Source organism: Hyaena hyaena, unplaced genomic scaffold, assembly GCF_003009895.1.
Source record: "Hyaena hyaena isolate Hyena2069 unplaced genomic scaffold, ASM300989v1 scaffold_665, whole genome shotgun sequence".
Taxonomy (NCBI): Eukaryota; Metazoa; Chordata; class Mammalia; order Carnivora; family Hyaenidae; genus Hyaena; species Hyaena hyaena.
In genome coordinates, this window is record NW_024081300.1 from 939,825 (window position 1) to 1,084,003 (window position 144,179).

Below are 144,179 nucleotides of genomic sequence, written 5' to 3' on the forward strand. Positions count from 1 at the left end.
ACCAATGATTGATGGGGGTGGGGGCTTGGGGGGCCAGGAAAACTGGATGATGGGCATTGAGGAGGATACTTGTTCACATGAACACTGGGTGTTGTATGTAAGTGATGAATCATGGGAATCTACTCCTGAAGCCAAGACTATACTATATACGCTATGTTAACTAATGTAACAATAAATTATTTTTTTAAAAAAAGCAGAAGCATTCAATCCCATTTTCTTCATAGAACATATTAAAATGTAAAAGAAATTCCAGAGTAAATGCCATAAATAATAGGACTAATTGGGCAGATATTATACAAACTGAGATAACTTATATTTAGAGATGTTAATTCTTTCCCCTTCATTATAGCAGATTCTACTGCATAAAGATTGAGTAACACATCTCGACTACAAGGAGATATCACCTCATACCTGTCAGAATGGTTAAAATCCACAACACAAGAAACAGCAGGTGTTGGTGATGATGTGGACACAAAGGAAAACTTGTGCACTGTTGGTGGGAAAGCAAACTGGTACAGCCACTGTGAAAAAAGTATGGAGTTTCCTCAAAAAGCTAAAATTAGAAGTACCTTATGATCCACCAATCTTACTACTGGGTATTGACCCAAAGAATACATGGATACTAATTCAAAAAGATACATGCACCTCTATGTTTATAGCAGCATTGTTTACAATAGCCAAGCTACAGAAACAGCCCGTGTCCATCAAAAGATGAATGGATAAAGAAGATGTGGTATATACACAAAGCAGTATTATTCAGCCAAAAACAAGAATGAAATCTTGCCATTTGCCATGACATGGATAGAGCTAGAGTATACTACTGGATGAAATAAGTCAGAGAAAGACAAATACCACATGATTTTACCCATATGTGGAAATTAAGAAACAAAGCAAACACAAAAAGGGAAAAAATAAGACAGAGACAAATCAAGAAACAGATACTTAATTACAGAGAACAAACTGATGCTTACCAGAGGGGAGGTGGATGAGAGGATAGAGGAAAAAGGTGATGGAGACTGAGGAGGGCACTTAAGATGAGTGCCGGGTGCTGTATAGAAGTATTGAATCATTATATTGTACACTGAAACAAATATAACACTGTATGTTAACTAACTGGAATTAAAATAAAAACTTTACAAAAAAGAAATGGAGATAGTAAACCCTTTTTCATGAAAATAGCCCAGTCCCATCCCAAATGCATCTTTCCTACCTTCAACCCAACTTTCATCCCTCCCCACTGTCCCACCATGTTACTTGTCCTCAAAGCCTGGGCTTAATTTCCCAAGGTGCTACGTAACTGTTTCCATAGATGGAATAAGTAAGGCACAGCACACCTCTCTGACAGATAACTTTTAGGGAGTGTGTTTATTTTACCATCAAGAAAGGAAAAGACAGAAAACATGTTGAGCAAGAAAACTCTCTCCCCCCAGTTTCTGTTCATGATGGTCAGAGGCATCTCTATTGCCTCAAGAAGTAGCATTTTTAAAGCAGAGTTGAATTGAAATAATATACATGCAGACTTCCAAAACTGACTTTCAAGGTAATAAATAATAGAGAAAGCTACATGCTAGCCCCCTCACCCCCGAACAAGGAAGGTTATGAAGATTACACAGATGGCAGTGGACAAGGTTTGTAATGTGGATGGGTTATGCCATGGAGGGGTGGGGTATAGCTGCGACCCAGAGAAGCATCTGGAAGACCTCCATGGGAGGAGTATGGACAGCCTCAAGTCACCCAGGGATCTCATTACTACAGCATGGGAAAGCAAGTGCAGCTAGTTTTTAATCATCCCAGAATGAACCCGAGACATTGCTGACCCTCCCCTTTCTGGACATTCCCTAACTACCCCCTCTTTACTCTGATTGACATTAATATAGCGACTCCAGTTTTGCTTGAATTGGTGTTACCAGGGTATACCTTTCTCCATCCCTTTACTTTTAACCTATTTGAATTTTTATATTTAAAATACATTTCTTACAGACACCATTTAGCTGGGCCTTGTTTTTTGTTTTTTATCCACTCTGACAATCTCTGAATTGGTGCATTTAAACCACTTGTCTTCTTTGAATTAATACCTACTGTATTTCTAACTCTATTCTATCCATTGCATTTGTCCTTTGTTTTTCCCTCTTGTTTGTTTTAATTGATTCCTTTTGTCTCTTCTCTTAGCATATTAATTTTACTTCCTTAAAAATGTTTTTAGTTATTATCTCAGTGTTTCCAATATGCATCCTTAACTAATCTAAGTATAGCTTCAAATAACACTGTAGTACTGTATAGATAGTATATAATATTCCCAACTGGCCCTCTCCTCTCTCTTACAATATTGCCATCATTCATTTCACTTATCAATATGCTATGTATTATAATCTACTAATAATCTACTAATACATTGTTGCTATTAAATAAAGTTATCACTTAGATCTATCAAAAACAGAAAAATTGGGGCACCTGGGTGGCTCAGTCAGTTAAGCGTCTGACTCTTGATCTTGGTTCAGGTAATGTTCTCACGGTTTGTGAGCTCGAGCTGGGCGCCAGGGTCTGTGTTGGCAGCACAAAGATGGGATTCTCTCTCTCACGCTTTCTCTGCTCCTCCCCCACTCATTCTCTCTGTCTCTCTCTCAAAATAAATAACTAAAAAAACATAGAAAAATCATTTTTACCTTCATTCATTTCTTCTCCCATTCTCTTCTTTTCTTTATGTGGATCCATGTTTCTGACCTGTATTATTTTCCTTCTTCCTGATGAACTTCCTTTAATATTTCTTGCAGGTCAAGTATGCTAGAAATTAATTTCCTCAGCTTTTTTGTTTGTCTGAGGAACTCTTAATTTCTCCTTTGCTTTTGAGTGATAATTTCACTGGATATAGACTTCTTAGTTGATTTTTTTCCCCTTCAACATTAAAAAAAATTTTTTTTTAATTTATTTATTGGAACACTTGGGTGGCTCAGTCAGTTAAGCTTCTGACTTCAGCTCAGGTCATAATCTCATGGCTTGTGAGTTCAAGCCCCATGTCAGTCTCTGTGCTGACAGCTTAGAGCCTGGAGCTTGCTTCAGATTCTGTGTCTCCCTCTATTTCTGCCCCTCTCCTGCTTGCACTCTGTCTCCCTCTCAAAAAATAAATAAATATTAAAATACTTTTATTTACTTATTTGAGAGAGTGAGTGAGCAGGGGAGGTGCAGAGAGAGGGAGATTCACAAGCAGTCTCTGCACTGATGTGGGACTTGAACCCACCAACCATGAGATCATGACCTGAGCCAAAACCAAGAGTGGAACACTTAGCTGACTGAGCCACCCAGGTGCCCCTTTCCTCCAACATTTAAACATTTTATTCCACTCTCTTCTAGGTTGCATGGTTTCTAACAAGAAGTACATTTCTTATCCTTTTTCCTCTATAGGGAAGGTGTTTTCTTTCTTGTGGCTTCTCTTAAAATTATGTCTCTGTCTTTGGTTTTTTGAGCCTTTGATATGGTGTGCCTCTGGGTGTGTGCCTCCAGTGTGTGTATGTATTGTGTGTAGGTAGATAATTATATATGTATATGCCAGCTGAGATGAGTCTCCAGAAAAGTCTTTTCTCCTGGAGAGGAGGCCATTGTTGTGGAAAAGGCTTTGGGATTATTTCACAATTCTCTTCTCCTTTCCATTCCAGAGTCACAAGGGGATCTTTTTCAGGTCTTCACTGTGAGAACCTAATGGAGGTCCCAGAGGTAAAGCCCGTGAACATGGATCCCCCACAGTACTGTGGCACCCGGAAGCGGCTCGCTTTCATGTTACTCCACACTCAGCTTCCAGCAAATTATCAAATTACCACATCTTTATCCCAGTTATGGCCCTGACACCTTCTGCTCCCAGTAAACAGAATGTGGCTGTGGTTTTTCTGAACCCATCCAGATTCTGGAATGCTAGTTTGCCCTCATGAGGCTAGTTTGCCAAGAAAAGCCATTGATTTTCAGTTCGTTCAGGGTAAGAGGTCCCACTTTTTCTATATGTTGGAACATCTCCTGAACCCGAATGCCAGGGATCTTCCAATGTGTATAGTAGCAACGGTGGTACAGTGTAAAAAGTCTCAGTCCTGGAACTTAGGTGGCTCTACATATAAGGTAAATCCACTCTGGGATGCCTGGGTGGCTCAGATGGTTAAGCATCTGACTCTTGATTGCAGCTCAGATCATGATCTCACAGTTTGTGAGATCAAGCCCCACATCGGGCTCCACACTAACAGCATGGAAACTACTTGGTGGGATTTTTTTCTCTCTCTCTGCCCATTCCCCACTTGTGCATACACACACTCGCTCTCACTCTCTCTTGCAAAATAAACTAACATTTAAAAATAAATAAATAAAATAAAGTAAATCCACTCTTGTCACATTAACTACTATGCGCTAGGTCTTCACCTGCAATTTCATCTTTCCTCATGAGAACAGCTCCAGATCCGCTACATTATGTCAATCTTACAGTAGGATCTAGCACAATCTTTCCACTCTGTGGAATGCTAATTAGGCATTATATGAAATGTTAACAGGTGTTATATTTTATTTAAAAAGTGTTATGGACAAAAAATTATAAAAAGTCTGATTAAACAAACATCCCCCATTAGAGAACTGTGCAGGCCATTTAGTATGCTGTGTATTGTGAATTCAGAGGGGACAGATAGACATCATTTCTCAAAATTATTTGATCACAAACTCTTTTTTTTTTCATGGAGCCTCTGACGGAATTTGTATTTTGAGGACTATTGTCTAGTATGGCTTTGTTAGTATGATAGGAAACACAGGCTTTGAGTAAAATGGCCATGGGCTTGAACTTCAACTCCATAACATATTCTTAGGCAAATTGCTTTTCTTTGTTTTGTTTTGTTTTGTTTGTTTTTCTTTTTTGTTTTTTTTTTAAATATTTTTATTTATTTCTAGGAGAGAGAGAGAGACAGCGTGAGCAGGGGAGGGTCAGAGAGGCAGACACAGACTCTGAAACAGCCTCCAGGCTCTGAGCTGGCAGTCAGCACAGAGCCTGACGCGGGGCTCGAACCCACGAACCGCGAGATCATGACCTAAGCGAAAGTCGGGCGTTTAACCGACTAAGCCACCCAGGCGCCCCTTCAAATTGCTTAATCCTATTAGACTGCTGTTCCTCACCTATGAATTAAAGATGTAATAATCTAGTTTGTTCATCCATGAGTTGATATCATAGGAAACAATAGCATCCAGTTCAGGGATTAACTTGGGACTTTAGTGATATAAAGTATGTGCGTGTCACAGGATAAACAATAGCCATTAATGTCACTGATTGTCACACAGCAGGCTCTAAAACAGTGGTGAGCTCTTCCCCAGAGGAGAACCAGTTTTTCTCTGAAAAACAGGAAGAACCAATAAGAAGGCTCAAACAAATGAAAGTTGTTGCCCAGTCATGAATACTTGAATAATACAGCTGGTCTGATCCACCATGTCGGAAGGATGTGTGTAGGAGTGTATCTAAATGTAAGTTTCCACAGCCTATGTCAACACGGAAATGTCATTCCATGTTTGGTAAAATTCACAAAGGACATTTCATGAGCTTTCCAAATATGGCCCAGGAACCAATTCTCTTCCACAAAATGTATAGGGCCAGGGCCAGAAGCATTTCATCTGTAAGAGCAAGCATTTGGGAGTCCTTCATTTGAAATGAATTACTTGTGTTAATTGGCTAGTAAGTCATCGTGATTGCACATTAGAGTCACAGCTAAATCCTATTGGACTGTGACGTGTTTTCCACCCTAAAATGTCAACATGGTGGGTGAGCTACCATGGAGAATGCCAAGGAAACAATTGAGATATGATATCTGATTCCCATACGGATGAAGCTGCTCAGGGCTGGATTCAATACTATAATCTTGAACATGTTGATTGGAGCAATACACATGATTAGGTGGCTTAATTGCATATTGTAAAGGAAGCTGTGACCTTTCCAGTCCCATTCTGGATGTGGTATTGTGCTTTTGGGAGGAGATTGAGACAAATGTGGGGGTGGGAGAGCTTGACAACAGCATTGTTTCTCTGTGTAATTACTTGAGTGTATTCAATACTTTTAAAAACCCTGTGGACAATGCTTCAAACATCAGTGGCCATCAACTGTTTAAAGAAAATCTGTAGAAGTCAAGTTGCCTTGAACAAGGATTTAGTAGCATTACCAGTAAACTGTAAATGTTGAAAGTACATCATCGACATGTACAGTTATCTAATTTTTCACCAATTTGGCAAAGTAACATGGTATTAAACATGAAAGACATAATATTCTTGCCTATAAATCCATTAGCTAAAAGTGTTACAGTCTAACAATGCTATAACCATTCCATATGGCATCAAAAATTAAGACATTAACATAAATCCAGTCATTTGCAAGATATTTTACAGTTTAAAAACTTCTTTCACATTCATTATAATGAGAGAGAAAGCAATGTGAGAGAAGACAGAGCACATATTCTTTTCCTAATTTCACAGTTAAAACAGAAAGGCAGGAAAAGTTAAATGATGTGCAGGCATAATGTTAGGACTTAAATCCAAGCCTCCTGAAACCAAGTCCATAGTTTTCTGCCTGCCCATCACCATGGTATCTTTAATGGGAAGACACCTATTCTGAAAAGAAGCTCTTTCCTGGGGCATTATGAGGCCTGACAATGAGAACCAGAGTTTTGAAAGCCAAAATAATTCTGAGAGAAAGCTGTATTGTTTCTTGACAATATGTGTAGCCAAGACCCCAAGAATGAGATGAAATGGCTTAGCGTCTTTTGTCAAAAGTTGCCTAAGGATTAGGCTGGGCCTGACTTCACAGGGTGGAATGTGCTAGAAGAGAAGCAGTTACTCAGACAACTGGACCCTCAATCATTTTTATCTCAAATGTCCTGATAATTGAAGCAAAAGGTATGTTTGGAACCTGAATTGTGGGTATCATTGACCTGATTATCTCCATGGCTTTATATGGGAATGCAGTTACACACAAAACCGCCAGGAACTGATACCCTCTTCTCCAACCCATAAATTACCTCCAAAACAGCATCCTTCTGGTCCTTGGCTGCTGCTCTATAAATGGCTGTGCAGGGGGGCAGTGTCTTGTAGAATATAAATCTTAGTAAGTGCTGGAAAATGTATATAGATATGCTTGAATGAGTGTCACGATGATAAACCCAAAAGCCCTCAACCAACCCAGGATTTGAGATAAAACTTAAGGCATTGTGCTTGCTTAGCACAGATGTTTTTATAGGGTGATTCCCATTAAGCATAATAATCATAACCATGATAATAATAATCATTCAATAGATACCTTTCATCAAATGTCTATCATGTGTCAGGTATAAAGCAAAGAGGTTTATGAATTTAAACAGTAACAATGTTGAATGTTTACTGAGTGCTTCTTAACTGCTAGGCACTTACTATCATCGATTATTATTATTTCCATTTTACTGAGGGTTAGAAAGATGAAGTAACTTACTCAAGGTCACATGGCTAGTACATCAAAATTGTCTTATTATTTTATTAATGTCTGTCTTTTTCTTAAGTTTTCCCTCTTTCTATCCATTTTTCAAATGGGAAGGGGACCACAAACTTGAATTTCACTGGCCAAACCATCCTTCCTGAGGCAAGTGGGAGACTTCTTTGAGCCTGAGGGAAGGATCCACCCCCAGACAAGGTGCTGCACTATTTGGCCAAGGGGGCAGGACTTGTGGATAGTAAGGGAGTCCCTGGGTCTGCTCGAACATTGGCCTGGCTGCCCCATGAGCAAATACTCATGGAATATCTAGAAGCAACCAACACCAGGTGCACTGTTCTAGCAGCCAGAAGAGCATCATAAGACTTTGGATCTGTCCCTGAGGAGTCTGTCATCTGCTCGAGGAAGAGAATGGAAGGGACCATTTATTCAGCACCTACTGTATGCCTGGCACTATGGATGGTACATTAAAATGCTGCCTCAGGTGTATTTCTTCAAGAAGGGATTAATATCTCAGTTTGACTGATGAGGAAGCTGAAGCTCAGATAGGATTAGTGGCCACCCCAGCATCTAAACCTCAAATGTTTTTAATAGAGAACATGGGTCATTTTCATGTAGGTTTTAAATATTTGACTACATAGAGACAGAGATAAGGAAGAATGAGACAAGAGATGGAGAGAAAGAGAGCTATTCATGATGAAAGGGGGATGGGTAGGACATGGTCCCTGCCCTCACAAAGCTTCTAACTTAATGACATAGACACACTATTAATGAAGTAATCACACAGATAAAAGAATAATTTTAAGGGGCACCTAGGTGGTTCAGTCAGTTAAGCATCTGATTTCGGCTCAGGTCATGATCTCGCGGTTCGTGGGTTCGAGGCCCGCGTCGGGCTCTGTGCTGACTGCCAGCTCAAAGCCTGGAGCCTGTTTCAGAGTCTGTGTCTCCCTCTCTCTCTGACCCTCCCCTGCTCACGTTGTCTCTCTCTCTCCTAGAAATAAATAAAAATATTTTTAAAAAAATTTATTTTAAGAGCAGTGTCTGTATCTCCACCTAGTAACATGGACACATGACTTGCTTTTACCAATGAGATGTGAGCAGAGTTCTTGAAATGTGCATGTTAACTTGTGCATGGCCTCAGTGTTAAAGAAGGATGAGAGGTAGGAGAAACAGACCGGAACCCCGCCCAAAGCCTGGAGCCAAACCAGGCTAGATCAGCTAACCACTGGCCAACCCACAGATACTTTAAAAAAAATTTTTTTTTAAGTTTATTTATTCATTTATTTTGAGAGTGCGAGAATGAGAGAGCAGGGGAGGAACAAAGACAGAAGGAGAGGGAGAGAATCCCAAGAAGGCTCCACACTGCAGTGCAGAGTCTGATGTGGGTGCGGGGCTCGAACCCATGAACTGTGAGATAATGATCTAAGCCAAAATCAAGAGTTGGGTGCTTAAACTGACTGAGCCACCCAGGTGCCCCCATGCCACTGAGTTTTGAGGTCATTTGTTATACAGCATTGTTAAAGCTAGAGGTAAATAATGCCTTACCTTCCTTAGAATACATCCATAACTGTAGCTATTTCCCATAAGACTTTCTTTTTTTAAAATTTTTTTTAATATTTATTTATTTTTGAGAGAGAGAGACTGTGAGCAGGGAAGGGGCAGAGAGAGAGGGAGACACAGAATCTGAAGCAGGCTCTAAGCTCTGAGCTGTCAGCACAGAGCCCCATGGGGGCCTTGAACTCAGACCGTGAGATCATGAGCTGAGCTGAAGTTAGACACTTAACTGACTGAGACACCCAGGCGCCCTTCCCATTAGGCTTTCTTTTCTTTTCTTTTCTTTTTTTTTTAATGTTTTTTATTTATTTCTGAGAGAGAGACAGCATGAGCAGGGGAGGGTCAGAGAGAGAAGGAGATACAGAATCCAAAGCAGGCTCCAGGCTCTGAGCTAGCTGTCAGCACAGAGCCCAACACGGGGCTCAAACCCACAAACCGTGAGATCATGACCTGAGCTGAAGTTGGACTCTTAGCCGACTGAGCCACCCAGGCACCCCCCCCCCCATTAGGCTTTCTAAGGCCTCCATGTGTGGCCACTTTTCTTGCCATTGCTTCTTGCTCAATCCTCTCAGCCACAGTAACTCCTTGCTGCTCTTTCAAAGCATCTGAATGTGCTTTACAAAATACTTTATATCATTTGATGCTCCTAATAATCTGATGATATTATGAAGGAAAATAAAACATTTTGATCCCATTTTGCAGATGTAAAAACTGCAGACCCAAATCTTGCAGAAGGAGCTACGGCTATTTTCTGATAGCCCTGGGACCAGCAACCTGTCCACTAAGCTTGGTGAAACCACAGATCCTGTTTTTGTGTTTTACTTCGGGCAAATGACTTACCTTCTCTGTTCTAAGTTTTTATCATCTATTCAGTTAGCTTCATCTGTAAGTTTTATCTATAAGGCTTATCAATACGGTTTTATCTACTTTTTGATTAGGATATTTTAAAAGTATGTAAACAACTATATTCCAAATGATGGGTTTAAGAAATTTAGGAGGGGGTACATTATATCTCCACAGACAAATCGGTGCAAACATTTAACTGAATCTTAAATTATGGTAGACAAAGTAGATCAGACAGTAAGTTAAAGCCAAAGAGACAGTGTATCAGGGAAACTGCTCGTTGGAAGGTAGTTTGAGACTCACAGACCCCTTTCCTTCATTCACCTCTGGCCGCTTCCTCCCTGACACTCCCCTAGCCACATGGGTACTTAGGTTTTTATGACATGTCAATTTTCAAACTTCTAGGCTTTTCTTGACCGTGTTTCCTTTGATGCAATGTCCTTGCCCTTGAGTCTTGAAGGAAAGTTAGCTCCTTGGCAGAGTCTGGGTTAAGACTGCCCTTTGAGCCAGCCTCTGTCTAGCCCAGATCACTATTATAATAGCATAACTGACACTACTATAGTACTGACTGAATACCAGGCTCTCTTCCAAGTACTGTGTGTACTTAATATTGCCTAAGAAGCAGCTTTTGTTTTTATTCCCATTTTATAGGTGATAAGAATTAGAGCAGCGAGGTGAAATCATCTCCTCCAAACCATACGTACAAAAGTCAGGGTCTGAACTTGGGCAGTTGGGCTCCAGAGTTCATGCTCTCGACCACTATTTCCTACTGCCTGTCATGATTCATCACAACTGATCATTTAAGTATCTGTTCATCCTATCACTTTTGGACTCACCTACTTCCAGGAGCCAAATCAGATTCACCCATGAAAGGGCCCTTTGGTGGGAATGACAGATTGCTCTGAAGGGTGTTATTACTCAGAGCATAGCAGGCAGTGTGGGCTTCAGACTTACATTGGTTCCCCTTACTCTCAGGTCCCACGAAGGTAACAAAGAGGGGGACAGGTGAATGCTGTGCCTGTAGCAGTGTCGCATCATATTTGAGAAACCCTGACCTCAGGAACTCCAAAGCTTCTAAAATGAGCAGTAAATCTACCTGCCCAACTGTCCCAGAGGGAGGAATTCACTTTATTATTGAGGTGGTAAATAAACCTCCCTAACATGGCTCATAGGCGCTGTAGGCTCTGCCCTCCACCTCCGTCACAGTCTCATCTCACATTACACGTCCCCTTTAGTTCCCACCACTTTGGCCTTTTCTTAGTCTCTTTGCCTTACCCTACTCCTTCCTATCACAGGGCCTTTGCACATGCTATTCCCTCTACCTGGAGTTCTCTCTTTCTTTTTAGCTCTTCTCACTCATTTTGAAGTTTGCTTCTCATAGAGCTCTTTCTCAGGGAAGACATACTAAGTCAAATGTCTTCTTTAGGTCCTCTCACAGACACACGGGCCTCTCTTTTGTGGCCTTTATTACATTTACAACTTGATATTTGTGCGTATCAACTGATTAATAGAACTCCCTATGAATCAGTAAACTCCATGAGGGCAAGGACATGTTCCACCATAAGAGTCTCAGTTCCTTGCCCTGTGTCTGAGTAGGTCCCCAGTAGATATCCGTAAATAAGTGGATCTTGATGTTCCCAAGGAGTTTTAGAGTGTCTGGTACATAATGGCATCCCAACGAACAGGTGCTAAATTACAAACATATGGTAGATCAGAAGGCAGAGGATGATAATTTCAAATCTTAGAACCACTGTGGGAGTGGGTGATAAAACTTGCCCACATACTTACTTCCCACTGGTGTGGAGATCAATGAGGCAGCACAATGGGTGAGTTACAGGCTTTGCATTGATGATAATAGGATCTCCACTCAGAGAAGCATGAGGTGAGACAGACACAGTGATTTTGGCAACCCATGTATGTTTAGAGATATTTTCCCAAAGAGGGCTGGCATTTTCAACAGCAGAATTGAGGAAAGTGAAAACCTCTTGGAGGAGACACAAAATTTTACTTTCATTAAGGATTTTGCGATGTTTCCTGACCTCTTTCATGTTCTAGAAGCACAAAAGAAAAGCACAGAAAATACTAGCTCCTTTAAAAAAATGTTTTTTAATCTTTATTTATTTTTGAGAGTGAGACAGAGAGAGACAGTGTGAGCAGGAGAGAGGCAGACACAGAATCTGAAACAGGCTCCAGGCTCTGAGCTGTTCGCACAGAGCCTGACACGGGGCTCGAACCCACAAACTGTGAGATCATGACCTGAGCCGAAGTCAGATGTTTAACCAACTGAGCCACTCAGGTGCCCCTAACAGCTTTTATTTATTTATTTATTTATTTATTTTTAATTATTTTTTTAAATGTTTTATTTATTTCTAGGAGAGAGAGAGAGAGAGAGAGAGACAGTGTGAGCAGGGGAGGGTCAGAGAGAGGGGGAGTCACAGACTGAAACAGGCTCCAGGCTCTGAGCTGGCAGTCAGCACAGAGCCTGACATGGGGCTCGAACCCATGAACCGCGAGATCATGACCTAAGTGAAAGTCGGACGCTTAACCGACTAAGCCACCCAGGCGCCCCCCCCTTTTTTTTTTAATTACAGCTTTTTTTTTTTAATTAAAAGTCTTAAAATAAGTCAAGTTGGCTTGGTAGGCTCATCAGGAAGTGTCAAGGATCTGATAACTTACTCTACTTACAACCTAACAAGTTAACCTGCAACAGTTCCGTGGATGCTGGCAGAAGACATGAAACGCCTGGGTCAGAGACTATGGTGATTAATTTTAGGTGTTCACGACGAGGCCCAGATGTTTGCCCAAACATTATTTTGGATGTGTCCTTGAGGGTGCATTTGAACATGACTAACATTTATATTAGGGCCCTTGAATTGAGATAAAATGCTATGAACTGAATGGTGTCCTCCCAAGATTCATATATGGAAACTAACCTCCAATGGGACAATATCTGGAGCTGGGACTTAGGAGGTAATTAAGGTTAAATGACGTTACAAGGGTGGGGCCCTTACTTTTCTTTTCTTTTTCACATGCTTAGAAATGGAGAGCAGATGCTCAGTAGTCTGCCCCCATTCTGTCCATACTCCCCTCTACTACATGCAGAAGGACTCTGACAGCATTGACACAGCCCAGTCTAGGGGGCAGTTAGGCCTGCCCAGGGCAAGCTGGGCCAAACAGTTCATGCCCCTGGAGGCAGCCCTCCACCAATGACCAGCAGGGGCCTGGTGGTTGAACATGGCAGCCTCCTCTAATTATCCACTATCCACAGTGGATAACTCAGGAACTGAGGATGTGCTCCTGCATGGGATTACTGTGCTCCTCAGCAGGACTGAGCTCTGGTTGCCCTAGATGCTAACCTGCTTGGTAGCACACTCTACCACCTGCTTGTTCCTTCTCTCATTTTCTTATCCACCTTCTGGTGTTTCCTGGGATCACCAACCCAAATAACTTACTTGCACTTGAACCTGTCTCTTTGGGTTCTGGTTCCAGAGGAATCCAAACTCTGATGACATGATAGAATCAATCATTCTGGGTTTTTTGCAAAGTGCAACAAAACGTAAAGAATATTGCTATGGCCGTTCACAGTGAGAGAAGAGTATCCGGGAAATCAGGCAGCTATCTTTGGTTAATGTTAAACCTTGGAAAGGTCTTCTGGTTGGCCTTGGATCCCTGCTCACTTCTCTGGCTTCATCTTGCTTCTCCTCTTTTTACACTCTCTATTCCAATTGTCCTGACCTCCTTTCCGTTTTCTCTATGCCACCTCTGGACAATTTTACATATGGTTTCTAAAATTCTTTTTGCTTTCCAAAATTCTAATCATCCTTCAGTTGCCTTTAAAATATTACTCCCTTCAGGAGTGCCTGTCTGGTTCAGTCAGAAGTGTGTGCGACTCTTGATCTTGGGTTTGTGGGTTTCAGCCCCACGTTCAGTGCAGAGATTACTTAAAAATAAAATCTTTAAGGGGCCCCTGGGTGGCTCAATAGGTTAAGTGCTCGACTCTTGATTTCAGGTCATGTTCTCATGGTTCATGGGTTCAAGCCCTGCTTTGGGCTCCATGCTGATGGTGGGGAGCATGCTTGAGATTCTGTCTCCCTCTCTCTCTGCCCCTCCCCTGCTTTCTCTCTATCTCTCTCTCTCAAAATAAATAAATAAACATTAAAAAATAAATAAATAAATTGGGGCGCCTGGGTGGCTTAGTCGGTTAAGCGTCCGACTTTCGCTTAGGTCATGATCTCGCGGTTCATGGGTTCGAGCCCCGCGTCGGGCTCTGTGCTGACTGCCAGCTCAGAGCATGGAGCCTGTTTCGGAATCTGTGACTCTCTCTCTCTCTGACCCTCCCCTGCTCACGCTGTCTCTCTCTCTCTCCTGGAAATAAATTTAAAAAAAACATTTAAAAATAAATAAATAAAGTATTTTAAAAATAAAATAAAATATCATTCTCTTCAAAAGCCTGCTCTAACCTGACCATGTTGGATTAGACAGTCTTTCTCACCCCATCATGACATGTGACCCATGTTATCATTATCACCTTTCACTTGTATGACTCCCCAAGAAACCATAAACTCAAATAGCAAGAAATGTGTTTATCCTGAACACTAAATAAGCACTTAATACATATTTGTTGAATGAGTAGATAATATTAACAACATTTATAGACTATTCTTCCACATGAATTTTTAAATTGAATCCTCACAATTCTAGAGCAAGGAGTCCAATTATTATCATCTCCATGATGCACAAAACAAACTAAAGGCACAGAAAGTCCAAGTGGCCTTACATTACACAACTAATAAATGGTAGCAGGATTTGAACTCCAAATTTGCTGGAGTTTATTATTTTTTCTTTATTGAGTGTTTTTAAATAATGAAGATAAGCTCATGATTCAAAATAAAGTTGTTGGGGTAAAAATTGGGGGAAAAGCAAATGTCCTAAGAATTTCAAATCTTGAGAAAGCCCTCACTCAATTGATAGCAATAGCTCTGGGAAGAAATGAGAGAGACACATCAGGAATGGACTTTTTTTTTTTTAAGCAATCTCCACACCCAATGTGAGGCTTGAACTCACAACCCTGAGATCAAGAGTGCTATGCTCTACCAACTGAGGCAGCCAGCCATCCCCAGGAATGGACTTATGAATCAAGAGGACTTTGGCTTAGATACTAATACTGCATTTTACTGACCACATGACCACTTGGTCAAGCAACTTATCTGGGAAGCTAGAAGTCAACTACGGCTTGATAAGAAGCCTCCCTGGGGGTTCAGGTGGGGAGCAGATCACCGTGTTTAAGAGATAAGTGATTTGGATTATTGGCCATCATTTTAATAATGATTTGCCATTCACTATCATAAGAAATGTCAGGTTTCTTTTTACATCGATTCATTGTAAGTTTTACTAAACACAATGTGTAAAATTCTGGGTAAAAAATGGGTCCCTAAATGATGGTATTCTATACAATTGTCTAACTCTGCAGTACCAGGAAGTTACTCGATGCTCGAATTCACAATGCATTCAGAGACAAAAGTCATTATATGCCCCACTGAGCTGGCCTACTTTGACTCTGTTTTTCTATCTTTCCCTCCCTTTTATGTATTCCCTGCTCCCCTTAGGCTTCAGCTGGGCCTTTTCTTGATGGTAAGAGGGATGGTTCAGCTAAGGGGGAGTAAGGCTGACCTCCCAAAACACCTTTGGAAAATCAAAGATTAAGATGGTGCCCCCAGTTCAGGTCCTGTTGTTTCTCCATTCCCAAATTAAAATGCTGTTCTGGTTTGGGGCACCTGGGTGGCTTAGTCGGTTGAGCGTCTGACTTTCGCTTGGGTCATGATCTCGCGGTTCGTGAGTTCGAGCCCCGTGTCGGGCTCTGTGCTGACTGCCAGCTCAGAGCCTGGAGCCTGTTTCAGAGTCTGTGACTCCCTCTCTCTCTGACCCTCCCCTGCTCACGCTGTCTCTCTCTCTCTCTCTTCTAGAAATAAAAAAAAAAAACATTAAAAAAAAAAAACGCTGTTCTGGTTTAACTGGTCAAACAATTATTGAGTGCTTAGGAGGTAGGCCGGGTATTGTCATATAATCATTTTTTGCAATGTACGTCAAACCATAACAAATATCGTAACGCCCATTCACAGTAAGAGAAGATACATAAGCTCTCATACGGTGATGAATAGGGCTCTCTAAGTGCTTCCTCTCCCCCAGACCAGGCACTGCCTATCTAATAGGAAGTGCAATGTATCAAGGAAGAGCAACGAAGTGGTCGGCACCCTCCCATTTGCCTCCTGTTCTTACCATCCAGTGCACACAGGCCCAAATTCCGTGTGCCAGCATCTGCACTTTTTTACCCGATGGGATCCTCTAGCACCGAAGTGCTGGAGACTTAACGATTCTGCTGCTGCTGCTCCTCTTCAACTTTCAGTTATTTCCTGCACCTGTCTCCAAAGATGGCTGCAAGAGTCTCTCTGGTCATAGATATTTTCACCATCGTCTTTCCTATACCAACAAACCCCCGTCTGCTTCCAAATATGCACTTTCAGTCACAGGATAGCCCTTCTGTTGAAGAAATGATCTGACAATTTCTGAACCATGAAATTTGTAAATAGAAAACTTCTATTTCTGCTCATTGATTTCCCTCTGGAACAGCATTTCCAAGTCTTACTGAGAATTTGTTCTCTATAGCTGAAATTTGCATCCTGTTAGATGTGTGTTTGTGTGTGTGTGTGTGTGTGTGTGTGTGTGTGTGTGTGTGTATGTGTTGGAGGTCAGGGTTGTGGTTATTTACCAAAGGATACTGCTAGAAAGAATAACAGCCCCACCCAAGGATGTCCACTTCCTAAACTCCAGAGCCTCTAAATATATCACCTTACATGGTACATGGGACTTGTTTTGCAAATGCAAAGCATTTAAGAGTCTTGAGATGGAAGATTATCCTGGGTTATCTGGATGAGTCCAATGTAATCACAAGGGTCCTTAAACGTGGAAGAGGAAGGTAGAAGAAGAGAGAGTCAGAAGGAGATATAAAGAGTGGTCAGAGAGATACAACTTTGCTGACTTTTGGCTTTTAGATAGAGGAAGGGGGTCACAAGCCACGGAATATGGGTGACCTCTAGATGCTAGAAAAGGCAAGGAAGTGGATTTACCTTAGAGATAGGCAGCCATGGCAATGCTTCGATTTTAGCCCAGTGAGACCCATGTCAGACTCGTAGCTGCAGAACCATAAGGTATACATTTCTGTGGCCTTAAGGCACTCCCACATTCGAGGTAATTTGTTACAGGTAATTATGTAAGAGCATATTAATTAGCATGTTTCCCACAAATGAGCTGCCCATTCTGGAGGTGACAATGAGCTCAAACTGAAATCATGTGAGATCACTGCTTTCTTCAAAATCTGCTAATGGCTTTTCATATCACATTCATATGCTGGCCTTCAGGCCCCACATGATATGTAAGTCGCCTATTATTTACCTGGCTCATATTCTACCACTTGTGCTCGCTGCCTCTGTTCCAGCCATGAAAGCCATCTTGATCCTTAAACATAGCAAGCAGGTCCTGACTCAGGGTCTTCGTCCTTACTATACTCTGTCCAAACTGCACATTCCCTGGATATCCACATGTCTCATTTGCTCACTTTCTTGTGATTCTGATATGTTGTCCCTATATGTGAGAGGGTCTGTTATCATATCCCTACATGAAAGAGGTCTTCTCAGGCCACCCTTACAAAAAATAGCAACATATGTCATCCCTGTAGGCACTTCTGAGCCTTTGAAATGTCACCTATTATGTCCCTCCTACCTCAAATACAAGCCTCATGAAATTGGGGATTTTTATCTGTTTGCTCCCTGCTGTATCCCCAGTAACAAGGATGATGTCTGGCCAGAGTGGGCATGCAATAAATATTTGTTGAATGAATACGTGAGTAAATGAATGAATAAAACAATTCTTGATTGCTAGTTGGAGGAGATTGATTAGGTCCTATTGACCTAACCATCAAGACTTCATTTTTTGTGACACTGTATGCACTTGAAAACTTGCAAATAAGTACATGTCATTTCATTAGTTCAGGTTTTCTATTGAGCTCTACAGTTTGAGCCTCATCAACAAGGACCTCCTGGCATTTGATGGTGCCTCACTGCTCTCACATTAAAGAATGAGTTGACCTTAAACTTTCTTTAATATATTTTTATATGCTGAAAAACTTAGGACTATTTAGTTTTTCACTAAAGGTACATTTTGAAAACAGCTCAATACCTTGACAGTATAATAATCTCTAGAAAAGAAGACGATGTTCAGAACATATCAACCCACCCACCGTGTTGTTATTTAAGTAAGCAGAGTTGGCATTTTATTATGCATCTCCTATCAGAATAGTTCCATAATAAACTCTCCACTTCCTGCGATTAAATCTATAAATCAAAATAGAAAGGAGAAAAATGATGGAAGTCCCAGGGTGGGTCACAGGGAGAGACCGTGAAAAAATACTTAAAGCCCTGTTGAAATGCTGGCATATGATTTCATCAAATGAGGGGCTACATCTATTTACCTAAGGACAAGAGGATATTTGAAAACACTGGTCGAACTTCTTCCTTTATTTTTTTAAGCCACACTTGAGACTTGAACTCATGACCCTGAGATCACGAGCTGAACTGAAATCAAGAGTTGGATACTAAGCAAGTGAACCACTCCATATGCCTTGATAAAACTGGTTGAACTTCTTTAATGGAGATTGTAAAATAATGGCCAACTGCTGGGTAGAGGACATTCAGGATTAGTGGAGACTGGTAAAAATGCAAATTTGTCCCCACCTAAATGGGAAAAGCCACCACTCAGCCGATGTGGGAACGCGGACTGAGTTGTCAGACGTCCTTGTTTTTTGTGAGGATCCTAACATGGAGACTTTTACGTGAAATCTGATATTCAAAACATCTTATAGACCAAATGCAACTGACAATCTCTAGCTTGGGATCCTAGGTTTAAGATAAAAATCTTCACCCAAACACAAAGAAGTCAAAATAGAACCAATTAAACTGAAATGAAATCTTTCTTAGATTTCATTATATCCTGTTTTACTAAATGTCCCACCTACTGAGTGGATGTGACCAATTCACCCGTTATTTTAATCTCTAAAAGATAGATGTAGATACAAAATGACAGCAGTGGATTCAGGAATTCCACACCTTAGGAAAAATGCTGTTTACAGAACTTGTGGAAACAGAATAGCACTGTCCATATGTAATTCTACATTTTCTAGTAACTACATTTTTTAAAAGACATTTCAATTTTTAAGTTATCTCTTTAAACTCATTCTTAAAAGATTTTTTTAAAAAGGTGAAAGGGGGCACCTAACTGGCTCAGTCAGAGGAGCGTGTGACTCTTGATCTCAGGGTTGTGAGTCTGAGCCCCATGTTGGGTATAGAGATTACTTAAATACATTTTTTAAGTCCAAAAATAAAATAAAAAGCTGAAATTAATTTCAATATAATATTTTATTGAACTTAATGCATTCAAAGTATTATTTCAACATGTAATCAATATTTTATAATGTTAATAAGGTATTTTATATTATATTACACTTATGAAGTCTTCAAAATCCTGTGTGTGTTTTACACTAACAGCATATCTCCATTCAGACTAGCCATAGTCAAGTGCGTAATGACTGTAAGTACATGGTGGTTACCATGATGGGCGTCACAGCTGGCGAAGTTTGTTGTTGTTTTTGCAAGTATGATTATTTGTTTTTATTGGACATCTCAAATTTAATCATGCTTAAGAAATTGGAAATTATCTCAGAGAGGTTTTTTTCAGTTTTAAGATATTCATCATTTGTTCCTAGACTATCTAGCATATTTTGCATGACTTTTTGGGGGGCAATTATGACAGCTTGACTTTTACCCAATTTTCAAAGTGACTGATTTTACAAACAAATGGTTAAATTCATCAACTGAGTTCTTTCATGACATCCATTCATGCAATTGTGAGGGAAAAAAATCACTTAAACCAATGTCTTGGTATTCTGCATTCAAAGCTTGAGTAACTGATATTTAAATACTTAAGTTTGATTTTTTTTTAGGGGCCTTTGGGTGGCTTAGTCGGTTAAGTGTCTGACTTCGGCTCAGGTCATAAACTTGTGCACATCGGGCTCTGTGCTGAGAGCTCAGAGTCTGGAGCCTGCTTCAGATTCTGTCTGTCTGTCTGTCTGTCTCTTTCTCTCTCTCTCACTACCCCTCCTCTACTCGTGCTCTGTCTCTCTTTCTCTCTCAAAAATAAATAAACTTAAAAAAAAAAGAATTATATGCTTGACTTTGATTTTTTAGTATAAATGTAGTGCCTCCTCATTATTTTTTTTAAAGCAAACAATATAAAGTATATAAAGTAAAAAATTTCTAAAGCCCCTCATTTCTCCCTATCTCTGCTTCTCTACCACCACTTTCACTCTCAGCCTCCAAAAATAACCACTGTTAAATCTTTGGTACAGGGGCGCCTGGGTGGCTCAGTCAGTTGAGCACCCAACTTTGGCTCAGGTCATGATCTCACGGTTCGTGGGTTCGAGCCCCGTGTTAGGCTCTGTGCTGACAGCTCAGAGCCTGGAGCCTGCTTCGGATTCTGCATCTCCCTCTCTCTCTGGCCCTTCCCTGCTCACGCTGTCTCTCTCTCTCTCAGAAAAAAAAAATTAAATTTTTGGTACATATTCTTCCAGAATCTCCTATGCCCATTTGCATATGAATGTAGAGAACATTTTTTGAGGGTCTGTTTCATGGTCATAGTTTTCGGACCTCCTGTCTCCACTCCACAGCATACCATAGATTATCTTTCTGCTCACACATCAAAACACATAGATCTGCCCTCCTTTTAATGGCTCCGAAGTCAGTAGAACCATTTGTTTACTTTTCTATTGATGAACGTGCAGGTTGCCTCCAGTTTTTACTGCTACAAATAAACCTACATTATGATGTGGGTCTTTTAGTGGAATAGGTTCCTAGAGGCTGAACGTTGGTTCTTACATCTCAGATTTCACACGCTAGTGAATATTGCCAAATTGTCCTCCAAAGAGCTTGCACTGATTTACACTCAATAACTGCACCTAGGAGGAGAGGTTGATTGAAATGTACACTTTCCAATGTGGCACCGCCCAGAGCACTTGACAGCTTCTGGACCAACACTGAGAAGTTACGACGGAGGGTATAAGCAAGCCACATGATTATTTCAAAGCTCTATGGTATGAGTCCGAGTCATAGATACCAGCTGGGGGCAGCAAGCAACACAAAAAGCAAACTAGAAAAAGGCACCATAGACTTGAGTCTGTTGCCTCCTCAGAGATACTTGGCTCCAGCCCATGCCTTCTCTGACTTCTAGGGAGTGGAACTATCCGGATAAGCACTCTTCTCTGCGGAAACACTTGGTCTCTGGGCATGCTGTGTACCCTTCCTCAGGACACAATTCTCACTAACTGGTTGGAAAAGTGACACCTTCTTCTCTCAAAAAAGGCGAAAGTTCCAGTAAGGAGATTTGCTTGAGCGAGGAGGAAAAATCCCCACGTCATAGTCCCCTGAAATGCCAAGGCCTCCCAAACCCTGGTGAATCTGGGGTGGCCAGAATTAGTGGGGACTCTTCAGAAAATGGTCAGCTTGCTACGTTCATTCATTTTCAAAAGGATTCGGTTTGAAAATGAAGCCAGGTCACTAAGGTACCTGGTCTTGCCCTGTTCTAGGTGTTTATCTTCCCCAGACTTGGACTAAGACCCAGAACCTCTGTTAACCAAGTTTGCAGAGGGCTTACAAGTTGCTAGGGGAGGTGAGTATGCAGCCAGACAGAGATAAGATGAAAAACACTTTAATAGTTGGCCAAAAGCCAATAAAATGCAAGTCAACACATTTAGGTCACAATTTGCGGTGAAAATCAGCTTTAGGACCACTGATGAGAAAGACCCGGCTGACTGAATGGAAAGGTGACATAAGAAAAATTTCTGGGAGCAGTAAATACGTGACCCACAGGCTAAATGTGACCCACAGATCATATTTTTTTTATTTTTTATTTATTTATTTATTTTTTTAATGTTTTATTTAATTTTGAGAGAGAGAGAGAGTTCGAATGGAGGAGGGGCAGAGAGAGAGGGAGACAGAGAATCCGAAGCAGTCTCCGGGCTCTGAGCTGTCAGCACAGAGCCCAACGCGAGACTCGAACCCACGAACCGTAACCTGAGCCGAAGTCGGACGCTTAACCGGCTGAGCCACCCAGGCGCCTCCCACAGATCATATTTTTAAATGCATGAGGATTCTTAGAAATTTCAAGTTCAATAACATTTGACCAGCCTAGCATTCTACCATTTGCCACACATCCCACCCCTTCCTCCCGCATCCCAGTTTCTCACGCCTACCTGCCCGCCACCTGCAGGCATCCATGTTGGCAATCTGACTTAGAATTTTCCATCCATTGCTATCTCACTAGGAGTCAACTGTTGTTATGGTTACCTAAATAGGATTATGCAATCTCAGCCGTGTTCAACAGAAGGACAACGTTGAGAACAATAAAGATGGTGTTTTGACCAGTTTTGTCCTGCGCTGTCCTTTTGGTTTTTCAGAGGAACATTTACAAGCATCCAGGGAATGGCCATATGGCCATATGGGTGTGACTCCAAACCACACCCCGTGCAGGACGGTTGAAAAGGAAAGACGATTTATCAGGGTCTCTATCTCTCTCCAGGTATCTCTACGTCATTAAGCCACTGCAGTCTCACACTTGAACCGCTGCAGCAGCATGGCTGCCAGTGTCTCACTCTCTCCCAGACTCCGTTCATTTCAGCATTAGTTATTTCCTGAATCTACACCTTCCTGTCTCTGTCCGCTCCTAGACACCATCGTCTCCAGCCTGGCCCAGCTGTCTGCCTAATGACCTTTTGTCAACCATACTTTGTCTTCTCCAATGCATTTCCCAAGCTGCACACACCCATCTCTTTAAAACTCCAGGATAATGCTGCCCTTCCTTGTCACCTCTGTTCCCACCACAATGGTCTCCTTTCTGCCCTCAAACATGGCCTGGTCCCCACCCATCTGAGAACCTTTGCTCTGGAGTTTTCCATCTTTGGAATATTTTTCCTCTCAGCTGTTACCCTAGTTTGCCTCCTTCTCCATGTGAAATGTCTCACCTCCAAGTGACTTCATTCAGGCGTCTTCTTGATCACTGTGGCAGAAACACCCACTTCCGCTCGCTTTCTTACCATCTTTTCCTAGATTTTTCACAGCATTCATTTCCAGAGCCCTCAGTGTTTGATCTGGTGGCTAATGTGTTTGGTGTCTGTCTCCTCCACTAGGATGTAATTCCTGGGCAGACGTTTTACCTGTTTTCTTCAAGGCTGAATCCACATTGCATGGAATAAATGTGTATTGACTAGCTCCTTAAAAACCCTTATCGGGGTGCCTGCGTGGCTCAGTTGTTAAGCATTTGACTTTGGCTCGGGTCATGATCTGACAGTTCAAGTTCAAGTCCACATCAGGTGAGCTTGAGCCCCTCTTTGGGTAAAACACCAGCCTCAAGAGAGTCCTGCTTCTCCTTCTTTCTCTCTCTGCCCCCTGTGGGATTCTCCCACCCCTCCGCCCTCTCTCTGCCCCCTTGCTCACTTGCACCCTCTCTCTCCCAAACAACAACAACAACAACAAACTTTATCAAAGTCATAGAGACATGAAAACACAATGATGGTTTCCAGAGGCGAGGGGCAGGGCGCGGAGAGGTAGGGAGGGAGGAATGGGGAGTCATTGTTTCAAAGAAAAGGGTCAGAGCTTTAGTGTTGCAAGATGAAAAAAGTTCAGGAGGCAGGTGCTGATGGCTGCACAATACTGTGAATGTACATCATGCTGCTGAAACGTACACTTAAAGCCGGTTAGGACAGTGGGTTTTATATTATGCATATTTTCCCACAATTAAATGTTTGTTTAAGTGATTTTTTGAAAACACTTAACACCTCTCCATTGCTCTGAAGATCATGACCAGAATTTTTACTTTGTTCTGTGGGAACCAGCAGGTTTGGCCCCGCCTATCTTTGCGGCAGCCACTATACCTTGTACATTTTCAAAGACATCAGACTTCTATCCCGCAGGGCTTTGGTGTCTGCTGATTCATCTACCTGGGACGGTCAGATCTTCACATGACTCTATCTTTTCCAGTGTTCAGTTCTAAGGCTCGGTGATTCAGCAGGCCTGCCTCCCTTCCCTGCCTCCGCGTCTGAATTTGAGCTTCACCGTCCTATCGCCCTTTTCTTTTTCTTTTTCTTTTTAATGTTTTATTTATTTCTAGGAGAGAGAGAGAGAGACAGCGTGAGTAGGGGAGGGTCAGAGAGAGAGGGAGACACAGACTTTGAAATAGGCTCCAGGCTCTGAGCTGGCAGTCAGCACAGAGCCCAACGCAGGGCTCGAACCCACAAACCGCGAGATCATGACCTAAGCGAAAGTGGGACACTTAACCGACTAAGCCACCCAGGCGCCCCCTTATCGCCCTTTTCTATTTTCTTCATAGCATTGCTCCTAATTTCTTTGGTTCCTCATTTGTTGCCAGCTTCACCCACAGCATTTTAAGTTAATTGAATTCAGAGATTCTGTGTGTTGTTATCCCAGGATCCCAGACGTCTTGAATCCCACAGCATACACTAGGCATTCAAGTAATTGACAGTTAACGGATTGAATAAAGCATTCTTGGAAGGTAGCAGTTACTATTCCTGTATTACGGATGTGAAAATGGAGGTGCAGGGAGGTTTTATCACCTGCCCAAGGATCCGTATCCTGTTAAGGGCAGAGCTAGAATTTAAAAACAGAATCGGTTCAGATTGGTGTCTGTCTGTGCCCTACCTGTTCTCATCACTCTTCTCTGTACTACCTTTAGTTCCTTCAAGACTTGCGAGCACACACACACACAGAGGCTTGCACACTCACCAATACGTACAAACACAAGACACATACATACACAAATAAAAACCAGCCTCCTTTTCCTAATGTAGAGTTAATCTCGTTCATCCAGATATGTGACAAAACACAACAGAATTAAGACAACTATTCCAGTGATGGGTTGGAAATGATTGGCTCATGGTAAAAGAAAATGCTCATTCATTTATTCATTCATTCAAGCACCCGTCATTTATTGTGCTCTGGGAATTCCAACAGCGGAGGAAAAACAGACCAGGGAGAACCACAAACCCTTTGGCTAAAGCCCATCAGGTGTGGTGTATTTCATTGTTTCTCAAAGGACCACCTGCACCCACTCTCCAAGGGCTTGGCTGCTATTTGTAGCCTTAGTTTACAGATGAGAAAACAAGCAGATAGGGTAAGGGAATTGACTCTGGCCCTGGACCAAGAAGCCTCTTGCTCTCTCCATGTAATACACCTCATGCTCGGCCATTTTTAAGCTCTTTCTCACAGCACTCGAACATACAAGACGCTCACGACTCCAGGTGTGGTCTATGGACCAGCAGCATCAATATCACCTGGGAGTTTATTTGAAATGCAAATTTTTGGATTCCACCCAGACCTCCTGGATAAAATCTGCATTTTAAAAATCCCCAGGTAACTCATGTGCGCTGCAAGTTCGAAAGTATGCTTCAGATTACTGATAAGTACAAATGCAAAAAGCAGGGCAATCTTTGTATCTCTTGCTCTCATAGTTTTCTAGAATTTTCTTTCTTAGCATACAGTTATTTCCTACTAAAAAACTCAAAATGCTATGGCGTGTGATGGGACTAAATCCTAGTGTCTGCTGCCACCTTGTGGTGACAAGAATTTGCAGGCAGAGTTTGCTCTTCCTCAGGAAATAAACGGGGAAATATTAGAAGGGAAGGATGGACCAGGCCCTCAACTTTTTCAGCCATGTGCTTTGAGAGACAGCTACAAAATTCCATGATATAATAAAATAACGTTTAGGTGGACTATGAGATGGCCAGATAACAACTGGCCTTTTTAACCTGTGCCTGTCCTAGGGCTGAGCGAGTATTCATCAGCTCTCGTGGAGAAATCTGACAAAAGCCGGGGTCAGCGATATTCCTACAGGGTCTTTTCTTTTTGGAACTCAGACATGCACATCTGTACGCGATCATCAATTGGTGTGTGATTATTTTATTACCACCCCAAATGGCAGTGGTTAGGCAATCAGGCCACCTTTTCTGCATTTGCCTCGGCCGACCGGAATTTCCCACAGCTCTGTCAAGTGCATCATTCCCAGCCTCTGAGAGGTGGTAAACACGGCCAGTCCCACCAATGATGTCTCTCACACCTAGAAGGGAATAAGAACAAGATTCCAAAACTTTCCTACATACTTGTCCCCCAAACAGCCCAGCGGTTAAAAGTGCACAGGATAATCTTGTTTGGCGGTGGTGAGCTCAAGAGCTGAAGGAATCGAAAAGTGCTACAGCAGGTGGATTTGACAGCAATGGACCCCCCTCCGTCATATCTTCCAGTGTCTTTTAAGGGCACCTGTGGAAGAGTCGGCCAGTACCAGAGACTCCAGCATCCCAGAAAGAAAAACGGCCCCTTTAAAAGAAAGGGGATGGAAAGGTAGGTAAATGGGATTCATTTTCTTTTCTGTTGAGGGAGATGTTTGGATTTGGAATTAAATGATATTCATTGTGATGATTAGAAAAGGTGGCTTCTCTTTTTCAGCATTGCCTTTAGAAATGAAGTCTCTGAATGGATTGAGGGCGGGGGGAGGTGTTGCATAATACATTGGTCAGAAAGCCTAGTGCCAGAGTGCAAGTCTCAATTAGTGAAAAGGAAAGTGTAATCGTGATGAGGAAAACCTTTCCTTTCCACCTTAATTTGGGTTTTAATGCAGCAGAGGACACTAAAATGAGCATTGAGTTGTTACTTCAGTTTCAAAGTTTTAGACCTCCCACGTCCTGTGTAAATGCTATGATTTTGAAAACTCAGTAGTACATTCTTTGAGAAGAGTCCATGATCAAGCTTTCTGTTCCCTCGCCCAGTAATATGTCCTGAAATATGTATTAATTGTATTTCACGCTGTACATGTTCTTTTTTTTTCAATTTTGACATATATTTATTATTGAGAGACAGCGAGAGACAGAGTATGAGCTGGGGAGAGGCAGAGAGAGGCAGAGACACAGAATCCGAAGCAGGCTCCAGCATGGAGCCTGACGCAGGGCTCAAACTCACAAGCTGCGAGATTATGACCTGAGCCTAAGTCGGAAGCTTAACCGACTGAGCCACCCAGGAGCCCCTGTGAATGTTCTTTAATGTCACATTATAACTGCCTTACACCTGATATTTCCTGCCAGTGGAAAAGCCATAGAGACAGGCAGCAAATACCCCAAACATAATACATTTTAATTTGGAAAATCAATGAGATGATTTATTTTCCAATTTCTTCTGGTTTCTTTCTTACCAGGTTCATGAGCAATAGATCAGACATGTAGAAATGAGGTGTTTTTATGAGGCCTGAATCCTCAAACACCAACCTACTGAACTTCCTTGGACAAAATGAAAATTGCAGAGATTTCCACTTTTAATAAAAAAAAGAGGTTAAAAGGGGAAGCAATACAACAAAATAAATTCATTACCATCCAAGATATTTGAAAATTTAAGATTTCTGTCTTTTAGACAAAGAAATTTAAAATTTCTGTCTTTTCAAAACAAAAATTCCAACAGTTCTATTCCAAGGCCTGGAACAAAGTCACCTTTGTTAATTATGTTATAAATAGAATGGGGCACCTGTGTGGCTCAGTTAGGTAAGTATCAGACTCTCAATTTTGGCTCAGGTCATGATTTCATGGTTTGTGAGTTCGAACCCTGCCTTGGACTCAGTGTTGACAGCATGGAGCCTGCTTGGAATTCTTTGTGTCCCTCTTTCTCTGCCTCTCCTCTGCTCACACTCTGTCTTTCTCAAATAAATAAACTTTAAAATAAACAAATAGGGAATGAGGGTAAAGGGCATGGTGTGGGAGATGCATTCTAGAGATTCAGACTGCTTAGAGCTGGGCTTTTAATCTGAGAGATTACATGGAAGGCCTTTGGGGTTCTTGAGCCTCCTGAAATTGTATTTCCATTTTTTTGGAGTGTGTATGTGTGTATGTATATTTATGGTAATAGTAATTGATGGCTTTATTAAATGATTCTCACAGGGCTCTATGGAAGATTAATCCTAGCGCATAAATAGACTTTGGACAAATTAGAAAATGGCACTCTAGCCTCAAGACTACTGCCACTTGCTAGAGAGTTACAGTAACTATACACTACAATGACTAAATGTGAATAGCACCCCCTAGCGTTTGTGTGCATGTGTAACTGGAAGAACTGTTCCAGGCCCCAAAGCAAGGCTGGCTAGCCCGCAAGGTCTCCCTTCTTTTTACCTGAAGCTTGAGCTCCCTCCTTGCCTTTCACATTTTTTCCTCACTCATCAGAATCCCATATTAGTAAAAGCTATTGTTTATTAGGTGCCAAGTACATGATTTTTTTTTTTTTTTTTGTACTCTCACATTTCTGAAAACAGTATACCCATTTTCAAATGAGAACACCTAAGCTTAGAGGTTAGATGATGTGCCCAAGATCACTCAACTAGAGTGTGGTGTAGGGTTGGACAAGACCATTGAACTCTGGTGCCTGGACTCTTCTGAATGACATCCCATGCAGAATGACCGAGAAGCTGAGTGACTTAGGTCTAGTTTAGAGCAGTATTTTTTTGGAGGATGCTGTATGCCCTACTGGTGGTACTTGAGATATTTTAGGTAGGAATATGGAGAACATCTTTTTTTTAAATGTTTTATTTATTTATTTCTGAGAGAGAGAGAGAGACAACGTGAACAGGGGAGGGTCAGAGAAATAGGGAGATACAGAATTTGAAACAGCCTCCAGGATCTAAGCTAGCTGTCAGCACAGAGCCTGACACAGGGCTCAAACCCACGAACTGTGAGATCATGACCTGAGCTGAAGTCGGATGCTTAACCGACTGAGCCACCCAGGAGCCCTGAAGAACATCTTCTAATAGTTATGAACTTATTTTAATCTATACTAGAAATATGTCACATATATTGCAAACATAATAAAACATGACATAATATAAAACCTGGGATTTTATCCAGAAGAATGAAGATTTATATTCATACAAATGTTTATGTGTGTATTCATATTAGCCTCAGACTGGAAACAATCCAGATGTCTTTCAGTGAGTGAATGATTAGACAGTGTGGTCATACAGATGGTGGAATATTACTTGGCAACAAAAAGGAACAAACAATTGATACATTCAACAATCTGGATGAATTTCCAGGAGATTTATGCTGAGTGGAAAAAAGTAAATCCCAAAAGATAATACACTGTATGATTCCATTTATACAACATTTTTGAAAGGACAAAATTATACAAATGGAGGACAGCTTAAGGAGACGGGGGAGGGAGGTGCCTGGGTGGCTAATTTGGTTAAGTGTCCGACTTCAGCTCAGGTCATGATCTCACAGTTTGTGAGTCCCGTCCGGCTCTGTGCTGACAGCTCAGAGCCTGGAGTCTGCTTCAGATTCTGTGTCTCGCTCTCTCTCTGCCCCTCCCCTGCTCGCTCTCTGTCTTTCTCTGTCTCAAAATATAATAAAGACATAAAAATTTTTTTGAAAAACAAAGGAAAATAAAAGGAGATGGTGGAGGTGAGTGAGCACTAGGTGTGGCCATAACACATGAAGGATCCTGGCGGTGATGGAAATGTTCTATATCTTGACACTATCAATGTTGTGATAGTTATACTTTTATAAGAGGTTACCATTGGAGGAAACTGGGCAAATCTCCCTGTATTACTTCTTATGACTGCTTGTGAAAACTACAATTGTCTGAACATTAAAAGTTTAATTTTTTTTAACTAACGAGCCATCCAGGTGCCCAAAGTTTAATTTTTTTAAATCCCTGGGATTTTATGGATATTGTTTTGGATGACACTAAAGACAACAGGTACTTGAGGAAGAATATTAGCTAAAGAATGTTTATCATGATATAGATGATGTTTACTCTAGAGTAGTGAGTAAACGCACACATTGGGATCAGATTCTGGGTAAAGTTATTTAACCTTTTGAAGCTTTATCTGCCATTTGTAAAATGGAGATGACAGTAGGAAGAGTAAATTAGGTAAAACACAGGGAAGAACTTTGAAGAGAGTTTAGTGCATAGAAAGCTAAGAAACATTACTTATTTGCATTACTAAAATATGCCAAAATGATGAAGATGGCATATGACTATTTGGAGCTTTAGAAATGAGTGTTTAGAGTTATTTTATCCAAATGAGTGCTCTATGTACATGCAGCATTTATGGGGCCTTGGACACGGCATCCTTTACTGACTACCCCAGCCAACTCCCCTCTCATCACTGTAGACTGGGACCCACCAAATCCAGCAAAAGCTACCTCCATCCATCATTGAGACAAGGTTGCCAATTTGCCAATATGTTCTTTTTTTTTTAATGTTTATTTTTGAGAGAGAGAGAGAGAGAAAGAAAGAGACAGAGCAGAAGTGTGGGAGGGTAGAGAGAGAGGGAGACACAGAATCCAAAGCAGGCTCCAGTCTCCAAGCTGTTAGCACAGAGCCCGACACGGGGCTCGAACTCCTGAATCATGAGATCAGGACCCGAGCTAAAGATGGACACTTAACCAACTAAGCCACCCAGGTGCCCCAGCCAATATCTGTTCTAATAGTCACAGACCTGGATTAAAATCTGCTTTTTATGCTTGGCCAATAAATTTAACCTCTCTTTGTTTCAGTCTACTTATTAGTGAAACAGATAACAACATGACCTATCTCTTAGGGAGCTAAGATGATAAAATTGAGAGAGTGACCAGAAAGTACTAGACTACAGCTGGGTAACAAAACACCAAGGAGTTGCTTTGGCTTTGCTTTTCTGTGATTTGATTCTTGACCTTCAGTTTTATTTTTTGGAATGGTGTGATTAGTTTACAATTTAAGTTTGGATTTTGATTATTTAAATTATTGGTTTTTAACTTTTCAACTTCCTTAATACAAATTGGGGATTTTTTTTGTTTGTTTTCTGTTTGTTTGTTTTTTATTTTGTTTAGATGGCATAGGGCTGTGTCTACCAACTTAGTAAAACAAAATGTATTGGTGCCCAAGGAGGATACATCTGGGGATAGCTACATGGAATTTCACGAGAGCCAACAAAATACCAAAAAAAACTGGATGAAGAAAGTGAAGACTGTTTTGGGGAGCATGATGTCCTACAAATGTAGACACAAGTCAGCAAGTGGCGGCAGAGGGACCTCCACCAACCTTAAGGAAACGTTCCTTTCGAACACGCAGAGCCTTCTTCCTAGAATCGTCAAGGAACTTCCATCCCCCAGGTTATTTATGAAACCAAGAATGAGAAAGCTGTCACAGAATGGTAATCAAAGGCAACTTATGGTTAAGTGTCAAGGCCAAGAGGAATAGTGAAATGAGGATGGCTTTGCTTGCTGCCCAAAATGTGACATCTCCTGGGAGCTTGTCTGAAATGCAGAATCTCAGGCCCCACCTGGGTCTACTGAGTCAGAATCTGCATTCTGTAGAGCCCTGGGTGACGTGCTTGTGCATACATTTTGAAAAGTGCTGCGTTAGATTGTCTTTGAGGTCCTTCCCATTCCAACTGGTGGTGTATTGGCTTTAAAGCCACTTTGTCATTGAAACATGCGCACACAGGCATATATGTGTGTATATGCATGTACACATCTATACATGTACATACATATATATTAGAAAATCAAACCAAAGTAGGATTTTTCCTTTCTTTTGTTTCTGGAAAAAGTAGGAATGCAGCCTTTGAAATAGCTACTTCCTACAGTGGAGGGTATGGGAAAATTCTGTGAATATAATTTATGATGGATAAGTCCTCAGAAACATTTTATTTTATTGTATCTACTTCCTGTGTACCTTGTGGAAGGATCAGCATTTGAACTGTTAAGTTCAAGTCTTTTATGCAATGTAGTAACGCTCTTTGGTGGGACGAGGGGTCCTATGAGTTATGACGAACAATCCCACTAATCTTCGCATTCTTCTCTGTGGCTTTTCTAAGTTGATAGACTATTTTTTAGAGCAGTTTTAGGCTTACTAGAAAAATGGAATGGAAGATACAGAGATTTACTTCCCATATACCCTCACTCACTCCTTACCCCACTCACACCTTTTCCCGTATTATTAACGTCTTGCCTTAATATGACAACCCCATTATGTGATGTCATATATCCACCATTACAGTGCCATACAGTACAGCTTCGCTGCCCTAAATATCCTGTGTAGCTTCTTAATGTCCTTTATAGCAGAACATCAGGAAATGAATATAGCCCTTACAACACACGTAGGGAATCCACACAAATCCCACATTTCACACAGTGTTAAGGCTGCTTACCTGGTGAGTACTTTTTTCAGAAAAGAAACAAACAGATAAACACCCCCAAAGATGATGCCTTTCAACTGACTGCCCTTTTAAACCCTCTCTTCTGGAAAAAGCAGTCACTAATGCTAGCATCCAAGCATCCAGCAATAACCTGGTATGTATGTACCTATCTATTTTCATTGAAAATAACAAAGAGAACATGTTTCTATACTGACGGGGCTGAAGTTGAAGAGTCTAACAGGAAACAGAGAATCAAATTCTTTCCCATCTGCATTGGCTTATCTTAGTCTTTGTTGGAATAACCAACACCTATACCAAGATTTCTTCAGTAAACATGACTTTCAGGCCATAGCTCTAACATTATGAGACTATCTCACCTGTGGCCCAAGACAGTGTCTTTCCCCTGTTGACCTTCATGACAATTTTAACAAATATTTGCTAAATACTTATTTTATGTCCACCACACTATTAAGGATAGAGTAAGTAGCAGGTGGAACATATATGGCCCCTGATCTCATGAAATTATAGCATAGAGGGACATTCCAGCATGAGGCAGATAATCACATCTGATGCCAAGTAGCAGCACAGGGCACTCCAGAAACACATCACGGGTGCTCTAACTTTGGGGGAAGGGCCCCAGGAAGGCCTCCCAGGGGAAGCAACAGCTCAGTTGAGATTTGAAGGACAACTAGATCAGATGAGGAGAGCGGGACGGACAAGTTTTCCAGGAAGAGGGGAGAGCATATTCGTGTCACAGTACAAAGAAAGCCTGAAGCATAACAAAGAAAAGAAAGTAATTTAGTCAGGGAAGGGCTAGTGAATAAGGTGGTCAGGGTGGTGTAAGCCACACTAACAATTTTTAACTTTCTCCTAAGAATTTTTAACTTTTTGATAAAAAAGCATCAAATGCTTTCAAGCTGGGGGTTTATAGAATCTGATTTGCATTAAAAAATTTTTTATAGTTTATTTTTGAGACAGAGAGAGACAGAGCATGAGCGGGGGAGAGGCAGATAGAGAGGGAGACACAGCATCTGAAACAGGCTCCAGGCTCTGAGCTGCCAGCACAGAACCCAATGAGCGGCTCGAACCCACAAACTGGCGAGATCATGACCTGAGCCAAAGTTGGATGCTTAACTGACTGAGCCACCCAGGTGCCCCTGATTTGCATTTTTTAAAGACAGCTCAGGCTGTCAGGCTGGGAGGAGGGCAAGAACAGATGCACGAAGAAGGATAGAAAGGCTCTTCACACTCATTAGGGCAAGGAATGATAGTACCTTGGTTGGTTGCAGCAGTGGGATGGGGAGGTAAAGGGAGAAGCAGTCACAGGTAGAAGTTGTGAGATTTGGGGAAGAGCTGAAGAGTGGAGGGCGGGGAGAGGGAAGAGCCCCATTCACTTAGGAGCCACCACTGCTCCAGAAGTCCTTATCAATGGACTTTTAAGCAAGATATTAGGCATGAGCACAAGGTGAAGGCACTGAAATACTGAATTGCAAATACCTCCCCCTCACCCCCATGCCCTTGTCAATCCCTTTGACTACATGAAGTAACAGCCTCATTTCCTGCCTTTTTTTTTTTTTTTTTTAGGGAGAATAATCTTAACTTTTGTGCCTTCTGCAGGCAATAACATGGTTTGCTTTTACCATATTAATTTTAATGCCTATTTAGGATACATTTTTAAAATTTATGCTAGTGTTTTAGTTTCCTTTATAAAAACATTTATTGTGTTAAGAATTGAATTGATATAAAGAAAAATATGAAGGAGGCTGAGTTTCACATGCTCCTAGAAAATGAATGTGGGATTTGATGACGGAGCCTTGAGCCACATGGCTGAGGAGTGAATAGCTTTAAATATTGTTTCATTCAATGACAAATACTCAAGGGATGGCCTTATACATTAGAAGGTTAGTTTTTCTAATTCCACAATAATTAAAGGAAAAAGTAATTCAGGGCAAAAATGATGTCTCAAACATGGAGATTGTAACCACTTTGTCAGAATGGGTTGGTGACCACTGAGGTCATGGCCACAAGAAAAGGTAGATGTGTACAGGAGAAAGTGTAAGATTAGAAAAAGCAAACCCAGGGGCACTTGGGTGGCTCAGTCAGTTAAGCGTCCAACTTCCACTCAGGCTGTGATCTCAGGGTTTGTGGGTTCAAGCCCTGCATGGGGCTCTGTGCTAATAGCTCAGAACCTGGAGCCTGCTTTGGATTCTGTGTCTCCCTCGGTCTCTGCCCCTCCTCTGATCACACTCTGTCTCCCCCTTTCTCTCTCAAAAATGAATAAAAAAATTTTTTTTAAGTTAAAAGAAAGAAAAAGTAAACCCATTTTTTGTCTTTAACCCCAAGGAAAAAAAAGCTACTGAGGCAGTGTGGAATGTTCTCTTTTCAGAATTTCTTCCTTCCTTCCTTCCTTCCTTCCTTCCTTCCTTCCTTCCTTCCTTCCTTCCTTTTGTTCTTTTTCTTTCTTTTTTCTTTTTTTATTGTTTCTTTCTTTCCTTTTTAAGTTTATTTATTTTGAGAGAGAGCAAGCATGAATGTGAGTGGGGGAGGGGCAGAGAGAGGGAGAGAGAGAATCCCACGCAGGCTCTGCACTGTTAGCACAGAGCCCGACATGGGGCTGGAACTCACGAACCATGAGATCATGACCTGGGCCAAACTCAGGAGTCCGGTGCTTAATTGATGGAACCTCCCAGGTGCCCCCACAATAATTTCTAACAAGAAAGTTTATCGTTGTGATCCTTACAGGTTCTTTTTCCCCTTCTTTCTAAGCAACTATACAACTTGATGTTGTAGAAGCAGAGACAGAGGAGATAACCCGAGGAAATACACTGCTCCGGGCCAGGAGAACCACCAAACGGTTGTCTGTGACATCCCTTCCCTCAGGATTGCAGAAGGTACAGTGCTAAAGCACACTCACCCTCTACAGACTTCACAGAAGTCAGTGTCCATAATACTAATAAAGTCCTCATTATAAAATCTTTAGGTCTGCTGCTTGTGTCCTCCTCTCTGAGAATTTAAGGCACAGCAAGCAGGCTTTCCGGGTCTGATTCCTCTACTTCTGACTCAAATAGTTCAGCTTCTACTATCATCTGGGCAGCAGTAGAGTTATGGGCTTTCTACTGATTTTTTCAACTATTCAAATATCAAGTTGGTAAATTATTAGCCTCAGGTCAATCACACATGCTGCGTGGAGAGGAATTCACTAGACCATCACTGCCCAACAGAACTATGTGTGAAGAGAGAGGTGTACACTGTCCAATATGGTAGCCATTGGCCACTTGTGACTTTTGAGCCTGAAATGTAGCCAGGGCAATTAAAAAGTTGAATTTTTAATTGTATTTCATTGTAATTGAAATTAAAAGATAGTCACATGTATAGACAGTGTGGCAGTAGACAGTCCAAGTTTCCAAACCAAAGCCTATTCTTATCTGTGCATATATAAACTTGAACCTAAATTGCCCAGACTGTTTCTTTTTATCGCCTAAAGTATTATTTTTTTAAGTTTATTGATTTATTTTGAGACAGAGAGACTGTGGGAGGGAAAGAAAGAGAGGGAAAGAGAGAGAATCCCAAGCAGGCTCCACACTGTCAGCACAGAGCCCAACGTTGGGCTCAAACTCGCAAACTGTGAGATTATGACCTGAGATGAAACCAAGAGTCAGATGCTTAACCGACGGAGCCACCCAGGTGCTCTATTAGAACAAATACTGGGGCGTCTGCGTGGCTTAGTCGGATAAGCATTCGACTTCAGCTTAGGTCATGATCTCGTGGTTCACGAGTTCCAGCTCTATGTCGGGCTCAGTGCTGACAGCTCAGAGCCTGGAGCTTTAGATTCCGTGTCTCCCTCTCTTTGCCCCTCCTCTGTGCATGCTCTGTCTCTCTCTCTCAAAAATAATAAACATTAATAAATAAATACAAATATTTACTTAAAGTGAACTTTGTTCTGGTTTTAAGTGCTTTGAAAATATCAACTCAGATAATAATTACAGCAGTCCTTTAAGATACGCAGCAATACTATCCTTATTTTAAGGATGGCACTGGGAGGTTAAATACTTTGCTTAGATAAGTGGTAGAGACAGGTTTCAAACCCAGGAAGGGCTGGCTCTAGAGTCCTTAATCTTAATTACTATGCTGAATACTAATTGTACTGTCCCAAACGGTAGCCGTTAGTTATATGTGACTGTTCAATTAAAATTAAAGTTCACTTCCTCAGTTGCACTAGCTACATTTCAAGTTGATTGATAATGACATGTGGTTTATGGCTGCTGTATTAGGGAGCATATAAAGAAAATTGCCATTTGTGGGGTGCCTGGGTGGTTCAGTCAGTTAAGCATCCGACTTCAGCTCAGGTCATGATCTCACAGTCCGTGGGTTCAAGCCCTGTGTCGGGCTCTGTGCTGACAGCTAGCTAAGAGCCTGGAGACTGCTTCGGATTCTGTGTCTCCCTCTCTTTCTGTTCCTCCTCCACTCGAACTCTGTCTCTGTCTCTCTCTAATAATAAATAAAACTAAGAAAAAATTAAAGAAAATTTCCGTTTTTGCAGAAAATTCTGTTGAACAGTGCTGTTCTAGAGTATCATTGTCAGAATGCAGCAATATTAGTTTTGAGTTCTGCCTTTTGTGTGCTAGGTTCACATTCATTGTATTCCTATTATGTACAGGGCAATTTCTAGCTTTGGGGACTATAAAGGTGATCTTAAAGCCATAGTCCTGTTGTGTGAACCTTATGGTTTAGTAGAGGGGATAGACATTAAACCATGCAGAACATGGAGGTAAGGATGATTTCTTGAATGAGCGGCACCAGGACAAGTAGGTGTTCATAGAGGAAAAATGAAATTTGGTCCCTATCTCATACCATAGACAAAAATTGATTCCTGTTGGGTTCTAGATCTGTGTGGAAAAGGTCAAACCTTAAAACCTCTGGAGAACAATAAAAATGACTTCAGTATACAGAAAGACTTCTGAGGACACAAATATCACTGACTGTGAAAGAAAAAATGGATACATTTGGTTATAGCAAGAATTGCTGGTCAGCGAAAGACATTAAATCAAAGGTTGCCAACGGGCTGTGAAGAGTTTTGTTTAGGTTTCAGAAAGATCTCAACAATGTGTCTGAATGAATCGGTCACATTGAAAAATTAGAATATTTCCAGAAAAATCTGGATTTTAAGCCTTCTTTTGAAACCTAGGATTTGGAAACACCAGGCCCACAATTCCTCACAATGACCGCAGGAGATGTGCAGAGCCCGGCCCCTTGGCAGTAGGTGCATTCTCTCCTGCTTACCACCAGCTGCGACTGGTCCTGTTTTATACAACCTTCTGGACCATCTAGGCATTTGACATTAGAATCATGGCATTCGATAAGCACAGATACAACTTAGTAATTACCACGTGTGGTTAAGTGTTCGGTAGGAAAAAGTACTGGGTTTTATGGGAGAGAAAAAAGCGGGGTCCAACTATCTAGAGAGCCTGGGGACATCCTGCAGGGACATGTGAGCCTGGGCAAGCTGGCTGGGCAGAGTGGTGGGTCAGCGGACTCGTCTGCAAACCCAGACACAGGCTGGGTCCTAGATGTGATCCCTCTTCCCACTGTGTGTAGGTCTCACAATAATTCCGAATACTAGTTACTAGGCACAAGGGCAAGGAAGAGTGAACCCAGTAAGACTAAAAAGGGCCTATTAGCCAGGAGCCGTGACCTAGGAATGATTTCCCATAGCAACACTATCAGGGCAGGTACTTATAACCAGCAAGCCAGGGACGATCAGGCACGGGGCGAAAAGAACCCAGAGCTTTCTTTTTATGTTCAGAGACATGTCTGCCATGAAAATAAGGAAACCTGCAGAAAGGAGACCAAATTAACATCTGGATCCAGTGCTAATGAGCTTTCTGGGGCACTGGTCCTCAGCAGCTCCCCACTCTTACTGTGCTCAGCAGCTGCCGAGGCAATTTCTTCCTCTTCCCCTTACGAGTGACCTGCTTTTCCCCTGACACTGTATATTCTTTCCGAACCAGACAATCTCATTTCTCTGCACCCTATAGATCTCTTCAAAGAGAGCTCTGGGCACAAAGGAGATACATGGGGCATGGAGAATAATATGAATACGTTCTCCAGCCCAACATTGTTATGTGGCAAATGTCCAGTTTATAAGAGAAGGTCCCAAGGGTGAGAATTCTTATTTAAGCACTGTCACAGAAATAACGTCAGTACTTCTTAATCTGAAGTGTTTGTCGCATTTTTATGAAAGGTTCCGTACTCATCAAAAAAGAGATCCCGCTTTCCAGTACTGAAAAGAAAGAAACATAGCATGGAAAACCTGCTCCGAAAATCAGATCTGACAGTGGGAAAGCTTCAAATGCAGGTAGTGGACAAAGGCTTTTGCTTTGTGTTTTTCAGAAGCAGCACAGAGGGCCCAGCTGAACTGAACACACAGGCCTGCTAGACAGCACGGTTGTGGGATGGAGTTAATGATTAGCATGAAGAAATAATGTTAGTGGGGGGCGTTCTGAGGGTGGCTGAAGGATTGCTAAGGGCACCTCGGATGATGCTGTGTGCCTAATAAATATTGAGTGAATTCAATTAGAATGAAGGCACGTACAAAGCCTTCTTTTGAGAAGAAATGAGATCGTCTTTACCGCTGGGTGGTAAATGCATATTTTCAAGCTCTGTTTGCTATGACTTGAATTAGAATGATACTTTGGGGTTTGCAAGCCATCCACCAATTCCTGAACTTGTCTCTCAGGAAAAACAACCACCCCTTTGGTTTTGACAAGGTTTTCCCTCACACGGCTGCATGTCTTTGTATCTGTCACAGGTGGATGACCTCCTAGAAACAATGACAGATAAATCCATGAAGTTATTGGCCCAGAGATATGCGGAACTTCAACAGTGTGAGTTTCTAGGGGATGAAATTCTTCAGTCTTCGAAGCAATTCCAGAGGCTATCTAAGAGAACCATGAGGAAGTATAAACTGAAAAATGTGTGTTTCCCGTGTACCCGCTGCTGCCTCGGCTTTTGTTCCTGAGTGCACAGAAGTGATCTTTATAGGAATTCTTATCTTTTTGGCACATAATCCTGAATAAATCTCTCTAGTGAATAATCAGTTGGGGAGAGGGACATTACTTAGAATATTCTGTCCAAAAGTCCTTCAAAAAATCCTTTTTTGAAAAATGGATTTTTAATTCTGAGTCAATGTAAGCAACTTTTTGCTTCATAGTTCTTCTTAATATCAGAAAACAGAAATATTTATCAGGACACAGGAGGCCCGCAAAGAAATTTCTCCCATGATTTGCCAGATGAAATTAGAGGAAGCAGTTAAAGGTATTACGACACTTTCAGTATGAGTACTACTGAGTTAATTTTAAACTTTCATATTTAAAGATAAGAATTCTTATGAAGATTACAAAAATTTAACATTGTTTAAGGCATGATTCATGTGAACTGTCATGTTCTTGAACTAAAAGAAATGGATAAGGATGGAACCTCACAGGTACCGAACATTCAGTTCCATACTTAAGAAACTTACAAATGGTTCAGCCTTAGCTTAGTTTTTAGGATTATGAAATCCTTTATGCAAGACCATCTTAACAGACTATTTTTCTGAGACAACTTTTTCTTTATCAATATTCCTTCTACAGAAAATGACCCCTCCATAATGAAACGGTAGGAGAAAACATACTAACAAAACATTTAACAACCATTTTGAGAGAGATCTTGAAAGCAATGTATATTGATTTACTTTGCATCTTATAGTTACCTCTTCCACCGTTGATAGTATCATGTAACCTCTCCCCAAATGAGCATACACCACCCATATTTTGTACATAATTTCACAGATTTGCAGCCCTCCTGAAGCCTATTCATAAAGTCCGTTTTCAAAAGTGGTAACAATTTCCAGAGTGACTCATTTCCTCACACCCATCCTAGAAATGCCACTTTCTCACAATCTTCAACTTAGTATATAAGCCAATCAGTGTTACCAGTTACAAACTTCCTAGAATAATGCTGAGCACAAAACATATCTGGCTTGAAAACATTTTATTTGGGATGTTGCTTCCTACCTTTTAAGAAAAAAAAAAGGCATTTCAATACAAATGAATCTATACGTAAGTATTTTTCCTTTGTGTAAAGAAATAGAAATGAAGTGTACATTATTACTTAAAAGCAAAGTAGTTCACTGCCAAAACTTTAAATATCTCGAGAGCACAACAAATTCCAAACACACTGAGAGCACGTTGTTACTTCGGTATTCTTGGGAATGGTGAACCATTAACCTGTCTATGCCTTGGAGTCTGATTCCATGCTGGTTTCTTGAGCTTCTTCTACTTCGGAGAGCTTTTCGTCATCTGCAGTTGAGAAAGAACCATAAACCTTGAGTCAAATTTGCTTACGTTACATATTTAGTGAATACACGACAACATTTTTAGCCTTTAGTAGCCAATACATCTAAAACAGAGATTGTAGAAACACAGCCTAGGACTGTAATCGGCCCATACAGTGTTTGGTTTCAAAAATGCTGTTTTGGTTGTTGGTGTCTACTAGTTGAATCAAAGTATAAAATTTATGTGATGGAATACATTAAAATTTTTTTTTAATGTTTATTCATTTTTGAGAGACAGGGAGAGAGACAAAAACAGAGTGTGAGTAGGGAAGGAGCAAAGAAAGGGAGACAGAATCTGAAGCAGGCTCCAGGCTCTGAGCCGCCAGCACAGAGCCCGAAGTGGGGCTTGAACCCACAAACTGTGAAATCATGACCTGAGCTGAAGTTGAATGCTTAACTGACTGAGCCACCCAGGTGCCCCTAGAATACACTTTTTAAAATGTATGTGAGAGAATACATTTTTTAAAAAATCTAGGTTTTAGACATTCCTTTTCTTTATTTATTTTGAGAGAGAGAAAGTATGTGAGGGGGGGAGGGGGCAGGGGGAGAGTCCTAGGCAGGCTCCCTCCACTCTGTCAGTGCAGAACCTGATGTGAGGCTCCATCCAAAATCAAGAGTGGGATGCTCAATCACTGAGCCATCCAGGCACCCCTGGGCTTTTCTTGAAAAGGATCAGGAGATCAGATAACAAAGAAATTTCCAATTGGCCACAGTCAATACAAACAGCATGTCTCTAGTTCCTGGAGACTTCTGTTCCATTCGCTGACTGTGCAAATGTGCTTATGTACTAATTCACTCACTTACCATTGCCTGCCTGGGTCCTCAATTGTTACTTTATAGCAGTAAACTACAATAAACCAAGAAGAATTCCAAATCTATCATTCTTGAATTTCTCTTAATGGGAACCACTGGTTATGTATTTAAATCATATATTATTACACATTCAGGCTTTTCTGCATAGATATGGAAATTGGAACTACATGAATGTCTTCTAGCATCATGGAGCTATACTCCTATTCTCATACCGCAGGTGTACTCTCTCAATCAGATGTATATTTTAGAAGGCACACCCCTGGATCACTTAAAAGTATAAACATTCGTTCCATGACGACTTCTACTTACTTTCCAGCGTTTGCTGAAGTTCGTGGATAGTACTAAGTAGAACGTGAAACTGCTTCCGTCTCAATTCCAGCTGCGTTAACGAGAAAAGAGTTAATGCACACTGATCTATAAACATACACATAGCACAGAGGCCAATATATGTGTGCAAATACCTTATCTTCAACACTTTCTTTAATATGTGAAAGATGCTCAAGTTCTTTTCCCAGAGATTCTAGTTCCCTGAAAATAATAAAACAGTGTTATATTTTGCTAATTAGGGGAACAGAATTCACAATTAATGCCTCAATTTTAGTTACCAAACAGTATTAAAAAAAAAACTTTTTTAAAGAATAAGAAGTTGGAAGAGGAGTTGGAAGTCTTCTTCCTCTTTTTTTCTTGGTAAAAGAAATAAAACACTGCAGATTAACTTGAAATACTCCTAGAACTTTATTGCCTGTTCTCTATCCTTGGCCTTTTTTCTTCCTTATTTCCTACTCAGGCAATCACCGTATCATACCAATCCTGTTTTACACATATATTTATTTCTCTCTAAATTAAATACAGTAGTAGTATATAATGGGGGGGTTACCTTCTATAAATGGTTATTATTCTGCATGTATTGCAGAAGTTAGGAATAATTTAAATTTATTGTATGTCTTCTGTTTTTCTTTTCACTGATTGTGTTTTTAAGTCTGAGCTTAAAAAAATGCGTATCTAAAAAAAAGTGCGTATCTAATTTATTCTTTTACACTGCTCACTTAGTATTCTACTATATGAGTATACCATATTTTATTTACCCATTTTCATTTGATGTATATTATATGCATTTATTTTTTTAAAGTTTATTTATTTTTGAGAGAGAGAGAGAGAGAGAGAGAGAGACAGAGAGAGAGGCAGAGAGAGAATCCCAAGCAGGCTCCACACTATTAGCACAGAGCTGGATGTGGGGCTTGAACTCAAGAACCTGAGCTGAAACCAAGAGTCGGATGCTGAACTGACTGAGCCATCGAGGTGCCCCTATATGTATTTATTTTAGACCTATAGGCAGTAAGACTGGAGGAAGGAAAAAATTTAATCAAGCAGTATTGGAATATGTTATTTGGAAGATCTGACCTCCTTTCTGAAACATATTTTGTACCCCCATAAAAATGAAGAATATGGGCTGGTATGTGAACATTTATGTATAAAAATTACTTTCTTTCAAAGTAAACTTTATTTTTTGGAATAAAAAAATTTTTTTTAATGTTTTATTTATTTTTGAGAGAGAGATAGTGTGAGCAGAGGAGGGTCAGAGAGACAGGGTGACACAGAATCCAAAGCAGGCTCCAGGCTCTGAGCTAGCTGTCAGCACAGAGCCCGACGTGGGGCTCAAACCCACGAACCTTGAGATCATGACCTGAGCCGAAGTCAGACGCTCAACCGAATGAGCCACCCAGGCGCCCCTCAAAGTAAACTTTAAACTTACTTTAATGTCTCATGTCTGTCTGGATGATGCTGAATCACTTTGGCCAAAGCATCATATTCTGAAAGATAAAAATATATTTACCAAATTCAGGTTTTTTGGAAACTGGATATGAAAACAAAATGTATAATATCACAGATCTCCCCTAATCACTTTCTCAGTGCAGAAAGAAATAAAAACGCTGAAGGATGGAAAGAGTCACTTGGTTCGACTATAACTATAATGATCCATTATTTCAAGACAGTTTTAAACAAAGGCTTTTGCTCCCAACCTGTTTTTCCATTTACCTGTCCCTGGGAAGGATATAAGATGTCAACGTAGTATAAGTGAACTTAAGCGATTATTAATCATTAAGCAGACTGAGTCTGATGACCATCTTACTCCCTATTTGCCCAGCAAAGAAAAGATCAGCTAGGTAAATATATCCTATCATTAATTTCAGATCTTAACAAGGGCAAATTACACATCTAATTCTCATTCTAAAAGTAAAGATTTCAAAAACTTAGAAATGACTTAAAATTCAGAAATGATAAAATTCTTTGTCTCTGTTCCACTGAGACTTCCAGGTTTCCTTGTTACTTCCTGTTAGGCTTTCTTATGAAATGATGAATGGCAGCATTCATTTAAAAACCTCAGTTAATCCAGAAAAAAACACTGTAAAACATTTAAAAATGATTTTAGAATTGTTATTAATAAATAAATACATTGGTATATCCTGTTTTAAATTGGCCACTGAACTTGACTGTATATATTTTAGAACGAATTCAAAAACCATTTTTTAAAAAATAAGGAATTAAACTTTTTTTAAAAAAATTATTATTTCTGTGAGAGAGAGAGAGACAGCATAAGCAGGGTAGGGTCAGAGAGAGAGGAAATTACAGAATCCGAGCTAGCTGTCAGCACAGAACCCGATGCAGGGCTCAGACCCACAAATGGTGAGATCATGACCTGAGCCGAAGTCATATGCTTAACCGACTGAGCCACCCAGGTGCCCCTAGGAATTAAACACCTTAATTGGTTCATTAAAATGTAAAATTCATTGTTTTGAAAATCTGAATATTAATTCAATGAAAGTGCGACTTAACACATTTTTTTAATTTTTTTTTTTTTTGAAAGAGAAAGAAAGAGCGAGAGAATGGGGGAGGGACAGAGAAAGAGGGAGACTCAGAATTCTAAGCAGGCCACAGGCTCTGAGCTGCCAACAAAGAGCTTGACATGGGATTTGAACTCACACACTGTGAGATCATGACCTGAGCCAAAGTCACAGCTTAACTGACTGGGCCACCCAGGTGCCCCCAAAAAAGTGTGACTTCTATTTCTTTATTTAAAAAAAATATTTTTTAACATTTATTTTTGAGAGATACAGACAGACTGCACGTGGGAGGGAGCAGAGAGAGAGAGCGAGACAAAGAATCTGAGGCAGGTTCTAGGCTCCAGGCTCTGAGCTGTCAGGACAGAGCACAATATGGGGCTTAAACCCATGAACTGCAAGATCATGACTGAGCCAAAGTCGAGTGCTTAACCGACTGAGCCACCCTGGTGCACCAAAAGTGTGACTTCTAGTAAAACTTTGTTTGGATTACAAAGGAATACATGATCAGTGCAAAAAACAAAAAAAAAGACCCTAAAACATAAAACCCACAGCCCCAAAATAACAACCGTTAACATTTTCCATTTCCTTTTAGTTTTTCGTACATTGGTCACAATTGTGATTATGCATTATATATTTTATCTTCCTGTCTTTCGATTTACATTATAGGAGGAGCGATGCCTCAGCCATTAAAAATTATTTTGGAATAGTTTTTATGGACTGCAATGAGGACAAACCCTGATTAAAAAACAAAAGATATCAGGACAAAACTAAACCTTAACCCTTCTTCTTATTAGATATTTAGGCAGCTTGCAAATGTTTGCTTGTTTTTTACTTAATAAAAACTCACTGAGCTTAAGTTCTTTTCTCTTTTCTGGAAACAAATAACAATCAAAACTTGAGGTCTAGTGTACTTGTGTGAATTGCCTTTGCTGACTAACCGTAACACTATTTAGGCAAAGGGGTCTGAAAGGTAAAAAGAAAAAATGAATACGTAAGAAATATTTAGATAATCAATACAACCCAGCAAAAAAAGCCAAAAAAAAAAAAAAACCCACATATTTTTTTTCAGCATAGCCTTCCTTCTCCACTATTTTAAAGAATAACATAGCTTTAAAGAATTAAGTTTAGTTGCTAATTCTTCTTAATAATTCAGGTTGATTCTTACTGAAGATTTTACCACACATTAAAAACTGCATGAAAATAGTACTCAGTAATAAAGCATTTGCACACTAAATTCCACAAAACCCTTACCTTGGCGATTTTTTCGTATTCGCTTTGCTTGAAGAATTTGCTTTTTGCACTCAGCAATTTTTTCATGTGCTCCAGCAATGCTACATTCTATGTGAAAAGGTTTTTTTTTTTTAAAGACAGGTATAACAACATGTATAATCTCCATCCATTTTCAATTTTAAAATGTGTTTTTAAATTAAGTTCCAGTGCTAATAAAATACAGGCTGGTGGTTTGAAACACATCTGTAACCCAAAGTATTGTATCATATCAGAATACATTTTTGTAGCTAACATTTACTATATTCGTTCTATTGACGTTATTATTTTACCACAAACCAAAGAAAAACGTTAGCAGATATTGTCTCCTTTAGGTCATAAGAATTAAAATGACATAGAAACATTAGTTACTTTACATTTCTTTACCTATTTCTTTGTAAATTTTTTCATAATTTTCCATTTCTCGGAGATTCATATCATATACCAACAAAGTTTTCCCCATTGAAAATTCACATTGGGACAGTGTGCTTAGCATACGTTGGTACTGGCTGTATCTAATGAAAAAGAGAGAGAAAGAAAAACCAGAATAAAAGTTTTTGTGAAATACCAAAGTTGAGCCATTATATAATAGGCCAAGATTTGTTAATTAAATCCTATCAAGTTCTGAGAGAATTCTTTCCTTTATTTAAAATAATTAAAAAATAAATAAACATTAAAAAATAATTTAAAATACCTTTCCCTTATGTTTTCTTTTTCCAGATGTGATGTACTTGAATTTATAAACTGCTTTAGTTACAAGTACAAAGATGAGACTGCTGTTCTTATCACTATAAGCTTAATTCAAACAACTACTTGTTTGAATTTTGTTTAAAATACATTTCAAAATGTTTTAATTAAGATGTCTTTTATGCTCACAATTTTATTTTCACCATTTTTTCACTCTTTACAATGATTTATGTGAAAAATTAATTCAAATGAGGGAAATTTTTCTAAGGCAAAAAAATTTTTAAATATGTACGAAGCTTTGCAATAACAATTTATTAGCTTATGAGAAAAAAGGAAAATCGGGGTGCCTGGCTGGTTCAGTTGGTAGCGCAGGTGACTCTTGATCTTGGGGTCATGCATTCAAGCCCCACATTGAGCCTAGAGCTTACTTTTAAAAAAAAGTTAAAAAAAGAAAATGTCACTTAGATATTTTGTCTAACTTATCTGCTAAAATTGACCAAATTAATGAGCCAAAATGTGATCCTCATTTCTTACCACTACACCTTTTGCACATTTTAATAAACATAAAGCAGGCCTCTGAAGAGAAAGACCAGAAAAATCTACAGTTGATTCACCCAAAGTTGCCTCCATTGGACTCGGAAGAGGAGTGAAAATCTGAAACATTGATAGGCTGTATACATGGTCTAAACTCTTATCAGGACATTAGTGTAGAAACAACAGTGAGACGAAATAAATACCCCTCTTCCTGGGACCCAGAGTTGCACCATTTAATGAAACTTTTCACTAGCAGATTGATTCTCCGATCGTCTCCAGCGCCATCTCCATCAATTAGGAGACGCTTCCGTATGACTTCATCTGGAGGAAAGAAGAACGTGAATTAAAACGATGGTCTGGCTCTTACTGGCTTTCAGAAACAAATAACTGATACCACTATTTATTCATTCATCTGAAAGAAAACCATTGAGATGTAAATGTACATCATGCCACTAACTGAATACTTAAAAATGGTTAAGACGGCAAATTTTGTTATGTAGGTTTTACTGCAATTTATGTATGTACTGTTACGTCTATATCAAGACAGTTATTGTCTATTATGTGCCAGGCCATGTACTAAGGGGTCGGGTTACAGCCTGCGCTTGTGGGTCTGGCCTTGCTGGGGTGCTGAGCAGAAAGAGTTTTCAGGTATCACCAAGGAAATAAACCCAGAGTTTTTGGAGACTTTTTTTTTTTTTTTTGGAAGAACTCATCCACACAGAAGGAGGGTGGAAGTGTTCCTCACTCTGACTAGTTGAGGTAGTAGCAGAAGGCATAGAAAGAAAGGACTTGAAAGAGGTAGTGGCAGATTGGGCCAAGAGAAAGAGAGATGGGTCAGAGAAAAGGGAATGGATTTATCAAAAAAAAAAGTGTAATTTAGTTATTACATCTGTAATATTTCTTTCCCAATGAAGATTTTTTTTTTTTTTTTAAAGCAAGTGTGTCTCACTTTTGCTCCAAGGAAAAGAAAAAATGAAACACAAGAGCAGGTCAGATAATGATGAGTTACAAGTGGGGCTCCAGTTGGCCTGTCTGGCAACCTGAAGCTAGAGTTCTTGCTGGACGAAATAATCCTGGATCATGACAAGAGAAAGGCGAATTGAAAACCAATAAAACATAATTTTCATCTATCAGATTTTCAAAGATCAAAGTACCTAATACAAAGTGTTGGCAAGGATAGTGAGAAACTGCATTTACAAACGCTGATGGAATGTAAACTGGTACACTGTTTGTAGGGCAAATGGGCGATAACAAGCAATATTTGAAACATACATACTGAGGATCTGGGTGGCTCAGTTGGTTAAGTGACTTGATTTCGGCTCAGGTCATGATACCATGGTACATGAGATCGAGCCCCACGTCAGGCTCTGTGCTTACACGGTACAGCCTGCTTGGGATTCTCTCTCTCTCTCTCTCTCTCTCTCTCTCCCTGTCCCTTCCTCACTTGGTCTCTCGCTCTCTCTCAAAATAAATAAATGTTACAAAAACTGAATGAAATAAAATGCACATACCTTTTTGACCCCATAGCTCCAATTCTTGGAATTCATCCCATAGATAACATATGCACCCATGCATAAAAATAAATGTAAAGGGATGTTCTTAGTGTTGCTCATAGTAGAAAGATTGCAAAGCTAAACATTTACCAGTAAGAGACTGGTTAAGTTATGAAACATTCATATAATGTAATATTATGCAGTCAAAAGAATAGTGTGGATGTATATACTGATGCCAAAAAATCTCCTTTGATACATGAAGTGAAATGAAAACAAAACAGGTGAAGAGAAGCATATAGCTTGCTACTATCTGTGTAGAAAAGGAGGTTTTGTGTATGTGCCTGTGTGCATGTGTGTGTATATCACACATGTATGTTTTTATGTATTCAAAGAATATCTCTGGAAGGAACACAGGAAACTGGTAATAGTAGTTTCTTCTGGTGAAAGGGACTACAAAGATGAGAAAAATTAATTTGCTATCTCATTTTGCAGCAATGTGAAAAAATTTTCTGTATCGTTTTGCAGAATTGTGTTTGTTTTTCACCATGTGCATGATTTTTTAAAAATAAATTTTAAAGTGGGAATAATTCCTGGAGAGCCTGGATGATGAATCAACAGCAAAATCTTTGAACAATAGTTCCTGTGTGTAGGCAGAAGTATTTCTGAGCGCAGGTGCAGCGGAGATAAACTTTGGAAAGCAGGTGGCTGCAGTTTTAAAATCTATTCTGTGACAACATCAGACAAACACTTTTAGAATTGGGTTTTGTTCTCAGAATCACGGCTTTGAAGGTCTCGATTCATCAGGTATTTTAATGTTACACTTTAAAATACAAACTAATGCTTTCAGTTTTTGACCACCAACAATGTTATGTGAGGAGCCTGAGACAAAACAGTCCTCGAAGAGATTAAAATGCAGAAAATAAATTGGTTTTATTTTTTATGACAAACATGCTCTACCTTTGTTAAAAGTTAATCTCTTTCCTGGGCACTGGAAACAGAGCACCTGCCAGATGGGTGAGCAGTCTGATGTTTAATGCCATTCCTCTCCTTTCTTTTCTTTTGGTCAATTTCTTCCTTCCTTCCTTCCTTCTTTCCTTTTTTAAGTTTATTTATTTTTAGACAGAGTGCACGTACCAGTCGGGGAGGGACAGAGAGAGAGAGAGAGGGGGAAGAGAGAATCCCAAGCAGGCTCCACCCTGTCAGCCAGGAGCCTGATGTGGGGCTTGACCATACGAACTATGAGATCATGACCTGAGTGAAAGTTAAGAGTCAGACGTCTAACTGGCTGAGCCACCCAGACGCCCTATCAACTTCTTGTTTTCTTATCTCTGCTCTTCCAACCCCCCAACAAACCCCATCTTCCTCCCAGATCCTGGGCATTCTACTTCATTGAGGACCAGGGATTTCAAATATAAATGCATTCAGGGGATAGGGAATAGGAAAATTGGGGAATGAGTACCCACCCAAAGCAGGGAAACTATGACCAGAGCTGGCTTTTCAAGAGCTTTTTAAAGTTTGGAGACCAAATAAAAACGTTTCAAACACATTTTGTGATCATTCCAGTTGTATATTTAAGATCTGGGTACATTTATATATGTAATATCCCAATTATAAAAGTTTTTGAAAAAAGTTTTGAACACTGTACAGCCCAAATAAACTTGAGGAAAACGTTCATGGGGTTTATGTCATATTCACTGTTTCCTCCCCAACCTCTCACACCATGTCTTTATACTTCTGATGCTCAATAAATATTTTTAAATTGGATTTGTGGTGCCTGCCCCGGACCATCTGCCCTCTGAAGAGCTTCGTTTCAATAAAATACTAACAAGGGTCAGCAGGCAACCATATTATTTTCAGGTCCAAAGCAGAGATCTCTCTACTTGTACAAAAGACATGAAAACTTGATCAATGAGCAGATGTGTCTACAGGGTACCAGTAATTCTGTGGATGTGACATAAAGAACTGAGCTCTTTTGCTCTAGGTGGAAAAATAACATGCATATGAACACAAACACAGAGGAGGCTGAGACTGTTAAATCAGTGACACAGACATAGTAGAAGAGATTAAGGAGGACAGTCCCCTTTGGCTTGGGGGAATTGCGGAAGTGGAATTCGGGCTGCTCTCTTCATACTTAAAAATTACCAACCAAGAAAGCTAAAGGGTATTTTAACAATATCTACCTAAGCTTCAAATAACATCTACCTTTGGCCCAAGAATCCTAGATAAACTTGCACATATTTCCATCAACAGGGGGCTAGATAAACTTTGGAACAAGAATACGATGGAATACTATGAAGCCATAGAAAAACAAAGAGTGAGGAAATGTCTGTGTACTGATATACAGAGATCCCTTAACTTGATGAAGGTGAGGACAATATGTATGGCATGTTTCCTTTCACATATAAATGGGAGGAGATGAGAATATATGCTTATATCCATACAGATACCCTAGAATGATATACAAGAAACTAACAGAAGGGGTTGCCAAGGGAGAGGGACAGGGTAAGCGGGATAGAGAACACACCAGGAGATGAGGAAATATCTTTTTATATTATTTAATTTTTGAACCATATGAACACTCAAAATCTGTTAGCTGTTGTTTGAAAAAGAAAGGTATGATTATGGTAATGGTATCAGAGCTGTTTGAATATGTCCAGATGCAATGAATTGTATACATAAAATATGCAGTTCTTTGTTTAAAATTGTACCTCAATAAAGCTGTTGAAAAAAAAAAAGAAAAAGAAAAAACAAAGGGTGCACCTAGCTGGCTCAGTCTTGATCTCTGGGTTGTGAGTTCAAGCCCCATGTCAGGTGTAGAAATTACTTAAAAAAAATAAAATCTTTAGATAAACAAATGAATTTTTAAAAAGAAAAAAAAAAAGAAAAAATAAAGCAAGCTCAAGTCCTTTCCCTGTGCCCCCCGCCCCAGGTTGGGAGAAAGCTGTGAGCTCCAGCAGAGGTGGGGAATGAGAGACTGGATGTAGGATGTGTACACATGAGAACATGAGGGAGGCTGGACAAATCTTGGGAGCCACGGACAGAAAGGCAGTTAGACGTCAGAATGTGTGAGTCTCCACTAGTGAATGCCAAGCCAGCAGACTTGCACCTTGCTGGTGGGCACCTGGGAATTGCTAAGGATTCAGGAGCAGGACTTTCTAGGAGGATTAAGCTGAGGACTGCAGCTGGGAAAAGCCCATAGGCAGGGAAGCTGTTAGGAGTCTATCAAGGCATAGCCAGTAGGAGCTAAAGTGGCATGAAAATTAGAGAGTAGAATCACGGGTCCTGGGGCTCCTGGGTGACTCAGTCAGTTAAGTGGCTGACCTCAGCTCCGGTTATGATCTCATGGTTTGTGAGTTCAAGCCCTATATGGGGCTCTCTGCTGTCAGTGTGGCGCCTGCTTGGAGTTCTGTCTTTCTTTCTCTCTCTCAAAAAAACCCAAAACCAAACAAACAAAAACACCACAGGTCCTGAGGCCAGGTTAGGACTAAGCAGAGCCTTGCTTAGTAAAAGGCAGGGGCCAATGCCGAGGTGACCTGAGTAGGAGTGTGGTGGGACCGATTCCAGTAGCACCGGGGATTCCCTGTCAAGGCACCTTCTCCCAGGCCCTTCTCCCAATCCAGCCTCTTCCTTCCAAGGGCATTTCTTCACAGCCAAACCCCTGGGCCAAAGTCAAAAAAACTGGGACCAAACATACAGTGTTTGTTGGGTGTGTGGCACCAAATTTCACTTCATCTGTAAAATGGGAATAAAACTTCTGTAAAATGGGAATAACATCTCCACTTTGAAGGAATGCTGCTGTGAAACTTTATAGAAATGAAATTACACAAAGGAGCACAATGCCTTTTCATAGTGGGAAAGCAAAAAAGAAAAAGGAAAAAAAAAGCTACTCATACATGTTTAGTTCTTTTAATGCTAATTTATTTTTGATTTTTTATTTTTAGAGAGCGATATTGAGTGGGGGAGGGGGGCAGAGGGAGACAAAAAGAATGAGAGAGGAGAGAGAGACAGAAGAGAGAGAGAGAGAGAGAGAGAGAGAGAGAGAGAGAAAATTAAGCAGGCTCCATGCTCAGCTTGGAGTCTGACACCAGGGCTTGCTCCCATGACCCTGGGATCATGATCCTAACCAAAATCAGACGGTCAAATGACTGAGAAACCCAGGTGCTCCTATGTTAATTTTTTAAAAATGTTTACTTATTTTGAGAGAGAGAGAGAGTGCACACATGAGAGAGAAACCGAGAGCAAGTAGGGAAGAGGCAGAGAGAGAAATCCTAACAGCTGTGTGCTGTCAGCACAGAGCCTGACACAAACTGTGAGATCATAATCTGAACCAAAGTCAAGAGTTGGAAGCTTAAATGACTGAGCCACCTAGATGCTCCATATATTAAAAAATGTTTTAAGATTTTATTTTTAAATAATCTCCATACCCAATGTGAGGCTCAAACTCACAGCCCTGAGATCAAGCGTCACTGGCTCTACCGACTGACCCAGCCAGGTACCCCTCTTTATGTTAAATTTAATCCACAATTTGTATCATCCTAAAAATCCTAAAAAGTGAGTAAACATTGTGGAGGTATATCTATAGATACATCTATACAACTACACAGATATATATTATGCACTTATTCATACAGAGTTTCAACTAGTTATGATTTCTCCCAAATTTGCTTCTGTCTCAGGCTTCATACTGCAAGGTCACAGTATCTCCAGCTTAAACTGCATAGACAGTTGTTGCCTAGAAAATTCTCTGGGAATAAAAATTCCTGAAATAACATAAATAAAGTACACAGCATAGCTCCAATAGCAGTAAAAGGGTACAGTGCCAGTTTGAAAACAGCATTTTCTTTTTATTTTTTTAAATGTTTATTTATTTTTGAGAGAGAGAGAGAGAGACAGAGCATGAGCAGGGGAGGAGGAGGGGAGAGACACACACACACACACACACACACACACACACACACACACACACACACACACACAGAATCCAAAGCAGGCTCCAGGCTCTGTGCTGAGAGGTAGCTCAGAGCCTGGAGCCTGTCTTCAGATTCTGTCTCCCTCTCTCTGACTCTCCCCTGCTCACGCTGTCTCTATCTCTCTCTCAAACATAAATAAAAGACATTAAAAAACTTTTTTAATGTAAAGATAGGCTGCTGATGGTTCCTAACACAGATGACCTGGGCATCATTATTTTTAATGGTGCATCATCAATTAGTGCTAGGCTGAACACACCTAAAACATACTTTGCTTACTATATACATTGACTTTAAAAATTATCATCATGCTTGAAGCTCTCTATAAGCAACTTAAACGCTAATATTAATAATTTGGACAGGCCTTGGCCCACGCTATAAAAACAGTAGACATGGCTTAGAAACTATTTTAATGATGTTACCAATATTATTCCTTAGTTGTCATGATTGCTTTCTTTACTGACTATGAGGATGAGTGCTTCCTTGGGTCTTCAACCCCAAATACCTCATGTGTCCTGAGATGGTGGTTTTCCGCCTGACTTTAGGATTGCAGGAAGATAGCCTACTGGATTCAGTTATATATTGCACTGTAATTATACCCACAGTCTGCCATTCAAAATCACTTTATTTTTTAAATTTTTTAATGTTTATTTATTTTTGAGAAAGGCAGAGTACAAGCAGGGGAGGGGCAGAGAGAGGGAGAGCAAGACACAGAATCCAAAATAGGCTCTAGGCTCTGAGCTGTCAGCACAGAACCTGATGCAGGGCTTGAACTCATGAACTGCAAGATCATGACCTGAGCCACTATAAAAAAAAATTCAAAAAAAATTTTTTTTAAAGGGGCGCTTGGGTGGCTCAGTTGGTTAAGCATCTGACTTCAGCTCAGGTCATGATCTTGCAGTTCGTGGGTTTGAATCCCGCATTGGGTTCTGTGTTGGCATCTCAGAGCCTGTTTCAGATTCTGTGTCTCCCTCTCTTCCTGCCCCTCTCTCGCTCATGCTCTGTCTCTGTCTCAAAAAATATATAAACTATAAAAAAATGAAAAAAAAGAAAAAATATCATGACTTGAGCCATAGTCAATGCTCAACCGACTGAGCCACCCAGGTGCCCCCCAAAATCACTTTAAAATCAGTTATGACACATGTATGCTGACAAGCAAGTATTTACTCACCAAATTGGGATGCATTTTAGAACCCTTTCTTATATGCTGACCTATTTACCTGGAAGAAATATGTAATTACTTAAGACGCTAAATAATCCTCAAAAAGTCCTTTCAAGGGGTTAGATTTTTAATACTCCATTTTCTACAAACAGAGAGGCAGGAAGAAATGGCTGCCTTAAAGTCCCTAGACCAACTCTCCTCATCCATGCCTTGGGTCAGATGACAGCCAGTTTTGCTGTGCTCTCATTTTCTCACGGAAAAGACAATCTCTCTTAAACCCAGACTGACATTCTTTTCAAAATTCATCACTGTTATTAAAACCTTGATTACAAAACAAGGTCTCAGAACACCTTGGGACAAATATTCAAAACAGGAAAAGGGAAAACAATGGAAGATAACAGGAAAATGGAAGATAATGGGGGGGGGTAACTTTCAAAATGCTTCTTTAGGGACAGGTCAAGGCTTGACAACCAGTGGCAGGAGCCTCACTTTGAATGTAACTCCCTCCGAGGGCAAAGCCCCCCTCAAGTGTGCCTCCCTAAACTGCTAGACCTTATAGCACAGCAATCTCACTGGATTTTAGGAAACAGCAATCCTGTGACCTAGTGAAGGTCTAGTGAAGATTAGCATTCCCTTTCTAAAGGCAATTGAGCAAAGAATTCTGTTAGCACAGAAATGCACCACTGAAGTTTTCTTGGTGTTCCTAAACACTCTGGGTCCAAACTGAAAACGGGAGGAAGGGATAACATTGTATTTAACATTTTGTTGGGGTGCCTGGGCAGCTCAGTAGGTTAGGCATCTGACTTCGGCTCAGGTCATGATCTCACGGTTGGTGGGTTCGAGGCCCGCGTCGAACTTTGTACTGACATTTAGCTCAGAGCCTGGAGACTGCTTCGGATTCTGTATCTCCCTCTCTCTCTGACCCTCCTCTGCTCACTCTGTGTCTATCTCTCTCAGAAATAAATAAAACATTAAAAAAAAAAAAAGATTTTATTTAACACTTTGAGCCAGAATGAACTTGAAACAGCTGGCTACTAGAGCCATGTAGCAATATGTATCAAAATTAAAAATACATATATTCTTTGACCTGACTTCTAGAAATTATTCCCACAGGTGTGTGAAGACATCTGTACAAGTATCTCCATTAGACACTACTTGTAAGAGAAAAAACCTGGAAATAACTAAATGCTTGGTAGAGAATGAATTTTAAAAATATAATACTAGATATTGATACACAATAATGAGGTAGAAAGAACCCCAAGATGTATTAGAAAGAGTTCTAAGATGTAACAATTATAGAAGTATACCACAGGTGTGCATGGGTGGCTCAGTTAGTTAAGCATCCAACTCTTGATCTCAGGGTCATGAGTTCAAGTCCTGTGCTTGGCTCTGCACTGGGCATGGAGCCTACTTGGGAAAAAAAAAGTACAACACAGGAGTTTATAAGTGTTTGCATATAATTTTAAAGTATGTATACATAGTGGCCTACAACTAACACATACATAATGCTTGCAATATGCTATGTGCTTTTCACATATAAACACACTAAATCCTCACAATAGTCCTACCAAGTAGATATTACTACCCCTATTTAATCCGTGAAGGAAGTGAAAGTTGCTCAAATTAGTCACCAGAAATAAGGAGTAGAGCTGAGACCCAAACTCAGAAGTTTGGCACTAGAGAAAGTGCTTTTTTACCCTTTACAGGCACTAAAAATATCATTCTGAGCACGCATGCACACACATACACACACACCACACACACACACAATTTTTAATGATTAGCCTTGGGAAGAGAGATTAGCCATGGAAGGTAAAGAGGGGAGGGGTTTTCACTTGCTACTTAGTGCTGGAGAATGAGCTTATTGGTCATTTTGAGGTATTTTTTTTTCATTTCTTCTTCATTAAAAGTTCTATTCAATGCCTTTAATAAATCTATGATGTATTAACAGGAAAAAAGAAAACTGGCTTGACCTGACTGATAACAAAAGAGACTAGGGCCATGCAAAACCAGTGTGCATGCAGACTCCTGTTAGATTTCTCACTGGATCACCACTGCTCACGGGTTATTAAGCTGAATTATATGTATCTCATTGTTTTAGATTACTTATGGTAAAATAACACCTTTCAAGAAGCTTAAAATCACTATAACAATTTTGAATGCCAACAATATAAAGAAGTCACAAAAAGGCAGTGGAAAGAACAGTAAATATGATGGTTTGCTTTCTCCATTTAAATACAGATCTCTTGGGACGCCTGGGTGGCTCAGTCAGTTGGGCGTCTGACTTTGGCTCAGGTCATGATCTCACAGTTCCTGGGTTTGGGCCCTGTGTCGGGCTCTATGCTGACAGCTAGCTCAGAGTCTGGAGCCTGTTTTGAATTCTGTGTCTCCTTCTCTCTCTGAATCTCCCCTGCTTAAGCTGTCTCAGAAATAAATAAAACATTTTAAAAAAGTTAAAAAAAATAAATACTGATCTCTCGTGAGATATGCAGAGCTAGTCTAAATACACTGCTGATGCCGAAGTAAATTACCTAAAGCAAAACTTAAAAAAATTTTTTTCATTTGTTTGAAAACTTAAAAAAAACCTAAAAAAAAAGTTTTATTCATTATTGAAACAGAGAGAAACAGAGCATGAGTTGGGGAGGGGTAAAGAGAGAGGGAAACAGAATCCGAAGCCGGCTCCAGGCTCTGACCTGTCAGCACAGAGCCCGATGTGGGGCTTGAACCCACGACCTGTGAGAGAGATCATGACCTGAGCCAAAGCCTTTACTGACTGAGCCACCCAGGTGCCCCAAATCAAAACTTTTTTAAAAAGCAAGAAAAACAGTGTTGAGGTCCTTTGTTTATCTCTAGATTTACTTAGCTATATAGAGTAAGGTGCTTACAGAGTCAAGGTTGAAACTCCAATCTTGCTTCGAGAAACCATGTTATCTTGGCTAAAGAAATGTTATTTAATACTCATGCTGTATCTGGAGCCCCTGTGCTGGGATCACAGTGGAGGGAACAAAGTAGTCAAATCCACTGGCACTAGTGGGAAAAAAAAAAAAAAAAGCCAAACAAACTCCATGACCACGAATGCCTAATTAACATTGGATATGCAAATGCAATAGGAATAATAGTAGCAGCAGGCATTTGTACCGGGTTTAACACTCCTATGTGATGACCATACATCTTGTTTGTTCCTTTCACTCTGTAAAGTATCCTGGTTTGGACAACAAATTAGCCCTTCAATTTCAAAGTGCTTTACATGTATTATCACCCCTCACTCTTCAAGAAACCCTATAAAGTGCATATTATTATGTTCCTTCTACCCAGGAGTAGTGTCACCTCTGCAGTGATAGAAAAATATACACAATCGCGTTATTAGAAAGTGACAGCACCGCACCATTATTGCCATGTTGTTCATAGGCATGTTAAAAACCATTATTTCAAGTTTTAACAAGCATGCATTCAAGCATTATACTTTCTAATTAAAAAACAAAGACATATATACAGTAGAATACCACTCAGCCATAAAAAAGGAAATCTTGTCACTTGCAAAACCACATAATACCTGAGGGTATTATGTTAAATGGAACAGTCAAACAGACAGAGACAAATATCATACGATTTCACTTACATGTGGCATCTAAAACATAAGTGAAAAAACTATATATATATATATATATATAAACCCATACAGAGAACAGATTAGCGGTTATCAGAGGGAATGGGTTATTGCGGGGTAGGTGAAACGAGGGAAGGGGGTCAGTTGCATGCCGATGGATGGTAACTAGGTTTATCAAGGCAATCATTTGTACTGAATACAGATACCAAATTATATCATACATCTGAAACTAATGCTATATACTAAATTCGCCTCAATTGAAAACACTACTGTTAAAACCAACAAGCTCTATTATATGGGATATAGAGCCACAGCCCCGCCCCCTGCCACCCCACTCCCATCTCCCATCTGTGCTCTGGCACATCAATATATATTGTTCTCTGTACTGTAAAAAGTGCTTCTGAAATGATTCTATCAGGGTACTAACACTGTTTAACACCCTTTAAATTAACACATATAAAATGCAAACTGTGAATATAGTTTAAATTAACAGTGACAATGGGAGAGCCTGGGTGGTTCAGTCGGTTAAGCGTCCGACTTCATTCAACTCAGGTCATAATCTCATGATCACTGAGTTCAAGTCCCGCATCTGGCTCTGTGCTAACAGCTCAGAGACTGGAGCCTGTGTCTCCCTCTCTCTCTCTCTGCCCCTCCCCTGCTCACATTCTGTCTCTATCTAAATTAACAGTGACAACATTTCAACTGTTTTGCAGTTAGCCAAAATACCGGGTAGCATCAGGGGAGGAAAGAGAATGGCTTTGCCAAGAACTAGTTATGTGACAGTAAGTCACTAACTTCCCAGGACCTCTATTTCCATCTATAAAATGGTAGTGTTGGTGATATTATCTATAGTTCAGTGTCCACAGATAACAAATATAGTGTCTCTCTACTTCCCTCTGAGGACAGCACTTTCTCAAATTAACCAAAGTGTCCTTGTACAGGATGCAGGGATTAAAGAGCTTCTTCTCCAAGAGCTCCCAGTCCAACTGGATAGACAAGTCTGTATGTATTACATGAAGGCATGGCACCTTGCCAGGCACCTCAAATCTGTAAGAGGGCATTAGCTGTCCTTTAGGCTCCAGAGACATAACTTTTCAGATGACTGAGCTATCCAGCTCACTCCTCAGTCTTCCTTGCTGCCGTCATTTAATCTAAAGCCACCTTGACTCTTATGATATTTCATGTTGGCCTCCCTGCTTTGATGCTTAACTTCCTAGAATTCATTCTCTACACACACAGCAACCCTGAAAGATCAAAAAGAAGTGTGGGAGGGCTCCCTCAGTGGCTCAGTCAGTAGGGCATTGACTCTTGATTTTGGGTCAGGTCATGATCTCACGGTTCCTGAGATTGAGCCCCGCATCAGGTTCTGTGCTGACAGCGCAGAGCCTAACTGGGATTCTGTCTCACCTCTCTCAAAATAAATAAATAAATATTAAAAAAAAAAAAAAGTATGGTATCACTCAATGTTTCTGCCTAAAACCGTCCAATCAGATCTAAGTACCCGCAGAGACAATCCAATCTCCAAGGCTCTGGCTGACCTCCTGTTTACTTCTCTGACCTCCTTTTCTATCATATCCCTACTGGCCCACCTGGATAGTAGCTCTTATCTTACTTCTTAACCTTATTCCTTATCTTCTCTAAAGGGCATAGACCTTATTTTCACCTCAGGCCTTTGCACTAGTTGCAGCCTGTCTTGAATACTTTCCTGGTCTCTTCACAGGGTTGACCCCTCTCGGTCTTAAAGGTTACTTTTCAGAGAGGTCATACCTGACTGGTGCCAGCCCTCCCCCATTATTCTTTCATATTCCATCCAGTTCCTTCTCAGAACTTATTTCAGAACTTCATTATGTTCTTTCTCAGAAATGATCTTATTTACTTGATTTTATTCTATTGCTTCTGTCTGTCAAGCAGAAGCTGGGTCTTCCTTGCTAGTTTACTGCTATAGACAGCACCATGAATTGGGCCTAGAAGGTATGCAATACACATTTGTTGACCTATCATACGCACTACTCACTTCTGCCTGATTTTTGCCAAAAGCTCATTTGAGGAAAACCATGTTTACAGAGTAGTGTTGGTGATAATATCTACAGTTCAGTCCATAGATAAGTTCAGTGTTCATAATAAGTTGTCTTGGACAATATCTATAGTATCTATAGTTCAGTGTCCGTTTTGCCTGAAATGGTTGTAGTTCATCCTTTCTTCTATGATCTAAGTATTCTTAACAGAAATTAGCAAACAAACCTAGCTCTGAATTAAGGCAGACCAGCAGAAGTATTCACCTAAACCACACGGCCTATTGGCTTTCGGGTGCCTTTCTAAATGGTGAGTTAGCCCTCTCTGACCTAGTCAGGGATGTGCTAAGCAACAGCCCTACGGTCATCAGTACTGATAAGAGATTACAGATATGACACTGGCTCATCTTTATGAGCACCCTAAAGATCAACTTTTTCTCTAGCGTTTAAATCACAAAGAACTGCTTATGCTGTGTACTTAACATTGCCTTCTCTCCTGTACACAAGATCAGACAGTGCAGTGGACCAGGTTCTGCTTCTTGCTATGGACTAGTAGAGAAACAAGAGTCATTTCCAGCTGTCTTAATTAATGTACCAGAGTTTACCTTTTACATTTTGAGGATCACCCCATCTCTTTAAAAAAAATTTTTTTAAATGTTTTATTTATATCTGAGAGAGACAGCGTGAGCAGGGGAGGGTCAGAGAGAGAGGGAGATACAGAATCTGAAGCAGGCTCCAGGCTCTGAGTTAGCTGTCAGCACAGAGGGGCTGAGGCAGGGCTTGAACCCACGAATCGTGAAATCATGACCTGAGCCGAAGTCTGATGCTTAACTGACTCAGCCACCCAGGCGCCCCGAGGATCACCCCACTTCTAATTTCTCCTGTCTTCCCTAACTTTCAATGCTCATTTTTGCCATTTTCTCATCTATATTTCATGTTTTCACATTATGGTGAGCTGCCTTAAATATTTTCTAGAATGTATCATTTAAGTGAATTAAGTACTGAGGCTACAACAGCAATAGGTTAACAGGCGAATGATCAACTGGTTCTAAAAAGAAAAGAGGTGAACGTTTGAGGTGGGTCTTGGAGAATAAATGACAGTCACCAAGCTGGAAAGGGCAATCTGTGCAAATACAGAGATAGAGAAGGCACAGTCCTCATCAAAGGAAAACGGAGAAGAGACGAGTAAACCAATTCTTACATTTAATAGTATTTGCTGAACATGACTATATGTAGGACTCAGGGCAAAGCACTTTACAAGTTGTATGGCATTTAAACTTCTAAACAACCCTATGGGGTAGATTTTCTTATTATCCCCATTTATTGAGAATAAAACAGGCTCAAAGAGGTTAATTAACCTACACAAGGTCAGATAGCTTTTAAGCAGCGAAGTGGGGATTCCTGTGGCCTCTCAGGCTATGTGGGGGGTTGGGGCACTTGACTGAAGTTAATATGGTTACCAGAACTCCCTTTCCCATCTTCCATGATGACCCTACCTCCGTAAATACAGAAGTAGCACATATAAGCACACACTCACTCAAATCAGAAGCCTGGATTAATCCTCAGCTCTTCCCCTCACATCCACCCAATCAATCCTGACATTCTACCTTATTCTACTTCTCTGTATCCCTCTTTGAGCTCCTGTTATCTCTTACTAGGACTAGTGCGGCAGTAGCTGAGAGACTGGGTACACAGTAGTGAGGGACAAGCCAGACTGCCTGGCTTTGAGCTCAGGCTCTGCAACTTACCAACTGTGCAAACTTGTGCAAGTTACTTAACCTCCTTGTGTCTGAGTTTCATCTGTAAAGTGGAGTTAATGATTAGAACACTCCTTGACACATCATGAATACTATTTAAATGTTAGAGAGAACTTAACTCCTCACTTCCCCTCATCAATTCTTCACATACTGGAGTGTGGAGGTGGGTTTTTTGTTGTGTTTGTTGTTTTTAAATGTAAATCTGATCGCACCACACCAATGTTAAATTGTTTCCCATTGTCCTTAGGAATCTCTGGCTATAACTTAAAAAAACTTTTTAAACATGTATTCATTTTTGAGAGACAGAGTGCGAGTGGGGCTCAAACCCATGAACTGTGAGATCATGACCTGAGCGGAAGCCAGGTGCACAACTGACTGAGCCACTCAGGCACCCCATAATTCTGTAAATTCTAGTCAACATTGGTCATCTTTCAGTTCTTCCAACACTTTGGGGCTTGTGCATAAGTGGTTCCCCACCTGGAACACCAGTCCAACTACAACGATTTCTTCTTCAAAAATGTGATTAAGGGGCTCTGGGGTGGCTTCGTGAGTTCGAGCCCCACATCGGGCTTGCTGCTGTCAGCCTGTCAGTGCAGAGCCAGCTTCGGATCCTCTGTCTGCACTCCACCCCCCCCCCCCCCCCCCCCGCCCAGCTTGCACTCTCTCAAAAATAAATATTTAAAAAATAGGATTAAAAGTAACTGTCTCAGGGAGGCCGGTGTTCAAGAATGGATAAGCCATCTTTGCTGCATGTTCCTACAATTGCCAACCTTGTACTTGCCCTGTGGTAACACGTGCCACCCTTAAAACTAATTATCCAAGGTGTCTTTTCACCCCAGTGCAACCTGAGAGAGGGAAAAGGCCTTGCCTTTTGGTTCTGGACTGTAATTCCAAGGCCTAGCCCAGAAGCAGTAAATAAAACTGGAATGAAGCAAGGATAACAGTTGCCATGGAGTTCCTGGACCTTTAATAAGAGCCTCCCACTTCACTACTTGTTGCAAATGCTGGCTTATGCTTCTTCTTCCCATTGCTGGCCCTTTCCTGCGGGGATCCTGTCTACCCCCCAACTTTTCACAAGCAGCCTCTCCACAGGCATGTACCCTTACTGGTCACCCTCTCGGCAGATACACCCAGCATCCTAGACATTACATTCCCTTCCCACATGGCAAAGAACTTCCTTTTTCCTTAACTGAACTCCTTCCTTCCTTTTTTTTTTAATGTTTTATTTCTGAGAGAGAGAGAGAGAGAGAGCAGGGGAGGGTCAGAGAGAGAGGGAGACACAGAATCTGAAACAGGCTCCAGGCTCTGAGCTGAGCTGTCAGCACAGAGCCCGCGGGGCTCGAACCCACGAACCGTGAGATCACGACCTGAGCGGAAGTCGAATGCTTAACTGACGCTTAACTTCACTGGCGCCCCAAAACCCCTTCCTTCTTAGGATCTCCCTCCGGCTGCCCATCAGGCCTGTCCACCTTCCCCAAGGTGACACTCTATTTTATTTCTGCTCAGTCCCCAGACCCTGGGTCTCTCCTCACAAAGGTCCACTTTCCCCAAACTGTCCTCACAACCTTCCACAAACCCAGCATCTGCCTGCCGACCCTCCCCCCATTCCCGCCTACAGACCACCCAACGCAACACGTAAATACACCCAAACCCATCATTTATTGTCTTGCTCTACCGTAGGCGGCCCCATCCCTGCATTGGCTCCTCCTAAATCCCTCAAGCCCACTCTTCGATTGTCCAGATACCTTGTCCACATCTATCTTTTCAGATAACTGTCCCTACCTCCAACCCAGAACTAGTCCTCAGGCCTCGCTGCCATCCACCCCATTGTCTGGGGGCCTCCGCAGCCTGTCCAGAAGACCCCTCCAGGTGTCACCCTCATTACGCTGACACCCCTGGAACTGCTCTCGCTGTCCGGCCTTGGCCCGAGACCTCAAGTTCTCACACCGTCCAGCCCCTCCGCGGGCCCTCCGGGACCCGGGGGCGGCAGGGTCCCCACCCCTGCCTCCCCTCCGCCACTGCTCGGACCCCATATTCTCACCAAATGCTCCCTCACCACATCCGCCGACGGCCTGGACCCCTTCCTGGTACCACCCGCCCACGCACCCTTGCCACCGTTCCCGGGCCCCCCACGTGTGCTCGCGGCCCCGCGACCATCCTCCCAGCACACCGCCCCCCGGGCCTGGGCCGAGCTCCGGCCGGGAGTTCCAGGGGGAGCAGGGGGTCCGGGGAGAGGCCCGAAGGACTCGGCCGAGGCGGCCGGGAAAAGGCCGGCACTCCGAAGGGTCTGATCGCGGAGGCCGAGGGGCTCCCGGAGGAGGCCGGGGGGGGGCTCGGGGAAGGCCAGGGAGGCCGAAGGGCTCGGTGCAGCGGGCCAGGGTGGCGGCGAGCGGGCCTCACCGTCAGTCACGGCTCCCATGGCGTGCGCGGCGGCGGCGGCGGCGCAAGCTGAGGCGGCGGTTGGCGGCGGCGGAGGTCAAACTCCCACAATGCAGCCGGGTAAACAGCCATGGAGGAGGAGGCGGCGGCGCCCGCGGCCGCCCGCTCCGACGCCTGAGCCGCGCCGCGCCGCCGCCGCCGCCGCCGCCGCCGCCGCGGGACCCGCGCTCCCCGCGCACCCCGCGCTCCCCGCACTGCCTGGGGGCGGCCGCGGCCGGCGCGTGTGGGGGCGAAGCCGGCGGGCGGCGGCGGCCCCAGCTGCAGCCCCGGCCCCCGCCGCCCCCCCTGCCGCCCCCGCCCGGCCCACGCCCAGAGGCCGCCCCGGAGGCCGCCGCCAGCCGCCAGGTGAGCTCGCCCGGGCGCCCGCCGGGGCTTCTGGGGGCTGCGGGCCGCGCGGCTCCCGGTCCCCGCGCCTTCCCGGGGAAGGGGACCACCGCCACCGCCTCCCCCTCCCCCTCGCCCCCCGCACCGCCGCATCCCGGCTGCCGCAGCTGGGGGTGGACTCGCTCCGCCGCGGGGTGGGGAGAGTGGCGGGGACGCCCGGAGCCGGCTGGCCCGGGAGGCGCAGGACTAGGGGCGCCGAGGGGACGCGGCGCGGGGGTCCCCGCGAAGTTGGCGCCCACACGCGCCCGGGGTCTCGAACGCGGGCACTTGCGCCGGGCGCGGCCGGCGAGCCCCAAAGGCCCCGGGTCCCAGGTCGCTCGGTTCCGGCCCTTGGGGCCGCCCCCTCCGCTCCCGGGCTCTGGCGGGTGCTCGCACAGGGGGAAAGAGAAACTTGGAGACCTCCGGGAGGAGTTGGCGGAGCGACCCGGGAGCGCCGTGCCCGCGGACCCCCCGGGGCGCCGGGAGCCCCTCGGTGACCTGGATGCGGTGCTTTATTTAATTTTCTCCTCGATTTTCAAAGAAATGTCTCTGTGATTGTCCGCACCTTAAGGGGAAGTTGAAAGTGAAGTTGGCGGGGGGCGGGGGGAGGTGCTGGTGCTTAAGGAGTACCGTTGCCTTGTGTGTAGAGTTACACATTTCCGGAGCACACTGTAGATCATATTGGCATCTCTTCCCAAAAGTCACTTTGATTCAACTTCGATGAGTTTCTCGTAAATGGCAACATTTAGGTGGGGAGGGGCTAGAGGAAACCAGAACCAGTACAGCTGATGTGCTCTCCAGCGGGGGAGAGTCAGCCAGAAGAAGCGTTTGTGAATTTTAACCCAGGTTTGGTATTTTCTTGAGCGTGAAGTTTTTTTCCAGTTATCCTGCGGCCCCCCCCCCCCCCAAAATACCCTGCCTCTTCACATCCGGGCTGAAGCAGTTTATGCGGGTTGGATTTGGTTGTTTTTGGTTCTTTGCGAAACTTGGGTGCATTTTCCCTGTTGTGTTTCAGTTCTTCCAAAGAGGAAGAGTCGTAAATGCAAATATGTGGCCGTGAAGTGGGTTTAATCCCTAGCTAGAGATCCGTATATGTAAAATTTTATTCACATATAGGAAGTCGAAACTCTAATAACGCTCTAAAACAGTGTTCTCAAGAATTAGCACCTATGCCTTTTGGCACAGTGGGGAAAAAAATTTCTTTGAGTGAAGATGCTGAGGTATATAACTTGACCTCCGTGAGGGTGGGAAGCCTCCCCCGTGGCGGTAAAATAATAGTGGCTTAAACGCTGTGTGTGCCTGGGCTGAATTAGGCCCTGTTCATTTTCTTGGTATTAGAAGGAGAGAAGATACTCTAACCAAAGGAAGACTTACTTTAAGTCTTAGGACTACACACTGTAAATTGAAAGTGTCCATTGATTATCTGTATATCCTGACTGCGTTTTGGTAAGGATCATTACTGTGTAAAAGATCATTGTCAAGGGGTGAAATGATGTTCCTTGTGAGCTGCTCGTTACTTCATCTTCTCAAATAATGATTTTGAAACAGTATCTAGTGATTTTAAAATAATCTTTAGTCTTGTTGATAGGAGAGTATCACTGCCCCCATGTAACTTAAATTTTCATGAGACCTTTTATCTGGTATTCACAGGTGGAGTTCTGGCCGAACACTTTTATAAGTTTGTTTGGTAACTTAAAAAAATATGTTGGACAGTGGGAGAAATTTTATAAAGCAGTAAGAACAAGAGAGATTTGAAAGACTTGAGAGTTTGACATATACCTAAAAATAAACATTTCTGAAAGTTCTTGACCCAAGTGGTTGAAACACATCAAAATTTGAGCCTTTATGAAACGTTTAAAGTCTCTTTGCCACCCACATAATATAACTTGCAAATACATTGACAGACATCGATGTGTTGAACATTTAAGAATTCTCTTAATTGACTTTCTTTTCATATCGTATAGTAAAAGGATATGCCTTAGTAAATTTTAGTAGTCTTTTTTCATATAATTATACCTTAATGTGTTCACAAATGTTAAAGTAGGAAAGACTCAAGCGCTAGGCCATATTGTTTCTTTTTTAAGGAAATCTTTGTAGGCAGAAAGAAGTAACAGATTCTAAGCTCTAACAAAACCGATTTGGACTTCGAATTTATATGACCTTAGATTTGGTGATTTTACTCAAGTCATTAGATTGCTAGTTTCTTGGAGAATATGGGAGTCTACTTGTGGGAGTTTGAGTGTTTATTTACTATTAGCCTTCTGAAATTATAAAAGATGATGAGAGAGCTGGCTATAAAGTCTTTACCCTGGTCCTGTGAAATGATGTAGGCATTTCTGCAGTATGTTTTTATTTTTTATTTTTTTATTTTTTTCAGTTTATTTATTTTTGAGAGAAAAAGAGCGACAGACAGAGCGTGAGCAGGGGAGGGCCAGAGAGAGAGGGACACACAGAATTGGAAGCAGGCTCCAGGCTCCGAGCTGTCAGCACAGAACCCGATGCGGGGCTCGAACTCACAAACCGTGAAATCATGACCTGGGCCGAAGTCAGACTCTTAACCAGCTAAGCCACCCAGACGCCCCTGCAGTATGTTTTTAGAACACGGGTTGTCGTGAGCTCTTTGGACCTCTAGGGATCCATGAATGGACTTCAAGAGATTCCAGAACTCCCTAGAGTTGTGACAAAACCTTTGCGTTACATGTGCCTTTCTAGGGAGAAGGTCTGTGGTTGTGTTATTAAAGAGGTCGAGGGCCCCAAAATGTTAAAGTTCTATGTTTTTATTAAATAAAATAGGAGTTAGAATAATTCTTAAAAGGAAAAAGGATGTAGATCTTTGTGCCCAGTGGTCTTAGAGGTACAAAAACACTTCCATTTTGTTACCACAGCAAAGCATTGCCTATTAGTTGATAAACCATACACACACATAAAGGGCTTGACATGCGAGTCCTGTGCATTGTGGCTGTTTTTATTTTTTTTAAGTTTATTTATTTTTGAGAGAGAGTGGGAGAGAGAGCACGTGCACATGTAAGTAGCAGATGGACTAGAGAGAGGAAGAGAGAGGAACCCCATGCAGGCTCTGCACTATCAGCACTGTCAGTGCAGAGCTCTTTGTGGGGCTTCAACTCATGAACCGTGAGATCGTGACCTGAACCGAATTCGAGAGTTGGATGCTTAACTGACTGAGCCCCCCCAGGCGTCTCTGTTTTTAAAAATTTAGACCAAGTAGATTGATGGTCAGTAAGCAGAGACTTGATCTTGACAACCAGCCCTTGGAGCAAATAGTTCACTCAGCTCCGCTTTCTTAATGCTGTCCAACAAATCTAAAATGTGACTGGGAGGTAATCGTTCTGAGAAAATGTGTTTGTGCCTTGGCAAGGCAGCAGAGCATGATGGGAAAAATAGTTTCTCAGTCAAACAGACTTAAGTTCGGATCTGGGTTCTTTCATTCAATGTAGCAAAGTGACCTCCCTGACCCTCCGGTTCCTCATCTGGAAAAGCCTATGCAGTAGAGGTGTAGGGAGGCTGGCGTGACGTTTCCTGTGTAAAGACTCTGAACCCCTCATTTGGTCCATACAAAGGACTTGGAAGCTAGACACAGAGAACAACTGATGAACACCTGAATGAACATGTATAAACATGGTATGTGGTCATGATCTGTATTATTTCTCAAAGTATGATGAAAATATTAACAAATTGAACATTTTTTTAAAAACTAGGTTTTCAGGGGCGCCTGGGTGGCTCAGTTGATTGGGCGTCCGACTTCGGCTCAGGTCATGATCTCACGGTTCGTGGGTTTGAGCCCCGTGTCGGGCTCTGTGCTGACAGCTAGCTCAGAGCCTGGAGACTGCTTCAGATTCTGTGTCTCCCTTTCTCTGACCCTCCCCTGCTCATGCTTTCTCTTTCTCTCTCTCTCTTAGAAATAAATAAAAAAGTTAAATTAAAAAAACATGAAAACCACTAGGTTTTCAAAAACGAGTTAGGGTTAAGTGGTCCTTATCTTATGGAGGTCTGGGGGCACATAGGGGAGGATGCTGGTGGTTGGTGAAGTGGAGGGCACAGTGCCAGGCAGAAAGAAACAGTGGCAGCCCACCAATATCATTGCTGTCTCCTTGTCTAAGATTCCACTTCACTTTTGCCCTTACTTTCAATTTAAATGGAAAATCTAAAGAACTGCACATGTTCTTTCTAGTCCCTTGCCTCTGAAAATGTTTGCCCCCCCCCCCCCCGCTTCTTGTGGGGACCCTCATAGGTACTCCGGGGACTCCATGAGTGGACGTTACACCTATAACTTTGGCTGTCTAATTCTGGCACCTTTAAAATGGCTCCACAACTGGCTACCTGCATTGACCTTTCTGAACAAGGAAAGGAGTCTGGAAGAACTGAATTATATTAGAAGACAGGTACGATTAAAATACTTAGAATGCTCAGAGCTATAAGAACGTACTTGCTTCCACTGTTTCTGTGGCCTTTTCCTTTCATTTATTCGTGGTGAGCCGGTTGCTTTCAAGCGAGGGTAGTGGTACGGACACAAGCTTTGACGGAGTTTGACTCCCATTTCCTAAGCTTTCTGGTATGTTCAGCTAGAGCCATCCAGCCTCTTTGAGTCAGGAGGTGGTTAACCATTAAATGAGATAATAAAAGCAAAAGGCTTTGCTCAGCCCTAGGCACCTAGTATAAATCTTAAAGGTCCTAGCCATCTTGTGGATGATTTCATTCTTTCAAAGGAAAAGCTAGTATGTTTTTTTCAAAATATCCCTATGTAAACCTTTAGGGGCCAATCTAATTCCAACCCCTAAAAGCCTTTCAAATCTTTGTGATTACCATGGACAGGTGCCCCTGCATCTATAGGACCTGTTAGACTGTTCTTAAGAGTGGGGTCGCATTCTCTGCTAGGCCGGCAGGTTATGTCTAAATCCTGGGTATTTCAGGGCTCAAACCAACAAGCATGCGCAGGCTTGGAGCTGTGATCTGTTCAAAACCGACATGGCCTAGAGTAGAGGTCAGCAAACTTTCTACAGAAGACAGGATAGTAAAATTTTCCAGTTTGTCACCCACCTCTCCTACCCCCATCCTCTCTGTCTGCTCAAGTCTATCAATGTATCTAGAAAGCAGAGACCTCGGCAATGGCCACCGCTGTGTTCAACCGAAAGTTTATGGACACTGACACTGAAATTTCATCTAATTTTTATGCGCCATGAAATACATTTTTATTTTCTTCAATCATTTAAAAACGTAAAAGCCATTATGGGCTTGTGGTGTATACAGACAGCAGGTAGATTTGACCCATAGGTCATAGACCTTGCCTAGAAGAATGTTAGACTTCTTAGTCCTATAGGTTTGTGGCATCATGAGGCTACCTCCTTGACCCCCACCCCCAGCCCTGCACACATTGTCTTGCTGTAAGTATTCCATGCTTTTGCTATGGCAGAATTATCTAAGGCCCCTGTCTCCCTCTATCAGGATTAAAATTCCATCAGGTTAGTTGTTTTCAGTTGCACTGTGTGGCTTTCCCTTCTTAGCACTGTATTACTATATCATGGGTAAATTTTATTTATTGCTAAAAATTTTCTCACCTTGCCCAGCTTTCCATAGGGCCTGATATTTGACCCCTGTCCTGTGTGTTGGCTTTGAAATGAATCAGTGCCTAAGGAGCTGTCGTTTGCTTCAGGTCTGTTGTCCTCTTGTCCTGACAGATGTAACTAATACTAGGCCATCAAACTGCTAACTAGACGCTCTTACCTTAAGGAAATCTCTGTTGGGACTCCCCCACCTCCTTTCTGTATGATGTTTGGTTAACTAAAGCACACAAAGTTTCCTCTTGTGCTCTAACCCCTAGAGAGGAGCTCCAGGATTGATGTGTACAGAGCACGTAGACATATATGTCTGTGTGTAATTTCATCCTGCCATCGCTGCAGCTCTGAGGGCTACTGCCTTTAGGTTCCCCTTTTCTCTCTCTTGACCCTTCTCTCCTGGTCATTGCATGGGATGTAGATTTGGTGACCTGGTCATTGCTGTAACTGATTTATTTTATAGTTTGCCTCCCTTTCTGCCTTTTAACATTCTCTACTAATTTGCTTGGTTTGCCCCAAGTATGTTTTTTTTGGAGTTTAACTTCTTAAAACAACAACAGCATGCTGAAAATAAAACCACCAGAAGTTATTGGGAAATTTAGAATTCCCCCCCTCCAAATGTAAACCTAATGTAATATTACAGTTATGCATCACAGATATGTAGAGAAAAGATGTAGCTCTTAAAATATTTTGCCATTTAATCTAGATAGCAGTAAAATATGTTATTACTCTTAAAATTTAAGAGTTTCCTTTTTTTAATTTTCAAAAAATGTTTATTTTTGAGGGAGAGACAGAATGCAAGCCGGTGGGGTAAGAGGCAGGGAGAGACGGAGACACAGAATCTAAAGTAGGTTTCAGGCTCTGAGCTGTCAGCACAGAGGCTGACGCGGGGCTCAAACTCACCAACTGTGAGATCATGACCTGAGCTGAAGTTAGATGCTTAACCGACTAAACCACCTAGATGCCCAAAGATTTCCTTTTTTTAAAAAGGCAAATTTGGTATTTATTTTCTAGATGACAGTTTGGGCAATATGCATTCAGAGTCATAAAATAAAATGGCAAGTCAACATCTAGAAATTTATCTTAAACCGTTGGTCAAATGTATACAGGTGTGTGTACCAAACTGCTCATTGCCCCATTTTTTAATAGTAGCAAAACACAGGGGGTGCCGGGGTGGCTCAGCAGGTTATGCATCTGACTTCGGCCCAGGTGATGATTTCTCGGTTCATGGGTTCGAGCCCCGTGTCGGGTTCTGTGCTGACAGCTCAACCTGCTTCAGATTTTGTGTCTCCCCTTCTCTCTGTCCCTCCCTGTTTGTGCTCACTGGTGCTTGCCCTCCCTCTCTCTCTCTCAAATAATAAACATTAAAACAAATTTAAAAAAATAATAGCAAAACATAGAGAGTAATCCAAATGCTTATGAAAGGACTGATTAAGTCTATCAGGACCTACCCATGCAGTGAAGTACTGTGCAGTCTTTAAAAGGGGTGATGCAGGGGGGCATCTGGCTGGCTCAGTCAGTTAGAGCATCTTGGGGTGAGTTTGAGCCCCACGTTGTGGGTAGAGATTACTTAAAAATAAAATCTTTAGAGAAAAAAGATGATATAATCCGGTATTCATTGACATGGAATGATGTTTAGGAAAAACGGTAGCATGAGACTATGTATTATGTGTGATTTTTTTTTTTTGTTATGATACATGATTTCTTAAGGTGGACAAAAGCTCTGTGTATAGAAACCTAAAAGAAAGTATCTGAAAGGAAATTCCCAAATAATTGGAATTTGTTATCTCTAGGTAGTAAGATTGTGGGTGTTTTTTTAAAAAAAATATTTTTCTCATGTAGCATTTGCTTTTATAATCAGGAAAAAATAATATAGCCACTGAAGAATAAATACAGCAATGAAAATACCTATTTGTGGCTAATTGAACTGTCTTGACTACTTCCCTTCATAGTTTGTGGTGTATTAGAAGTGAAATACGCTTTCTCATACACCTTAAAAATGTCTTCTAGTTTTTAAAAAAAATGCTTTCTATTTCACTAATAAGAATATTTTCCAGACTTTTCTAACAGGATGGAAAAAAAAGTCCATACAGGACTAAATAACAGTTTTTAAAAGAAACTTAAATGAAACACATTTACTTGATAGTATGTTGTGTCTCATTTCTTGTTGTGAAAGATTTTCCCCCTGTTGAAATTCCTGTAACATCATAGGGAATTTGTGTGTATAGAGGCAGTATAGCATAGTGTTTAAAACCTGACCTCCACCTACTTACTGTCTGTGTTACTTTTATCCGTTTAGGGCCTCAGTCTCCTCATTTGTGAGATGTTGGCCATACAGGGGTGCCTGGCTGGCTTCATCAGTAGAGCACACATGCAACTCTTTTTTTTTTAAACTTTTTTTTTTTTTTTTTTTTTATTTATTTCGAGAGAGAGAGAGAGAGACAGCGTGAGCAGGGGAGGGTCAGAGAGAGAGGGAGACACAGACTGTGAAACAGGCTCCAGACTCCGAGCTGGCAGTCAGCACAGAGCCCGACGCGGGGCTCAAACCCACGAACCGCGAGATCATGACCCATGCGAAAGTCGGACGCCCAACCAACTAAGCCACCCAGGCGCCCCGCAACTCTTGATCTCAGGGTCGTGAGTTCAACCCCCATTGGATGTAGACCTTACGAAATGAATGAAAATGCCGGCAATACCATGCTAAATTGTTGTGAAGATTGAACGCAGCAAGTGCTTAGCAGAGTGCCAGATACTTAGCAGTCATTAAGGAGGAAGAAGTGGTGAGACAGGTAAGGGCACATAGTAATGATAGTAACGATAATGATAGTATTGATGATGATACTGATGTTTGCTGCTAATATTTCCCTCCTTCTAGAGACTGGCTCGCGTGAGAGCAGAGCCTTGTTCGCCACATTCACCAGCCTAAACCCTCCAACCAGACCGGGTACTTGACCAAGACAGGAGTGTGACCTAGGTTCACCTAGTCATCAGTCATGTTCCCTTTACCATGCTGTCTCTGTCCACTATCAAAAAGTGTTCAGGGGCTAACAACTCACTAGCTTAGAGGTGGTACTCCATAAATATTTGTTGAATGGATAGTGACCTAAAGTAAGCATTTTCTTCCTGTTGACAATGCATGGTGAACTTTTAAAAGAAGGTTTTGGTCATTAAAATATATAAAAAGGAGGGGTGCCTGAGTGGCTTAGTTAGTTGAGTGTTGTACTTGACTCAGGTCATGATCTCATGGATCACGAGTTGGAGCCCCACATCAGGCTTTGCACTGACAGCGCAGAACCTGCTTTTGATTCTCCGTCTCTCCCCTTCTCTCCCCCTCTATTCCCCCTCTCCCCTGCTCATGTCCCCCCCCAAAAATAAACATTAAAATAATAATAAAGTATATAGAAGAAAATGCCAGGCGCAAAAAGTGTTAAAAGGGAGAATCTGTTTTGATTTCTGTCATTTGAATGAATCACAGGAATTTTGTTTCATTTTTTTCTCTTAGCCAGTTACTTCATTTTTAGCTCAACTATGTTTGCACCTGCATCCTTGTGGTGTAACTGTGATAATTTTAGAAAATTTTCACTTAAGTTATTTTGGTTTGGGGGTATGTTTTACTTTCCACCCTAAACCCCCAAGTTCTGAGATATATTTCAGTGTTTCTATGAAATTAGAAACATTGACCAGGCGATGAAGAATGAGAAGTACAACCACATCTGGCTGTGACCTACTTATTTGCAAAGATTGGGGCTTTGGGTTTGTTTGTAGGAAATTTTAGGAAATGAGTGGAATAAAAAAGTGTAGAAATACGATAATCCACAAAGTATACCGTTCAGTTATGTATTGTAGAGTAAGAAGAATCCACTCCAAAACTTTGTGGCTTAAAATCATGACCATTTACACAAAATTAGGGCAGGGCAGTTCTGCTGCTGCTCTTGTTGGGCCTGAGGTAGCGTGTGTGGCTGCTGCCACCTGAAGGACCCAGTCAGAGCTGGCAGGTCTAGGCATCCGGCTGGGACAGCGCATCTGACCCCCACACGATGTCCTCTTCTAGCAGCTAAGACCAGATTCCCTCACGTGGAGATGTTAGGTTTCAAGAAGGGGAGAGCTTCTTGAGGCCTGGGCTTAGAAGTCACACAGGATCGCTCTGCCACTTTCTGTTGATCGAGGAGAGCCACGAGCCCAATCCGGATTCAAGGGTTGGAAGTAGGCACCACCTTTTGATGGGAGATGCTGCAGAGTACACATCACAGGCCGTGCGGACTGCAGGAGAGGGGCCGTGGTATTGCTGTGGCCATCTTCTTGAACAGGATGCCTCGAACAGGATTTTTTTTTTGTATATTAACCCTTGTTTGCCATGACTGAAGAACTCTGCTGTGAGGCACAGTGTTAGTAAGTGCTTTCCTGTGTTATTTTCTTAGCATAACAGCCCTATGAGATGGTTACTGTTATTACTCCCATTTTAAACTGGAGATAAGTGAGCCTTAGGGAAGTTAGGTAACTTGCCCTAGATCTTTTAGAAGTTAGAGGCAGATCCTGAAAGTTAAGGAAAGTTTTCCCCCATACCACTGCTTCTTAAATCCATTGCTGAAGGAACTTTCCTGGAAGAGAGAGAGAGGGAGGAGGAGGTGGGGAGGAAGCATATCTTTAAAAATCTCAAGGGGCATCTGGGTGCCTCAGTCCGTTAAGCATCCAACTTTGGCTCAGGTCATGATCTCACAGTTGGTGAGTTCGAGCCCTGCATTGGGCTTTGTACTGACAGCTCAGAGCCTGGAGCCCGCTTTAGATTCCGTGTCTCCCTTTCTGCCCCTCTCCCGCTCGCACTGTCTCTCTCTCAAAACTAATAGATAGTCGGGGCACCTGGGTGGCTCAGTCAGTTAAGCATCTGACTTCGGCTCAGGTCATGATCTCACGGTTCGTGGGTTCGAGCCCAGCATAGGGCTCTGTGCTGACAGCTAGCTCAGAGCCTGGAGCCTGCTTCAGATTCTGTGTCTCCCTCTCTCTCTGACCCTCTCCTGCTCACACTGTCTCTCTCTCTCTCTCTCTCTCTCTCCCCCTCAGCAATAAATAAAATATATATAAAAAATAATAATAAATAGTCATTAAAAAAGAAAAATCTCAAAAGAAAAATCCAGTATCTTAAAATTTTATATGAATTCTGTAATCTACTCCATGATAACATCCCTTTGTTTTTATAAAACTAATAGTTTAAAATTACTTGTCAAGTAATCTTTGAGAAAATAGATTCTCCTAGACTGAAAATCATGGCTGATCAGCTGAAGGTCTTTGGTTGTAAGTAGTAGAAACAAAATCGTGATACTACAAGCAAAAAAGGTTATTCGAAGGGTGTGGTGTAGCTCCCCTAATTGACAGTAGAGCGCAAGAACCTACAGACCTCAGTGCACAGTCTTCTCAGGATGTTGGACTTATTAACGTCCCCAGCTCTTTTTAACTACATTCTCTACGGAGAGTGTACCTCTTAGCATCAGACTGGATCCTGGAAGGTGCCTTGGTTCTTGCTTCCCCAAGAAAATACCTGCTGGGGCTGGGCAGTGGCGGAGAGAGTTACAGGGGAGTGAATGCAAAGCTGTAAAACCAACAGATGTCCACTATCTGAACATTTGTACAAGCTGCTTTGTGCAATATTTTTAAAAAGTGGTTTTTGGTTTTTATTTAAATATTCTTGAGAGAGACAGAGTGTAAGCAGGGGAGAAACAGAGAGGGAGACACAGAATCTGAAGCAGGCCCCAGGCTCTGAGCTGTCAGCACAGAGCCCGATGCAGGGCTCGAACCCACAAACTGCGAGATCATGACCCGAGCTGAACTCAGACACTGAACTGACTGAGCCACCCAGGCACCCCTGCTTAGTGCATTACTAAACACATTTACTATTTGCAACCCCTTCATGACCCCTGGTTCACCCCTTTCCCTCCCAACCCCACATGTGACTAAAGGTTCTTAAACCCCAGTTTGGGAAGCACTTCTGTAACTTTTCGCCATCTATCTCCATTTCCGCTAGTAATAAATGCTTACCATTCTAAGAGCAATAACATATTTATCCATTTTTTTACATAGTAATCTTTTCTATCATTTCCCTGATTTTTAAAAGAAAATCATATGAACTGTAATTTAACCATTTCTTGGTTACAGGGTTCTTGTTAGGAACATTTTTGCCTAGTGAGTAGTGATCCCCTTAGGATATGGCTAAGTATAATTATTGGCCCCTGCACTGAATGTTCCCCACATTGCCCTGCTTTTCTTTTTCGGTCTTCTCCAGGTGTCTAGTGGCTGTCATTGTAACCCTGCTACTACTTAAAAATAAACATTTTATTTTATTATTTTTTTATTATTTAAACTTTCTCTTTAATGTTTTATTTAGTCTTGAGAGAGCACAAGCAGGGGAGGGGCAGATAGAGAGGGAGGGGACCTGAGGCGGGCTCTGCATTGACAGCAGCTAGCCTGAGGTGGGGCTTGTACTCAGGAATCACAAGATCATGACCTGAGCACAAGATCATGACCTGAGCTGAAGTCAGATGCTCAACCGACTCAGCCCGCCAGGTGCCCCACAAATGAACATTTTAGACCATACGGTTTATGGGCTGAAGGAACAGCCTACATTTATATAGCCCTTAGCGTAGAAGTTAAGCTGTGTTTCTAGCAGTAAAATGTGCAAATGCAGTGTGATTTTTATTCAGAGCATCTTCACGAATATGCTCCTATTTTGTTTAATAAACATTTGAAGTCAGAGAAAAGCATATTTTCCCTATTTTTCACCTAAGCATATGGTTTAGAAAAGGTAGGCAATTTCCCCTGCAACATAGGACCGTTGGCAGGAAAACCAAGCTGTGACTACCCAGGTAAACAGTGGTTTACCAAGTGCAGAAGCCTCTCTCACGTTTCTCAAGTTTCGGGGCTAAGTCGGAGGTGGGTGAATAGATGTTTGGCCTTTATTACTGTGGGGACATGGGTGTGTAATGGAAGTGTCTAGTAGTTAGTTCCCTTCTTGCCTTGGAGGACCAGTGTGTTTGATTTCCCCACAGCCGGTCCGGTGAGAAGCCGAGGTGTCCCACCTCTTCTTGCCACAGTTAGATTAGCTGGTTTTGACTACCTCGTGGAGCCCTTTAGTCTGGCCTTCTTTGCTTCGCCACAGCGTAATCACCACCTTGTGGTGCAGTCGCTTGTCTTCCCAACCCCTGGACTCTTCTTTTAAATGGCCTGCTCTGTCTTCTGCTGTTCAGGCCCACCGCTAGCTACTTCGAGCAGTCTTGGGAGGAGCACTTGACACTTTTGTTTCACTAGGGTCTCTAAGCAGAGTTCTGTTAACAATAACACTATGTTAGGCCCCTTTCCCCGGCTTGTAAAGTTTCCCTGTAGTCTGCACCATAACGTGAGCCTAGTGGTAATATGGGGGTTCTTACTTGGCCAGAGCTTTCTGCAGATAGAGACATCTTAAGACTGTTTGCGTAGCTTCTAGAACCTTGTCCTAACATTTAACACTAGTTTTTAAATTGTCTTTTCCTAATTTGTTTCAGGTGCTGATTTCTACAGCTTCTAAATATGTTAACACTTCACACTAGTCAAAAACTGCCTTTCTTCTCTCTTGCGTTTTCTAGTTTGCCTCATTTTTTGCAGGTATTTTGAACCTTTAGAATCCTTGAATTTCATCCTGAAAAGAGTGTTCACAAAGTTCTTCATTGAAAAATGCATACATTTCATCTCTTTATGATTTGTTCACTGCTGTTTTTAAGTTTTACTGTTCTTTAAAAACACAAAGATGTTTTTAGTATTTTGGAACATAGCTCTTCTTAGCTACTTTAAAAGGAGATATTTAAGACTCCATTTGCTACTGCCTCCACTACCCATCCTGTTGATTATTATTGTTTTGGTAGTTATAACTATAAATCATTTGGAAATCGAAGTTAGAAAAGAGACCATTTGCCATTACGTTAGGACAGTTTAAAAGGAATCACTTGTTCAAATTTACTAGCTTCCTGAAGCTAGTAAAAATGTTTATGGTTTTCAAGATTCTGTGTGAATATATTTCATCACTACAAGACAGTGTGAGTAACAAGTGTTTAGTTATTATAGATTAGGAGAACAGTAGCTCTTGGAAAAGATCGTCTTCCAGTTTTCTGTTTAGAACGGTGACGGAGCTAAACTGAAAAATCAGTCGTCAGAGTAAATAGCAGGCATGATGTGATAGGACCCAGGTTTCTTAGTGTGCCTGTTGCCTAAGCTAACAGCCAGCAATGATTAGCTTTCCTTTCCAGAGATCTGGTATCAAGTATTAATCAGCTGTAGACTGGAAAGTTTTTATTGGCGAGCATTTGTAGTGGAAGAAACGCCAGTCTGTTTTTTATCTGTAGTCTTTTAACCATATAACTGCATATGCTGTTATCTTTGTGGTGTTCTTACAGAGAAACAGTTCTTTTTTCTTAAATCTGTATTAGTACATTAGAGTATGAAAAGAGCCTAAATGAACTCAGTTAAGATTCTGATAGGTCCTGGATAAAAATTAAATGCTAAATCCAATTTATTATTTTATTTTATTGAGAGAGAGGGAGCACGAGATGGGGAGACGAGTATAGGGGGAGAGAGAACCCTAAGCAGGCTCCACCCTCAGTGCAGAGCCTCACCTGGGGCTCAACCCCACAAGCCTGGGATCATGACCTGAGTTGAAATTAAGAATGGGACAGTCAACTAACTGAGCCACCCAGGCACTCCTGGTTTCTTACTTTAAAACAAAAGTTCTAAAGCGTACTATTGAAAATCCCAAAGTACACAAAAACTAAACAATATAATTTTGATTTTGAATTTTAAGAATTCCATAAAAAAATTACACAAATCTGGTTCTTTGGGAAACTGAAATTTCTGAATGCTTGCAGGGTTTTTGTTGAATAACTTTTTCCTGATTGCAAAAATCAAGTGTTTGAGTTGTTAAACCCTCTCTTAGAACAGCCAAGAAAAAATAGGTATTTGTAGAAAAATTAGAAAATTTCACAAAGACACAGAAGGAAGTAACAGTTACTCATACTTCCACTACCCAAAGATACCACTATTAATATTTGATGTAGATCGACCCAGCTGGTTATAGAGTTCCCCAACTAAATATCCTTTGGAATGAATGCTTATAAGTAAGGGTAATGGGTAATAGAAATGGATATGTAGTATGTAGTGTGAACTAAGTTCTGTTAGTCTAAATGCCTGTCAGGTGTTGCCCAAGGCAGAAGAAAAGGGCTTCTCCCCTCTATCCTAGGGTGGGAGAAAAGAGCCATCTTGCCCTTTGGCTAGTCTTGACTAGCCTTGACTAGCCTTGGCTGAAGTGAGGCAAGGCATCTTCTGCAGACTGCAGTAGGTCTGCCTGTTTCTTTATCTTAGCAACTCTTTTATGTTAACTCTGAATGTCTACTGGTTGCAGAGGGAGACATTTGGAGTTCTTGGTGGAGTAGCTTGTTGAATAAGCCACATCAATTCTTATCAGCCCCCCAGAAGAATTCTTTAAATCAACTCTCGTTCAAAAGAATGTCCCAATATTGAGAAATATAGTCGTCTTCAGGTTATTTGTACTAAGTGAAAACAACGTAGAGTGTTTAGACATTCCCAGGTGAGGGACATCTGTGTGGCTCACTCTGTTAAGCATCCTACTCTTGATTTCAGCTCAGGTCATGATCTCACAGTTTTTGAGTTCTAGCCCTGCATCGGGCTCTGTGCTGACAGAGTGGAGCCTTTTTGGGATTCTCCCTCTCTCTCTGCCCCGACCCTGCTCGCACTCTTCTCTCTCTCTCTCCTTCAAAATAAAGAAACTTAAAAAAAAATAATTGTTTAGACACTCCCAGGTGATTTCAGTTAACATCTAACCTCAAATCCCTTTTCCCTTGATAAAAGAAAAATCCGAAGGAGCTCAGAGCAGATTATGGTCTAAGCATATGCCAGTCCTCTCCTGTGGAAAAGAAAAGTGCTAATCTGGTCAGGTCTGTTAAAGAGACAGGCAAGGCTAAACACTCAGAATTTTCTCATCTTGCTCATCTTTTGCCTTAGTTGGAGAAGAAAGACTTATCCTGGGATGAAAGAGCCAAAGAAGGAAAGATCATGGGCAGGTGGCTAGTAATACAAGACGGTTGGCTCTCTTTCTGTGTGCTGTGGCCTGGTGGTAAGCAGATCCGCAGGTCTGAGAAACCAGGAAAGTGCAGTGACACACAGAACAGCTTCCCCAGGCAGTGATACAGAGTCTTGGTGTTCTGTGTGAAAATGCAATGCTGACTTTGATTCCAAGCCCTTAGTGAGAGGAAACCCAGGGAGAAGTAGGAGGAAGTAGCTTCTCTTTGTAAATGTTTTATTCTTGACATGTAACAGGCTCCTGCCTAGAGAATTGTGTTGGGCTCTCCATTCTGCCAGCTGTCTTTCAGGAGCACCCTCCAGTGTTCTCTTGTACCGACCTGTTTAAAAGGTGTCATTTCTGCTGGAGCATTGTAAGAGCTTACAAGCAAGGCTCGGTGTGAAGGCATTGCTTTGGGAGATTGAATAACCATTGTGATGATAACTGTGCTATGCTAAGGAGGGAGATTTCTGGTTTTACAAGTCTATAGTTTGAATTCCTAGGTCTGGCAGGAAATGGAGCCCATTCAGATGGTTCTGGAGACTAATGAAAGGACTATTTTCAGAGGAATGTTAAGGGTGACGTGCGGTTCCTATCACCCAGGAACTAATAGCAATGGAACGCCATTATCACTATTATGTCCAAAGGAGCAAAGAGAAGAGATAGCTTTACTGAAGTCCAGTGAGAGACCTGGAGCCACAGAGGTGGGGTGCCGGGGGCTGTCTGGCAGGAGCCGTAGCCCTGGCTTGAATCTGCAGCCCAGAGCAGAGAGGGAATAAGGAAGCAATGCTCCCCTCCTCCACTTCCTTTCCTCCCTCTTCCATCTTCTTCCAGTGTCTTCTATTGGCCAAACTCTTCTGGAGGCCTGCCTGCATTAACCCAATGATGCTACCCATAGATGTCAAAGTCTTTGATGCATAGAGCAGGGCCAGAGTGGTGGCCGGTCAAGAGGGCCATCAAATGGAGAGTTACTAGCACACCCTAGCCATAGTCATAGTTGTGCTTTCATCTTGTTTGCTCACCATTCTCCCCTCCTGAAATCCCCATATAAACCATAAAGCATACGAGCTATTGATTATGACTCTGTTCTTTTAATAGAGTCCAAGCAGTTACCCACCCTTATCAGAGTAATTACATATTCAAAGAAATAATCTGAACAATTCTGAGAAGAATTGGAAAATCACTGAAAGACCTTCTGTTGGGACATTTTGTTTTTGGTTAAAATTAAACCAAGACTAAAAAAAAATAATGCATGTGAACTGTACAAGTGATTTATCCTAAAATACAAAAATTGCACTTTTAATCACACATTGCTGAAATGGGTTTTTATTAACGTTAAGCTGCACTGGTACCTGGCTGGCTCACTCGGTAGAGCGTGTAACTCTTGATCTTGGGGTTGTGAGTTCAAGCCCCCATTGGGTGTAGAGTTTACTTAAAATATTTTTTAAAATAATTCTTTTGACTTTATTTTAAGAGAGAGCAAGAGAGCAAGCAAGCGCAGGAGCAGGGGAGGGACAGAGAGAGAGGAGAGAGAGAAAAACCTCAAGCAGGCCCTGAGCTGCCAGCAAGGAGGCTGATGTGGGACTCAAAGCTATGAACCGTGAGACCATGACCTGAGTTGAAAGCAAGAGTGGGTTGCTTAAATGATTGAGCCACTAGGCGCCCTTAAAAATAAAATCTTAAAAACAAGCTGCAAAAGAAAAGGGGAACTTTTTTTTGTCCTTGCATATTATGCCTTCTGATCTATTTAACTAACGTAGATGAATTGGCAACAAGATTCTTACTCAGCTGATTTAGAAATAGAAGAAGGATTTTAAGCTACTAAAAGAGGGTCTGTTTCCATCCATGACTTTATTGAGCACTTGGCTTTGAGAGATGAAAAGATAAATAAGATACTTACTTTGCTTTCCAGAACTTAGACCAAACAGTGAAAAGAGATCCACACTCGACTATAGTAATCAGTGATAGGTCCTTTAATAGAAGCATCAGCTGTGGGATTAATGAGGGAGAAGCGGTTGAGTCCGTCCTTACCAGAGATTCTTTCCTATGGCTCACAAATATGTATCAAAAGTTTACACCTTCTATGTTTTAAAAATAGAGGTGATAAAAAGATACCACAAGGCCCTGAGCTCAAGAAGCTGGAATCAGAGTGAGTGTTTTAATTCTGTTTCATCACAGGCAGCCAGTCTTTTGGTGGTTTCCCATTGCTTCAAGGATGGATGGCATTCAAAACCCTTACCATGTCCCTTGGTAGTCCCCTTGATCTGGCCCCACCTATATCTCTAGCCTCAGGTGCTCTGGCCTTTGAGTTCTTCAGATACACCATACTTACTACGGTCTTTTGGTCTTTTCCCTTGAGATTCCCTTTGCCTCCCTTGCCTGCTCCACCCTCATCTAAGAATGTCTCTTCTGCCTCCTGGTCCTACTTTAAATGCTGCCTCTTTACCAAAGTCTTACCTGACCTTCCAGACAACATTCAGGAATCTTATTACTTGTTCTAAAACCCGTAGGTAAGCAGGCACTTTGCTCTTCTTCCTCAAGCACTTTTAAATTTATGAGTGTAAATGTTTGATGGCTGTCTTCATTACCAGAATGTACTTTGAGAGCTGGGTACTTGTCTGTTGCACAGCTGTGCCTTCAGTTTAATAGTGGTGCTCAAGAAAGGATTGTAGGAAGATGGGAAACGAATTGGCCTGAAGCCTAGACCCCTTCCACTCACCAACTCTGTGATATGAGGGATCTTGCTGACTGAGAATTAATTTCCTATCTGTAGTATGGCACTAGGTATGTGCTATGCTCTGTGTTTGTGTTAGCCTCTCTGATTAAACTTTATCAGAGATGAAACGACTTGGTTAAGATCACCATTTGTAAATAGAAAACAGGATTTAAATCCTGATCTGTTTAATTACAAAACCTGATTGCTCTTGTCCACACCTTTATGTGATTGTCCTGGAGGGTAAAACCTGTAGGGAAGAAGGTCTTTGATAACAGGGTGGTGTGGAGCTCATTCTGGGGATATTGACATTCATGAAGAAGTGGGCTTAAACTGGTTTTAGGGAGTCAAGAGTATAGGATTAACTCCATTTAGATGAAGGGGTAGCGACTCCTAAACTGAGTCCTCAAGAAGTTAGCTGGGTCCAGGAGCACCTGGGTAGCTCAGCCGGTTGCGCATCCGACTGTTGGTTTTGGCTCAGGCCATGATCTCAGGGTTTGTGGGGACCAAACCCCCTATCCGGCTAACAGGTGAAGCCTGCTTGGGATTCTTTCCCTCACTCTCTCTCTGCCCCTCCCTCACTTGGGAGTGCTCTCTCTGTCTCTCTCAAAATAAATAAACATTAAAGAAAAAAAGCTTAGCTCAATCCAGACGCAGAAGGTAGTACAAATGTCCCAAGGCAAGAATTGGGGTTAGAGAGGGAGGAGCCTTGCGGGCTAGGCCAGGGGGTTGCTACTTTCTGCAAATGCTGTAGGGAGACATTGATGAGTTTTATTTACTGAAAATATTTTGGAAGTGGGAAGTCCCACTTGGAGTCCCCTTTGGGGACCAAAGTATCTATGGCTCTTCTCCCCCGGTTGGCATGTCTGTAACAAAGGAAGCATTTTAGCTGATTCTTTCATCCACCTTAACCCCCAGCACAGGGTGTTTGAAAAGGAATTAGCAGCCAGCATGAGGTAAGCAATGGATGTTTATGTTTAGTTGTTTTGTAGAATTCTGTTGTTTGTTGTTTTTTCTGTGAAGGGTAGATTGCCTGGCAACCTGACACAAGTTACTTTTCCTCTATAGCCTCAGTTTCTCATTTGGAAATTAGGAGTAATTAAAATGTCTACCTCATGTGCACCATCCACACAGTGCCAGGCACCACAATAAACTTTCAGGTGACTTTAGCTGATATTGATGTTAATGCATATTTCCCTTCCATCCTGGCCCATGCCTCTTGAGTGAATGTGTCTTATTTATCAAACACAGGTTGACTGGGACATAGGAACAGACATTTTTTTTTTTTTTAAAAGATCATGATTTTAGTGTTTACAAAGATAATAAAATTGTCACACACACACACACACACACACACACACACACAGTGAATCAGTCACCTTACTGGGGTGATCCTAGTGTTTCCTGGATATGTTTATGATGAAATGCAAAATGTGAACATGAACTAATACTTACAGAACCCATTGCCTATGCCAGGCCTGTGCTTTCCATTCATGATCCATGGGAAGTAGGTTTGATTATATCTGTTTTACAGATAAGGAAGTTATGATCTTTCTAAGGTGTTGATAACAACATTATAAGTAGACCTTCAGCCATGTGCTTCTCCAAACCATTCTGTACCTTTAACATTGTAAAGTCCTGACTTATCTCCCAACAACTTCAGCAGCTCTGCTGGGAGGTAAACATGGGAACAGGGCTCTTAATTGTTTGTCTAATCTATTGGATTAATTGGAAGCACCAGTCATAATGTGCTGCCTAGTACAGAGTAGAGGCTCAAGAAATGTTTACTGGATATAAATCGTAGATGAGTGAGAAAAAGATGACCGTAGTAGGGGCTGGCCCCAGCCTGTTTTCTACTAAAAAACCAAAACACCAAAAAACAAATTTGAGGTCACCGAAGATTTTATTAGCATAGCCTGTTTACACAGACAAATGGTTGGAATCTGAGGTGGCGAATTTTCCTATGTGTGTTGCAGAGACTAACTCCAGTCTGTCAGTTGAGTTGTCTATAGAAGTGTGTTTGCTCCCCACTAGGTGCTCCCGCTGCCGAAGAAGAAGCTCCCGGCTCTGCCCTTGTGTTGGGCTGATCAGTTTTGTTTCAAAGAAGAAAAACTGTATAACATTAAAATAAACAAACCGTGTACAGGAAGATGTAGCTGCTGTCATAACTCCATCACTGAGTTATTTCAAAGCCGGATCCAACTGATATTTGCATTTTCCTTTAGCTCAGGTAATTAAGAGGTGACATACTATTTAATGTTAATGAGGGGATAAAGGAGAAGACCTTTTTGGGTAGAACAAGCATGCTGCATTTAAATCTCGATTTCCTCTGCCTCCCCCTTAACAACAGAGAAAAAAAATTTTTTTTTGGAGGAACTTCATTATGATAAGGCATTTATTGGCCACATCAAACCTGAAAGGTGGCCAGTCAGATGGTAGTTTGATTACTAAGCATCCTCCTCATGATTTACCATATTATACCACAAAATGAAGATACATAAAGGATAATTTGTTGATTTGCTATAGAAGTAGTTTATGTAGAAATTTTAAAGTGTCAAACATTAAAAGACTGTGATAAGACCCAGTTGCCCAGGCCTTGGTTTCTAAATCCATTCTCCAGTAAAAGGAACCAGACATGACTTAATTCCATGGCTGAGGCAGGGAATAAACACGATGAGCCTGGAGCATCTTCTGATGCCAGAAAGCAAGAAAGTGCTAAAACAAAACACACCAACTAAAAACAAAAACACACCACACAACACACCATGATGGGATGTGTCAAAGGAACACAGGAACCTGAAAGAGCTCCCAGTGGGTCAAAGCTGGGGCAATTTAAACAAGTAAGTAATATAATTTTAAAGTATGACCCAAAATGTAAAATAAATGCAAATGAAATGTCCAATATACATATAATATATAACACAATGATGCTAATAAATATATAAATATGTAAAAATAAAATGTTAACATAAAAGGAATATCTGTGTGTCCATACTGATGTAAATAAATGATTGGATAAGTAAGCAAATGGGAAAGAATAGATAAATCTTCCATGTAGAAGAATTCCAAATGATTTCTGCCAATAATCTCTTAAAAGAAGGTGAAATACAACTGTCCATCCCTTAAATGTGGTCTGTGGTTAGTGACATCCTTCTAAAGAGAATAGTATGGAAAGGGGGGGAAACCTTTACAGTGGAGAAACCTGACAGACACTACTTCAGCCAGATGATCAAGTTAACAGGAACAATGGTAAACATACACTTCATGTGATGTAATGAGAATGGCACTTTACTGTGGTCTTCCTCCCCGAATCTCGTAATCCCAGGATAATCGTGAGAAAGCCATTGGACGGTCGTGACTTAAAATATGTAGCTAGTATTCCCCAGAACTGCTGTCAAGATCATCAGTAAAGGAGGCTGAGAAACTGCCAGTGTTGAAGAGGAGTAAAGAGATATGACAACGAAGTGTAATGTGATACCCTGGATGGGATTCTGGAGCAGAAAGTGGACATTAGGCAAAAACTAAGGGAATCTGAATAAAATGTGGCCTTACATTAAGAATAGTATGTCAATATTGGTTCATTAGTTGCAGCAAATGTAGCATGCTAATGGGAAAGGTTAACAATTGGGGAAACGGTATAGAACATGAAGGAACTCTATATAGTCTTTACACCCTCTTAGTAAACTTAACATCATTCTAAAATTAAAAGCTTATTTTTACCAAAAGACAGTGACAAGGACAAGAGTCTGTAGTTCAAGTTTAATTTTCATCACGCTGGGAGCCCGAAACAAGTAAAAGCCGTTGGTGTTCTGGGCTGATTATGGTGTAAAGTGGGGCGACTCTTCTTTGCTGTCATCTTGTAAAGCCATGACAGTTTGTTTGCAGAATCAGAGAATGCAGGATTTGTAAATGTTCTCCTGTGGAATTTCCTACTGGCATGACTTTTTCCCGCCTTTGCTTCTGCCCGGTAGCCATCTCTTGAGTGGCATTTGCTGTCCTAGTTAATCAGAGGGTAGGAGAAATGAAAAACTCTCCTCTTCCCCCTCCTATGAAGTTTCAATGGGCACTGGAAATGTAGGTCAAATTGCATCACTGTAGAAAGGAGCGAACAGGAAGGTATTTATGAAGTGCTGCCAACCTCTCTTTAGATTCCGAGTTATGACGAGCCAGTGCTGAGCCGGCTTAGGTGCGAGATACATGGAATCAGGGAGTCATGGTTTTGATGTTGTCCCAGAATGTTACGTTTAATCAGTGATAAAAAGATTTCTGTCTAAAGCTCTAGTGAGAATGACTTACACTGGCTGTGTTTAATTTGCATCTCCCCACCTTCCAGAATTCTTTTTGTCTCTTATTTATTATTTGTACATGGCAGCAATTTATATTAATTTAGCCAGAGAGATGTTTCAATTGTAGAAACTATTGCCATATGTACATTAAAAAAAAACTCTTGTTTGGTAATCATATAAGTTCAATAATGTATTTTGCAAATTACACATAATCATATGCACACTGGGATCTTCATTAGTATACAGAAATCACAAAATAGGTTTTTTATTTTTAAGGTTTCAGGTATGCTGTTCCATGACTTTCTACCTTTTTGTTTTCTTTTTCAAAAAAATGTTTTTTATGTTTATTTTTGAGAGAGAGGCAGAGCGTGAGCTGGGGAGGGGCAGATAGAGGAGACACAGAATCCGAAGCAGGCTCCAGGCTCTGAGCTGTCAGCAGAGAGCCCAAAGTGGGGCTTGAACCCACAAATCGTGAGATCACGATGTGAGCTGAAGATGGACACCCAACCGACTGAGCCACCCAGGCGCCCCTTCTTTTCTTTTTTCTTTTTTTTCTTTTTTTTTTTTTTTTAGCTTTCTGTCTTTTTTAATGGCAAAGTCTTAGGGATTTTAAGATAAGCCTTTAAGTGCATGTGTTTATTTTTTCACATCACTTGCTGCCCAAGTGGTCTGTGTTACTCATGTCACGAACAGCAAGCATCCTAATAACAAGACCAATGATAAAACCTGCTCCATTTCTACTCTTCTTCCCATTTCTACCCTATAAAGATCATGGGTAGTTTGTGTACAAAATGGAACATCTGATGATAAAAAAAAATAATTGGCATAGGCGTGGGTTTAATTTAATCTTATAGGTTTCATAAATTATTCTGTGAAGTGTTTATAATCTAACATACTTTTATATGTGTTTTTGACTTTCTATTTTGAAATAATTAAAGATTCACAGGTTGGGAAGACAGTTAAGGGAGGTCCTGGTTACTAGTCACCCAGTTTCTCCCATCGGTTGCATCTTACCTAATATCAAAACCAGGAAAGTGACGTTGATATAAAGTATGTGTGTAGTTCTGTGTCATTTTATCTCCTGTGTAGTTTTGTATCACCACTACTGTAATCAAGATACAGAACTATTCCATCACCACAGAAATCCCTGTCATGCTACCCTGTTATGGTTACAGTCATTTCCATGGCCCTCACAATGCCTAGCTCCTGGCAACCACTAATCTGTTCTCCAGCTCTATAATTTTGTCATTTTGGGAATGTTATATAAATGTGATTTTTTGAGATTGGCTTTTTTTTTCTCATTCAGCATTTTAAAAAGAATTTTATTTTAAAAAGAGCATTCATGTTAAACTTATAAAAACATTTATTTTCAAAAGAAGTCACTGCCCAGAGTTTGATTAACTAATTTTCAAACCTCCACTTTTCTAGCTTGGGTGTTCTATACTCTGTTGCTATATTTGAACAACAGCTAAAGTCGTATGTGCCGACATAATAGCTGATTATAGCATTAACCTTATTGCCTACTGTTCAAGATGATACTGCCAAGTTAAAGGGAAAACTACCCGGGGAAAAGCCCATCCCATTAACAAATTGAATATTACAACTGTTTGCCGAGCAGGAGTAAGAAAACCAAATGTATACTTTGGTTATACCATATAAAGTAACTGACCCACATTTGCGTTCATTTCTTCTCGAAAGACCTTTTCGAAGAGAGATGTTTTGGAACATGATATTTAAGTGAAAAGCTTAAACATTTACATTAATTAGCTAATGTAAAGATCAGAGAATTGCTATACAGATTTTCCTCAACTAATTAATGGGGTTAAATCCCAATAAATCTAAGTTGACAATATCGTTAAGTCAAAAATACATTTAAAACCCCTAACCTGGGGACACTTGGCTGGCTCAGTCGGTAGAGCATGTGACTCTTGATCTCCAGGTTGTAAGCTCGAGCCCCAAGTTGGGCATAGAGATTACTTAAAAATAAAATCTTTAATAAAATAAAACACCTAACCTACCTAACAGCTTAGCCTGGCTTGCCTGAAATGTGCCTATAGTAGCCGACAACTGCACAAAATCATCTAACACAAAGCCTATTTTATAAGAAAATGTTGAATATCGCATGTAATTCATTGATTCCTGTGCTGATAGTGAAAACCAGAATGACTGTGGGTACGAGATAGTCCTAAGTGTATATAGGTGGTTGACCTTCACGGTTGCGTGGCTGACGGGAGCAGTCGCCCCGCTGCTGCCCGACATCACGAGAGAGAGAGAGAGAGAGAGAGAGAGAGAGAGAGAGAGCGCGCGCGCGCGAGAGAGAGAGAGCGCGCGCGCGCACGTGAGCGAGCACGCGCCCTACTACAGATAGCTAGCCTGGGAAGGGATCCAAATCCAAAATTCCAAGTATGCTTTTTACTGAAATTGTATTACTTATGCACTGTGGTAAAGTTGAAAAATCGTTAAATCAAAACATTCTTGGGGAACCTGAGTGGCTTAGTTGGTTAAACTTCCTACTTTGGCTCAGATCATGATCTCGCAGTTTGTGAGTTCAAGCCCCACGTAGGGCTCTCTGCTGACAGCTAGGAGCCTGGAGCCTGCTTCGGATTCTGTGTCTCCCTCTCTCTCTGCCCCTCCCCTGCTCGCACTCTTTTATTCAAAAATAAATAAGCACTAAAAAAACAAAACAAAACAAAAAAAACATTGCTAGGTCAGGGACCTTCTATGTGTGGTTAGTTTGCAGTGTCACCATATGAGGGCCAGTGTCTGCATTGTGTCGACAATATCTTATGTAGGAATTGGAGTCCTGTGGGTAGATGAAGGATGGGAACAAACAGCCTCAGAAGGAGCAAATCTTCCTCAGATGACTGTAGTTTTCTAGCAAAATATGAAAATATGGCAGGAGCTGTAGGAGGACACATTAGTGTTTTGGTACAAATCATGGTATCATGGCTCTAGGGAATCACATGTGGCCAGACCTATGTAACCAATAGAAAATGAGGTCCCAGGCACCCTGCTGCAGCTCACTAGCAATGAAGTGGGGGTGGGAGCCCTGCTTCTTGGCTTACCCAGAATTTGTGTTCCTGAAGGTTGTGTCAGAGCAGAATTTTTTTAAGTTTATTTATTTTGAGAGAGAGAAAGCGCGCGAGTGAGCAAGCTCATGCACATGGAGTGGAGCAAAAGAGAGGGAGAGACAGACTCTCAAGCAGGCTCCGTGCTGTCATCATGGAGCCTGATGTAGGGCTCGAACTCTTGAACTGTGAGATCATGACCTGAGCTGAGATTAAGAGTCTGATGCTTAACTGACTGAGCCACCCAGGCACCCAGAACAGATTTTCACAAATGAGATACTCTTGTAACTGGCAATTGATTTTCATTTGGCTCTAGCTCCTAACATTGTAGACAGTCTTCCTCCCTGATAGGAAAATATTCTTTGTAATTAAAATCAACCTCTACTTACCAGTTTAACATTATTCTTCTGATTATCTTTGTTTTCTTCTTGCAACATGTGATTGTACTTGAAGAGGCTGTTGGGACAGAGGAGAAGGAAACCAATCATTTAGTGATCATCATATGTATACCAGGCACCTTACAAAGTATATTAAGTAACTGTTCATTGCAGATGAGCCAGTTTTCTTGGTCAGATTTAGTTAGAGGCCTGCTGCCCAAATAGAATGTGTATGTTATACACACACACACACACACACACACACAATTTGATATATTTTATGTAATTTATATAAGTTGATAATTTAAAGAATATATATCTAGTGATTTTCATATTAACGAGGCAGTGTGTGGAATATAGAGATGTAGGACCTACACCTCCCATTAGGAGCTCTCTATCCAGATGAGGAAAACCAGTTTAAAAAAAAGAAGGAAAATCAGCTCACTGCAGGAGTGAAAACTGCCTGACCCATCAATGCAACATGTATAATGAGGTAATCCATAATTAATTACCAAATAGATACTTCAGATTGTAAATGCTTGGTTGTTCAGAGGAGGAAAAGATTATTAACCTCTGACCCTTGGTTGTGTCACCTGTAAAATGCATATGTTACCAACCTTGTAGTGAGAAATGAATATGTATGTAAAAGACTTATTATCTATGTTGCCTGTTGGTATATCTTCAATCAATTATAGCTATACTATTAATAACAAAAATTTTAAAAATAATAATTATTTTGCTACCCAAAGCCCCAGTAGATTAATAAAATACATGTTTATTTCTCACTCAAGTCACCACTCTGTGGGTTGGCAAGGAGCCTTTTCTTTTATTCAGCCACTAAGGGGTTAAGTTTTGTGGTTCTGTCCACCTCTAGGTGCTTGGAGCCCTCTCCATTTTGCCATCAGAGTATGAGAAAGAGGATCGAAATCGGGTTTATTTATTTATTGAAAAAAATCTTTTTTAATGTTTTTATTTTTTGAGAGAAAGAGAAAGAGAGACAGCAAGCAGAGGAGGAGCAGAGAGAGGGAGACACAGATTCTGAGGCAGGCTCCAGCCTCTTAGCTGTCAGCACAGAGCCTGACATGGGGCTCAAACTCATGAACCATGAGATCATGCCCTGAGCTGTAGTCAGACATGTAATCAACTGAGCCACCCAGGTGTCCCTATTTAAAAATGTTTTAATGTTCATTTATTTTTGGTGGGGGGGTGCGTGAGTGTAGGGGAGGGGCAGAGAGAGAAGAGACACAGAATCTGAAGCAGGATCCAAGTTCTGACCTGTCAGCACAGAGTCTGATGTGGGGCTCAAACTCACAAACCATGAGATCATGGCCTGAGCCAAAGTTGGAAACTTAACTGAGCCATGCAGGCGCCCCAAAACAAGTAAGTTTATGTGGGTCAATTCTAGAACTGGAACCCAGTGTTTCTCTTCATATTTTAGGACTCATATAGCTATACCTTACTGCAATGAATATTGGGAAATTTAGTCTAACTGTGTGTTCAGGAAGATGAGAATGTGGATATAGGTTAGCATTGGCCGTCCTTATCACAAACAGTACTTAGAAAGGGCTTAATAGCAGAGGAGGCATTTGAAGTAAGTAGAAAGAAAAAAGTAAGAGTTGTAGTAGATTACTCAGCCTGACTTTATTTTAGATGGTGTTATTTAAAGATGAAGGGTAAAGGGTGCCTGGGTGCTTAGTTAGTTAAGCATCGACTCTTCATTTTGGTTCAGGTCCTGATTTCATGGGTCATGAGGTCAAGCCCTTGAGTTGGGCTCTGCGCTGACAGCAAGGAGCCTGCCTGGGATTCCCCCCAACCCCCGCCCCCTCGTTGCCCTTACTCTTCTCACGCACAGATACCTGCACTCTCTTTCTTTCCCTCTCAAAATAAATAAAATTTAAAAAATAAAAGGAAGGGTAAAGAAATTTAAAAAAAGACCCTGCAAGCATTATTAATAAAAATTACATATTTATCACACTAGCCACCCCTTTTACTGTGAGCCAATGGGTAGTGACCCTAGGCATGCCGTTTAACTACATTAGACCTTCATTCCTTCACTTATAAATGTTTCATAGTGCTGTGGTGAAGATTACAAAGGATAGTGCATGTAAAGTACTTAGCATGGGTGCTGGCCCAGAGTAAACACTCAGTAAAAGTTGTTACTGTTATTGGTAGTGTTAATAAGTATGCCTCCAGTGTTAAAACACTGGCTAGCTGTTCACTTATTTGCCTCTTTCCTGAAGGAGCGCACTCGAGTAGCAGAGAATGATTTGACGAAGTATATTCGTGTGGATTTAAGGCTTGTAGAGCCCTATTCCAGTAGTAGCAGGTAGTGTCCCCCGGCAGGATACTGGGGGAGAAACCCTTTCTGTCCCTCTGGGGTGCCCCTCCTCCTGTCAGAACCACAGAATTGTTGCTCCACTATCAAGAGGACAGTAGGAGTTATGGACTTTACTCCTCATCCCTCCTTCCCCTTTTTCGTCTATAGGTGGATTTGGCCTGGACGAGTGAGGGAGGGTAGATGCAGGAACAGCTACATACTGCTCAGGTGTAACTGCAAGTTCTTAGCAGGGTAGGTGCTTTTGGTGAGTGCTTGGGTAGCTGTCAGAGCCTCTGGTTCCATTGAATTCAGTTCTATTCCGCAGGCCTGTATTAACACTTAAACTCTCAGGGCCTGGGGATACAAGGATGAAAGGTTGCAGACCCTGCTTTTAAGAAGCCCACTTAGGGACTTCGAAGTGATGGCCTGAAGAGTCAGGGTTTGTTTTGAAGGCTGGATGGGAGTTACCTGGAAGGTAGGAAGGAGTAGTTTCCTGTGACAGGAACAGAGAATTGCTGTGCTGGGTGGCGGTAGAAGGAATAGTTTTAAGATCCACTTTAGTATGCGGCTGTCTCACTTTTACCCCTTTTGGGCCTCATCTCACAAGTCTCCATTTTTTCTCTGCGAAAGGAGTATCGTGCAAGTTCTACATCCTAGAACTCATATTATGTGAGAGAATGCACGTGAAGGGTTTACTGTGTGTTGAAAACGGGCACATAGTGTTTAGTAATTGTCAGCTACAGCTGTTGTTGTCGTGTGCTTTTGTAATTGACCTACACATCTTCTGACTTGAGCAAGTATTTTGCGCAAAGCGGAGAATTATTGACAATTTTATTATATTTTTGTTTCTCCTGTAGGGTCATGGTGAAATAGTGTACCATAGTTACGGTTGATGGAGAATGACTTACCCCTCAGCTGAAGAGAGAGTAAGCCTGGTTAACCTCAGGGCAGCCTGGGAGAGTTGGGGCTTGGGGTGGGATAGCCATGCGACCTGAAACAACAAGGGAAGTGAAGGATGGTTGTACGGAAACCTTTTGTGACCAGGGAGGGCCTGGACGTGTATGGAAACGTTCTGGTGCCAGACACGAGCAGAAAATGGAGGCTGCTTTAGAAGTGTTGAGATTCCAAGTGCAGACTTTCACAGGGGATCGAGACAGCCCTATTGACTAACTGCACAGACTAAAATGTATCTATGAAACCGATGCCAGAGGTGTTGGAGTCCTTACCAGTAGGTGATTTCAGTAACCTTTTTATTTTTTTATTTTTTCATATTTATTTATTTTTGGGAGAGTGCAAGTAGGGAAGGGGCAGAGAGAGGGAGACAGAGGATCCAAAGTGGGTGCGGGCTCTGCGCTGACAGGCTGACAGCAGGGAACCCGATGTGGGGCTCGAACTCCTGAACTATGAGATCGTGACCTGAGCCGAAGTCCTTCGCTCACCTGACTGAGCCCCAGAGGCGCCCTCAGCTCCCTTTTTAGCAGTTGTTTTTCTGTTCTCATTTAGTGTTCAGTGGAGTGACTGGAGAGCAGACCCTGCGGCTCAGTAGGTTGAAAACTCCAGCTGACCTTTGAGGAGGTGGATACCCAGTAGCACCATTGAAAAGTCAGGTCGTGGGGACTATAGAGTTTCATTCTTTTTTTCTTTATTTGATTTTTAATTTTTTTATTTCTGAGAGAGACAGCGTGAGCAGGGGAGGGTCAAAGAGAGAGGGAGACATAGAATCTGAAGCAGCTCCAGTCTCTGAACTAGCTGTCAGCATGAGCCCAACGTGGGGCTCAAACCCATGAACAGTGAGATCATGACCTGAGCCGAAGTCGGCCGCTCAACCGACTGAGCCACCCAGGCGCCCCTATAGAGTTTCATTCTTAACTTTGTTTTGCCAGAGAGGAAGCCTGTCAGGGTGAAAGCAAGGAAGAGGATGAGTAAGCCACTTTAATTCATATTTCTGGAGAGTTAGAGGTGACGTGTCATCTGTTCTTAAAATGTTTGGTCTGTGGTGTTTCATGTAGGAGAAAAACCTTAGGATAGCAACATGGGCTCAGGGTCCCACACAAGGGACAGGTGTATGAGGAAAACACATGATACAGCCTGGTAGGAACTTTGAAAAGAACGTGCCCAGTGACAAGGGGCAGCCTGTGACAGCATCAGCCAGTTATCCCCACTCAGGAGAGCTAACCCAGGGGCCACAGTTATTAACTTTCCGAAAGAAAAAGGGAATACGGAGTTTTATGTGAACCTTCTCACCTTTTAAATATTAGCAGCAGATTCCTCTTTCCCCCTAAGATCGCCAGAGAAACAGACAGTAAAGTGAACTGTTTTAGGCCTGTGGACTCTGTGGTGAGGGTCAAAGAGCGGAAAGAAAAATGTGTAGCCCAGGGGTTAGGCCGTTCAGCTGAACACATGGTCACCTCCAGTTCCAGGCACGGTCCCTGGCCCGGAAGCATGTGCTCAGTATGTTTTTATTGAGGAAATCAATGGAGCAAACCTCTGCTTGTTGTCAGACTTTGTGTGTGCAGAATGGAGAGGTGGAGCGGGCCTCCCCTTAGCTCTGAGTTAGAAGACAGAGGATCGAGTCAGAACTTAGGCTGCCGTCCTTGTGGGGCCCTCCCTACCCTGTTCACTTCCCTTCCATGCCCTCTCCAAGCACCTAGGGTGCCTAGCTATTCAAGCTCCTACATTTAAGAAGGTTTAAGAAATAAAAGGAAAGTTTATATTGTTCTGCTTCAGTACAGGACCAACTGAGTTTAGCTTGTTTTTCTTTCCTGTATCATGGTTAGTACATTTTTGTTTAATTTTGACAGACTCAACCGGATAATAAGTGATCTAGATTATGCATTAAATTACAGCAAGGTTCTCAGAGTCTTAAAAGTACATAAAAATGTTTTCCTGGAAAATCAGTCGTTTTCCCCTATAAAGGTTGATATTGCTCATGTCAGTGTGGGCTTGTCTCTGTTTAAAGGTAATGAGGGGTGCCTGGGTGGCTCAGTCAGTTAAGTGTCTGACTCTTGCTTTCCGCTCAGATCATGATATCATGGTTCATGAGTTCCAAGCTCTGCATCAGGCTCTGCTTGGGATTCTCTCTTTACCCCTTCTTTCTCTGCCCCTCCCTTGTTCATGTGTATGCTCTCTCTCTTTCTCTCTCTCCTCTCTCTCTCTCTCTCTCTCAATAAAGAAATAAACTTTAAAAAAAAAGGTAATGAGAGGATTCTTCTAAACCCTTAGTGTTATCTGCCCTCTAAAAAACGTTTTACTATCTTGAACAAGATTATTTTTGGTACACTTATCACGAGTCACTTTAAAAACTGAAGCTCAGGGGCCACCTGGGTGGCTCAGTTGGTTAAGCATCCGACTTCAGCTCAGGTCATGATCTCACTGTTGGTGGGTTCGAGCCCCGCGTCGGGCTCTGTGCTGACAGCTCAGAGCCTGGAGCCTGTTTCTGATTCTGTGTCTCCCTCTCTCTCTGACCCTCCCTTGCTCACGCTGTCTCTCTCTCGCTCTCTCTCAGAAATAAATAAAAAAACATGAAAAAAACAAACAAACAAAAAAAACTTAGCTCAGAAGAGGGGAGCCATTTACTGTACAGCTCCAGGGGATTCTTAAACACTTAGGGAAGGAAACGCTTTGGGCCTCTGGTAGACTATACCTGGGACAGGGAAGTCCTAGAACCCCTTCCCCCCACCCCCCTGAACAGCAGCTTTTTCTCTTTCTCTCCTCTGGGACTGTGGGATTTTTGGGTCAGATTCGCTCTGAGCAGCACTTTTATTCTTTTTGCTGACTGGCTTTTTCCTATAGACTGAGAGTACATGGGGGTAGCTTGCAGCTGAGACCAGAGGAGACCCTCTTCATTCTAAACTCTAGGTCCAAGGAGGACAAATGGCATGTCTCAGTTTGGGTCACGTGTCCAACTTTGGCCAAAATAGAGGAGTTTGGAGTAGCATAATTCAAACATGGCTGACGTGGGGTTGAGCATTACGTAGTACTTAGATAAAAGGGTCATCAGGGGCACCTAAGTGGCTCAGTTGGTTAAGTGTCTGACTTCAGCTCAGGTCATGATCTCACGGTTCGTGGGTTCAAGCCCCTTGTTGGACTCTGCTGACAGCCAGTTCAGAGCCTGGAGCCTGTTTCAGATTCTGTATCTCCCTCTCTCTCTGACCCTCCCCTGCTCATGCTGTCTCTCTCTCAGAAATAAATAAAACATTAAAAAAAAGAAGAAGAAGAAAAAAAGGGTCACCATAGGCTAGGCAGCTCCTCTAAAAGACAGGTATCTGCTACAATCTTGCACTCCCCACCGACCCCCCCCCCCAAAAGTAATAAATTTATGCTTCTCAGGACTCTAGAGAAATTCAAGTTATGTCTTTTTCACTTCCTACTCTCCCAACTTTAACTGGCTGTCATTTAAAAGAAAAATTGGGGCGGTTGGGTGGCTCTTTCTGCTATCTCCCGACTTTGGCTCAGATCATGATCTCATGGTTCATGAATTTGAGCCCCACATCAAGCTTTGCACTGACAGTGCAGAGCCTGCTTGGGATTCTCTCTCTCCTTCTCTCTTTGCCCCCCCCCCCCATAAATAAACTTAGAAAAAATAAAAAGAAAAACATCTTATTAAAAATTATATTTATTGAATGTTACATAGCAAGTGGTGAATGAATGAAAGCTGTCAAGTTCTATATTTCTATTCTTAGCAAATACTTTCCAGTCTACCTTTTCAACAATTTCTCTTTGTCTTTGCAAAACAAAATTAAGTTGCTGTTTACGCAGATTGGTACACTGGCAGGGGAACTAAAGAACACCAAAGGCCTCCATTCTAGTTCCAAGTCCAAACCATTTATTTGCTGGGTAATCTTGAGCAAATTATGACCTCTCTCTTTCTGTTTCTTTGCTAGTAAAATGGAGATCATAACAACAGCTCTTTTGAGCACAGTGATCTTGTAAAGAAAAAAAAGGAGGACATATACAAACATAGAATAGTTTTCTTTCTACCCCCTATTCCAAAAGAAGTTACTATTTTTAAATGCTTATTTTTAGTATCTGCCACTACCTTTTTTTTTTTTTTTCTTGTAGAGTCTTCCTGAAAGCATTTTTAAGGTATGCAGGCTAATAAGTGGTGAATCCTTTTAAAGGTAGACACTGTCTTGGGGGTGATTTCATAAATACCCCAAATCTGATGACTTTCTTGGATACTTTGGAGATCTGGCTGGAGTGTCCTGACAAAAAATGGGAAGCTAGCTTGACCTAATGAATCCTGTCAAGCACAGAGTTTACTTTCTGATGCTGGTGCTTGCTGTTCCACCTTCACCTCCATTCCGCTCTGAAGGAATCACGGTCAGCAGGCTGAGTGGTTTTCTCTAACATAACATCTTTTTTGGCTATCTTTGTCCTGGTAATTTGTAGCTTCCTTTGAGTGATTTTGCATAGCTGTAAAGAGTTTAGGATGCAAAGAAATGAGTTTTGGTTCAGGACAGACATGGTAGGGAAGATAGTGGCTTTTATTGGAAATAAGGCAGAAAAAGAACACAAAAGTGGAAATTAGAGAAAAATATTAAAAGATAGACTAGGAAGGAATTAGGAATCGAGGGAAGAGAACATCTGGCTCCTAAAGATTGTAGGAATGATTACTGAATGATTACATTACTGGATAACATTTTGTGGGTGCATGAAACAAACTATTTTAAAAAGGAAGGGGAAAAGGATATGATCCAGGAATAACTGAAAAGGCAATAAGGATAATTATGAATAAATGTTCAAAACATGGCATAGAATTTCGGCCGCTGACTTTTCAAATATGCTTTATCAGTGTCTCAGACTATCTTAGATTATATGAAAGTAAATAAAAGTTAAGCAAAGCAACCTTCTTGCCACCCAGCTTTGGTATGTAGCTCGTGAGGATTATAGGAAGACAAGTGTGTTAATAGTGAACTTTTCATATGAAATTAGCCTGCCTTGTGCTTTATACTATGACAGCATCTATTCCTAGCCATGTCATTACCTGTATTTGCAGTTCTGTCTCTTCTGCAGCATGTCAAACTTGAAAACCAGCTTAATTTCTAATTTTAGTTTGTTAACCTCCAATCCCTTGACTCCTTAACTCCTGCTACTCTCCATATTAATTTTAATAGTAGCCACATTCTACCTGAAAATATGTAGATGATGGAGTACACAATTCCTTTGTGCTTTTTAGGAAGATGGCTTAATTGAGGTTTTGTTTTCTGTTTGTAGTATTATGAATTGTTTATATAAATTGGTGAATGATGAAGGACACAGTGAGCTCTCTAAATAATAATCTCATTCATTGTGTGTGTGTGTGTGTGTGTGTGTGTGTGTGTGTTTTAATTTTCTGATACAGACAGATTTCGTAGGAGTAGGCTTTCTGAATAACCATTTCAAAAATTAAGTGAAAAGTCATTAGTGGCAAATTACACACAATGATTTTAAGCCCCAGGAGGCTAACTCTGTATACACATTGAATAGTCATTTGTTCTTAGTTTATTATAAATATAGCCAATTAAATTCACTGTAAATAATTTAAAAAAACACACCCTGAATTGGATTTGTTGTAAAATTGGTAAAGTGCCTTGAATTTTAACACTTTGACATTTCAAAGCACATATAATAATTTTGGAACATCTGGCAGCTAATGAGATTGTAGATTTCTGATTAGCTTTATTCATTGTTTCATCCTTTTCCCCCTTTCTCTTTGTAGATCTGAACCACATTAAGAAGAAAGAGTTCCACAATCACAGCAGATGAAGACCCACTGGTAAATCTATCAGGAATCTTGGCCTGCCTGCCAAAGAAAAGGTAACTGGCTGTCTCCGTATAGCTCAACTGAATAAATGCTGTGCTTCTGATTTAATAGAGTTTGATGGTTTTTAAAGGATGATGGTTTTTAAAGTTCAGGGTATCTGAGTAAGATCTCCAGTATAACCCTGAATATGATCTTACTAATATGAAATGACAATGAATTTAAGAGTACAGTATTATTAGGTGTGTGTTTGTGAAAAGAAAAAAAGTGCTAATAACCATCCCAAACCTATAGGAGAACTCTGGAGATGGGAACATTTCCTGCCCCCCATCCATATCTACTTTTTCCTAAGAATTTGTCCAAAGACGCGCTCTCGTGTTTTTGTCCAGTTCTACTTTCCTTAACTTCTCTTTTCTTTTCTCTAAAAACAATACAGACCCAGCTGCTCAGAGCAGGGAAGGTCCAAAGCAAAGTGTAAAATAGGCAGGAGTTCTTCAGGCACACGTTCTGGGCCCAGGGCCATTGCCCAGACTGAGGTGTGTCTCCACGAGCAGTCCAAGATGAGTACAAAAATAACAGCCACGATTAATGGAGTTTCCCATTACGTATTTGCCATTTTGCGTTTACTATTTGGGGAAGAAGGTGGTAAGTTTCGTTTCATATAATGTGAAAAAGGGAAAATTCCTGGAGGAAAATTTGTTTTTAAGTTTATTTATTTATTTTGAGAGAGAGAGAGAGAGAACTAGCATGAGTGGCGGAGAGGCAGAAAGAGAGGGAGAGAGAATCCCAGGCAGGCTCTGTGCTGTCATCACAGAACTGGACACGGGGCTTGAACTCACAAACTGGAAGATCATGAGCTGAGCCAAAATAGAGTCAGACACTTAACTGACTAAGCCACCCAGGCAGCTGTGGAGGAATTTTTATTAAAACAGCAGCAACAACAACAAATTCATCTTCCTATCAACTCCTGAAAGGAATGAGGGGGCTTAAGATGCAGTTTAAGATGAGTCATTTAGGGATAAAACTGAACATAATCCCAACAGGGAATATCAGAGTTTCAGCTTCTGAAATTGATCAGCTTGTATATTTAGGCAACAAATGCAGTGCTTCAGTCAGGTGTAGGCAAATGTAGCAAAGATGGAAATGTAAACAAAATGAACATTTATCTCCAAAGATTTTGAACATTACAAACAGAAACAGGAATTTCAGGAAGGATATAGCATTTTTAAAAATGTTTATTTATTTTGAGAGAGAGAGGGAGAGAGAGGGAGAGAAAGAGCCCAAGCAGGCTTCACATTCATTACAGAGCCTGATGCAGGGCTTGATCCCATGAACTGTGAGATCATGGCAGATGCTTAGCCAACTGAGCCACCCAGGCACCCTAGGATGTAGCAGTTTTGTTTAGATGCTTAGAACAAGTGACTGGGCTTTTCTGAAGTCTCAGCCTTCAAAATGGACCTTTAAATTTTTCTGACCTAAAGCTGAAAATCCAGAGTTATCACAAAGGATGGTATTCATAGTGGAGTGTCTATGAAGTGCCAGAGGAGAGAGGAGCAGGGTTTTCCGAGATGGTAGTGAGCAACTGGCGGTGGTGGGATGTGGGGGTTTGGGAAGAGGTAGAGAGAAAACACATTTGGCCAAAATGCCAAAGGAGCTCTTTTGTCTGTAATTGTTCATCGAGCTCCCCACTCTGAGCAGAGGAATTGTGCTTGAGGAGGAAAAGAGAATAGGAAGTGGTTTTCACAGCCTACAAGTATGACTGACCCTTTTTTGAATAGTGTTCAGATGAAAAGACTAATATGATACCAGGAAGTCAATGACAAGGGGCAGGGAAGGAAGAAGTATAGCAAACTCAAGTCTGCAGGAAGAAGTGTGACAAAGTCAAATCCAGGCAGGTAGAAGAATGAGATGGACCAGGTAGAACTGTGAGAAACTGTCAAATTCATGACTAATCTAAAAGGTCCTTCCCTTTGCCATGTCAGCTGAATATAGGCCTAATACCTATTCACCAAATGTTTCACCTACCTCTGACATGCTGTGTTCTGGGCATTGGGCATCAGAGGGACAAAAATCTCTGCCACTATGGCACTTCCTTTTTAATGGAAATAGATAAAATCTAAAACATAAATATATTATACTAGAGGGTGATAATTGGTTAGAAAAAGCAGCTTAGGATAATAAGAATCAGGTGTGCTGATCACGGCTGGTGCTGCATTGTCAAATAAGGGTGGTCAGGGTAGACTTTTTTTCTTTTTGATATTTGATAGTTTTGACAGAGAGACAGAGTGTGAGCAGGGGAGGGGCGGAGAGAGAGGGAGACACAGAATCTGAAGCAGGCTCCAGGGTCTGAGCCATCACCACAGAGCCCGACCTGGGGCTGGGACTCGAACTCAACGAGTCATGAGAACATGCCCTGAGCCGAAGTCGGACACTCAACAGACTGAGCCACCCAGGCGCCCCAAGGGTAGACTTTTGAGAAGGTGAGATCTGTGCTTTGGATACAGGAGTGAACATCCAGCACAGAGGCCTAAAGCCAGAGCCTGCCTGGGCTGCCCAAGTAAGACCTGAGCTCTGTCCAAGTCCAGAGCTGATTGAGCTCAGGAGAAGCAGATGGAGTTAGAGTCAGCCAGTTACAAGGCCAGTGTGTACATCCTTAGAGGCCATCCGTCAGGCCTCGGCTCGTATTCTGGGAGGAATGGCTGGCCACTGGAAGGTTCTGAGGAGAGTAGTGACTTGATCGAATTTCTGTTTTAATAAAACTTCTGTGGTCATTATATTGAGATAGGCTGTCGAGGGTAAGTTAAGCTGTGGTTCTTGCAGTAAGCTGGGCACATCTTTAAGGGAACTGAACTCTTTTTTTTTTTTTTTTAAATATTTATTTCTAGGAGAGAGAGACAGAGACAGCATGAGCAGGGGAGGGTCAGAGAGAGAGGGAGTCACAGACTCTGAAACAGGCTCCAGGCTCTGAGCTGGCAGTCAGCACAGAGCCCGACGCAGGGCTCGAACCCACGAACCGCGAGATCATGACCCAAGCGAAAGTCGGACGCTTAACCGACTAAGCCACCCAGGCGCCCCAAAGGGAACTGAACTCTTGACTTCACTGATTTTTCTTGAGTTTTTCAATGTTAGCAACTAATTTAAGTAAACAGTTTGAGTCAACCTAAATAAGTCTGTGGGATTCTGCTATGGGATGACAGCTGGGAGAAGGAATTCAGAGAAAGGTACAGACTTTGGGCCAGGCTAAATTGGGGAAGGTAAGGATTGATTTAAACTAACATGAAAGCTTGACTTTGATTAGCATGTAAAGCTGAAGGAAGGGAAAGATAATGGCATGCAATTATTCATGATAGCCAAAAGGTAGAAACAACCCAAATGTCCATCACTGACGAAGGCATAGACAAATGGTGGTATATCCACACAGTGAGGTATTATGTAGCCATAAAGAGGAATCAATTATAGATACGTGACCCTGGAAAACATTATGCTGAGAGAAGCCACACATAAAGGCCACATATTGTAAGGTTTTAATTACGTGAAATATCCAATATAGGCAAATCTATTGAGACAGAAAACAGATGTGATGGTTCGGGGCTACGGGAGGGAGGGAAGATGGGGAGTGGCCGCTTAATGGGAACAGGGTTTCTGTTTCAGGTGGTGAAAATGTTCGGGAACCACATAGTAATGATGGTTGTACTGGGTTGGTTGTACTAAACGCAACTAAGTTATACACTTTAAAAGGCTTACAATTGTGTATTTTATGTTATGTGAATTTTACCTCCGTTAATAAAAAAGAATGGCATGCAGAAAATCATTTAAGGGATGTATATTTTAGGTCCTGTTTAGCTCAAGTGGAGTTTTTGTTAGGGGAACTGAGAGGTGATAAAGCTGGAGAAAGGATTTTGGGTCAGATAATGAAAGGTGTGGCCTGCTAAGCCAAGGAATTTAGAGTCTCATCTGCTGGCGGATGTGAAATATAGCAGTGTCTACTCCCTGAGTAAGAACTAGACTGAAGAGAGGTTGGTGCTTTGGGAATCCCAGCTTCTGGGTTTCAAAGCAAAATAAATGGCCTCTGGTCTTAATCAATCTGTGATTTTGCTGTTCTCCTAAAGGAATTTCGTGACAGTCATTACAGAGGTCTCAAACAAAATTAATGTAGAGCTTCTCCTTTAAAAGATATCTGTATTGGGGGCGCCTGGGTGGCCCAGTCTGTTAAGCATCCAACTTCAGCATAGGTCATGATCTTACACTTTGTGAGTTCAAGCCCCACATTGGGCTCTGTGCTGACAGCTCAGAGCCTGGAGCCTACTTTGGATTCTGTGACTCACTCTCTCTCTTTGCCCCTCTCCTGCTCATGCTCTGTCTCTGTCTCTCAAAAAATAGATAAACATTAAAAACATTTTTTTTTAGTTAAAAAATATCCCTATTTCAGTTCCTGGTTATAAAAGGTTGTTGTTAAAAAAAAATTGAGGTAATTATTTGAGGAGATGGGATGTGTCAACTAATTTTACGGTAATTATTTTGCAATGCATATCAAAACACATGCATGTCTTTAAAAAAATTTTTTTTTAATGTTTATTTTTGAGAGAAAGGGAGAAAGGGGAGGTGGGGTAGAGAGAGAGGAGGGTAGAGAGAGAGGGAAGCACAGAATCTGAAGCAGGCTCTAGGCTCTGAGCTGTCAGCACAGAGACCAATGAGGGGACCAAACCCATAACTGAGAGATGATAACCTGAGCCAAAGTCAGACACTTAACTGACTCACCCAGGCACCCCCAAATATTTGCATATCTTAAACTTAATGTTTATGACATATTATGTCATAATTACAACATATTATACATAATGTTATATGTCACTTATGTTCCAATAAGGCTGGAAAAAATTGAAACATTATTCAAATTGTATGTTAATAAAAAGTCCCTTTAATTACATTCTTTCACTTCCTGTTCTCCCTAAGTCTGGAGTTACCTAGACTGTTTTCTATTCATAGATTTGTCATCATCATTATTACTGTTTCACAAAAATGGGCACATAGTATATAGTATTTTGCATGTTGCTTTTAAAAAAAATTTATACTTTCGCTGCCTTACCACTTCTTTCTTTTGGACGGCTACATTATATGCAGTACTTTCATTTGAAAACAAACAGAACTTGAAAGCAAAAGTGGGGCAAAAGTTAAGCGTCTAACTCCTGATTTTGGCTCAGGTCAGGATCTTAAGAGTCTGTGAGATCGAGCCCCAGCCTCAGGCTCTGCACTGACAGCATGGAGCCTCCTTGGGATTCTCTCTCTCTCCTCTTTCTCTGCCCTTCCCCTGGTTGCTTGTGTGCATGCACTCCCTTTCACTCTTTTTCAAAATAAATAAATTTATAAAAAAAGAAAAGAAAAGACCTCTATTACAAAGAGGATGAGGTATGGTAAAATATAAAAGTAACAAACACGTAATGAGTAGTGACTATGTGACACGTGCTGTTCTGAACATATTATGTAAATGACTCCTTGTAACAGCCGATAAGGTAGAAGATGGTTATGATACTGTGGAGATGAGGTGTTCATACCGCTGTGACCCTCATTTTACAGAGGAGCTAACTAACTGAGGCAGAGACAAAATGTGTCCTGTTAAGGTCTGGAGTTAGGCAGTGGCAGAAATGGGCTCTGGGACAAGTTTCAGCTCCCACTGATGGTTGTCCTGAGGGACCTTGTGGCCAATGTTGTGAGATCATAGAAATATTTCAGGAGAAGTCAGTTTGGAATTGTGTACGAAATTTTCCAGGTTTAATGTTGGCTTAAAAAATACTAGATATAATTCAAATACCACAGATTTGCCCACTTAATAGTTTTAATATATTCACGGTGTTGTATAACCATCACCTCTTTGTAGGTCTGAATATTTTCATCACCTCCAAAGGAGGATCCTGTGTCTAGTAAGCAGGAACTCCTCATTCCCCCCCACCCCCCTCAGGCCCTGAAAGCCACCTATCTGTTCTCTGTCTCTGTAGATTTTCCTCTTCTGGATATTTTACATAAGTGAAATCATATAATATGTGGCCTTTTGTGCCTGGCTTCTTTCACTTCGCTTGTTTTTGAGGATCATCTGTGTTGTAGCTTGTATCAGAACTTCACTCCTTTGGGGCACCTGGGTGGCTCAGATGGTTGAGTGTCTGACTTCAGTTCAGGTCATGAGCTCATGGTTCATGAGTTCGAGCCCCATGTCAGTCTCTGTGCTGACAGCCTGCTTCAGATTCTGTGTCTCCCTCTCTCTGTGCCCCTCCCTCTTCTCTCTCTCTCAAAAATAAATAACCATTAAAAATTTTTTTAAAAAAGAATTTTACTCCTTTTAATTGCTGAATAATATTCCATTGTGTGGATACACATAATTGTATTAATTTATCAGTTGATGGGCCTTTGGGTTTCTCCCACCTTTTAGCTTTTATTGTGAGTAATTCCATTATGAACACTGGTGTACAAATATCTGTTTGAGTCCCTGCTCTCAATTCTTTTGAATATATACCTCTAGAAATAAAATTGTAGCATCTTATTGTAAATCTTTGTTTAACTTTTTGAGGGTCTGCCAAACTGTTGTCCACAAGGGTTGTACCATTTTGCATTCCCACCAGCCATGTATAAGAATTCCATTTCCCCCCCCACATCTTTGCCAAGATTGTTTTTTTCTGTTTTGCTTTGATAATAGGCATTCTATTGGTTGGGAATTGGTATCTCATTGTGGATTTTATATGTATTTCTCTAATGACAAATGATATTGAATGTCTTTCATTTGCTTTTTGGTTATTTGTGTTGTCTTCTTTGGACAAATGTCTGTTGAGATCCTTTGCCAATTTTGAAAATTGGATTATTTGCCATTTTTCTGAGTTGTAAGAATTCTTTATACATTCTAAGTACAGGTTCCTTATGAAATATGTGATTTGAAAAATTTTTCTCCCTGTGGGCTTTTTATTTTTTCAGAGTGTCTTTTAAAGCACAAAGGTTTAATGGTTTTGGTGAAGTCCAGTTTATCTGTTTGGCTCTGTTTTTAAAAAATACTTGGTAAGTCAGGTTCTGGATTCTAGCTTATTAACATATGATTGATGGCTGTTGTCTGTTGCCACTCTCCCCAGAAACCATTTGGAAAAATCCTAATGCTTTGTGAAAATACCTGTTTTGTGAAGTAGAGAGAGGCAGGAAGCTCTGGGAAGTAGGGAAGGTAGATTTCTCACCAGTAGCAATTTTGTTTTGGTTTGGTTTTTCTGCTCCGAAAGTGCCTTCACTTGGACCAGTGTGGTGGGGAGCAGGCTGTGTTAAGAAGTGACGAGGACCAAAGTCTCCGGGCCCTGCAGGTTTTATGTTGATCAGTAGAGAGGTTAAGCCAGGTTAAGTAGGTTAAAATGTCAGAAACTCTGCCTTCTGTCATAGATTGTGCCATTTAAAATCAGAATGGCCACGGGGATGTTGTAATTGTGTGTTTCTAGGAAGAAAGGCTTAGGGACCGTCACATCTAGGAAGTCATTTGGGTTAAGGTCTCCCCTTTTATGTGAGAAAATCCGTGTTTGGGTTAGGGTTTGAAGACAGAAAACCATTCACTCATTCACATGTTTAGTGAAAGATAGTTAAGTTAAATCTGCATGCCATTTATCCTACTGTGAGGAGGAAGGTTTATTTTGGGGAGGGAGGGGGATGAAAGCCTTTGCGGAACAGTCTGTCCTTTGAGAAAGAAGCACCACAAACCTGATGGCTACAGGATCAGGGTGAGCACTAGAATGGGGAAAGCAAGGGGGGCATGTTTGCGGGATCTAGGACTTTGCCCAGGGCCGGACCTTTGCCAGGGAAGGGGGAAGAAAGGTATTGTTCCTTCCCTCTTGTACTAACACACCTGGGCTGGTAGTCCTGGAGAACCTTCAGGCATTCTGCTGACAGCTTTGGGGCCTGGCCACCACACATCTTCTGGTAGGTGGATTCCAAGTGCCCAGTGACACGCTTAGGCTGGGAATGCAGAGAGTTGATCGCTGGGAAAACTAAGCATATATCTCTGTCACCTTGCTTTCAGAACCTATACTCTTAACCCCAATCAGTGAAGTCCTGTGATTGAGAGGTGGGGTTGGGTTCTCATGTGCTTATTGTGAGGGGTCAGGAGAGCTTTTGTTAAAGAAAGGGGATTTGAGGAGGGACTTGGTTAAACAGTAGGATTTAAGCCAAGGGAGGGGGAGTATTCTAAGTAGAGTGACCTCTGTGAACAAAGCTTGGGTGCTAGAATCTGGAGTGGGTAGCATGTTTGAAGCTATCTGTTGGTCATTTTGGCTGAACTGTAGAGTACCTGCTGGAGGGAACTCTGTGGGCATGGTGGGGTGGAACCGACTCTAGCGGGCCTTGAGTGCTAGGAGAGAAGTTTTTACCAAATTCAGTGGTTAGTGGGGAACCCCTAAAACTGTTAGAGCAAGGACTGACATAAAACTAAAGCCATTCTTCATTCTGCAAGACTGGTCTGATAGTATAGCGTGGGTAGATTAAAATTGGGGCTTTCCGTGTGACGGACACAGTGTTAATAAAAACAGCTAACATGGTGCTTTTGCCCTATGAGTTTCCCTAATACTCCTCTCAAAGCAGGTAACTCCTGTTTTACTAAGTTTACAGATGATGAAACAGGTACAGAGAGGTTAAATAGTTTCCCCAGAGTTAGATAGCTAGGAAGTGGTAGAACAGGGGAATCAGCCTGGGCAGATCAGCTCTAGAACTCCTCTTCTGGTGGCCCTGTAAGGTGGTGGCACTTACGGTCAACTTAGTGAAAGCTGTAACACTACAAAGAAGACTATAGGATATTATTTTTAACAGTGTGTTTAATCTTTGTGTTTTATTGCATCTGAGGCAGTGCACCAGAACTTTATACAGTCAGCCTCTCTTTGTAGCTAAATGCTGGTCTGACTTTTTCCATTTTTTTCTCATAACTTTTTCTTTTTATCCTTGTTTTTCTTTTTTTTTTTTAAAGCTACTTAAAGGCTTTAAATGAAGATTTTAAATCCAGTTTGTTTGTTTAAAATTGCAGGCCAGCATTAAATCCCTAGAAACACTTGATCTGTATTCAACTGAAAGTTAAAATTTACTACTTTTTAGTTTAAAATTTTTCTCTTCTTTGAAACAGTTTTCTATTACTGGTGAATGTTTCTTTGGAGAATTCATCTGTAGCTACACACATGTGATAAAGTAAAGAAACTCAATATTAAAGATTTTGCGCTTATTGGCAAATGACACAGCTTGTAGAATGAATACATGTACAGGTTTAGTCTTTAAAAAGGTAATTGCCCTCATCTTTAAGTTTCCACCTTTGCAACCATCCTTATTATTTCTGATTTGCACTTGATTGTCAGGAATGGCAGCCACTGAGCTGATTCAATTTCCTCCTTCCAGTGTTCTCCCCCTGCTGGAATAGAGGTATTCATGATAGGCTGTAAGTATTTCACTAGAGGGAGCACAATTAAGGGCTCTTGCCTGCCAGCCTCACATGCAGAAGAGAGCCCTGGCTCTGGAGAAGAAAGAGTGAGGGAGAGAGGATATGAATTAAGGCTCAGCCAATTTTAAGAGAAATAAACCAAAACCAACATATTCCTAATTCAGGGGATCTGAATTCCTTGTTACTCAAATGACTGCAATCCTTTGGGGTTGATAATGGAGAATCTCTGTTACCAACCCTGTAATTTGCACAGATAAATATACTGTGGTTCCTGGTTTCAAGTTTATTAAAATGTTGTAGTGGGACCAGTGGGTTTTTTTTTCCCCCAAATAAAAAGGCTGGTTGTGTGGGGTCTTGCATCTTAGAAGTTTTGGACAGTTTCAGCCATTTTACATTAAGCCAGATTTAAAGACTAGAAAAGATCAACTTTTTTTTTTTCCACTTAGTGATGCCTTTGGCCTTTGAACAAACCATTTTACAAGTGGATCTGCTGTGCAAAGAATACTTTTTGTAAAGAGAGACCTTGTTACCCTTGGCCCCTACTGGGAACATCCCTAAATTTGGATGGTGAAGTAAGGCCATATTTTAAATGCATCCCTGGAAGGGATGAAATGTTCAGAATTTGGCAGCATTTCACTTCTGACGGCCTAGTTCTTAAGCCACATACAGTCTAGTTGATGGTGACAGCCTTTTTTGCACAAGAGCATTTTGATGAATTAAATTTTTCCCCCACTTCTTATTCTTCTCATGTCCTCAGCAAAATTACTATGTTGTGTTTACCTTGTGCCTACCAGGTACAGTGTGTTAGGCAATAAGGAAATGTTTGATAAATTGAATCCTCATTACTCAAACCTTATAAAACATATCATTTATCTATGCAGATAGATATTGAAGATCCTCAGAGCTGTGAGACAGCCTCAGTATGCAGGCAGGAATGCTGATAGCATACAAGGCACACTACTATACTAAACTAGTCATATTAAACAAATAGAAATTGCATTAGTAATGTTCTTTTTATATTTTTGGGGTATAGAGGATGGGATTTAGGTAAGAAGTCATAAGGTGTGTTTTGTTTTTTGCTTTTTGCTTTTTTTTTTTTTTTTTTTTATGGCCCGATAGGTAAAATAAGTATTTGAGTTCCTGGTGTACTCTTGTTTGCAGACTGTGCCCTTTGTATAAGGAACACTTTGGGAATATTGCCCCAATTTGTGTATCAGAACACTGTACTTTCTCAGCTAGCAGTTTTGACTTTTGTTGGTGACTCATTAGAACTGTTGGGAAAGCCAGACCGACTATGGGTATCAGAACTGTCTTATCTGGAAGGGTTTAGGACTTTCTTATGGGTGAAGAGAGTGTGGTAAATGTGTTGGCTTCAGCAGAAGAAATTTGGTGGGGAGATGCCAAGGAGTTGCCTCTTATTCTTCAGCTTCAAACTCAAATACATTTCACAGATAAGAATTGATCTGGAATGCTTAGTTTGGTATAAGACACTTATGTTTAGTCTTTATTTTGTGTTAAGCTGTGTACCAAGTGCTTTTCATGGATCTTTTCACATATTCCTCAGAAGAAGCTTGGCTTTATCTCCATTTTACATATTAGGAAACTGGGGTGCAGACAAGTTAGGTTAGGTAATTTGCTCTGGTTACACAACTTTCAAGTGGAAGAGCGAGTATATGGACCTAGAAAGAATTCCTGGCACCTAGCTCCAGAGCCCTCCTTCATGGTCCTATTTTGTAAATTGGAAGTAATACAGCTTCTCACTTAGCCGGTTTTGAATATTAGTTGACATAATGCAAAAAGTACCTCTGGCAGTGCTCGGCGCCCAGTAGGTGCTCAACAACTGAGAGTTGCTATTAGTAATAACTTATCTTAATAATGTTCATAATGCTAAGAGGATACTTATATTTCACTTTAAATTCTGCTGTATTTTCTTTATTAAATGACTCAAAAACTGTGAAGAAAGAAAAAAATGTATTGAGCAACTATTGTTGAAGGACAGAAGTTGAAGCACTTATAAAGTGCTATATTCAGCCCATTGGCTAAAGGTTATATTAGTGAATCTTGAAGGATTTTCACATGTAAAAAGAGGGAAATCAAGCAGTGTTTGAGGAAGTGAGTCTGTGCTTCAAGTTTGCCATTCTTCCCCTTATTTTCATTCGCACCCTGTACTTGGAGATGAGAAGGGCTGTATTCAACTGGCAGGCTCCCTTTGGTATCTGTATAGTTGGATGGTCCAAAGCTTTTTTTTTTTTTAAATGGCAGCTCCAAATGACATTCAAATTTTTCATTTATCTTAATTTTTTCAATGTTTATTTTTGAGAGAGAGACAAAGCGCAAAGAGGGGAGGGCCAGAGAGAGCACCAAACATAGACTCTGAAGCAGGCTCTGGGCTCTAAGCTGCCAGCACAGAGCCCAACATAGGGCTCAAACCCACCGACAGTGAGATCATGACCTGAGCCGAAGTTGGACGCTTATCCTACTGAGCCACTGAGGTGCCCCTAAATTTTCATTTATCTTAAAGGTAGAACTGTAAAATTCAAAGTTATTAATAAACTATGTACTTTAATCTAGGAAAACAGAAGGTGGATTTTTAACGTAATTCTGCAGATTTTTCAGTGATTTGGGATGAATGAAAAATTGAAAGTGCACTAGGGACTTCCAATATTGAGGGCCTATTTTTTTTTAGTGTTTATTTATTTATTGTGGGGTGGGGAGGGGAGGGGAAGATGGAAAGAGAGAATCCCAAGCAAGCTCCATGCTGTCATCACAGAGCCTGATGTAGGGCTTGATCTCAGAAACCCTAAGATCATAACTTGAGCAGAAATTGAGTCAGATGTCTTAACTGACTGAGCCACTCAGGTGCTCCTGAGGGCCTATATTAAGAGTTAGGAACCGTATTAGTACCAAGGGAATTATATGTTTTGCCCACACATTTTTTTCTCCCTGGTCGTGAGAAAAGGAAGTTAAAGCCTTAGCAATGATTTTTTTTATCCTTCCAATAATTTCCACCATTTTTTGGTTATTTTGTTTTTACTACTTATTAGATAAGAACAGGAAGGATGCATCATTTCACTCTTTGGGACTTATGTTAGCATGCAATCCAGGAAAAATTTTACACAGTTATTTCTAAATCTTTTTAAAATAAAAAATGTATGTGTGTGTGTATTTTTAATGCTTGTAAATTTTCAACTTAAACCCTTTCTCATAAGAGCCTTGCATTAAGTTTAGGTTGCCATGACATTTCCTTATTAATTTTTACTCTTATTTAAACATTTTTGTTGAACTTTGTGTCTTTAACAGAGAAGTTGGCAACGTCTATCATGCCAGATGTTCCAGATAAAAAACATGAAACCCTCTTCCTCCCCACCTAGAGAAAGCACCTGTAACCAAACGGCTATGACACACGTGCCACAAGAATGTTATTATTGCGGTGTGAAACATGATCAGAATCCTTGTTTCTGTCACAGGCTTCAGATTCTCACGTCAGTTTGAAATAACAGAGCACTTCTTGAAAGTGGTTACTGTGGTCCGTTACTGTTTCAAGTACTTCACACGCTTTGGTTATTAAGTACTCTTTTATTTTGCTATCTTTACCTATCACTTAAGTAAAAGCTTTGCCGGGCGCCCGTGTTTGTGTGTATTGAGTAGGGGTGCTAAATTTTGTGGGCTAGTGCTTAATTTAGTGTACAAAATCTGACAAAACACTACCTTCTAAACACATTTTCTAGAAGTGCTGTGTATTCTCCTAAGCCCTGGGTTCCCGCCCTGCCGAACCAAAGACAACCATAAAGAGGGAGGGACTAACAACTCTAACTAAAAATGAACCTGATTTTAAAATGGCAAGATTTTTTTTTTTTAATTTTCGGGGCGAACGGATCACTTGTAGGAGCAATGGAGGGGTAAATAGAGAAATTTCGGGTCGTGTCTTCAAAACCTGTAGACGGATTCACCTCCGTCTGTCTCTCCATCTTAAACTGATTTCGTGATCTCTCTGCTAGACCAGAAGTTCAAGTTCCCAGGGCGCACGCTGTGACCTCTAGTGGTGGGCACCGAGCGAACACCGGGGCTTCGGGCTGACACCTGGGACTGCACCTGGGCCGCATTTTCCTGCCGGCCCGTGGTTTCCTACCCATTAGGCGGCGGCTTGCCATTCATGCTTTTGACAGCTGCTTGGCCGCCTGCGAGCGGAGAGCGAAGTGCTCCGTGCACCGGCCCCTGGTCCGAAACCCCGGGCGGGAGGGCCCGACGGCGACGACATTCGATGGTGCCCCGGGGCCGGGCAGCCTGCTCCTCCATAGGTGGCTGCGTTTCCGACTTCGCCCTGGCTCCACTCCGGGGGCTTGACGTGCAAACTTCGCCGGAGCGAGCTGAGAGGGAGGGACCGGCGTGGGGGAGGAGGCGGCGGGAGGCGCCTCTGCTTAAGGGAGCCGGCCGGGCGCCGTGGCTCGGACCGACGCGCGGACGGAAGGAAGGAGCGGGGCCGCCGGGCCCGGCCCGGGGATGCGAGCGGCCTCAGGGTGGGCAGCTCGAGGGCCGGGGGTGCGACTTTAGGCCTCCCCGCCACGGGCAGCCGTGGCTGGGGCGGGGGCAGCTCCGGGCGCCGGCCTCCGTGCGGGTCTCGGCGGCGGAGGCAGGCAGGGGACCCTGCGCCGCGGTGGCGGGCCGCCGGCGGCTCGTCCCCTCCCCCGAGGGGCCGCGGGAGTCGAAAGCGAAAGCGAGCCCGCGCCGCGGACTTTGCGCCCGGGGCGGGGGGTGGCACGGGAGGAGGCGGGTTGGGAGGGCCGGGCGGCCGGGGGGCGCTGTCAGCGCGCCCCACCCGGCCTGCGGGCCGCGCACGCCGCCGGAACTCCCCGGCGCCTCCTTAAAAGCGGCCCCCGCGCGACTCTTTTCCCCCTTTTTTGTTACATTGTAGGAGCGGAAAGAATGTCGGAGCGGGCCGTGGATGACGTCAGGGGGGAGCCGCGCCGAGTGGCGGCGGCAGCGGGCGGAGCAGCGGCGGCGGCCGCCCGGCAGCAGCAGCAGCCACAGCAGCAGCAGCAGCCTCCGCAGCCCCAGCGGCAGCAGCCGCCGCCGCCGCCGCGGCGCCTCCGGCCGGAGGACGGCGGCCCGGGCGCCGCCTCCACATCGGCCGCCGCCGCAATGGCGACCGTCGGGGAGCGCAGGCCCCTGCCCAGTCCAGAAGCGATGCTGGGACAGTCGTGGAATCTGTGGGTCGAGGCTTCCAAACTTCCTGGGAAGGACGGTGAGTGTCCACGCCCTCCTCTGCCCTCCTCTTCCCCAAGTGCCCCGTCCCCCATCCTCTGACCCACCTCCCCTCCCCCCACCCTGTGACCCGCCCCCTCGGGGGTCAGAGATGCTATCGCTCGGTTGGGGTACACGGAGGTGCCCGCAACTACTCCTTGCGTGCGTGAGCGTGTGTCACACTCCCGGCCACTGATCTGCCTCTCCCCTCCTCCTGTGTGTGTGTATCTCCTAGGGACGGAATTGGACGAAAGTTTCAAGGAGTTTGGGAAAAACCGCGAAGTCATGGGGCTCTGTCGCGAAGGTGAGTCCAGCCCCCCATTGGAGTTTTTGCAAGCCCTGAGGAAGTTTCCTTGCCAGCTGTATTAGGGTGGGGAACTTTATCCTACGTTACCCACGCCTTACCCTGCGCGAGGATGCTGCTGACTGAGGAGGAAGAAGGGGGAGAGAGGAATGATTGGAAAATCCTGGTTTCTAGGTCTTCCTGTAATGGGAAGCGTCCCGGAACCCTTCGATGGCGGCCTTGGTGTGGTGCAGCCTGAGCTGCGTTGCTCTGTGATAAGCTTTGGGGACCGGCAGTGAGTTGAACCCAGATCCCTTCTGGTCGGACCCTCTTACTGAAAAACACAAGTGGAGATGGGAATTAATCGCTTTGGAAAGCATTTCCACGAATGCTTTAGGCGGCTCTGGGAAGGAAAATCTTGCCACCAGAAATTTTCTGCTGGCAATCAAAATTGATTTCAAACTTAAGGAAAGATAACAGTTTATCTGTGCAGCCTTATTTCTATGAGATTTAAGCTGCAACGTTTAGGGTGCTACAGAAGGATCATCACCACTGAGGAGCCAGTTGGTCAGACTGTGTGTGTGTGTGTGTGTGTGTGTGTGTGGCGCCAAGATGAGGGTGGAAAAAAGTCCGGAATTTCATATCGTGAAACAAGCCTTTAGTGTCCATAGTTAGTGGAACCAGTGCCTAATTATTGGTCAGTTTTTAATAAAACCGATACTTAGAGAAGGACACTTAAAGCAATGTTTGTAGCTAAAGGTGTGTCTCCAAATGAAATGAAAGGTCAGGTATCTAGGGACTGTCAGACTTTTTTTTCCCCCCTAGATTTTATTTTTCTTTGAAGAGTCAACTTTGCTATCTAAGGCCTGTGCCAGGTTTGCACACACTGCAGTCAGAAAGGACTTTTGGAGGCCAGTGAACTTTAGGTTCACTTGAAGTTGTTCTTTCAGTGGTAGTAGGACAAGACCTTACATGAGGTTTTGTATACAAAATCCTGAGTTTATATTCCCCAATGCAATTTCTTTGCCTATATGCAGCCATTTACTTTGGCATAGTTACTATCCAGGGCCGAAGAATAGGTAGAACTTTGGCGAGCTGAATGTTTTAAAGTCCAGAGGTAGCCCATTGTTACTGTCTCCGTATTTACTTCTTGTTTTTAGAGCCTCTCTTTTTCTCACGTTTGCTGTTTTGGTTTTTTGAACTGGCCTCTTGTTGGCCTCTTGGCTCTGAGAAGAGTAATACCAGTGGCAGCTCAGTGAGAGCTTCCAATTGGAACAGATTATAGAGCAAATTAGTTGATTTTGAAAATGAGAATCGCTGTTTGAGAGCAAAGGAAAGAGAGGGAAAGCACAGGACTTGCTGGCGATGTTGCAATAGGAAAAATCAGTTGTTAGTCCGGTTTTAGTGTTGAGTTGGCAGTCCGCCTGGGCTTAAAAAATTAAAATCACTAGGTGGCAACTCTCCTAGGAAGCAGTTGGAATAGAGCATTAGGGGACCTGACCCATTCCTGTTCTTAGTTTTTATTCTTTGGGTGTGGATACATTTCCCATAAAGGGTTTCTAAATCTGTGTGAAAACAGCGTGCTAATTATTGGTAATTCCCCAATAGAGGATGAGTAAGTGTATTAGTGTTTCACTGGGCAACTTGGTCTAGACTGAGACCCAACCAAATTTAGTGGCTGAACCCAGTTTTTGCCATATTTATTATTTTCTGCTGGGACATATTCATCAACAGGTTTTATTTACTCTGAGGATCTAAGACCTTTAAACTACCTTCTTGAGGCAAAAAGGGTCATAGATTTGGTTGTGTATGCTTCTGACCTATCAAATTATTAGTGATGATTAGAGGTGCTGGTTTTTAAAAGCTGCTCCAACCATTCAGAGGATGCCAAAGGGGCCAGGATGGCTGAAGTCCTGCCTGACTGTTTTTGAATAGAGATGGAAGTTTTTTAATTCAGTCGATTCCTGATCCATTTGTGACTGTGGATTTTCTGAACAGTTGCAAAATTCAGGCATGAAGCTGTTCAGCACTGTGCAGGAGTCTTTGTCTCACAGCTCATGTTGGGATGCTTACAAAATGAAAATACATTTTAAAATTATCAAAAATTATTATTGTTTGTCTGTAGTTAAGATTATTGCCTACCAAGAAAAGGTGTTGTGGAACTAAATCTGTGCTAATTCCTCTCGGCAAGGAGGTTAAATGTAGATAAATTGATCTCATGATTGAAGCACGAAGAATCAGAAACTGCCCATCTTGGAAGATGTCTCAGAATATGGACCACACTTGCTGAGTGCTCATCCAGTTAGTTTATGATTGTGGACTTAGGGGTTAAAAGCCTGGGTGTGAGAGCAAGTTGTTTGACCTTGCACTTGTTATTTTACCTCTCAGAATCTGGCTTTCCCTCTTTGTAAAAGGAGATGATAATACCTGCTTCCCAAGGTGGTAGGAGTAGAAATTAACTTAGATAACATACCGAAAATGACTCCGTGCAAACTGATTCTTTGAACCCCTTAAACTGCTGATAATCTTAGACTTGATTTCTGAATTTAGTATTTATCTAGGTCAGGGGATTATAATCTGGGACTTGAATGGGCTATAGGGCAGTCATAGTTTCACTGAAATTGTAGGCTAAGCTATGTGTGTCTACTTTTTTTTTAAGTTTTTTTTAGTGTTTATTTATATTTGAAAGAGAGACAGTGAGAGCCAGGGAGGAACAGAGAGAGAGAGAGAGAAACAGAGAGATACAGAATATGAAACAGGCTCCAGGCTTTTTGCTGTCAGCACAGAGCCTGATGTGGGGCTAAAACTCCCAAACCGTGAGATCATGACCTGAGCCGAAGTTGTACACTTAACTGACTGAGCCACCTAGGCGCCCCTGTATGTTTACTTTCTAGTAATGTCTAAAGCGTCTCTTGAATTCTCAGAGATCCTTCATATATCTCGACCCCCAAAATTCAAATCCAATAAGCCGTGATATTTGTCTTTTTTTCTCCTGTAGCTTAGTTTGGCCAGTTCGCTCATGGTAAGACTGCCCAAGAGTTAATGTTATGGGAGAGGTTAGAACTATTTATTTTTTAAATGTTTTATTTACTTTTGAGAGAGAGAGAGAGAGAGAGAGAGAAAAGCAGCTTGATTAGGGGAGGGAGACACAGAATCAGAAGCAGGCTCTAGGCTCTGAGCTAGCTGTCAGCACAGAGCCCAACATGGGGCTTGAACCCACGAACAGTGAGATCATGACCTGAGCTGAAGCCGGACGCTTAACCGACTGAGCCACCCAGGTGCCCCTAGAACTATTGATTTAGATGGAAGTGAGATTAGTTGTGGGTCAGCTAATATATCATCCCTTTTCTTCCTAATTAGCACAGGTAGGCAAATGTTAGGATAAAATTTCAGTTATCTTTTAGAGGTCAGCTTGTTTTCCATTTTCACCCTCACATTGTTATTGCTTTTTGTTTTTTGTAATTTGTAATATTAGTTGATTACACAGTTGATCTGAGTGGAAAAAGATGGATAATACATTTTGGCTTTGTTCACATGATTAAACTTGAAGACAAATTACCCTTTTTTCCAAAGGTAACTTGTGAAATTCTGCATCTAACAAAATTATTTTTAGATGAAATTAATTGGTATGAGTAACTGATTAAACTTTCCATATTAGTGCCTGAACATATAGGGAGCCTTAAAAAATGAAAACGTTAAGTGCCTTGATTACTTGACAGATTAAAAAAGAATTACTGTCACCATTTGAAAGTATTTATTACGTGGTGGTTCTTTTCATTAGAATGTCAGCTCCCAGAGGACAGGAGCATTGTTGATGGAGGTTTATTCATCTTCTGCACCATTTATGCTCAGTAAATATTTGCTGCCAAAAAGGTATTAATTGGACTACCTAGAAAAATTGAACTAAGTCTCTCAAGGATGAAGAGGTCAAATGACCCAGATTTTCCACTGTGACTCCAGGGCCTCTGCCCCCAGAGGTACCTGTTCTGTGGGAGGTATGCTCAATGGCCCTGGGGAAGGCCAGAGGCTGTCTTTCAGCACTTCCTGTTGCTTTGTCCTGAGTTTAGCACTCCATTTACACTTTCCAGAAAGTGCAGACAGGACACTGCCTCTCTTATCTGTGATATTTAGGAGTAGGATGGAGACCCAGAGTGATAGCCACACTTGACGACAGGTGATTCCCCTGTCATAATAACAATGACATAATTGAGCCTAGGGCAAGATGAAAAAGAGGTTGGTTGGCATCTATAAGCAGCTAGATTAAAGAAAAGACCAACTAGGGAGGGGGTAGCCTTAATCAACACAGACTGAGTCAACATATCAATACTAAATTTTTCTTGCCTAGGGAAGAAAATGGTCCTAGTCAGTTAACTGAAAACAAATAGGTACCTGTGTGAAATACTGTTAAAGTAACTGCATTATAAGCATAAAATCCTCTTCCTGAAGTGAAGAACATTTCTGTTTTTCTGTAGGGTTTCTTTCATGTTTTTTACTCCAACTTTTTCTTACGGATGATTTGAAATCTACAAAAGATACAGAAAGAGTTTTAATGAGCCTCCTTGTATCCATCATACAGCTTAAACAACTAGTGAGTTGTTTCAGCTCTACCCCACACTGAATTATTTTAAAGCATGTCCTAGACAGCATATCATTTCTTTTGGTTTTCTTTTTTTCTGCTTGCATGGACTTCAGCTTGTCTCCTGCAAGTTGGAGCCTTTATGTGTGCTGTACCTTCTTTTGAGGTAAGCCAGGCTGCCGTTTCTGGTCTCTTCCACAGGTGTGTGAGGGTTCTGCAGGTGGCAGTGTTTGCATTCTGCCTACATCTCAAGCAGAGATTGAAACTGAGCCTTAGACAGGAATCTGTGAGATCCAAATTCACTGTATCAGAATCATCTGCATACACTTCTAAAGAGTTGCAGGTGACCCACCCTTGATGCTTCGTGGATGAGAGCTAGGGCTGCAGTGACAATGGACAGTTGTCTGACAGTTGATGTATGAAACTGTCTAAACTCTGTACACTCCGGAGTGAAAGAGCCCCTGCAGACCTAGCGGGACCCTGCCGCCGAGCAGTTCCGTTCTGGTTCCGGAGCTCTTTCAGTGCAGATGGCCGCCTGTGGGCCGAAGCCTGCCAGCAGCCGAGCTGAGAATGGTTTCTATGTTGTTAAATCACTGAAGTAAAAACTCCGAAGAAAATAATTATTTTCATGATCTGGGACAAAATAGGAGATTCAGATGTTAGAGTCCATAGTTAAGTTTCATTGGAACATAGCTACAGCCATTCATTTACTGATGGTCCGAGGTGGCTTTCTCCATACAAGGAACAGCAGAGTAGAGTAGGTGTGACCGAAGCCATACAGTCCGCCAAGCCCATGACTTACTGTTTGGCTCTCGACAGAAAAAGTATGTCAATTCTTGTTCTAATAGGTTCCTTGGTTAACAAAGGGAAACTCATTCTCCAGAATGTGAGTTCTGGTACTACTCAAGCTTTACGTTTTGAAGGGGAGAATCTTCAAAATGGTAAAAATCGTTATTCTCAAACCAAAAGTTTATCCAGTATTGAAGAAACGTGTTGGGTCAGAAGGAAGATGTAAGAATGCACGTGAGGTTTTGTGTAAGAAGGATGAGGTCCTTGTCCTTTGTCATTCGCTGCCACTTCTCTAGGGTATATGTCTGTTTCAGGGCAGTTCCAATTCAGAGCATCAACAGAGCTGTCATCGTCACAGCTTTCGAGAGCCTTAAACTGTGAGGATGGTGCTAGGCTTCTGTTAGCCCCATTGGAGAAAGAAGACAACGTTCATGGGGTTTTCAAAAGGGTACCTGACTCACATTCTTCAGTGTCTGCCCTTACATTTTGCTTGGAGAAGCTGAAGCCCCGTTGGAGGTCACATTGGGAATTAGAAGCAGCTTCACCAGGAATCCGGGTCTGCATTTTGATTGATGAAGGGGGATGTGTGGCATCTTTGTATCTCACACTTGTAAGATTTCGTACTTGCTGAAGAGTGTAACACACGGTGCAGTCCATGCTGAAGTTCTCAACCCTCGAGGCTTTGTTGTTAACGGAGACCATGCACATTCCGTGTGGCAAGTGGGGTACTCGAGCTTTACCCAAGTTAGAGTTTTGTTTCTTGTGAACTCTAACTTTGGGAGAAATTTATGCATCGTTCCTGCGTGTGACCTACATGTTCTGTGGCCTCATTTCTTATAAGGGTATCCTGCTTTCTCAATGCCACATCTTAGTGTACCGCTCTATGTGTGGACAGCTCAAGTTTGGTGAGAACGTGTATTCTGTGCCAGCACACGGTTTACGTTCTGTAATCTTGTGAGCACTCCTGTGGGCTTGATATTCCCATTTCCCCCTTGTACAGATGAGGAAACTGAGGCTCGGAGAAATGAGGTACCTCAGTAAGATCATGATGCTCATAAGAGACGCTAATCCAGATTTGCCCAACTCCACAGCCCACATGCTTGACCCATTGCCATGCTCAGCCCGTTCCAGGTCGCTAGCCTGCTTCTCATGAGCTTGAGCAGGTTACTCCTGACCTTTGTTTTTTTTATCCTCAGCTAGAAAAACTGAACTTTCCTGCTCCCACCCCCACATTTATTCTAAAGATACCAGATCCTTTTCCTTGCTGTGCCTTACAGCAGTCTGTATGTTGTGTTTAGCGGTTCTTTTATAAAAATCTTTTCTTGGGGGGGCGGAGGGGAAGTATGTGTGGTTTGCATGAGAAGTAATTGGCTTTAAAAAAAAATGAAATGAAAGCTAAGGTTGTAGCAGATAGAAAACACAATCATCTGGGATTTGTGCCATTAGAAAAAAATCCTTCAAAAAAGAAGTGAAATTTCACTATTTAAATAGCATTTCAGTGCAAGATTGCTTTTAATCACATTGATATTCAAAGTTTATGGCAGTATTTTTAATAAATGTGCCCCTCTGATTATTAAAGTATTTTTTGATTGAAGTTCTAAGGAGCAGAAGAAGCCTGTAGTAGACTTAACAGTTGGAGTTACTGTACTTTTGAGAGAAAGGCAGAGGATTACATTTATATTCATCTTGTACAGCAGGGATTATTATAAATGAGCAAAAGAAGGAAAAGAATGATTTTTGCATTTCAGGCACTCAACATAAAACTAGATGAAGTGTTCTTGTTCCTCTTTGTAATAAAGAGCCTGCTAACATGAAATGCTTTTTCTGTTCTGTGTAAACTTATGGCATGCAAAAGTCATAGGTTATGCTCAGTTACATCCACAGTCTTAAAACCGAGTATTTCCCTCCCGGGTTATACTGATGTTTTCCACAATCTTGGAAATGCAGTAGGGGGAAAAAGAAAAAAAAAAAAAGCTTTTAACCAGTGGTTCCAGGCTTTTATGTTTCATACCAGAAAGTTTCCTAAATAAATTGGGGACCAATGATAGTGTTGGTAGCATTTTGAAATATGTATATAATTAGACACATATAGTTCTTACCATTATAAAAGTACGAGCACCATTGTTTTGGAATAAAGGACAGTTATTTTAAGTTTGAAGAAAGTTTAAGAAAGACAATGCATTATCCTAATTTTTCTTATTTCTTTGTGGACTTGTTGGAGATCATTATTTTGGCATTTGAGAAGCACTGCTTTAAATCAGCTTCTTAAAGTGTCTACCATGGAACCTTGCTTCTGTGTGCTATTTTTCGGAGTTAGGCAGGAAAGCTCCAACCTCCATGTGGTAGGTTGAAAACAGACCACTTTCGAGGCAGTGGTGGGAACTACTGACTGGAGTTAAATAGACCGAGGCTCAGATCTCAGCTGTCGCTGGTGAGTTACTTGAGGAAAATTACATAGCTTTGCAGAGTGTCGGTTGACTGACTGTAAAATGGGAATAGCAGTAGTGCCGCATAGTGGTTGGGAGGATTAAACGGTGTAGTGCTGTTTCAGCACTTTGTACGCTGGCCTACAGAGTAACTGTTCAATACATGTTGATTGCCGATTCTGTTAATTTCATCAGTAATGAAAAGGCAGCGTCCTGAGCACGCCTCTAATCAGGTGCTCCCGCAGGACTGTCAAGGGAGCAGCAGGGAGGGAGATGGCCCTTTTCCTTCGGCAGGCGGTATGTTGGCGGTGAGAGGAAACCTCGCATGCTCGGGAGGGACGACTGTAGGAAATGAACCGGAGCTCCAGTGAAAATGAGAAGTGGGGATTGATATTTCTTGTTTCTTCCTTTAGACATCTCTCTCTTTGACTTGCAGAGAGAAGCCCAGTGTGGTCATTTACTCTCTCCTGCTTGTGCAGAGTGGTGCTGCTCCTCTTCTGGGAGCCTGAACTTGGTCTTTGAGATAGCTTCTTAGAGTGTTCTGCAAACCTCTTTTTTCTGAGCAAGAAAGGTAAAGTGTAACCAAGTAGACCAAGTCCTCTTCACTCAATTGTGAAAGGGATGGGAAAACTGAGGCTCCTATTTATATGATGGTGTGTGTTGCGGGGGAGGGGTAATCACAAGGGGGTTTCTGCCTGGTGAGGGAATTTAGAAAATTGCCTTGTCAATTCTTGGAAATTTCCATTCTAACTGGAAGCAGTTCTTCATTTAACTTACCTTGTTCTCTTTGGAAGCTGTATGGGCAGATGTGTTTTAATGGAAAAAAAATCATTATGATAGAAGTTAATACATATTCATTGTAAAGATTTTACTAATGAAATACGGAACATGAAAACCGTCATTCTCTGTAATCCCATGCTAGCCAATTTTATTTTATTTATTTATTTTTAACGTTTTATTCTTGAGAGAGAGAGACAAAGCACGAACGGGGGAGGGGTAGATTAAGAGAGGGACACACAATCAAATGCAGGCTCTAGGCTCTGAGCTGTCAGCACAGGGCCTGAGGCGGGGCTCAAACTTACATGCCATGAGACCATCACCTGAGCCAAAGTTGGATGGACGCTTTACTGACTGAGCCACCCCAGCACCCCTAGCCAGTTTTAAATCTTCAGTTACAGGACTTGGATTTAGGATGATTCATACTTGATCAAGGATAGGCATGTTACTGCTTTGGACACTTCAGGCAGGACTCAGACCTGCTAGCCTGGTCATTTTATTTCCTGACAAGGTCCAGACCTTGTCTTTTGGCAGGCCCCAGAGTATTTGGTCCAGCATGATTCCTGCCCTGAGAATCCTCTGGCTGTTTTGCCTTCGTTCATTTAGCTTTTCTCCCACAGACATTTGGTAGCCACTTTATCTGTGCCTTTTGCTGGCCTGAAGTCTGAAGGTACAGCTGCAAACAAGGTAGGAAGGCACAGCCCTAACCCCCAGTCAGGCAGTCGGTCAGCAGATATTTGCGGAGTTACCCACTAAGTGCCAGGTTCTCTGATGGGTGCTGGGGATAGAGTGACACAAGTCAGAAGGAGCCCCTGCCCTCTGCCAAAGGGAGACACAGCAAATACACAAACATTCAAGGACACAGAGTGCTGTGCAGTAAGCTAATGATGTTGCAGGGAGGAGGGTTCTAGCCAACATGACCAAGGAAGGCTTTTCTGAGAATTTAGCATTGTAGCCGAGATCTAAATGGTGTGAAAGAAGTCGTCACTGGATCATCTGGGATAGGGGCAGGGTTATTCTATGCAGATGGCAAAAGCAATTACAGAGCCTCTGAGATAGGAGGGGAGAAGAGTGGAGGGAAATGAGGCTTACAAAGGTCAGATCACAAAGGCCAAGATTAGGATTGGGGTTTATCCTAAGTGTAACAGGAGCCTACTGAGGGGAAGGGCCTGATTTGTGAAGCGCGAAAACCATCAGCTCTTGTACACGAAGTGTTTTGAGGGAAGGGTGTGGCGACCAAGCAGCTAGGTTCGAGAGGTAGTGCTGGCAGTGAGTGGTAGGGTGTCTTGTCCAGGATATGGTTTGGAGGTGGGTTTGACACGACTTCCCAAAGAATTGGATGTGGATGAGGGAGAAAAGTAAGGATTAACAGCTGAGTGGTGAGGCGTGGTGGAGAGTGGAGACTTGGTCAAGGGGCTCAGGTTTCGGCCACAGTATGTGTGAGGTACTTAGCCTTCACATGCAGCTGCAGAGTACGCAGCCGAGCCTGACGGGACAGCCTGGGCTGGTGGCGTTGTGAGCATCAGTGTCGCCTGTGTACAGAGACCATGGAAGGCTGTGGGGCAGGGTGTGCTCCTCCAAAGTGCGAGCGTCAACAGAGAGTAGAAGATGGCCAGCACTCCTCCTTGAGGTGGTGGGGTGAGGAGGAAGCTGCAGGAGGAGGGAGGAATCTCTATGAGGTGGGAGGGGAATCCAGGTGAGTGTGGTTGGTAGAGAATTCCAGAACGGAAACACCTGAAGTGAGGAGTGATTGCCTGTGTCAGATGCTGTGTGAGGTAAAGCCGGGCTGGGGAACTGATCTTTGGTTTTAGCAGTGTCGGGGTCGTTAATGACCTTAATCAGGAGAGTGGAGAGGCCAATGCCTCAGTGGAGGGGCCCGGGGGAGGGGCTGGGGGAGGCTGGGAGGGGAGGGCTATGAGGACCAGCGCTGACGAAATGGAGAGGACTAATGTGCACAGATCTCCAAAGGGTTTTGCTCTGAAAGAGAATGAAGAGATGTGGCAGTATAAGGACAGGAGTGTGGATAAAGGAGGATAGGGAAGGGTTATTTTATTCCATTTTGTTTTATTTATTCTGGGTAATACTAGGGCATGTTGATCTGCCACTGGAAATATCCTGGAGTGGGGGGTAGTTGAGTGCATGTGAGAAAATAGATAATTACAAGGGTAATATTCTGAGATGAGAAATAGGGGATGGGATCAGTGCCCAGGTAGACTGGTCAGCTTTGGATAGAATGAGACTTTATTCTGGTGTTCTGAAAAACTGGCTCTACCGGCCAGTTGCTGGTAGAGATGTGGAATTGGGGAAGCCTACGGAAATTAGTTCTTTCCTGGAAGAGCGAAGTTAGGAGATCATCTGTTGGGAGTGGCTAGGAAGAATTATGTCTCCCCGTTATTCAGAGTATCTCGATGGGGTGGAGGAGGGTGGATAGCCAAGTAAACTGACAGTTCTGTATCCTCTGGAGGCTTCCCAGTGCACTTAGAAGAAATCCAGACTTCCTAGCAAGGCCCGCGAGGCCTTGGATGGTGAGAAGGTAAGCCCAGAATAATCAGGAATCTCAATAACGTGGCATGGAGGACAGGGTGAGTTGGTGGGAAAGTGGGGGTTAGTTAAGGAAGGCTTCCTGGAGGAGATGAAAGGGAGAGTTGGCGCTCTTGTTAATCCTTGATGGAGAAGTTAGCCAGCCTGGTGTGGGAGCTACTTCTGAGGTGGGGACCTCTCTGTGAAGAAGCTGGAACTCGGCTGCAGCCCTGGGAGGGGGGTCCTGGAGGGCAGGACACGGAGCTGCAGCAGGAGGCCGGTCACCGCAGGGGTGGGCGTCCAGAGAACAACATGGTAGCTCTGTGTGGACTGAACTGGCGGGGGCCAGAGTAGAAGTTGCAGGCCAGTGGGGCATGGAGCTGGCCTCTGCCTCCCTCATGTGAAATCCTCAGGTGTTTGGGTAACGAGACACTGAGGAAGTGAGGCTTTAAAATACAATTTTAAAGTCTAAAGTAGGTTGTTTCTTTCTGGTAAAACCCTTGGATGGTTTCTTTTTGTTGGTGTTCATCCATTTAGTCAGCCTGTGTTTACTGAGTACCTACTTTGTGTAGATACTGTTCTCATTTTCAGAAAAAACAGATGCTCCAGAACTGCCCTCACAGAGCTTCTGTTCTTGTGACGAAGACAGGTCACAACCACGACAGCTGGTGGTGATGAGTGTTCTGGAGAAAGAGGAAGTGTGGAAAGGTACCGTTTAAAAGAGGGTGAGGAGCTGGAGCATATGAAGGCACGAGCCATCTGGGTGTCATGGACGAGGCAGAAGGAACAGCAGGCCCAGAGGCCCCGATGTGAGAGGACCGGAGGGGGTTGCCAGAAAGGCAGGGGCCCCAGCTGGCTGGGGACGTGGAGCAGGAGTGCAGAAGTCACGCACTGAGGGCCTCCCTGGGGGGAGTTGGGGAGGCAGCTGCCACAGGGCTTTGAAGCCCAGTGAAAATTCAGACCATTTTACTGTGGCGTCCGGGCCCTGCTTGGTCTGGCTTCTGCCAGGCTGTTCAACCTCCTCACCTTCCCATTTTCCCCTTTGCCTATGGTGCCTTGGGCCTGCTAGCCTCCTTCTAGTTCTTCACACACTCTGGCTCTTGCCCACTTCTGAACGCGTGCCTCTGCTTTCCCTGTGCCTGGGCTACTGCTTCCCCCTCCGGCCCCACACCTTCCTTAGCTTAGGGCCCACCTTCCTAAGCGGACTCCTCCATGTCACTATCCCTTTGGAGCCCTTAGCACGAACTGTCCATTAGTATATTGTGATGATGCAAAGCAAGCTACACCTCTTGCTAAAATGTGACATTACTGTTAGATTTGGGTTCAAAATACTGGGTACAAGGAGTTCTCATGACACATTTTTACATGGCTTGGCTGAATTTGCCAGAGTGGTGTCTTCCTGGAGGGGAAAGCGGTGTAGACCACCTGCTAATCATATTCTTTGGCCTCTTGCTGGGGCGGGTGGTGGTGTTCACTGCAGGAACAGTTCATTCCATTCTTGGTTATAAAGCTTGCTAGACCCTTGTTCATCTTTGCTTCCATTGTTCTAGCACCCTCTTTTTGGTTGAGTAACAGCATGCTGTGAAGAGAGACATGGTTTTGGTTTTGGAACAACTGGTCTTGTAGGAATAAATGACAGTGTGCCCGAATCCCTCTATTATCATCGGGGGGTTCTTTCCCAAGATAAACTCTGTGCTCTTTTTGGCCTCTAAATAGGAAATTTATTTTCTTCCTTCCCTTTCTTCCTGTTTCTAGGCCTTTTTCTGTCTCCTGTGATGAACCACTGTACTAGGGACAGGCTTGAAGTTTACTGTGGATTTTATGTTCTACACTTTTTCTTCTTCTTATCTTCCTTCACCTCCTGTCTGAGGAGCTTTCCATTGTTAACTGGCAGCTGCAATGGCTGTTTCTTTAAAAGATCTTGTGTGTTTGGTAGATGTTTTCCCAAAAGCTGTTGGCTGTTGCTGAAAATAATCTGTTGTGTGAGTTTACAATCTCTCCATGAATCATAGTCTTCTCATTAAAGAGATAGTTATGCGAGGGTAACAAAACAACTAATTTTTTTATTGTTTAAAAACCAAACCATCCAGATAGATTTCTCAAGTTGGTAAGCACTAGTATTCATCAAGTGCCACCTAAGTGTTTGTAGGAATTTCACAGAGATCTTTTTTTTCCTCCATTATAATAATCCTGAAATGAAATAGCTCCTTAAATACAGGATTTCAATTAATGGCATTTAAGAATTATGAAATCCTGATAGCTATATATGCTTTACTGAACACTGGGAAAATGCCTTTAAGAAGAATTTGTTGGGGGGCGGTGTGCACCTGGGTGGCTCAGTCAGTTAAGTGTCCAACTCTTGATTTCGGCTCAGGTCATGACGTCATGGTTCATGAGTTTGATCCCGTGGTCAGGCTCTGGGCTGACAGTGCAGAGTCTGCTTGGGATTCTCTCTCTTCCTCTCTCTCTCTGCCCCTCTCCCGCTCACTCCCTATCTTTGAAAAGAAATAAACTCAAAATCTGTATATATTTTTTTTAAAACAAAAAGAATTTTAGGGGCACCTGGTTGGTTCCGTTGGTTAAGCACCTCACTTTAGCTCAGGTCATGATTTTGAGGTTCATGAGTTCAAGCTCTGTGTTGGGCTCTGTGCTGACAGCTCAGAACCTGGAGCCTCTTATGGATTCTGTGTCTCCCTTTCTTTCTGCCCCTGCCCCCACTCATGGTCTGTCTCTCTCTCAAAAATAAATAAACATTAAAACATTTTTTTTAATTTAAAAAGAGAAGAATCTTAGAACTTGAAAAATTAAGCATCTTAGCCAATACATTGTAGTGAGTAATAGCAGTAATATTATTTGACCACTTCTGTGAGCCAGGCACTGCACATGGATTGCTTCACTTACTCTTTACAGAGTACTGCAGAGCAGGTACTTACATTATCCCCATTTTAAGGATGAAAAAACTGAAGCTCAGGAAAATTGACTTGCCCCAAACCACATAGCTTATAAGTGGCAAAGCTGGGATTTCTGGTCTGGCTGACTCCAAAGCCAGATGTTTCCCTGATTTGCTGCTGTTAGCAGTGGCTCATTTCTGCTTGTTGAGCAGTCCTTTATGAGGAGACACTAGGAATTGGCTTTAATTTATTGGTAGACAAAGTATCTGTGCACCCTCCAGAGAGCTGTTTAAGATCAAGGAAGTGGCTTGGTTGGTGTTTCAGGGACTGGCAGCAGCAGTGAAGTTCTGGTGAGAGAATGGGTGTACTGTCTGAGAACTTTGGACTTAAAATGTTGGGGATGGTGGGGTAGAGTGTGTGGTGTGTGTGTGTCTGTCTCTTCTGTCTGTCAAGCCATGCAGGGATTCATTTAAAATCCATAGTAGGGGTGCCTGGGTGGCTCAGTTGGTTGAGCATCCAACTTTGGCTCAGGTCATGATTTCACGGTTCATGAGTTCGAGCCCCGCGTCGGGCTCTGTGCTGACAACTCAGAGCCTGGAGCCTGCTTCAGATTCTGTGTCTCCCCTTCTCTCTGCCACTCCCCCGCTCATACTCTGTCTCTCTCTCTCTCTGTCTTGAAAATAAACCTTACAAAAATAATAAAATCATAGTAAACATAATTTCTAAAATGCACAGTGGAGAAATGGTTAACTCAAAGTAAATCCTAATAGTTTGTTAACTGAGACAGGAAAAAATAATTTAGACATTTCTTAATATAACAAGGAAGTGGCATGCATAGTATGCATATTAACCTTTTAGGACAGTATCTTTTTTTTAATGTTTATTTTTTAAGAGAGTGTGAATGGGGGAGGGGCAGTCAAAGAGATGATGCGAAGAGGGCTCTGCACTGATGTGGGGCTCAAACCCCCAGACTGTGAGATCATGAGCTGAGAGCCCAATATGGGGCCTGAACCCATGAAATGTGAGCTCCTGACCTGAGGCGAAAGTCAGATGCTTCACAGACTGAGCCACCCACATGCCCCAGGACAGTGTCTTTATCTGGGCAGATAAATAAACACAGCTAATACAGTCTTTTATAATAATGCACAAAGATACTTGTAATCCGGAGATTCCCCAGGAGTCTTCCTTTAAAAAATTAGATTTGGGGTGCCTGGGTGGCTCAGTTGGTTAAGCGTCCAACTTTGGCTCAGGTCATGATGTCACGGTTCGTGGGTTCGAGCCCCATGTCAGGCTCTGTGTTGACAGCTAGCTCAGAGCCTGGAGCTTGCTTTGGATTCTGTCTCCCTCTCTCTCTGACCCTCCCCTGCTCATGCTGTCTCTCTCTCTTTCTCTCAGAAATAAATAAAACCGTAAAAAAAATTTTTTTTTAAATAGACTCACTAAATTTTACCACCTTATTCACCAAACCATTTTCTGGTTTCTATTAAGTAGCTGAACTGATTGATCGGATCTCTCTCTCGTTTTCCCATCTCTGCTGGTCTTGTTGGTGGCGCTTCCCAAAAGAGAAATAGGTTACAACAACAACAAATTTTCCACCAAATGTTTCCTCTGCTTCGGTCATGTCACATTACTGTGGTCTTGCCTACGTGCAGCACGACTGGCACAGGCATGTGGGAGTTTTCTTGAAGGCCCGGTCGGCCTCCTCTTGCTGGCTGCCGAGCCAGCCCCAGCTTTGTGTCTTTGCTCTGCACCCAGTGGGTTCACGCTGCCTGCTGTCGCTGTAAGGTGATTGAGACCTGGGAAGTTCCTGCTCGGTAGCCTTTGACAGGAATCTCCGGTTTTGAAATGGTTATGACTAAACTGGACATAGTTTTTCTTTCTTTCACTCTTTCTTTCATTCTCTTTTCTTTCTGTCTTCCTCTCTCTCTCCTTTCTACAGGAAAAATAGATCTTCATGTACATTTTAACAGTTTTCAAATACTGCTGATTACTTTGAGGGGTCAGACTTTAATGTTGGATTTTGGTAGAATTTAGCAGCCCCTGTAAAGAGGCAACTTTTTCTTCCATTTTAAAAGATAACACGTTTTTATTTTTATTCCCCAATCCCCAGGAAATGTTCAGTGCTGTCAGTTTTATGAGAAGGTGATTAGGGAGTGAGTCGGGAATATGTCTTGCAAGTGGTCGGTTTGGCATCATCACTCAAGTTCTTATTCGCCGAGATGAAAATATCTCGTAATAAGATCCCTTTGTGTGCAGCCCCTCCACAGGTCCCTGGAAGGCCGTGGCCATAATTATGTCTGTATCTGGGCACTGCCAAATGAAGAGAGGAGCCGGAGTAGAGCAGCCACCTGATCTTTTGCAAATCTCATACTGTAAAATTGGAGGTGGCTTCTAACCTACCCCTATTACTTAAGGATTTTTGTACCAACGTTTAAGACACCAAGCAGGTCACTGCTTCTGTGGAGACATAGGGAGAGTGTGTGCACTGATTTTGTTAAATATGGCCGCCAGAGTACCATATGGGGCATGGGAGAGTGGAGCAGCCTCTTTCAAAGAACCACTAAGGGATTAAAGTGAAACAGGGGTCGAGAAGAGGTCAGCCCTTAAAGCTGGAGTCAATGGAGTGTATAGTGGAAGTTCCAACTTCTCGTTTCTACTGCTGATCCTCGCACTTACTTGTGAGCACTCCCTTCCCCCACCTGCCACCCCAAAAAAAGTGGAGGGGAAAACATGAAGGTTAATTACTCAGAATTGTAACTTAGTTCTGGTCCAGGGTTTGCAAGCACTAGCTGTAGACACCCATGTGTGGAGTGTGTGCATATAGGGTGCCCGGCCTTGACTACGGTGTCAGGAAGGAAGAGCCCGAGACCAGAGAGGGCGTTCATGGACTTGTTCTTCCTGCAGAAAACAAGACAGATCCTTGGCCTCTGAGGCACTGAGGGACGGATCAGTGTTCCCCTTTCCTTACAGCTTTTTGCTTTCTTTTAGGAAGAAAGGTGCATCATTGCCATCTTGTGTTGTTGTTGTTTGGTTTTCATTGCTCCTGGCTGTTTTTTTCTGGGTTAGGTGGTGTCCTTTGTACACTAATAACTTCTTCAAATTGCCCCAACCCCTCTGCTCTTACTTAGGAAGAGTTCACATGAAATCCTGCTCCCTTTCAACATTTCCTAGCTCATGTCCTGATGTCGCTGACCAATGTAAGTTGTGACTGTGACACACCTGTGTCCGTCAGGAAAAGGAGTCCTTTAAGTGTAGAAGTGGAAGTAGACCATGGAGAACTAACTACCATAAGGGCTTTGAAACCAGTGGTTCTTAAACTGGGTTTACTTGAGCAAGGGAAGGTCCTTGAACCCCATCATAGATCTATGCAAAATACTGTTTGCCTGAGTACAGTGTACTAAAAAGGGTGCGTATGCTCCTTTTTAAAAAAATTTTTTTTTATAGTTTATTTTTGAGACCGAGAGAGATAGAGCATGAACAGGGGAGGGGCAGAGAGAGAGGGAGACACAGAATTTGAAACAGGCTCCAGGCTCTGAGCTGCCAGCACAGAGCCCGACTTGGGGCTCGAACCCACGAACCACAAGATCATGACCTGAACCGAAGTCTGACACTTAACCGACTGAGCCACCCAGGCGCCCCAAGAGTATGCTCCTGAATGGATACTTAGAAGGCTTTTAAAACCCAGTAGGGTTCAGTACCACCAATAAAAATACCCAAAGACTTTTTGTAAGCTTGCAGCAAGTCTCCACTATTATTTTAGTTGTAGGTAAAGTAGGGTTTTTTGGTCCATATTCTAGATAATTTTAAAAATCTATTCACTTTGTAAATCTGTTGCTTAATTAAGGTTTTCACAGCAGTTCTGTTTTCTGTAAGTTTCATTAGAAGCAGAAGAGTATTCTGGCTGCATTAAAGGTTAAGAACCCTAAGTTGGCCAGCCTGAGAAGATCCCCAGTTTTTGTCATCGTGATGCCTATGGATGTGCCTCATTTCAGATAGACAGGTAGATTAAAAAGCTCAGTCCCTGCTGACATTTTGAAATGAGCCTGTTTATAAATTCAAGGCAAATAAGGGACAGCCTTTAGGACTTGAGGTGGCAGCCAGGGTAATCTTTGTGAAACTCACATAGAATACTATTTATTATTGCTTAACTGACTTCTGGGATTCCTATTGCCCTCGGGGTGAAGCTAAAACTACTTAATGTGGCCAATGGACAAAGTTCTGTTTGCCCGAGGCTACAATAGCCTCTCAGCTCTTTAGCTTTTCCCCCTGGGTTATGTGTGTCTGTCCCTGCATGTAGAGTCACTGCCCGCTTACCCCAGACACCCTTCCCTTCTCTCTTCTTTCCTCTAATCCGCTCTCCCCACTGTCCCTCCACCCCGCAAAAGAAAAACCCAGAAGATTAACCTTCCCTGCTTTGACCTTAGTTCTTCCAGGAAGCCTTTGTTGGGCCTCTGGTGCAGCTCTGTCTGCAGCATGCTTCTTGTGTTCAGCGGTAAGGACAGCTTCCCAAGTCATTGCCTAGAGCTCTGCTGTTTTCTTCTTCTTCTTCTTCTTCTTCTTTTTTTTTTTAACCTACTGAGTAGTAGCTTGTAATATGAATATACTGTGGTTGTTTAAAACTCGACCTCAGTGGATGGATATTTGGGCTCCTGGTAGTTTTGCTGATTTTATCAACAGTGGTTCTGTTAAAGTACTTTTATAAGCTTCTTAGCACTAGTGAAATTTTTATTTGCTGGTTTTGTAAATGAGCAGACAAATGGAAGGTATATTTAAGTGGATAATGCCAAAGCACTTCCAGAAAGGCTTTTCTGGTGTCAGAGATCCACTAGGCTGACAGAAAAGTGTGTTGATGCCTGGGAGCACAGTTGCTTTCTCTTGGAGTTTGCCTCTCCTTAAGGAACTGGCAGGGTCAGCTATTTCCCCTGATTTCCTGCTCCCCAAGTTTTGAGCTGTTGAAATTGCAGTCTTCTATCCTGTAGAAACTTAGAACCCTGTGATTTGAAAATGCAATCTGACCTTCAAAGCGTTGTTGTTAAAGGAAGAATTCATTTTATGCTTCCTGGACAGTGCTTTGCTTCATCTGAGAATCGCAAAGTACCTGGAATATTCCCTCTTTAATCCACACAAAATCTGGGGTACCATTTTTGCCAACTTGTCATTGACTTTCTTCATCTACTGTGTAAGCCCCAGCCTCCACAGTCTCAAAGGCAAAAGCTGTTTTCTACCTCTCTGAACAGGATTTGGGGTTGAATAAGAGACAGACTGTTAAGTGACTATACTCTCAGCTACTTTTCTTTCTTAAAGAGGAAATAAAATTTCCCTGTGACTGCAGTAATCTCCCTTGTTTTCTCTCATGATAAAATGATATTCTTCATTGGACACAAGTAAACCTTAGCAGAGGAGTTTGTTAGATAATCTTTCTGGGGAGGGAGGGTAATGGCTCCTGCTGAAGGAATAATGAAATTCATAACTAACAGATACCTATTGGAGCAAGTGGCTAGTTGTTTGTTGTTGTTGTTAGTTTGTATCATATTTATTTCAAGATAGACCCCTCTTTAAAAAAAAAAAAGTAATTGGAAGTTGGGCAATTGATGCACATATTTTGCACTTAAGAAGCTACGGATGTGCATCCTTCCTTTCAGAATCATCTGTTGCCCTAACTCCCTTGCAGTGAATGGCCAACACCACATTTGTACTGAGAAGTCAAGGACCCGTTCCTCTAGGAGCTGGGGAAGTCTGGGACCCACCCCCGTGTGTCCTGTCCTCTTGCATCTGCCGGCCAGCTGGCAGCCTCTCCCTCCTCCCACAGCCTCCTTATCCCTGCCTCCTTGGAGGTTATGATTGCGTCTGGCTTCTCGGCGCACCGTGTGTGAATCTCTCACTTCTGGGAAGAGAATTCACAGGAAGAATTGAATTGCCCATTTCTCTGGGTCCTTGGGGGCAGGGGTGTTTTTGTTGATGTTGATAGCAACCACTCTTGAACGATGGATGGAGAGATCAGAAGTCAGACAGTCATCCTACTTCACACTTCTTTCCAGAGATCAAGATGGGATGGGGGGAGTGCTGGAAAGAGACGGCCTTTGTGAGAGGCAGGAAGAGAATACTTAGGGATCGTAACTGAGGAAGAGAGGGTGAAATGAGGAGTGTGACATCCTGGTGACTCAGTTTTTTTAAAATACTTCCTCTCTGGGTTCCTGTAATCACACCAAGAGATTTGCCGAGTGTTAATGCTCGTTGCACAGCGCTTCACATTTGCTGGGTTACAATCCCTGCTCCATCACTTCCCCGCTGACCTTGGGCAAGTTATTTAATGCCTCTTAGCCTCAGTTCCTCCCACGTGGGCATGGGTTAGAATAGAGTTTCCCCCATAGGGGGTTTGAGGGTGCTGTAATTAAGAGGGTTTCTCACCCTTACTGTTAATGACATTTGAGGGCAGATAATTCTTGTTGTGGGAGAATGTCCTGTGCATTGTAGGATATTTGGCAGCCCCTTTGGTCTCTACGCTAGGTGCCAGTAGCACCACCTGCTCCAGAGGTGACAACCAAAAATGTCTCTAAACATTGGCAGCACCCCTTTAGGGACAAAAGTGCCCCCAGTTGAGAACCACTGCTTTAACAATAAGAAGCCCCTCCCTCAGGTCCTGACAGAAAGGCATATTCTTCAGTGTTTGTTGCATACAGGGTACTTGATAAATGTTTGAATGGATGGATGAATGTGGTCGCTGGTGTTATGCTGTGGAAAGACTGCTAGCTCTTTCCTTAAACATCATATAAGGCACCTGGGTGGCTCAGTCAGTTAGGCATCTGACTCTTGATTTCAGCTCAGGTCATGATCTCAGTTCATGAATTCAAGCCTCACATTGGGCTCTGTGCTGACATTGTGGAGCCTGCTTGCGATTTTCTGTCTCCCTCTCTCTTTGCCCGCCCCCCCCCCCCCATGCTCCTGCTTTCTCTCTCTCTCAAAAATAAATAAAAGAAATGGTTTCATGGAGGAGATTCCTTACTGAGAGTCTTGTGGCATTGCATTAACTAAATTCTTTTGGGTGACTACCTAGAGGATCACCCCCTTCCTTCTCCTGAGTTTCACTGATGTAGCACAGCTGCTCCTGAGAAGTGCCAGAGTAACTCTTACTATATATCCTTGATTCCAAGGTGCCTCTTTTCCTTTTTAATGTTTCTGAAATCAGAGTGGATTATAAAGTTGAAAGGTGCATTATTTTATTCTTCCTCAGAGGCTGACATTGACACACACTTGGTAGCAGCTTTGAAATGAAGGAATGTGATGCTTCTGTGAATGTCTTGGCTTTGCAACTGGATTGGAAGCTCTTTATGGCCAAAGGCAGTTTTACCATGCTATTTTTTCCCCTGTACTCAGCACAACACAACAAACATACAATCTCGAACATTTGAATAGCCTGTACTTTTCACCGTTCTGTGATGATGCCCTTACACTGCTTTTCTTACAGTTTTGGACCTTCACAGAGCTCAGGACAAAAAACCGTGCAGCCTCTCACATGATGTCGGCACCAGCAGTGTTTTCTTCCATAGTCCTCATTTTGCCCTTTCAGCAGTATGTATGAGTGGTTATTTGACTGTTTTATTGCATTTTGCTCATGAAAAAGAGTACAGAGTACAAACTAGTTTTCTGATACTGCTGGTAAGAAGCAAAGGTTTTACAGGAGGGTGGCATCGCGTGTGCTTGTAACTTACGCATATTATACCACAGGAGGGCACAGAAGAGAAAAACCAGTGCGGCTAATTTCAGCAGTCAGTCAGTGCGTACTGCCCTGAAATGAGCTTGAAAAGGGAGATGTGAATCAGCTCAGATGGAAGTTCTGCGAGGGCAGGATTTCACTCACAGGTGTATTTTCAGCATCTTGGAAGAGTATTTTGAGCATAGGAAGCACACAGACACTTATGAAATATTGATTACTTTTCCTTCATTTGGACTCCATTCCCACAGGCAACTCAGTGCAAGCATCTCATTGTCCTGTGCTTCTGGCGTTGAATTACAAGGATTTTTTTTTTTTTTTTTTTTTGGTACTGTAAGGCCCCTAAATACAAGTCAACTATTTCATTTGGTAGGAACAGCCATCTGTTCTAACATCAGTGACACAACTGGCTGTGTGGGACTTACTGGTTGGCCTCCACACAGTGTCCGAGAAATTTTCAAGGATGATTTCACTGATGTAAGAAACTAACCAACCAATTCCTCTCTTAAAATGGAAGTCCACTGTTAAAAGCCAAAGACAGATGAAAATCATTAGGCATGCAGAAAGCTATAACATCAGTTAATGTTTGGTGGGCTTAAGCTGGGCTCAGGGGACTGTTGTGTTTACCTTGAACTGCTAGACCTATATCCCTGGAGACTGTTTCAAAGGTGATCTCTAATTAGAAATTCTGTGATTTGTGTTGAGTACAGGATCCCAGTAACCTCTTGTTTGACTTTTTCACATATGGTTTTGTGTCAGAAAATAGGGGATTGCCTATGATAGGTTCTAGGTAAATATGTATTGATAGATTAATCTGCAATTATAATATAATGAAAGATGAAGGTCTTTCCTGGAATAGAGCTTGGTTTTTCTTCATAATTCTACTCAGCCCATGTTTTGTGCCTTTGACTTGTTGGTCACTTTTCAGTCTGTCCCTTTTCTTGCTGATTGCATATTCATGCTAGAGTGAAGAATGGAAACATTGTAGTCTTCTAATGACTTTAATCTGATTTGCAAGCGTTCTACAACTCAAACCCCTTTAAAGAAAGGCAACAAGCCCCACGATAAGAAATCTCAAAAAGAAGAGTGAAAATGTTCCCGCTTTAGCGTGGTGTAATTATTTTTGCTGTTGGGTTGCATAGGCAGGCTGCCAGAAGATAGGGGTACAAATTAATTAGCCAACTGTTTGCAGAGATACGGCCATGTCATTACCGATAAGCACAGACGTAAATAAGGCAGCGTGTCGGCTGTGTTTTTGAAACGAGGGAGGACAGAAATATGTTAACTAAAATAGACCAAAGGCTTACTAGAGTGAAAAGGCTTACTTTGTTAGTTTCCATTTATTAGTACATAAAGATGTTCTTCCCTGTTGTCTCAAGTGCTTCGTGATGTGTTGCATGAGGAGAGAAAGTGTAGATTATCATGTTGGTCTTTTAAGAGCATGAATGAATGCTTGGTTCTTCAATGGGACATGCTTAGATGCCACCCCATCCACTGAAATCATTTCCAGTGTAATTTTTATACACCATAATTCAAGGTAATTGGGATTTATTAAGCCAATGGTGAATTTTACCTACTAGGTATAAAGTGATGTATGTGAATAGTTTTGCCCACATAAGTGTCTTAAACAGATTTCATAATGTCAGAAGCTGTGTCAATTCTGTAAGGGTTGAATCTTTGTATTTCTTGTTTACCCTTCCCCAGAGGTGACCTAGTAGGACCCTTAGTAAATACTTGTTGACGGAGGGAATGGAGGAGCTCTGTGACCGGTGACATGTCCTTACATGCTGTGGTTAGGGACTAGGATCTGGAGTCAACTAGATTTGACCTTTAACCCCAGCCCCACCTCTTGCCAACCAGCTGTGTCATCTTGGGTGAGTTATGTAATCATTCCATGTCTGTTTCCTCATTTGTAAACTTGGGCTAATAATAGTACCTATACCACACGGTTGTTTTGAGGATTAAACAACTTAAAGTTTGTGAAGTGCCTAGCATACTGTCCAGCCCAATGAATGCCTAGTAAATGTTCGACCCGGTGACTGTTGTTACTCCATTGTATTTTAAACATTTGTCTGACATTTTACTTGATGAGCACTCAGGCAGACAAACAGCTGAGGAGAAATGGGTGTTTTACTTGAGGCATCGCTGTGAATTGTGGCTGTGCAGGGTGTTATCTGCTAGCCACATCTGTTTGCGCACTGTTGTGCTAACTGAGCTTTGAGTACCTTGTTCAGGTGTGTATGTACAGTTGTGCTAACTGAGCTTTGAGTACCTCGTTCCAGCTTGCCCTGGAAGGACAAGGAGGGAAACCACACAGTCTGAAGAAGTAAAACTGAGATAAGAGAATGCGTGAACTTTTCTTGTGAAAGTATTGCCCATTAACTCAGAGTTTTTGAAACAGAAATGAGCAAACAGTCAAAACAAACTTGGAATACTTAAATATTTCCCAGTAGTAATAAACTACACCTAATCTGTTTAAACAGAAGAAACCTTTGTAACATTAGGAGAGATTAGGAGTAGAAGTAATTAACCAGAAGTCAACACTCCCCTTTCTTTCTGCCCTTAATGTTCCTTACAAGTCTCTTCCTCCGCATCTCCACCCAAGACAGCAGTGGGACAAGTGAGTTTCCTTCACAAAAGGAGGACAACCAGAAATGATTATATAGAACTAAAAATATGTGATATTCAGAAAAGTCCACATTAGGACCAAAAGAACAATTTGCACTTTAGTGATCTAGGCTGACCCAGCTGTCCCCTAGGTCAGACCAAGTGCTGTCAACCTGGAGGCATCTAGCATTTACGGAATGAGTGGAGGCATGAATGAATCTGATTGATTTAAGCTGTTTTCACAGGCATCCGTGAGAACATTAAATTGACATGTGTATGAGTGTAACATCTTTATAGACACAGGGAAGATTTATCTTTATTTCTTACTGTAATTTCTCCTTAAATAAAGCTGCCTTTGGGGAAAGCTTTAATTCATGTGAGTGGAAGCAGTAAGTAGTTTCAGGCATTTATGCCTGGTTCTCCTCATTCTTGGAACCATATTTTAAATTCCTGGGTGACTTTGAATTATTGAAACTTAGTTTTTATTCCTTGCCTGTTGTTTTTGTTTTTCCCATATGGAGGAAACCATGTGTTGCAGGACTTGATTTAGGAAGCATTTCTCAAAGGTAGCGAGTCTTCAGGATGAAGGCTTCTTTGGTAGCCTCTTAGAAGTCTCAGAGGCACCTAGATTGCAAACGTCCCAAGTGTATGCGCCTTATTCTCAGACCTGGCATTCTTCCAGAATTCCTTTTCAGAGACTGGTACCACCCACCCACCCATCCTGTTCTGCAGGACCGGAGACTTGGCGTCATTCTCTGCATCACTCTTGTATCCAGGCCATTACCAAGTTGTGTACAGAGTCCTTCTCTGTGTCTTCGAGGCATACCTGTGCCGTCACACTGCCATCCCTGGGTCCAGACTACTCCCGGTGTCTCACCTGCACTGTTGCAAATGGCTCCTGGCTGGTTTTCTCCCTTCTGCTTTTGAACCCTGAACCACCCTTCTCTGCACTGCCGTCTGAGCAATGTTGAAAGTAACAATAAACTGTCTGATGGTGCTTCTCTCCATTAAGATACTTGAAGGAAGCACTTCCAAATGGCAGAGTCAGGGCCTCTGAAAATCTCCTCTCTAAAAGCAGTGAGACCACTGTTACAAATTGTCAGAATTAACTTTTTCAGCATTCAGAAAATTAAGACTGGTAGGATTTGTTGAACATTTACTTATACAAGAAAGAAGGCTGAATCTCTGTAAGTACAGCAAACTCTGGGAGGTTTTAACTCCCCCTCTTTCAATCCCCCCACCAGCTCTACAGTAACTTTGAAAACCAACTACCCTACAATTATGGTAGCTATGAAAACTGGCAGCCTAGAAGCCCCCAGAAGGGAAAGAAGGGGTTTGGAGCTTCCCCAAAGTCCTATTCCCAGGCATTTGTCACTCTATGAGCTGCCTGGTAGCTCCCTAAAAAGTTCCATTCTCAGAACATGGCTTTACTTGAGCTCGGAGTTCACTATGTATCCTGTCCCTAAGGTGTTTATTGGAAAAAAGAAAGAAAGAAGGTAGGAAGGAAGGAAGGAAACTGTGGCAATTATGGAACATTACAATGGTCTGAGGTGGTGATACCAGTTGAGGCTAACAACAGTCTGACCCTCAAACTAAAAGGGAAACACTGGGGAAAAGATGTCAATTGAGAGACCTGAGAAAGCCCTAATTTTCTTACCTTTGGCTGACCTTGAGGCCCTAAGCAAGCAGCAGTGAAGGCTAAAGCAGAGTTGTAAACTGCTTGCTAGAACATTGAAGGCATGCTCCAACACACACATAGAGCCACTCAGCAAGGGTCGGGAGACCCACTCGTTCAAGATATTTCAGGAAATGCCTACCTAATAATTAGCTAACCACACACAAACTTTTGACCTGACCACACATAACAGAGAATATAGGCTTTAAATCAATTAGATTGGGTAAATCACTTAACAAACAAGGGTAAGTGGGTGTGATTTCCAGAGCTGCCACATTACAGTATTTAAATTGTCCAGTCGTCACCAAAAAAAAATTATAAGAATGGTAACAGTGAAGTGTGGTCCACATGCAGGGGGGAAAAAGCACAAATTAGAGTCATGTCAAAACAAAGCTTTTTTATATATTAAAATTAAGTTGGTTTGATTCAGACTGGATTGTTTGAAGTTGTTAATTATAATTCCCAGGACAACTACTAAGAAAATAACTTCGGGGAGAAAGGGTGAAAAAGGAATGGGGCATCTGGGTGTCTGAGTAGGTGAAGCGTCCAACTCTTGACAGCATGGAGACTGGGATTCTCTCTCTGCCTCTCTCTTTGTCCTTCCCTCACTTATTCTCTCTCAAAATAAACTTGAAAAAAAAAAGGAATTAGAAAGGTATATTAGACTATATCAATTTAACAACAAAGGAGTTAGTAATAGAGGAACAAAAACAAAAGAAGACACAATACATATAGAAAACATAGCAAGACCACACACCTAAATCTTACCTTACCAGTAACTACATTCAATGTAAGTAGACTCAGTACTAATCAACAGAAGGAAATTGGCAGAATGGATTTTTAAAAATCATCTAACAATATGCTGTCAACAGGAGACATACTTCAAGTTCAAAGTCAGAAATGTGTTGAAAGTTAATGAAAATTCAAACAAAAGAGAACTAGACCTGAGGCACCTGGCTGGCTCAGAAGCTCATGTGGTTCTTGATTTGGGGGTTGTTCGAGTCCCACATTGGGTGTAGAGATTATTGAGAGAAAAAAAGAAAAAGGAAGAAGAAAAGGGAAGGGAGGGAGAGAGAATTAGACTGGCTATACAAATATCAGACAAAGTAGACTTGAAAAAAATGTCATTAGAGATAGACATACTATAATCATGAATGAGTCAATCCATCAGGAAGAAGTAACAATTATAAAGACACATGTACCTAGCAACAGAGCCTCAAAATACATGAAGCAAAAAACAAAACAACGCCAAAAGGAGAAATGGACCATTAAAAAATAATAGAGATTTCAATAACTTACTTGTAAGAATAGATGCAACAGCTAGGCAGAATATCAACAAGGATCTATCGAAGAAGACTTAAAAACGTAAAACAACTAGACTAACAACAGCAGAATATACACTCTACTTAAATGTACGTGATATATTCTCCACAATCATGTTAGGTCATAATAAAATAAGCCTTGGTAAATGTGAGAGGACTGAAATCATATAAGTACCAAGTATGATTTAAAAAAAATTTTTTAAACATTTGTTCATTTTTTGAGAGAGATAGAGTGTGAGTGGGGAGGGGCAGAGAGAGAGGGAGACAGAGAATCCGAAGCAGGCTCTAGGCTCTGAGCTGTCAGCACAGAGCCCGACATGGGACTCGAACCCATGAGCAGTGAGATCATGACCTCAGCCGAAGTCGGATGCTTAACCGCTTGAGCCACCCAGGCGCCCCCAAGTATGATTTTTAAACATAGTGGAGTAAAGATAGAAGTTAACAACAGGAGGAAATTTTTGGAAATTGACAAATAATACAGTCCTAAATAAGCTGTGGGTCACAGAAGAAATCACAAGAGTAATTAAAAATACTTCAAAGTTAAGGGGCACCTGGGTGGCTCAGCCAGTTAAGCGTCCAGCTTCGGCTCAGGTCATGATCTCATGGTTCGTGGGTTTGAGCCCTGCATCAGACCCTGTGCAGACAGCTCAGAGCCTGGAGTCTGCCTCAGATTCTGTGTCTCTCTCTCTCTCGGTCCCTCCTCTGCTCACACTTTGTCTCTCTCTCAAGAATAAACATTAAAAAAAAAAAAGTTAAAAAATAAAACAAAAATACTTCAAAGTTAATGAAAATGAAATACAACATATGAAAACCTTTACACTGTAGCTAAAGCAATACTAAAGGGAAAATTTAAGGGTATAAAATACAGTTCTATTAAAAAGAAAAAAGGGGGGGCGCCTAGGTGGCTCAGTCGGTTAAGGGTCTGATTTTGGCTCAGGTCATGATATCACGGTTCGTGGGTTCGAGCCCTGCGTCAGGCTCTGTGCTGACAGCCAGCTCAGAGCCTGAGCCTGTTTCTGATTCTGTGTCTCCCTTTCTCTCTGACCTTTCCCTGCTCACTCTTTCTCTCTCTCTCTCTCTCATAAATAAAAAACATTAAAAAAATGTTATTTAAAAAAAAGGAAGAATGATCTCAAATCAGTCATCTGACCTTCCACCTTAAGAAACTAGAGAAAGGAGTAAACAGCATGAAGCAAGCAAAAGGAAGAAAATAACAAAGGTTAGAGTGTAAATAGATGACCTAGAGAACAAAAGAAAAAACATAGATAAAATCAGTGACGCCAAAAGCTGGTACTTTGACAAGATCTGAGGGCTTTGATTTTGATAAAATTGGCAAACATCTAGCTAGATTTCACATTACTCATACTACTAATATCAGGAATTAGATGGCATCAATACTGACCTTATAGAATAGAAGAGAATTATATAAGAGTACTGTGAGCAACTGTGTTCCAACACATTGGATAACTTACATGAAATGGACAAATTCCAGGGCTCCTGGGTGGCTCAGTTGGTTAAGCATCAGACTTCGGCTCAGGTCATGACCTCATGGTTCGTGGGTTCGAGCCCCACATCGGGCTCTGTGCTGACAGCTCAGAGCCTGGAGCCTGCTTCGGATTCTGTGTCTCCTCCTTTCTCTGACTCTCCCCTGCTCACTCTGTCTCTCTCTCTCTCTCTCTCTCAGAAATAAATAAAACATTAAAAAAAAATTTTTTTTAAATGAACAGATTCCTAGAAAGATACTACCAAACCACCAAAACTGACTCAAGAAGAATTAGAAGATCCAAGTAGACCTAGTATAAGTAACTTGAAAACTTCTCAGAAAGAAAAGCCCAGACCCAGATGGATTCACTGGTGAATTTTACTAACTGTATAAAGAATTATAACCCATGCTACACAAATGTTTCTAAAAAACAGAAGGAGGGAACGCTTCTCAACTCTTTCTATGAGACAGGACCCTGATAACCAAAACCAAAGACTGAAAACTACAGACTAATATACTCAAGATAAACTATACATGTGATATTCTACAAAGTACAGTATACTAAGTATATGCCTGAGCAACATACATTTGAGCGAGTATGCTCAAGATGGGTTTGATAGATGGACAGATTGAAAAAAAGTATGGATTATGATCTGAATAATTTCTCTAATATTGGTAACATTCAACTTTCAGTACAAATTGTATGATGCTCTATTTACAGCAGTTCTCAAACACTGGTGTAAACTATCTAGGAATTTTGTTAAAACCCAGATTTTAGTT

At 42.1% G+C, this 144,179-nt stretch overlaps 2 protein-coding genes and 1 long non-coding RNA gene across 5 annotated transcripts; 2 read left to right on the plus strand and 1 right to left on the minus strand.

The window, feature by feature from the left end:
* Positions 1 to 26,242: 26,242 nt before the first annotated feature.
* Positions 26,243 to 39,200, plus strand: CUNH3orf49 (chromosome unknown C3orf49 homolog). Its single transcript, XM_039217090.1, has 5 exons — positions 26,243 to 26,367; positions 30,873 to 31,195; positions 34,949 to 35,073; positions 38,424 to 38,537; positions 38,991 to 39,200. Exons 1-5 carry the CDS (start codon positions 26,243 to 26,245, stop codon positions 39,198 to 39,200), a joined length of 897 nt encoding a protein of 298 aa, XP_039073021.1.
* Positions 39,201 to 40,196: 996 nt separating this feature from the next.
* On the minus strand, positions 40,197 to 64,202 carry THOC7 (THO complex 7). Of its 2 annotated transcripts, XM_039217087.1 has the most exons (8): positions 64,098 to 64,202; positions 46,903 to 47,020; positions 45,866 to 45,993; positions 45,464 to 45,550; positions 43,123 to 43,180; positions 41,831 to 41,897; positions 41,679 to 41,748; positions 40,197 to 40,521 (listed from the first exon to the last, which is right to left on the minus strand). In XM_039217087.1, the coding sequence occupies exons 1-8, from the start codon at positions 64,114 to 64,116 to the stop codon at positions 40,454 to 40,456; spliced, it is 615 nt and encodes a 204-aa protein (XP_039073018.1). In that variant the 5' UTR covers positions 64,117 to 64,202; the 3' UTR covers positions 40,197 to 40,453. The 2 variants fall into 2 exon arrangements, with proteins under 2 accessions (XP_039073018.1, XP_039073019.1); XM_039217088.1 differs by lacking the exon at positions 45,464 to 45,550.
* Positions 64,203 to 64,434: 232 nt separating this feature from the next.
* Positions 64,435 to 114,122, plus strand: LOC120220093. 2 transcript variants are annotated; one of them, XR_005525459.1, is made up of 3 exons: positions 64,435 to 64,481; positions 99,624 to 99,721; positions 114,011 to 114,122. It is a non-coding gene; the product is annotated as an uncharacterized LOC120220093 (long non-coding RNA). The 2 variants fall into 2 exon arrangements; XR_005525460.1 differs by lacking the exon at positions 64,435 to 64,481 and adding an exon at positions 68,760 to 68,899.
* Positions 114,123 to 144,179: the final 30,057 nt, after the last annotated feature.

Coding starts and splice junctions, on each gene's coding strand:
- CUNH3orf49 (XM_039217090.1), top strand. CDS start 26,243: ATGGACCCCCCTCCGTCATATCTTCCAGTGTCTTTTAAGGGCACCTGT. Junction 26,368..30,872: donor AAAAGAAAGGGGATGGAAAG/GTAGGTAAATGG, acceptor TATTTTGTTTAG/ATGGCATAGGGCTGTGTCTA. Junction 38,538..38,990: donor TGGGAAAGCTTCAAATGCAG/GTAGTGGACAAA, acceptor TATCTGTCACAG/GTGGATGACCTCCTAGAAAC.
- THOC7 (XM_039217087.1), bottom strand. Junction 45,994..46,902: donor TCTGGGTCCCAGGAAGAGGG/GTATTTATTTCG, acceptor CTTTTTCATTAG/ATACAGCCAGTACCAACGTA. Junction 43,181..45,463: donor AATACGAAAAAATCGCCAAG/GTAAGGGTTTTG, acceptor TTTATCTTTCAG/AATATGATGCTTTGGCCAAA.